The 114,166-nt window shown below is 35.7% G+C and overlaps 11 protein-coding genes and 1 long non-coding RNA gene across 37 annotated transcripts; 7 read left to right on the top strand and 5 right to left on the bottom strand.

Moving 5' to 3' along the window:
• The first annotated feature begins 29,905 nt into the window (after positions 1-29,905).
• On the top strand, positions 29,906-32,077 carry LOC112279663 (uncharacterized). Its single transcript, XM_024514308.3, has 4 exons — positions 29,906-30,606; positions 30,827-30,901; positions 31,208-31,411; positions 31,785-32,077. Exons 1-4 carry the CDS (start codon positions 30,106-30,108, stop codon positions 31,827-31,829), a joined length of 825 nt encoding a protein of 274 aa, XP_024370076.1. The 5' UTR covers positions 29,906-30,105; the 3' UTR covers positions 31,830-32,077.
• A 4,170-nt stretch (positions 32,078-36,247) lies between these two features.
• LOC112280601 (putative UDP-arabinose 4-epimerase 2) lies at positions 36,248-41,115 on the top strand. 15 transcript variants are annotated; one of them, XM_073535162.2, is made up of 12 exons: positions 36,266-36,339; positions 36,487-36,569; positions 37,636-37,857; positions 38,124-38,248; positions 38,502-38,612; positions 38,733-38,840; positions 39,021-39,112; positions 39,313-39,454; positions 39,567-39,664; positions 39,856-39,985; positions 40,140-40,284; positions 40,392-41,115. In XM_073535162.2, exons 3-12 carry the CDS (start codon positions 37,767-37,769, stop codon positions 40,619-40,621), a joined length of 1,272 nt encoding a protein of 423 aa, XP_073391263.1. In that variant the 5' UTR covers positions 36,266-36,339; positions 36,487-36,569; positions 37,636-37,766; the 3' UTR covers positions 40,622-41,115. The 15 variants fall into 15 exon arrangements, with proteins under 15 accessions (XP_090107693.1, XP_090107697.1, XP_024372711.1 ...); XM_090251567.1 differs by lacking the exon at positions 36,487-36,569 and having other exon boundaries at positions 36,248-36,339; XM_090251571.1 differs by lacking the exon at positions 36,487-36,569 and having other exon boundaries at positions 36,248-36,343.
• Positions 41,116-45,044: 3,929 nt separating this feature from the next.
• Positions 45,045-47,961, bottom strand: LOC112279583 (protein SET DOMAIN GROUP 40). 2 transcript variants are annotated; one of them, XM_024514179.3, is made up of 6 exons: positions 47,752-47,961; positions 47,162-47,309; positions 46,783-46,914; positions 46,526-46,666; positions 46,042-46,314; positions 45,045-45,844 (listed from the first exon to the last, which is right to left on the bottom strand). In XM_024514179.3, exons 1-6 carry the CDS (start codon positions 47,910-47,912, stop codon positions 45,146-45,148), a joined length of 1,554 nt encoding a protein of 517 aa, XP_024369947.1. In that variant the 5' UTR covers positions 47,913-47,961; the 3' UTR covers positions 45,045-45,145. The 2 variants fall into 2 exon arrangements, with proteins under 2 accessions (XP_024369947.1, XP_024369956.1); XM_024514188.3 differs by having other exon boundaries at positions 47,478-47,889.
• A 2,006-nt stretch (positions 47,962-49,967) lies between these two features.
• Positions 49,968-53,024, bottom strand: LOC112281494 (uncharacterized). Its single transcript, XM_024518086.2, has 3 exons — positions 52,165-53,024; positions 50,722-51,730; positions 49,968-50,557 (listed from the first exon to the last, which is right to left on the bottom strand). The coding sequence occupies exons 1-2, from the start codon at positions 52,333-52,335 to the stop codon at positions 50,876-50,878; spliced, it is 1,026 nt and encodes a 341-aa protein (XP_024373854.1). The 5' UTR covers positions 52,336-53,024; the 3' UTR covers positions 49,968-50,557; positions 50,722-50,875.
• Positions 53,025-53,672: 648 nt separating this feature from the next.
• LOC112282353 (uncharacterized) lies at positions 53,673-61,511 on the top strand. 3 transcript variants are annotated; one of them, XM_090251546.1, is made up of 11 exons: positions 53,673-54,155; positions 54,277-56,312; positions 56,607-56,736; positions 57,233-57,321; positions 57,594-57,835; positions 58,174-58,260; positions 58,509-58,608; positions 58,769-58,970; positions 59,150-59,432; positions 60,121-60,211; positions 60,576-61,511. In XM_090251546.1, the coding sequence occupies exons 2-11, from the start codon at positions 55,137-55,139 to the stop codon at positions 61,182-61,184; spliced, it is 3,009 nt and encodes a 1,002-aa protein (XP_090107672.1). In that variant the 5' UTR covers positions 53,673-54,155; positions 54,277-55,136; the 3' UTR covers positions 61,185-61,511. The 3 variants fall into 3 exon arrangements, with proteins under 3 accessions (XP_090107672.1, XP_024375635.1, XP_024375652.1); XM_024519867.3 differs by having other exon boundaries at positions 53,687-54,155; positions 58,171-58,260; XM_024519884.3 differs by having other exon boundaries at positions 53,719-54,043.
• A 567-nt stretch (positions 61,512-62,078) lies between these two features.
• Positions 62,079-65,733, top strand: LOC112282373 (uncharacterized). Of its 2 annotated transcripts, none has more exons than XM_024519903.3 (10): positions 62,079-62,628; positions 62,768-63,246; positions 63,468-63,527; positions 63,655-63,792; positions 64,076-64,165; positions 64,336-64,365; positions 64,614-64,736; positions 64,849-64,905; positions 65,015-65,148; positions 65,336-65,733. In XM_024519903.3, exons 1-10 carry the CDS (start codon positions 62,379-62,381, stop codon positions 65,502-65,504), a joined length of 1,530 nt encoding a protein of 509 aa, XP_024375671.1. In that variant the 5' UTR covers positions 62,079-62,378; the 3' UTR covers positions 65,505-65,733. The 2 variants fall into 2 exon arrangements, 1 of the variants encoding a protein (XP_024375671.1); XR_012217818.2 differs by having other exon boundaries at positions 62,194-62,628; positions 64,865-64,905.
• Positions 65,734-67,475: 1,742 nt separating this feature from the next.
• LOC112287718 (zinc finger CCCH domain-containing protein 31) lies at positions 67,476-71,228 on the top strand. 4 transcript variants are annotated; one of them, XM_024531064.3, is made up of 4 exons: positions 67,476-68,820; positions 69,018-69,139; positions 69,323-69,377; positions 69,814-71,228. In XM_024531064.3, the coding sequence occupies exons 2-4, from the start codon at positions 69,040-69,042 to the stop codon at positions 70,694-70,696; spliced, it is 1,038 nt and encodes a 345-aa protein (XP_024386832.1). In that variant the 5' UTR covers positions 67,476-68,820; positions 69,018-69,039; the 3' UTR covers positions 70,697-71,228. The 4 variants fall into 4 exon arrangements, with proteins under 4 accessions (XP_024386832.1, XP_024386818.1, XP_024386826.1 ...); XM_024531050.3 differs by having other exon boundaries at positions 67,476-68,829; XM_024531058.3 differs by having other exon boundaries at positions 67,476-68,834.
• A 147-nt stretch (positions 71,229-71,375) lies between these two features.
• Positions 71,376-74,163, top strand: LOC149989904 (uncharacterized). 2 transcript variants are annotated; one of them, XR_016503793.1, is made up of 3 exons: positions 71,376-72,091; positions 72,504-72,555; positions 73,845-74,163. It is a non-coding gene; the product is annotated as an uncharacterized LOC149989904 (long non-coding RNA). The 2 variants fall into 2 exon arrangements; XR_016503782.1 differs by lacking the exon at positions 73,845-74,163 and adding an exon at positions 72,857-72,968.
• Positions 74,164-78,787: 4,624 nt separating this feature from the next.
• On the bottom strand, positions 78,788-82,398 carry LOC112279370 (polyribonucleotide nucleotidyltransferase 2, mitochondrial). Its single transcript, XM_090246568.1, has 2 exons — positions 80,366-82,398; positions 78,788-80,089 (listed from the first exon to the last, which is right to left on the bottom strand). The coding sequence occupies exons 1-2, from the start codon at positions 82,259-82,261 to the stop codon at positions 79,655-79,657; spliced, it is 2,331 nt and encodes a 776-aa protein (XP_090102694.1). The 5' UTR covers positions 82,262-82,398; the 3' UTR covers positions 78,788-79,654.
• Positions 82,399-84,338: 1,940 nt separating this feature from the next.
• LOC112282920 (AAA-ATPase At4g25835) lies at positions 84,339-87,004 on the top strand. 3 transcript variants are annotated; one of them, XM_024521112.2, is made up of 4 exons: positions 84,363-84,731; positions 84,941-85,308; positions 85,437-85,918; positions 86,027-87,004. In XM_024521112.2, exons 2-4 carry the CDS (start codon positions 85,008-85,010, stop codon positions 86,846-86,848), a joined length of 1,605 nt encoding a protein of 534 aa, XP_024376880.1. In that variant the 5' UTR covers positions 84,363-84,731; positions 84,941-85,007; the 3' UTR covers positions 86,849-87,004. The 3 variants fall into 3 exon arrangements, with proteins under 3 accessions (XP_073391199.1, XP_024376880.1, XP_024376875.1); XM_024521107.2 differs by having other exon boundaries at positions 84,464-84,731; positions 84,935-85,308; XM_073535098.2 differs by having other exon boundaries at positions 84,339-85,308.
• Positions 87,005-89,602: 2,598 nt separating this feature from the next.
• Positions 89,603-92,769, bottom strand: LOC112282927 (ferritin-2, chloroplastic). The gene is made up of 8 exons (XM_024521126.3): positions 92,214-92,769; positions 91,517-91,600; positions 91,364-91,424; positions 91,058-91,145; positions 90,887-90,948; positions 90,594-90,659; positions 90,201-90,264; positions 89,603-90,030 (listed from the first exon to the last, which is right to left on the bottom strand). The coding sequence occupies exons 1-8, from the start codon at positions 92,534-92,536 to the stop codon at positions 89,972-89,974; spliced, it is 807 nt and encodes a 268-aa protein (XP_024376894.1). The 5' UTR covers positions 92,537-92,769; the 3' UTR covers positions 89,603-89,971.
• A 12,784-nt stretch (positions 92,770-105,553) lies between these two features.
• On the bottom strand, positions 105,554-111,708 carry LOC112290016 (inactive protein kinase SELMODRAFT_444075). Of its 2 annotated transcripts, XM_024535888.3 has the most exons (10): positions 110,517-111,708; positions 109,620-109,804; positions 109,335-109,429; positions 108,530-109,134; positions 107,602-108,369; positions 107,318-107,478; positions 107,125-107,201; positions 106,850-106,997; positions 106,565-106,711; positions 105,554-106,370 (listed from the first exon to the last, which is right to left on the bottom strand). In XM_024535888.3, exons 1-10 carry the CDS (start codon positions 110,725-110,727, stop codon positions 105,945-105,947), a joined length of 2,823 nt encoding a protein of 940 aa, XP_024391656.1. In that variant the 5' UTR covers positions 110,728-111,708; the 3' UTR covers positions 105,554-105,944. The 2 variants fall into 2 exon arrangements, with proteins under 2 accessions (XP_024391656.1, XP_024391665.1); XM_024535897.3 differs by lacking the exon at positions 109,620-109,804 and having other exon boundaries at positions 110,517-111,431.
• Between the last annotated feature and the right edge of the window lie 2,458 nt (positions 111,709-114,166).

Here is a 114,166-nt window from a genome sequence, read left to right as displayed (position 1 = left end):
TGAAGACTTAAAAAGAAAAGAAAGAAAGGAATTGTGTCCTATTGAAAAAAAATTATGTGGATTAAGAATATTAGAAGATAATGAAAAGATTATCAGTATTTATGAAAAAAATGGACTGGAGGATTCTTTGGAATTGATTGCATCTATTGGATTAGGTAACAATGATAAAATTATACCAATTCATTCAAGAAAAGTTTATGATATGATTGATTTTTTTCAAGCATTAGAGGTTATAGTTGAGATAAAATATAAGATAGTAGATATGAAGGTAAAATCCATTATTGGACCTTTGTTAGAAGATTCTAAAGAACAAATGGAAGAAACATTGAAAAAAAGGAGCTTGAGAGATCTGAGGAATATTGGACACAAGTTCAGTAAAGAGACTTTTGAGGAATTGAAGATTGATTTTGATGGTTCTTTGTTGCTAAGGAAAATTATTTGCTTCAGAGAGATGTTGGCAAAACAAGATAGATCATTTGCTTTTGAATCTTACAAAATTGGATGTATGGATCCAAATATTGTAACGCTATTGTATTATAACACAACTATATAGTGAAAGATGATAATATGGATCTTATTATAGAAGATCCAAGTTAAAAGAAAAAGTAGAAAAATATGGATAAAAGATAGGAAGGTAGTAAAACTTTTAGTAGTAATGCTTTATTTTTAGAAAAAATAGCTTCAACTTACTTTGTAGGGCCAAAAATAAGGCAAAATAAAGTAGATTGGAAAAATAAATGATATAGACATCTTTAGGAGAAAGTTAAGAGTAAATTCTAGCAAAAATTACTTAGAAAAATTAGATGTTGATACCCGGAGAGGGCCGGTTATGAACTAGGATCAAAATCAGACCTTGAGGCACAAAACTGAGTCTTGACGACGATTCCAAGACTCTTTAGCAAATCGAAGAGTGGGATTTGATAGAAGATTGAATAAGGTTTCTATGAGCATTAGTTTTGGGTGATTTGGATTTGTATTGACTTTGTAAGAGCTTTGCAAAGTCAAGATTTGTTTTGGATGACTTAGATTTTGTGAAATAAAATAGGGTTTATATTTTGGATGATTTCAAGAGTTTTGTAATAGATCTATAGATGAAATTTTGTAGGTTAATGGTTATAGTTGTGTTCAATATGTATTATGAATTTGAGCTCGATTTAACACTTAAATTGAGGGTTATTGAGGTTTAAGTGAGTCAAGGTCTCAAAAAGTAGAATTTTAGGTCTAGTGAGAGTTTTTAAGATTTCTTGCAATCTACTAGTTGGATTGAAGTGAAATTTGTGTTAGAGGATATTAGACTTATTCTTCTATGTACATGAAAATTTTGAGATCAATCGAACGGTGATTACGAGAGATATTGGCTCTAGGAGATTGGCATCAAGGTTGGAGAAGGAGGTCGGCCAATACCCGAGCACATTTTTGAAGTTATCATCTATTTGGTATTTCCGATCTCTTTCAAAAATTGTGTGCTTGTTTTCAACTTAGTTTTTAAGAAGTATGCAAAATTTGAGTTAAGATCAAAGATTCATTCATTAGTTATTGAGGTTTAATTTTGTTATAGAAATTACTAGGATTTGATTAGGATTTGATTTAGGGTTAGGGTTTGGTTAGGGTTTGATTTAATATTAGGATTTGGTTAGGATTTGGTTAGGATTTGGTTTAGGATTTAGGATTTTATTAGGGTTTATTTAGGGTTTAAAATTTAATTAGTTTTGGCCTAAAGTTTGAATGAAGTCCAATATGATTTTAACTAGGATTAAATTAAGATTGAATTGAGATGTATTCGAGAGATATTTTTGATCATTTTAATATTGCTTTAATATTTTTTATTGTTTCTTTGAAATTTCTTTGAGGTTTCTTTGAATTTGATTAAAGCTTGCTTAGAATTATTATGGTCTAATTAGAGCATTGTTACTATTCTATTAGAATTAGAATTTTGTTGTTATAATTTCCATTCTACCTTCCACAGTCAGGTGGTCGGAGCGTTCTCAAGCAAGACTTCATGTATTATGACAATGCCTATGGTTATTTTTACTATATCACGTGTACATTGGAATTTAAGGCCAATTCCAGTACCAAGAGCACATTTATCAAGCTTGGTGGAATTATTAAAAGAAAAGATGAAGATGAAGATTTTGAAACCCTCTTTTGTACTATATTTTAGTCAATGGTTTATAGTCCCTAAGAAAAATGGATCATTATGATTTATTCAAGATATGCAATCAAAGAATGTGGTAACTATTAAGAATGTAGGAATTGGGCTTATAATAGATGAATTTGTTGAGGCATTTGTAAGAAGGGCAATCTATTCAATGGATGATTTATATTCGGGCTATGTATAATTTCAACTTGTACAAGGAAGTAAAGATATGACAATGATGAGAACACCATTTAGGTTAGTTAAAATGTGTATTCTTCTTCAAGATGCAACTAACTCAGTTATGCATATGATGAATGAGATGAACGAGCTATTGAGAGATTTTATTCCTTAGAAGACTATACCTTTTCTAGATGAAGTTTCTATAAAGGAGTGCAAAGAAGAAGATAAGGATGAAACTTTAAATAAGAGGAGGTGTTGCAAGTATATTGCTGATCATATATAAGATTATAAAAGAAAACTTACGCAGCTTGAGAAAATTCATCATATATTATTGTCAAGGACACAGAAATATAAACTCGAGGTCTAACAAGAAGTTCAAGAAGAACTGGCAAGAACTAGATTAATCAGATGAATACAACAACAACACCAGAGAGGTGAGCTAGAGCTCCAAGAGATGTGTTGTTGAGACTGAAGAACTCTTTAGCCTCGATTCCAATATATACTCCTATTTAGGAAGCTTCTCAAGTAACTTCTACCAACTAGGAAGCTTCTAAAAGATTCTAGAGACTAGCTTCTAGAAGGTTCTAGAAACTTATCTCTAGAAGGTTCTAAGGACTATGTCTCTAATATCTTCTACCAACTAAGAAGCTTCTAGAAGGTTCTAGAGACTTGCTTCTAGAAGGTTCTAGAAACTTGTCTCTAGAAGGTTCTAAGGATTATGTCCCTAACATCATGCCCTCCTTTAACTTCGAGGTCTTTGAGAAGCAATGTTGTTGTTAATCAGTACCAACGTAAGAAAATGAAGATCTGTAGCATAACATCTACTATGAACTCCAACTGTTGTTCACGAGGCAAGTGGTTCATTGGCCCTTGAAGCCAACGGTAGTGGCCCACTCCTTCAACTTCTGACCAAGTATGAACTTTTGTGTCCTCATTATGAAATTATCCTGCAAACACGCCTTCTGGCTGACCATCGTAAACAGGCTCGGACTCAAATACAATCACCAGTGATCGGTTACTCGGTATCCTCCATCGTCGTCGTGGTGTAGGCGGTTCTTCATCTCGGGGTCGCCTTCGTGAGCTAGTCGGTTGAGATAATCTGACTAGCATAGTATCTATCTCTTGGCTATCCATATCAGAAGACCAAACTATGGCTATTAAAAAAATTCTATTTTATCTTGGAGAAAATAACTACATCAACTATGAATTTTGGTGGTATTCTCTCCCTTTCTTATATTTTTGGGTGAGCAAGCTTCAGAAGGAAGCTATCATCGAACCAGCTTAGATTTATGAGGATGTTGTTGATGAAACTCCTGTATCTTTTGCGGTGCATTGGCGAGATTTTCAGTTGGCTCCCGCGTTCGCTCATTAATGTCATAGCCGCATCAATGAACAAGATACTCCAACTTGCCCCACCTTCGTCGTAAATCCAGGATCTTTTCAATCTTGTATTCCTTGTGGTTCTCGATCTCAATACTAGGTGGCGGACATTGTACTCTTTCAAGAAAAGACGACTCTCGATAAGGCTCCAACAAAGAAATATGAAAGACTAGATGTACCTTCATAGAAGCCGGTAATTCTAAACGGTATGCCACTAGATTGATTTGCTTCTAGATGATAAATGGTCCCAATCTTCGATAGTCCAACTTATTACATGGTCGCTTGGTCTTGATATTCCGTCGAAGAAGCCATGCTTTATCTCCAATTTTGAAAGTAGGTGCTTGATTCCGAAATCTATCTACAGACGCCTTGTAGAATTCTTGAGCGGATTGTAATTGAAGCTTCAATGTATTTTCAAGCTCTGATAGTTGTTTCGCAAATCCTTCAACTGTTGGATTGTTATTTGTTGACGGACTCAATAAATCAAGCTTTGGATGGTACCCATAGTTGGAAAAGAATGGTGTGTATTGAGTCGACGCATGGAGGGTGTTGTTATATACAAACTCGGCTAGCAGCAGATATGTGGTCCAATCGTCTTGCAGATAATTGATGCTGCATCGTAAGTATTGTTCCAAGACTTAGTTCACCCATTTCGTTTGGCCATCAGTTTGAGGATGAAAAGCCGAAGAAAGCTTGATATCCACCTTCAGTATTTCAAAGAGAGATCTCCAAAACTTTGATACGAACTGGGTTCCTCGATCTGATACAATATCATCTGGTAGTCCATGATATCGATATACATTATCAAGAAAGAGCCTTGCTGTGACTTCATTAGACAATGTCTTCTTGCAAGGGACAAAGTGCGCCATCTTTGTAAGCCGATCTACCACGACAAAGATACTGTCAAATGAATTCGATGATGGCAGGTCTATGATGAAGTCCATGGAAATTGAAGACCATGATCGACGTGGAATCAGCAATGGCTGTAGGAGTCCATAAGGGCGATGCCGAGGATTCTTGGATCTTGAACAGATATTGTAGGAGAGGACAAAATCTTTCACATCCTTCCACATTTGGGGCCACCAAAAATCTCGAGAAATAAGCTCCAAGGTCTTGTTGAATCCAAAATGTCCCACAGTTGGAAAATCATGGCGAGATTGAAGAACTCGGAGTCGTGTTCGTCTTTTTGGGATATACAATCGCTCTTCAAAGTATAAAAGATCTCCATCCACCTTGAACTTGTTGTCATTGGCACGCTGCTTTATATCAATGGCTACTGAATCTTCAATGGTCATGGCACGTACTTGATTCAGGAAGTGAACATCAATTGGCACAATAGTAGCGCAACGCTAAAATTGCTCTGGCTTCAACAATGTCATACATTGTTGATCAAACACTGCTTCTTCTGCCTTTGGTACAAGATACGATCTCCTCGATAAGGCATCAGATAGTCCTTGCTGCTTTCCAGGTCAATAAGTGATAACAAAATCGAACGTAGATAACAACATACTCTACCGAGCTTGATGTCGATTTAGAACTCAAGCCGACATGAAATACTCCAAATTCTTGTGATCTGTGCATACAGTCATTGGGTGTGCAGCTCCTTCAAGAAAGTAACGCCATTCTTGGAAAGAATCCACTATAGCAAGAAGTTCCTTATCGTGGATCTCATAATTGATTTCAGCAGCAAAGAACTTTTGAGAATAGAATGCAACCGGATGGAGCTTCTTGTCTTCTCCCATTTGTGAAAGTACAGCTCCCAAAGCAAAATTCGAAGCATCAGTTTTTAAATAAAAGGCTTTTGTAAAGTCTGGATGTAGCAAGATTGGAGCCGTAGTAAATGCGATTTTCAGGTCTTGAAACGCCTTTTCCGCTAGAGGTCCCCATTCCAGCTTATCCCTCCATGTCAACCGAGTGAGAGGAGCAACAACTTGAGAGTAATTCTTGATGAAGATCCGATAGAAGTTGGTAAAACCAAGAAAGCATTGTACGTCTCTAACCGTCTTTGGAACCTCCCACGACACGATTGCTTCCACCTTCTTGGGGTCCATCTTCAAGCCTTCCGTAGTCGCAACGAACCCCAGAAACTCCATCTCTATTTGGTGAAATAAATACTTCTCTAACTTGGCATATAGTCCTCGCTCGCGTAGTTTCTCCAAGACCAAACGAACGTATTTTTCATGCTCTTCCTCATTTTTGGAGAATATCAATATATCATCTAAATAGATGACAACAAAATCGTTAAGGTGCTCTCGGAAAATGTCATTCATCATATGTTGAAAGACCGCTGGAGCATTAGTAAGACCAAAGGGCATGATATTATACTTAAAATGGCCATACCTTGTACGAAACACTGTCTTCCACTCATCTCCTTCCTTGATTCGTACGAGGTTGTAAGCTCCTCTTAGATCAATTTTTGTAAAGATCCTTGCACGTCCAAGTTGTTCTAAAAGACCAGAAATCAAGGATAATGGATAACAATTCTTCTTTGTTACCTTGTTGAGGCCTCGATAGTCCACGCACATCCGCAACGAGCCATCTTTCTTCTTCACAAATAAGATGGGTACTCCAATTGACAATTTTGAATGACGGATAAAGTTCTTGGCTAGATTCTTGTCGATGTACTTCCGCAACTCTGCCAATTCCATCTGCGATAGATTGTAGATTGGGCCAAAAGGTGGTTGTGCTCGTTCCTGCAAGTCTATGGCGCAATCATATGGTCGGTGTTCCGGTAGCATATCGGCATTCTTCTTTTGAAAAACGTCTTTAAAATCCTTATATTGCTCAAGTATACTTGCTGTCGAGATCTTCTCCCCGGTAGTTGGAGCCGCATAAATGACAAACAGTGTGCCTTCCTTGGACGATCTTATAAACGTTCTTGCTCCAATGAATAAAGATTTCTCTATTCGAGGTTTTCTACTAGGCTTACTCTTGGGTGGTTTTGTAGGAAAGGTCATCTTCCGCAACCTCCAATCTATAAATGGATTATGCTTTTTCAACCAAGAAAGACCAAGAATAACAGGATTTGATGGGATTCTAATAATATTAAAAATAATATGACTACTATGGCCTTTAAACATCACTTTTATAGGTTCTGATTCATGGGTGACACTACTAGACAATAAAGGTCGCCCATCTATGACCTCAACGTGAACAGGTTTGGATTTTTGTACTAAAGGGATCTTATGACACTTCGCAAATTCTTCGTCTAAAAAACAAGCAGATGCTCTTGAATCTAATAATGCTAAGGTTCTCAATTTCTGAGGGCCAATAAACAAAGGGATTGTAAAGCAAAGGGCAGGTTGAGCGGAAAGAAAGGAACATGGTTGTTGTTGTGATATTTCACTGTCCAGCCGCACTGTTCCTATTGTAACTGGGCATCCTCATTTTCCTGAACAAACGTGCCCCTAGTCTTAACAATACGTCAATTTTGCTTCTTGAGATAGTTTCCAACTTTGAGGCTTCTTCACTACAATACAAGCATAGACCTTCCTCCATACGCTGCTTTTTTTCTTCTAGGGTAAGGGATTTGACACGTACCGCATCAATTTGTATGTCTTCTACCTCTGAATGTGTATTCATGCTACTTGCCGACATAGTTGGAGCATGGCAAACCGTATGTTGTCTTGAACGTTGATCTTGGCGGTATTGGAATAGGTGATTATCGCACTTCACAGCTTGGCTAATAGCTTCATTGAGCGTTTGTGGATCAGGAAGAGTTAACACCAAATCCTTCACATCATCCCTTAAATCCAAATAGAATTGACTCATCAACGCTTCTTTGTCCCAATTGATGTCGCATGCTAATTGCTTGAAGTTCGATGCATAGACTGATGTAAAGCACATCCCTTGTCGTAGTGACCAGATCTTTGTTGTAGTCCATCGAACCTTGTTGTGTTCACCAAATGCTTCTGCAAATGCTTCCAAAAAGGTTTCAAAGTTGTTTAGTATGGACGATCGTTTCTCAAATAAAGGACCAAACTATGATAGAGCTTGCCCTGTAAGTAAGGTTCCAATAAGCCCAACATGTGATTCCTCCGTTGGATAGCGTTCGGGCTGTAAAACTGTTATCAACCTGATTTGATTGATGAATCCTTGAAACTTGGAACGCATACCATCCAACTTATCCGGAAGGCTAACTTGAGGCTCCTTATGTTGTAGAACCAGCAATGCTTGTCAAACCTGAGGCAAAGTTGCTTCTCCAAGTGCAGAAGTTTGAGGCTGGTGCAACCTAGATTATGCCATCCTAGATGCTCCATCATTATGAAGCCTTGCCACAACTCCTTCAATCTTTGCAGTTCTTTGCGACAACGTAGCGAGGGTATTCATGATAGCATCCAACTTGAACTCTGAACTTTCTGTCATACTAATGTCTTGGCCTCCGGCCATTCTAAGAGAAGGACAAAATTGACTCTACAAGAAGACAATATTGATTTAGAGGATGGTACTCCGCAACCTCTAAAATGCCTTAAGAGCTTTAAGAAAAGGGATAATCCACTCTCTCCAGGAAGAATAAGTCTCCAATATTGTAACAAAAGAAGTATTAGTTTAGAGGAGGGTAATTGTCACGGACCAAAAATACAAACAAGAAATCTAAACAAGAAGTTCAAGAAGAAATGACAAGAACTAGATTATCAAATGAGTACAAGAGCAACGCCAAGAGAATTGAGCTAGAGCTTCAAGAGATGTGTTGTCGAGACTGAAGAACTCTTCAGCCTCGACTCCTATATATACTACTGGCCTATGGTTCTAAGGAAGCGCATCAGGAAGCTTCCCAAGAACTATGAAGCTTCTCGAGCAACTACCCAAGAGCTAGGAAGCTTCTCAAGTAACTTCCTAGAATCTACTAGAATATTCTAAGAATCTTCTAAAGCCTTCTAAGAGAATCTTTAGGGAATCTTTAAAGAATATTCTAAGAGAATATTCAAGGAATCTTTTGGAAGTTTCTAGAGACTTCTTTCTAGAAGGTTCTAGAAACTTGTCTCTAGAAAGGTCTAAGGACTATGTCCCTAACATCACCTCCTCCTTTAGCTTCGAGGTCTCCGAGAAGCAATGTTATTGTCAATCAATACCAACGCAAGAAAATGAAGATCTGTCGCATAACCTCTGCTATGAACTCCAATTGTTGTTCACGAGGCAAGTGATTCAATGGTCCTTGAAGCCAACGGTAGTGGCCCACGCCTTCAACTTCTGACCAAGCATGAACCTCCGTGTCTTCATTGTGAAATTATCCTGCAAACACTCCTTCTGGCTGACCATTGTAGGTAGGCTCGACCTCAAATACAATCACCAGCGATCTGTTGCTCAGAATCCTTCGACGTCGTCGTGGTGCAAGCGGTTCTTCATCTCGCGGTCGTCTTGGTGAGCTAGTTGCTTGAGATGACATGACAAGTGTAGTATCTTGGCTACCCATATTCAAAGGCTAAAACAATAAGAACAAACTTGGGCTACTAACAAAGTTCTACGCTATCTTGGAGAGAATGACTACATCAACTATGAATTTTGGTGGTGCTCTCTCCTCTTTTCTGTTTTCTGGATGAGCAAGCTTCAGTAAGAAGCTATCGTCGAACCGGCTTGGATTTCTCAGGATATCGTCGATCAAACTCCTGTACCTTTTGCGGCGCATTCGCGAGATTTTTGGCCGGCTCCCATGTTCGTTCATTAATATCGTAACCGCTCCAATGCACAAAGTATTCTAATTTATCCCGTCTTTGCCGTGAATCCAGGACCTTTTCTATCTCGTATTCTTCGTGATTCTCTATTTCTATGCTAGGTGGTGGACATTGTACTCTTCCAGGAAAAGACGATTCTCGATAAGGCTCCAACAAAGAAACATGAAAGACAAGATGTACCTTCATAGTAGCTGGTAACTCCAGACGATACGCTACAGGATTGATCTGCTTCTGGATAACAAATGGTCCCAATCTCCGATAGTCCAATTTGTCACATGGCCACTTGGTCTTAATATTTTGTCGAAGCAGCCAAACTTTGTCTCCAATCGTGAATTTAGGTGCCTGATTCCGAAATTTGTCCGTAGACGTCTTGTAAGATTCTTGGGCAGTTTGCAATTGAAGCTTCAATGTAGTTTGAAGGTGCGAAAGCTCCTTCACCAATCCTTCAGCTGTCGGATTATTAATCGTTGACGAACTCCATAAGTCAAGCTTCGGATGGTATCCATAATTGGAAAAGAATGGCGTTTGTTGAGCTGACGCATGAAGGGTGTTGTTATATGCGAACTCGATTAGCGGTAGATATGTAACCCAATCATCTTGTTGATAGTTGATGGTGCAACGTAAATATTGCTCTAAAACTTGATTCACCCGTTCTGTTTGGCCGTCCGTTTGAGGATGAAATGCCGAAGAAAGCTTGATATCCACCTTCAATATTTCAAAAAGAGATTTCCAAAACTTTGATACAAATTGGGTTCCTCGATCCGATACGATATCATCTGGTAGACCATGATATCGATACACATTATCAAGAAAGAGTCTTGCTGTGTCTTCGCTTGACGATGTCTTCTTGCAAGGGACAAAATGCGCCATCTTTGTAAGCCAGTCTACGACAACAAAAATGCTGTCAAATGAATTCGATGGTGGTAGATCCGTAATAAAATCCATGGAAACTGAAGACCATGGTCGGCGCGGAATAGGCAATGGCTGTAGAAGTCCATAAGGCCGATGTCGAGGGTTTTTGGATCTTGAACAAATGTCACAAGATACAACAAAATCTTTCACATCCTTCCACATTTGAGGCCACCAGAAATCGCGGGAAATAAGTTCCAAGGTCTTATTGAATCCAAAATGTCCCGCAGCTGGAAAGTCATGACGAGATTGAAGAACTCGGAGTCGTGTTGGCCTTTTTGGGATATACAACCGCTCTTCAAAATATACTAGATCTCCTTCCATCTTGAATTTATCATCACTAGCATGTTCCTTGATATCAAGGGCTAGAGAATCTTTAATGGTTGCGGCCCGTACCTGGTCGAGGAAGTCAGCATCAATTGGTACAATAGCTGCGTTGAGCCGAAATTTCTCTAGCTTCAACAATGTCGTGCACTGTTCATCAAATGCTGCATCTCCAGCCTTTGGCGCAAGATATGATCTCCTTGATAATGCATTGGACAATCCTTGTTGCTTCCCAGGCCGATAAGTAATAACAAAGTCGAACCTGGATAGCGACATACTCCACCGAGCTTGACGCCGATTCAAAACCCGAGCCGACATAAAATACTCCAAATTCTTGTAATTCGTATATACGGTCACTAGATGTGCAGTTCTTTCGAGAAAGTGGCGCCACTCTTGGAAAGAATCTACTATAGCAAGGAGTTCCTTATCGTGGATCTCATAGTTGATCTCAACAGCAGAGAATTTTTGAGAATAGAACGCAACTGGATGGAGCTTCTCATCTACGCCCATCTGTGAAACTACAGCTCCCAAAGCAAAATCCGAAGCATCTGTCTCGAAATAAAAGGCCTTTGTAAAGTCCGAATGTACCAAGATTGGAGCTGTAGTAAATACCATCTTCAAATCTTGAAATGCTTTTTCTGCGATAGGTCCCCATTCGAGCTTGTCCTTATACGTTAACCGAGTGAGGGGGGCAGCAACTTGAGAATAATTCTTGATGAAGATCCGATAGTAGTTAGCCAATCCAAGAAAATATTATACGTCCCTAACCGTCTTCGGAACTTCCCAAGACATGATTGCTTCCACCTTCTTTGGATCCATCTTCAAGCCTTCCGTAGTCGCGATGAATCCCAAAAACTCCATCTCAGTTTGGTGAAATAAGCACTTCTCCAATTTGGCATAGAGTCCTCGCTCCCATAGTTTTTTGAGTACCAGACGAACGTGCTTCTCATGTTCTTCCTCGTTCTTAGAAAATATCAAAATATCATCTAGATAGATGACAACAAAATCGTCTAGATGTTCTCGAAAGATGTCATTCATCATGTATTGAAAGACCGCTGGAGCATTAGTAAGACCAAATGGCATGACATTGTATTCAAAATGGCCATACCTTGTTCGGAACGCTGTCTTCCATTCATCTCCTTCCTTAATTCGCACAAGATTGTAAGCTCCCCTTAGGTCAATCTTTGTAAAGATCCTTGCACGCCCAAGTTGTTCTAGAAGACCAGAGATCAAAGGCAGTGGGTAGCGATTCTTTTTTGTCACCTTGTTGAGACCTCGATAGTGCACGCACATCTGTAGTGAGCCATCCTTCTTCTTCACAAATAAGATTGGTGCCCCAGCTGGCGACTTCGAATGATGGATGAAGTTCTTGGCTAGATTCTCGTCAATGTACTTCCGTAACTCAATCAACTCCGTCTGCGACAAATTGTAGATTGGTCCAAAAGGTGGTTGTGCTCCTTCTTGCAATTCAATGGCACAGTCATAGGGTCGATGCTCTGGCAGCATATCAGCATTCTTCTTTTCAAAGACATCTTTGAATTCTTCATACTGCTTTGGAATAACCAAAGTTGGAATTGCATCTTCTCGAGTCGGAGTTGCGAAGATGACAAGAGGTGTATTTTGCTTGGCTTCCTTCATGAAAGCCCTTGCACCTATAAACAAGGATTGGTTTCTAGACATTGTCTTGACAGATTCCACCTTCAAGGAGTTTGTTGGAAATGTCACTTTCCGCAACTTCCAATCTATCAATGGATTATATCTATCAAGCCGAGATAGTCCCAAAATGATAGGACATGAAGGGGTCTTAATAACATTAAATACAATATTGCTCTCATGATTTTCAAGACGTACCTTCAATGGTTTAGTTTCATGCATAACATTGCCCGAAGACAATGGTCGTCCATCTATGACTTCTACATGGACAGGCTTAAGTTTCTTTACAAGAGAAATATTGTGAAGCTTGGCAAATTCTTCATCTATAAAGCAAGCGGATGCACCCGAGTCTAATAAAGCATCGACTTGTAGTTCTTGAATACCCAGATGTAAAGGTACCATAAAACAATCTGAAGGTTGAGCTGAGAGAAAGGGACCTTGATTAATTTTGGATGTTGGGATGTCCAGCCGCACGGTCCCTATTATGGCTGGGCGTCCTTGTTTTCCTGCATGCTTGTACTCCTGAGTCTTGTTGTTTGAGGCTTCTGTTTCTTTCGACAATCTACAGCTTTATGGCCCGCTTCTCCGCAATATAAACACAAGTTTTGTTCAAACCGTCGCTTCCTTTCCTTAGCTGTGAGGGGTTTGAAACGTACCGCATCAATTTGCATGGGTTCAGGATCTGTGGAGTGATTCTCTGGACCTTTTGAAAATGTAGCAAATGCTCCATCATTTCTCCAGCCTGATCGTCTTTCTTGTCGTAATTCAAAGAGGCGGTTGTCACAAATAATTGCCTGAGATATAAGTTCTTCTAAAGTATCCGCCTTAGGCATGGTGATCAATAAGTTCTTGACATCATCTCTCAGTCCATATCGAAATCGTGTCATGAACGCCTTATCATTCTAATCAAGATCACATGTAAGCTGTTGAAATTCTGCAGCATAGATTGCAGCAGAACGTGATCCTTGTCGCAGATTTTGTATCTTTCTTTCAGCCACTCTTTCTCGATCGCTATCTCCAAACGCAGCAGTAAGTCTCTCTATGAAAGCCTTTAGGTCGTACAATATTGGAGAATCCTTCTCCAGTAGTGGAGCAAATCAAGAGCGAGCATTTCTTGATAGAAGAGTACCTATGAAAGCAACCTGGGTAAATCCATTCGGATAACGAGAAGGGTATAGGCGTAGGTAAAGCCGTACTTGTTGCACAAAACCTCGGAAGTTGGCTCTTGTTCCGTCAAACTTGTCTGGCATACTCGCTTTTGGTTCTTTCGTACTAATCCTTGAAGTATCCATAGGGGTCGTATGTGACACATGTCTTGCTTCTCTGAGTCGAATAATCTCTTGTTGTAGGCTATGAATTTTGCGTCTAGCTTCTTTGGTCACTAGATCAATTTGAGGTTCTTTACTTGGATTGCGAAGAAATGTAATCTCCTTTCGTATACTATTCATAAGAGCTTGAAGATCTGCAAGAGTTGCCACTCTATTGTCTACTTGTGGAGATGCACTGTCTATGACCTGGTCTACTTCCATATTTAGAGAATAGATGGATTAAAATTTTGACAGAAGAAGAAATTGCTAAGTCTCTTGGAGAAAATTGTAGCACTACCTGTCACTAAAACCTACTCGGAGAAAAGAAAAAGAAAAAAAAAAAAAAAAACACTAAACGATTTCAGTTTTAGAGGAGGGTAATCCGCAACCTCTAAAAATGCCTCAATGCTTTCGAGAAGAGGGGTAATCCACACTCTATCAAGAAGGCAAAGCTCTGAAATCGATGTTAATGGTCTTTTTTACTAGCTATGCTAAACAAAAAGAAGGAATTAATATCAGTCCAAGAGAGGGTAATCCGCAACCCTTAGAACGCTCAAGTATCTCCAAGGAAAGGGGTAGTCCACTCTCTGCCTCAAAGAACTAAGCTCTGATATTGTGATTGAGAAAATATCAGTTTAGAGGAAGGTAATCCGCAACCCGTAAAGCGCTAGAATACCTTCAAGAAGAGGGGTAATCCGCTCTCAAACAAGAAGGATTCAGCTCTGATATTAAGATAAAGGCAGTCTCGACAAACTGTCACGGACCAAAAATACAAACAAGAAATCTAAACAAGAAGTTCAAGAAGAAATGACAAGAACTAGATTATCAGATGAGTACAAGAGCAATGCCAAGAGAATTGAGCTAGAGCTTCAAGAGATGTGTTGTCGAGACTGAAGAACTCTTTAGCCTTGACTCCTATATATACTACTGGCCTATGGTTCTAAGGAAGCGCATCAAGAAGCTTCCCAAGAACTATGAAGCTTCTCGAGCAACTACCCAAGAGCTAGGAAGTTTCTTAAGTAACTTCCTAGAATCTACTAGAATATTCTAAGAATCTTTTAGAGCCTTCTAAGAGAATCTTTAGGGAATCTTCAAAGAATCTTTAGGGAAACTTTAAAGAATATTCTAAGAGAATATTCAAGGAATCTTCTGGAAGTTTCTAGAGACTTCTTTCTAGAAGGTTCTAGAAACTTGTCTCTAGAAAGGTCTAAGAACTATGTCCCTAACAGTAATTCGCAACCTCTAAAATGCTAGTACACTTCCAAGCAGAGGGATAATTCCCACTCTAACGAGGAAGAAACTAACTCTAATATCTGAGGTGACTGAAGTCTAGATAAATTGTCACGGACACAGAAATACATACTCGAGGTCTAACAAGAAGTTCAAGAAGAATTGGTAAGAACTAGATTAATCAGATGAATACAAGAACAACACCAGAGAGGTGAACTAGAGCTCGAAGAGATGTGTTGTTGAGATTGAAGAACTCTTCAGCCTCGATTCTAATATATACTCCTATTTAGGAAGCTTCGCAAGGAACTTCTACCAACTAAGAAGCTTCTAAAAGGTTCTAGAGACTTGTTTCTAGAAGGTTCTAGAAACTTATCTCTTGAAGGTTCTAGAAACTTATCTCTAGAAGGTTCTAAGGACTATGTCCCTAATATCTTCTACCAACTAAGAAGCTTCTAGAAGGTTCTAGAGACTTGGTTCTAGAAGGTTCTAGAAACTTGTCTCAGAAGGTTCTAAGGATTATGTCTCTAACAATTATTGGATGCAAAATCTACATTTGAAATACAAGAGGTTGTGATTGTTGGACATTTATGTGGATTTTATGGAAGAAAATCATATCCAACCAAGGTTGATACAATTGGATGAATGAAAGAGAATTGCAGTTCTTTAATAGAGGTTTTTAGGTTTTTAGATTCATGTGTATTTTGTCGTATTTGAATACTTTATTATGCTCACATAGCACATCTATTATATGAACTATTACGCAAAGGCTATTGATTTAAATGGAAAAAAAAGTATATTAAAGTAATGCAAAGATTAAAGAAATTATTGATATTGCCTCTAGTATTGAAAAAAATTGATTATAAGTACAATAGACTAGTTATTCTTACAATGGATATTAGTCCAATTACCATTGGATGGACTGTAGGTCAAGATGATTCAAATGGATACAGATTTGTAGTATGATTTGGAGCTAAGGTTTTAAGTACTTGCCAACATGCATATTCACAAGTGAAAAGAGAACCATAAGGAATTGTTTCAGCTATAAAAGTTAGAAAAGATTATTTGATTGGAGCAATGGTGGTAATTGAAACAGATTATTTGTCTTTACTTGGAATGATTATCAATTGTACAATATCAAATATTGTGATGTTGAGATAGATTGTTTATATCAAGTCATTAAATCCAAAATTTAGGCTTGTTGCAAAAAAAGACAATCTGATAGCAAATATCTTATCTTGAGTAATATATGATAGAGAAGATGAAATAATTGAGGATATTAATGATGTAGGTACAAAATTTTATTCGATTGCACAATTAAACAAAGAAGATAAGCCATTTCATGAAAAAAATTATAAAAAAGAGTTATTGGATATTGGACATCATTTGAGTACATTAACCAAGTATATTAATCGATGAATTGAAAAATTTAAATAGATCATGAAAAAAATATATAGGTTCGTATTACAAGGAGGATTTTTATAGAAGAGGCTAAAGTCAAATATTGGGATGCTACAATAAGTAGTAGGTACAATGAAAGATCAACAAAGACTACTCAAGGAGTTTCATGATAGTCTATGGGAGAGACATAAAGGAATTTGGACTACTTTTGCTAAATTGAAGGAACGATATTGGTCGAAGAATATGTATCAAGATATAGCTTTATTATTAGAATCTTATGTAACTTGTCAGATGTATTCAAATATATTATATCAAGATGGATTACATCTGATATATCCTTTGCCTATTCATTTTAAATGGATTGTAGATTTGATTATTATGCCGATGGAACTATAGCAAATGAGATATTTAGTTTTGGCTCATGAAGATTTATTAAATCAAGAAGAAGGTAAGGCATTAAGAACAAATTTTACAGAGGAAATTTGTAGGTTTTTACTTGAGGATGTTATTTGTCACTATGGATGTGTAAAAAAGATCATTGCAGATTGTAGAAAATTGAATGTATATAAAACTTGTGAATTTTTAAAGAAATGTGGGATTAAATTATGATTGACTACTACTTATAATCTAGAGGGGGATGCAAAGAATAAATGTAGACATCTATCAATTGTAAAAGCCATAATTAAAGCTTGCAATGGAAGAGTGAGAGAATGGCCTTGACTTCTATCTTATGCATTATAGGCTAATCGAACAACATATAATTCAGTGACAAGATATATGCCAGTAGAACTTATGACAGGTCAAAAATCAATTATGTCAATTAAAGAACATGTGCCAACTTAGAGTATACTACCATGAGAAGATAGATTGACAAGGGAGTAATTCTTATCTATTAGAATTCGGTAACTTGAACAAAGATCAAAAGATGTAGGACTAACATTAAAAAGATTGCAAAAGGCAAGGTTAGGAAATAAGTCTCGATTTGATAAGCAACATTGATTGAAGCCTAGAGCAATTGAAGAAGATAATTGGTACTTATTTATGATAGCAGTTTGGATAATCAACATAGTGCTTTGTAAAATTTTTCAAAACATTCGTTTAGACCATATGTGGTAGTAATAAATCATAATAATGCTACATATTCATTAAGAGAGTTAGATGGTACAAGGTTGAAGATATCTATTGTAGGGAAGTGAGTGAAGATTTTTAAAAGACAAGATAGAGAAATCAATATAGAGGATCACATTCAAAATATCAATATTTTTGAAAAAAACAATTATTTTGAAGTGGATGGTGAAAATAGAAATGAATTATTTGATGAAGAAAATGAAAAGATAGTGTGATGCCAATTATGACATATGGTTCATTTGGCGCATGCCAAAGAATGTGCAAGTTAAGAAGTGATAGATGTTGTGATGTAATACATCTATATAGTGAAACTATAATCAAAATTGATTTTCTAATTAATATCTAATTATCTTGATTTAATAATAATTCAAGGTATCTAAACATGGCTTTTATAAAAGCCTCTTAGATTATTTTCTTATCTTAATAATTAGTAGGTTGAAGATTGGTTAATACTTTTACCTTCTAGATTGTAGAGACTTTTTTTATTATCATAGAAAGACCATAAATTGATAAAATCAGATTAGAAGAGATAAATAATTAATATGGTTGATACTAAGGTTAAGTTGAGGATAGGGTTGGGCTAAAAATCCTTAGAATAGGTTAGATTGATACCCGGGGGTTGACCATTTGTGAGACAGGGTCAAAATCAGACCTCTAGCTACTAAAACAATCGCCTAGGATAAAACAAGTTTTCATTTGAAGATCAGAGATTAAGATTTGAAAGCTAAGTAAGAGCTTGTTTCAAAGACATAAGGTTGGTTTTCGTAGGAATTGTTGAAACTTGGTAATTGTTGTTGAAAGTCAAGATTTATATTGGCAACTTGGGATTTATGTAATGAAATTAGAACTAGCACTTTTGGCTAGTTCTTAAATTTGGTGTCACATCTATAGTTTAAATTTTGACAGTGCTTGGTTAATTAGGTGTTCTAAGTGTATGTAAAATTTTGTAATAATCCAATAGTGCAATTGAGAGATATTTGGATTTTGGTACAAGAACATATTAGAAATTGGCAGTTTGGGGTTGGATAGGGTTTCTATGTTATCTAAAGATCTATTAGTTAGATCAAGGTGAAATTTGGCATGATATTAGAAGACTTAAAGATCAAACTATATACCAATGTTGAATTGAAGTTAATAGTTGGAGAAAGAGAAATTAATACTAGAACTTATGCATCACCTTTCAAGTTGGCAACCAAGTAATATTAGTGTAATTTTTGCAGATTTTATCACAATTTGTATGTTGGATTGGCTTGAAATTTCTTGAGCATATAGAAGACTTACATTGATAATTACATGCAAAATTTCACATCAAGTAGACGATCAAATTAGAAGTTACAACTTGTCAAAGTTCACGAATTAAAGTAGGGCTTACAAAGAAAAATGTAAATTACTTAAATATGAAATTAACAAGATAATTGGAATTTATGTATGATTGAGGCTACTAAAATGAGTATTTTTTACCACTTTTGAATTAAAATTGGGATTTTATTCTTCTCATATGGATAAAATCTATTAGGATGTCTTGAATACTTGTGAAACACAACCTCACCTTCTACAGCTAGGTGCGTGGTGTGGTGATATAAAACATCTAATAGATGAAAGAGTGAAGAAAGAATCATATTTTTGAAGATCTTATTTAAAATATATTGTAAAAAAATTATCTTGGAAAAATAGATAATAGTCAAGGGATAGAAAAATTAAAGGTACTAATACTGTCTTTTTGCAAAGTAGGCTTCTATTTATTTTGTAGGACCACAAATAGAGCAAAATAAGGTAGATTAAAAGAATAAATAATATAGGCACCTTTGGAAAGAAATTAAGAGTAGTTTCCAAAAAAAATTATCTAAAAAAACTAGATATTGATATTTAGTGAGGGCCAATTATGAACAAAGATCAAAATCAGACCTCGAGGCACAAAACCAAGCTTCGACAATGATTCTGAGATTCTTTTGAAGATTAAAGAATAGGATCTGAGAGCTGATTTAATAAAAAAAATTGAATATTGATTTAATATGATTTGACCGTATATTGACTTCGTAAGAGCTTTGCAAAGTCGGAATTTGTTTTAGATGACTATGGATTTGTGAAACAAAGTGGGTGATAATTTTTGGAGGATTTTGTAAGTTTGGCAATAGATCTATAAGTGAAATTTTGAGGATTTGTGGTTATATATGTGTTTAATATATATTATGATTTTTAGCTTGATCAAAGGATTAAAACAAGGATTATTGAGGTTTAAGTGGATTGGGATCTTTGGAAGTAGAGTTTTAGATTTAGTGAGGATTTCTAAAATTTATTGCAACTTATTATTTGGATTGGAGTGAAAATTATGATTATAGGTAATAGAATTATTTTTCTACATATATAAGAAATTTAAGATCAATTGAAGAGTTTGATAAGGAGATATTGATGGTGAAAATTTAACATTCAGATTGAAGAAGGAGGCCGTCCAACATCCGAACAAATATTAGAATTGATCTTCTTTTTAGTGAATTTGATCGACTTCAAAAATTTTGTATTTATTTTTAATTTAATTGCAAAGAAGTATGCAAAATTTGAATTAAAATCAATGATTCATTCATTAGTTATTGAAGTTTAAATCTACTATAAGAATTACATGGAATTATTTAGAGTTTGATTAGGATATATTTAGAGTTTGAGTAGAGTTTGATTAGGATTTTTTTAGGTTTATTTAGGATTTGATTAGAATTTGTTTAGGATTTGATTTGAATTTATTTAGGATTTGATTAGGATTTATTTAAGATTTGTTTAGAATTTAATTAAGATTTGGTTAAGATTTGATTAGAATTTGTTTAGGATTTGATTAGAATTTATTTAGGATTAACTAGGATTGGGTTAGGATTTGGTTAGAATTTGGTTAAGATTCGATTAGAATTTGGTTAGGATTTGACTAGGATTTGATTAGAATTTGATTAGGATTTTATTAGAATTTGGTTAAGATTTGTTTAAGGTTTGTTTAAGGTTTGATTAGAATTTGATTAGGATTTTTTAGGATTTGACTTAGATTTATTTAAGGTTGATTAGGATTTTATTAGAATTTGGTTAGAATTTTATTACGATTTAATTAAGATTTGATTAAGGTTTGATTAGAATTTGATTAGAATTTGATTAGAATTTGATTAAAATTTATTTAGTATTTGGTTAATATTTGATTAAGATTTAATTAAGATTTCTATTTTTATATTTTATTAAGATTTCTATTTTAGTATATTTTTGAATTCATATATTATTTCTATATGATTTCTTTAAAGGATATTTAGGAATACTTTATGTTTTTTACATAATTTCTTTGTAATTTTGATTGAATTTTATTGATGTTTAATTATACTTGCTAATATTTAATTATAATTTGTTTAAAAATCTATAAGAGTTATTAGGACTTATTGTTGGAATTTTCCTTTTATCTTCTATAGCTAGGTGCTCAGTGCATTCTCAAGCCAAACGCCATGTATTATGACACCGATGTATTCTCAAATAAGACAACATGTAATACAAAAATGCTATTCTTGAAAAGAATTGCCAATTGCAAGAAGCTCTTTGTTGTAGATTTCATAGTTAATCTTGACTACTAAAAAAATTTTGGAATAAAAAGCTATTAAATATAGTTTATCATCTATTTCCATTTGTGATAATATTGCATCTAAAGCAAAGTCCCGTGTGATTGTTTCCATAAAGAATGACTTAAAAAAGTCAATACAATACAAGATTTATGCAAAAACAAAGGTTGTCTTTAAAGTTTGAAAGGCTGCTTCAACTTCTTGATTCTATTGAGATTTGTCTTTATAAGTCAAACATGTAAGTACTGTTGCAATTCAAGAGAAGTCTTTGATGAAGTTCCGATAGTAATTAGCAAATTCTAAAAAATATTAGACATTTTGGACTGTTTTTGAGATCCTCTAATCCATAATAGTTTAAACTTTCTTTAGATTAATCATAAATCCATCATTTGAAATGATATTTTCTAAGAAGTCAACTTAAGTAATGTCGAATACACACTTTTCTATCTTGGCATAGAGTCTTACATCTCTTAATTTTTGTAATACATGATAAACATAAAATTCATATTGTTTTGTATTCTTAGAATAAATCAAGATGTCATCTAGATAATAGATAACAAAATCGTCCAAAAATTCTTAAAAAACTTCATAAGATGTTGAAAAGCTGTCGATATATTTGTAAGTCCAAAAGGCAAGAAATTATATTCAAAATATATATACTTGGTTCAAAATGCAATCTTCCATTCATCTCCTTCTTTAACACATACCAGATTATATGTTTTTCCTAGATCTATTTTTGTATAGATTTTAGCTTCATTCAACTGATCAAGAAATCTAGATATTAAAGGTAGTAAATACTTGTTCTTGACAGTGGTCTTGTTGAATCCTTGATAATCAACATATATTTATAATGATCCATCTTTTTTCTTCACAAATAGAATTGAGCCTCCTGCTAGAGATTTGAAATAGCATATAAAGTTATTGGCTAGATTCTCTTCAATATACTCCTTGAGTTTGGCCAACTCGTTTTGTGATAAATTATAAATTGATCTAAATGGCAGTTGTGTTCCTTCTTGAAAATCAATTGAATAGTCATAGGGACAATGTTCTGGGAAAGTATTTGCATTTTTTTTTCTCAAATACAACTTAAAATTCTTGATATTGGCTTGGAATGCTACTTGAAGTCTTTGCACTATTAGAAATGGGTGTGGCATAAATGACAGAAGCTGATCTTTTTTTTGTAGCATGCAAGAAAGCTCTTGCACCTATAAATATAGGTTTAATTATACTAGACTTGTGATTTTTTACTTGATTAAGTATACTCTTAGTTATACTTTTAGAAAAGTCAAGAATATGAAAAATCTAATCTATTCAAGTGTTGTATTTTTCTTACTTTGATAAATCTAAAATGATTAGATTAGAGAGAGATTTAATGATATTAAATTCTACAAAGCTATTATATTTATTGGTTATTATTTTTATAGGAAGAATTTTGTGAGTAACATCTCTAAAAGACAACAAACAACCATCTATGATTTCTATGTGAATAGGTTTAGTTTTTCTTATTAAAGATATGCTAACTCTTTTAGTAAATTTTTTATCTAAAAAATAGGTTGAGACTCTTGAATCTAACAAAGAAAGGGTTTTGTAATGTATAGGTCCTAAAATAATGTTTAATGTAAAATAAGGAAAGGAATTTGAGGAGAAAATAAGACCTTCATTAAGTATTGTACAAGGTTCTAGCTGCATAGTCCCTATTATAGCTAGTCAAACTTTTTTTTCAATATATTATCTTCTTTTACATTTATACTCCTTATTTTATAATTGCATCACTTCTTTGGACAATGTTTAGCAGTGTGCTAAAATTTTCTACAATATAAGTACAATCCTTTTTATTGGCAATGAGTCTTTTTTTGCTCAATAAAAGATTTAAAATGTACCACATCAATTTGTATATTCTTTATTTATGAATGTATGTATTGAGGAGGCATTGGTGTTGCCATTGAATTATACTAACATTGAGGCCAACTTATCAGACTCTCAAATTAAAATTTGAAAAGTTGATTGTGGCACTTCATAGCAAAATAAATTAGTTGACTCAATGTTTGAGGATTAGGTAAGTTGAGCATCAATTTCTTTACCTTGTATTATAATCTATAGAAAAATTAGCTAATAAAAATAACATCATTCCATTTGATATGAATTATAAATTGTCAAAATTGTAAAGCATATAATATTATGGATCGATTGTGTTATCATAAAATATAGATCTTGTTGGTTGCAACATGAATTGTATCATACTCTCCATACATGGATCAAAAATCTACTAAAAAAGCCTCCAAATTATCTAATATTAGATCTCATCATTCAAAAAAAGTTAAAAATCACAATAATCCTGAATATGAAATAAGTATACCAATGAATCTAACTTGTGATCTTATAATTGGATAGCTTTGGGGTTGAAGTTCAATCACAAGTTGTAATTGATTGATAAATCCTCAAAACTTGGATTTTGTGCCATCAAACTTCTTAGGTAGTACAACTTTTGGTTTTTTAGTACCAAAAAGATGTTCTATCATAGGAAGAAGGACATGAGTGGGTGCAGATGTTGAAGCAGCTTCAATAATATATATATCTTCAATTCTTGCTATTCTTGTTGCTCCTTATGGTAGTAAACTGAGTTGATACATCACAAGCATTAATTCATTCAATTGCTCTTGTATTTGTGCCATTGCACTCTTCATTTTAACAAGCTCTGCCATAATAATACTTAAAGAATATATGTCTAATATTGCTCAAGACAAAGAAAAGAAGAGACTTAAGAAAAAAAAATACTAAGAATAATAATAATTTAGGAGAGGAAAATCCACAACTTCTACTTTGCTTATGTCTTATTAAGAAAAATAGATAATCCACTCTTAATTAAGAGAAGACAAAACTCTAATATTATAAGTATACTCTTATCAATCTGTCAAGGATATGAACTCAAAGAAAATATATAAACTTGAAAAGTCTATGTTAAAAGAAAAATAAAAAAATAGCAATAAAAAAGTATTTATATTAAAAAAAAAATTAGAATAGCTATTGCTAAAAGATAAGAAAACTAGAATTTCATAAATCTAGACTAGAAGCAAGAAAAGAATTGATAAGAGTGAAGAGGGCTTCACTTTTGCTTCTATATATACTACCTAATTAAGAGCTACGTGACAATGTTCTATAGGACTTCTAATATGTGTTGACTTTGCAAGACACATGTCTTAGTTTATAAGGCAATTTTTTTATGTGTGGACCACATAGTTAGCTTGTTTATCAAGCTATCAAGATAGATGGCACATAGCCAACTTATTGACCATGTTTCTAACCTAAAAAGTCAATTATAGACACTTATAAATTCAAAGAAATATCTATGAAGTTTCTATAGAAGATATTATGGAATTAACCTATGTTTACCTATTTTTATCTAATTATACAGGTAATTATTGATTTACATGTGTATCTCCATGACAATAAAAGTCTTTTTTATAAAAATAAAACATTAATACTAAATATTTTTTTACAACCTCCTTATCTTTTATCTATATTTTTTTATTATATTTTAAAATCAAGATCTTCTTTAATTTAATGCATATTTATTTCTTTAAATTAATAATTATATTACAACACAACAATAGCCAATCTTTTATAATGATTAATTTCATTAGTATAGAAATTAGTAGTTTATTATGCCGTTATCTTGAAGATGGTACTATAAAGTGATTTAAGTGCAATTGTATAATTGAATTAGTAATCACATTCTATGTTGCTATTGTATATTCAATATATGTATTAAACTTCAATAAATTATAAGCTTCTATATTATTTACATGATGTACTTCATATAACGCCAATACACTTTGTCCTTTGATCAAAATTCTTGCTATAATATCACCTTTAAATTAATTACTTCTTGACCTAATGGAGAAATAAAAGAAATTTAGTGTGAAAATTCTTAACAAAAATTAAGCTTGTCATGCAAATTAGACATGTGTCTTGCTAGTACAACACATGTTGAAGATTCAATCGAACATTGCCATATATCTTATAATTAAATAGTATATATGGATGTAAAACTAAAGCTATCTTTATTCTTCTCAATTATTTTTTTGCTTCTAATTTAATTTCAAGAGTCTCTAGTTTTCTTGTCTTTTGACAATAATTATTCTAGTTTTTTCTTGAATATACCTTCTTCTTTTTTTCTTTTTTTTTGTCATCTTTTTTTAAAAAATATTTTACTTGTTTATTTATATTCTTCAAGTTCTTATCTTTGATATTTATGCTAATATTGGTTATTTTCTATTGTATATTATTTAATTAAAATAAATAAAAAATCTCTTGGTTTAGATGTAATGTTCTAATTTCATTGTAAAGTTAAAGGTTCTATTAGTATTATATACTTGAAGGAATTCAATTTATTTTGTATATATTATATTTTATGACTAAATTCAATATTCAAATTATAATTTATTATGTTTTATTTTATTTGGTACATTATATTTTTACATATCATTATTATTTATTAAGTATATTAATTTAAATACTAAGAATAATTTATTTCAAGACTATCAAATTAAATTCATTTAATAAAATCATAAGTATGGCCTTTGTAAAGAATAACTACTCAAAACAAAAATATGTAATTTTTCTCTTTCTAAATTACTAAAAATCACATAAATTCATTATAGATACTAAATCTTGTCTACATAGTATTTTTGTAGATTCCAAATTTATAAATAAAATAAATATTAATATTAAATAATATATTATCTTTCTTAGTATCTTTTCCTATCTATTTTTGGATACATATATAGCATTGATATTCTTTAAATAGTTTAGAATTTATTAATAAATATTTTTTAAAATTAAACAAATATAAGAGAGTTTCAAGTGAAATAATAATTGATGGATTTCAAGAAAGATCATTGTTAAATATATTTTTTATATTTTTATTTAAGTAGAGCATGTAAAAAATAATAAACTTAAGATTTAAAATAACAATTTTATTTTGCATAATATTCAAAATATATTAAAAGAATAAAAAATATAATATATGAAATAATAAATTTATTGAACTAAATTACATGGAAAAGATTTCTACTACTATAATTGATTACTAATCATAATTTATATTATAGTAATAAGGTTTAAGACAAATAAAAAAAGGCTTATTAATTTTGATTATTCAAAGCACATGATACATTATTCTTATATATTAAATTTAAAAGAATCATTATTTAAATTTTATCTTATAATTAACATTTATAATCTTAAGCATGCCATATGTTATAATTTAATTTTTCTTCCTATAAGAAATTATCTAATTTCAAAGTAGTTCTTTGCATATATATATATATATATATATATATATATATATATATAAAGAATCTAGTTTTTTAAATAAATTCACGTTAAATATACTATAAGAAGATTCTAAAAATAAAATAAATATATATAAAATATAAAATAAATAAATTTAATATTTCAAAGAACCTAGTTTTTTATACTTATAGGTATATTTATAAGTATATTTATTATAGATATTGAATTGCAACATAATATATGTTAATATAACAATATTAAAGTTACTATATACTAAATATATTTCTTTTTAGAGAAATTTGATAAGTTTATATTACTTGTTTCCTTTGTAAATGGTATTTTAAAATTTATTTAGATCTAATTAATTTTTAAATAAGTCAAATATTTTATTTGTCTTTTGATTTTTTATAATTAAAAAAAAAAACACATACACAACAATAAAAATAACACAATTACAACATCTTATTCTCATGTTTTAATAAAATAACACAAGTATATTTTAAAATACTTTGATGCAACTTTTGTAAGAATACAATATTAAGAAAATAAATAAAATGTGTTTATGTGTCTCAATAGAAGAATATTGATGAACAAAAAGACCAATATATTATAAAATCTATAAAAGCTATATTAAATAAGAAGATAATTTCAAAGTCCTATTTTACCATAGCTGTTATTTATATAATTTAATTGATATATTAATCTTGCATATTTATAGTGTTCAAGATAATGCACTTGAAATTCTTTTAATTAACATTTTAATTTTGTTAAGATCAGAATGCATACACATTATTTTTTGTATATTTTGTTAATTTAAAAAGATATATTTTTTTTAATTTTAATACAAAAGTGTTTATCACTAGAAGAAATATTGTTGACATCCAAATAGCAAGATTTTACTACAAGTTATACACTTAATGTATTACATATGGTATATTCTATTTTTTCTATTGTTTTTAATAGTTTTTTCTAGAAGATAGTACTTTAAGTGCTATTAGTACTATTGGCAAACATTTTTATCTTTTTAAGGCACTTTGATCAAAAGATAATAATACAAATTCTTTAGTTTTGGTTTTTCAATGTGTGCAAGTTTTTTTACCTATAATTTTTAGTATAATTTAATATTTTTTTATAGCACATATATATATTAAAATACAATTTGAATATTCTACATTCTCTTTACAAAATTAGTACTAATTCTTTTTAATGTAATCTTGTTGATAAAAATATATATTACTAACAGAAATAAATATTGTTTAAAATATTATAAAGGAATTGAATTTATATAAAACTCTCAAAGATAATAAATTCATGTATCATTGAAGAGAAAAGAAAGTAAAAAAAGTAAAAATAGATGTAAGATGCAAAAAATTAAAAATATTGTTGCCATATTCAAAGAAATTAGAGAATTTTGAATTAAAATTTAAAATTAAAAAAATGTAAGTAATACTAAGAATGACCTTACTTTCCCTTCTATATATATATATATATATATATATATATTTTTTAACTACAAAAAAGTTCTTTTGAAAATTTTCTAAGGACTATAAGACTTATAGCTAAATAATTAAGTTTTATATTGCTTCTAATACAACTTTCCAAAAGTAAACAACTTATAGGATAGGTTTCAATTGCCATGTTTATAGGAATCTAAAGATCTAATTAAAGTCTCAAAAACTTTCATAAAGTTTTTAAAAAAATATATTATCTACTTAACATATATAACCACTTTCTACTTACTTCTATTTATTTAAGTAATTTAGGCATATATTACATTGCCTTTCCTTGTAGAAATAGATCCTACAAAGAATAGTCAAATTGTTGAATAGGTTTATAAAGTCTAAGATTTATTGAATATTATGAAAATATACATATATATATATATATATATATATATATAGATATATTCTTTATAAAGGTAATTAATGGATTTTTTCAATCATCAATAATATCTAATACTTAAACAAAAAGATCACTTGATTATTTAATTATTATTAAAATATTTTTAATTATCTTTAAATAACATATCATACATACTATATTAAATGTAGTATCTACCTCTAATAGTTTCACTAAACATGTTTTATCCCTCTTAAAATCATGTTTTTAAATGTATTATTTCTTACCATCTATTTTAAAAAAGATATGTCATTCTTGAAGATATTCATGTAAATTTCAATATTATGAAGATTTGCACAACATAATTGCTTTATTTTGCAACTTTGCAAATATAAATTTTTATGATAAATCTGTTGATTATTGATTTTTATATTACAAAGAAGCACTAAAAGTTGAGTCTTAAACTCCTATTTTCTGTTTTATCCTAGATTAAAATATAAAAATCCTATAGGATGGTTAAAAAATAAATGATTAATCAATTAATTAAAAATCTAAAAAGATAAGCAACTAAGAAAATATAAAAATAACTATAGTTGAAGTGAAAGATAGAAAAATTGGATATGACAAAGGAACTAAAAATAAAAAACTGAAAGTATATACCTTTGAAAATAGATGTGAAAATTGTGAATAAAATAATCTTTAAAAACATACTAGATAATAGAAGTAACATCAATATTATGCATGAATCTATCCTAAATAAGTTAGAATTAAAGATTACTTACAAAACAAATCTTTATTTAAAAATAAAAACCATCAAATTTAAGAATACAATTTATAACTTGTATATTTAAGAATACAATTTATACAATTTAAATTATTCTTAATTCAATTTTCTGATTAATTTTTTAATTTCTAAAGATCTTCTTATAGAAAAATGATGCACATAAAAAACTCCCTTTCTAGACTCATATTTGTATGGTTGTACTTGTATACTATATTATCCTAACATTGAGAACTCAAGAAGAAGCTCTCCAATTAAGAAAATGGATCAGGTGAGAGAATAAGAAAAATCAAAATACCTGGGTCCTGAAGGAAGCCGTGTGAAGCCTTGTGAAGTGAGGCTCCATCACAGAAGTAGCAAAAATAAATAAATTGCAACATCTAAATAATCATGTTGGGCTTCTTAGTATTGCAGAATTGGTAGTTGATCTGCACACAAGAATGCGTTCCAAATCAGAGAACATTGTAAGCCTGAGTGATATCTTGCTGCATATAAAACAGAAACAAAACGAACCATGAGAAAGAAGTTCAGTGAGAGCGAGACTTAATAGAATAACGGAGAAGCTGAGACAAAAGCAAAGAAAATACAAGAAAAGGGATACTCACTAGGTAAACAAAATGTATTGAAGCCGTTCATGTTGTGTTTTTTCACCTTCTCGCAAGTCTGGTATTCTTCGAGGATGAGAAGGTCTAAGAAACACCCACCTGCTTCAATCCACCGTAGTATCAAATCCGCTGCAATTAGGGGCAACATTGTTCTTGACATGATCATGTTGTTGAGTGGACCTGCGGCGATGGACGATAATGAGGACATGAAAGGTGATGTTAACCCATTGAAATCAAAGTGAAAATTTCACAACTGAAAGCACTCACTAATTCACATCGTGCATGCAATTGAGGAGAGACAAAATGCGGCCCTTAGGGTGGACGACGACGACGAAAAAGACGGTAGCGTCGATGGTGAGTGCTTCTTGTTGTTGTGGGAGGCAGGCGGCCGACTTCGTTCGACGGTCATAGAAAGAGGATCGCACGACGATTCCCTTTCATCCAGTTGGGTTGTATCCCATCTCCGTGTTTCGAAGCTAATCTTCACACCACGACGATTTCGTTCTCAGATTGTAGCGTTTGTTGTGTCGGTTTATGATGTTAGCGCGGACTTGAAGCTGTGATGCAGAATTTCCTGTTGCGTTGGAATCGTTTGGGTGGCCTAAAGCATTTTTTAGCTACTGAAGCGCAGGGTTTAGGGGTTTAGAACAATCCTATCCTCGTTTCTGTGGGAGGCATTTGTTCGAGCCATGACGGTTGGGATCATGGTTGCTATCTCTTTGCATGGGAGTTGCTCTTCTCTCTTGCAGGTTTCGACTCCTTCGACTTCCCGTCTTGATTCTGTTTCTCAGGTTTCCAGTCTGCGTGTGCAGTCTTCACTTGGGTGGGTGTCCCGAAGACGATGCGCGTTGCTGGGATTCCCTGTGGCGTCTTGGACACCGGCAGTGGGTGGGGTTCGCGTCGCCTCTCGAGATGAAACTTCGGTTTTAGATGAAGAGGATGGTGATGATGGGTTGTCTTATTATGAGAATGAATTAGGTCTAGAGGAGGAAGAGGAGGAGGAGGAGGACGACGACGACGACGAGGTGGAGGATGGGGATGTTGTAGGCGCTGTGCGTAATGAGCAGGAACGGAATGTGGCCTCCGGTGGTGAGAAAGTGAGGCGAACATTTAGGCAGTTGGGAAATAAGGAGAAGAAGGAACTGCGGGCATATGCACATCAGTTGGGCAATGACATTTGCATACACCAGGTTGGTTTTGCTCTCCCATTGCTGTCATTCCTTACTCCTCCTCGACAAGCTATTTGCAGAGTCCTCTGATACAATATGGGAAAGATTCTGCTGAAAGCGTAAGTTGCAAGGTGGCTAGCAAGAATGCGCATTGCAATATATCAAGTTTCAGGGGGAATTCCTCAATTCTGACCATGTCGATATGGTTCTAACTAGTCTCACGTGGTGTTCTGGTTTGCAGGTTGGAAAGTGGGGTTTGACTGCGAATTGTATTACAGCTATCAGTGACGCACTGGAAGCAAATGAACTCATCAAGGTGATTCTCTCCTCTTGTTATGTGTGTGGCAATCGTAAACCCTGTCTGAGCTGAGATATTTTATTTTATTTCATTTTAATGATATTGAAAGTAGCAAATATTCCTTGAGTTACGACGTTTTGGTACTATGGCTCCTAGACCAGTAACAGTCTGTTTCTTCTCTCCATTGTCAACATGGAATTCACGGATCTATGCAGTATGACGACCAGTTTAAATTGCAACTCCCTTTTAATTTCAAACTTGTTTAAAATTAAAATGTTAATTGTATATTGAATCTTATTGTGTGTACTGATATATTCTTTACAGATTAGAGTACTGGACAATCTGGATGAAGAACTTGCTGATACGGCTAGTAAGCTTGAGAGCAAAACTGGAGCTCAAATCGTGGGTAAGATGGGGAGAACGTTGTTGCTGTACCGACCCAGCATGCGTAAGCTTAAAGCAGCGCAATTAGCCCAAGAGAAAGCTTTCAAGTATCAGAAGAGGAAGACTATGCTAGCCTCAAGATCGGTATGCTTTGTCCTCTTCCCCTAACCTATTCTGTATTTCGAATATTAATAATAATCCAAGCCAACAAATTGCTTACTTCTGTGAGTGAATATTAGTTTAGCGTTTGCACGACTAAGATTGTCTCAACAAGTTAACAAGGAAACAGATTCATATGCTTTCGAAATATTACGGATTTAATCCGTTGAAACTTAAAAAGGACGGATGCAGTGACTATCAGAATTGGTGATGTCTGTATTCAACTGCTTGATGCGGTTTATTGTTTTTGAAACAGATATCAATTTTTAGAGGTAGGAAACAAAGCAAGTGTCTCCTTGTTTCTTATGATTCCTTGACCATTATATATTTACTGTTGCATTTCTTTCCTTGTGTGTAGAAAAGTAGCAAATCGTTTCCTGGTGCTTCCAGAGGAAAGAGATGACACTCAGCTATTGAAAGGACTGCGTACTGTATTTTAGTCATGTTCGAGTTGACTTGGCAATCAGCTCAAACACCTTCCACCAGTTAGTGATACTTTTTTGATGTAATTGTGATGAGGAGAAATATCACAAGAGTTGTCAGAGATTAGCACCAGTGGGTTAACCACGACATGTTCATCATGTAACTTTTGAAGCACATTCAAGCAATCTTAGTTCATTCAAATCGTTAGATTTCACTTTATCGGACCAACTACAGTTTTTATACGTAACATGTCCCGCTGAATGAAGGCCTTTTGTGAATCCCAATTGTGAGCTTTGTGTAGACATCATCCTAAGTGATCCCACCGTCATGTCAGTCCTACATCATGTTTATACAATTGAATCTTTGATACCAATTAATTTTCATTTTCTTTGTTTTGATTCTGAATCATTTAATATAGTATCACCGCAGTTTTTGTGATTCCATTTTTGCGCCAAGGCGTGATCTGATAGTCCAATTTTGGAATGTTATAAGAGGAATCTTTGAAATTCAGATCTGGATAAAAGTGGCTCAAGGACATTCCACAGCAAGTGGAGCCTCTTTCATGCTCCTTTTAGGATACTGATCTCAAATTTGGTTCCTAGCCCTTATAGTCTGTGGAACGGCATTGATCAATAAACATGTATGCATTTAAGCAAGGGCAATTACTTTCTCATCTACTATTGCCCTCCACAATTACTTGAGATGTTCATGATTTGTTATTTTTTGTTTAGATTATTTACCAATAGCAAAATATCCATGACTTTTGAGTTGGTGACATTACCTCCTAACATGACACTTTTATTAAAATAATGTTTTGTTTTAAGACTATAATTCAAAGTGCAATAGAATGGTTTGTAGTTCTACCAAATTCCTCCTAAACTACTAAAGTTTGTAAAGTACATTTAAGTGGGCAACCAAGGTGGCTTGCCTCATGCTGAATTACTCAACTTAGCTTGTTCTTTTGGGAATTGTTCCATTGTAGGGTGCCATAGAAAAAAAAAATATGTTCCTTGACTTTATTTCAAAACCAATTACTTTGATTTATTAAGTTTTAATTTATTTTTTCAATGCATGTTAACCAAGTAGGTCTCCAATCTAAATTGGTGTAGTGTAGGTTGGTGGTTTTTATATTTCTTTTTGAGTTTTCATTTTTGACATTGCTGTCATTGGTTGTTGTTTTAAAAATCATCTTTGTTTTTTTTTGTATCTTCACTCACAAATCTTGGAGATGCCAACCTCATGCAACCATGTCTTTTTGACTTTGTATTTATTGATTCCTTTTGTCTTTTACATTTTTTCCAATTTATATTATTGTTTATCATTCTAAATTATTCTCCTCTGAGTAGCATGAAATAATGTCACAAACAATATATTCTATTCATAATACTCTACTTTTAAAATGGAATTACATAAAATCTTCCTCATAATTATATCTTTCATCCACAATTATACATTTAAAGATAACAATCATGTTCTAAGAATGATTCACTTTTTAGAATAATAAATCATATGAGATAGACACAAGATGGCTATGAAATCTACCAAAACTCATTGATCACCATTATTATAACTAGTACTAAATAGTCAATCAACTCAAATAAAACATTAAGAAAGCATTGTAGACAAAATGTAAAGTTATTCTACTAGCTCAAAAAGAAATTATTTTAATCTTATAATATACCTTAAAGATGGTTTAGATGCACATAAACTTCAAAATAATAATATAATCATATAAATAATTTGTCATAGTGTGCAATCTATTTTCTTTTACATCTTTTTCATATGTAGTCCAAAGGTAAAATAAATGTAGATGTATATTATAACAAGACATTGAATTAAAACTCTAGTATTTATTTTTTTTAAGTAATTACAATAGGAATTCATATTTAGTAACACTCATAAGTTCGTATTATAAATATATAAATGTCTAAAATCATATTACTAAAAATATAATTTAAAAAACTTTATCTCATCAATCTCCAAAAGTATAAATGAATAAGGCTTTAGACTTGATAAAATTATAATTGTGTATTTTTAAAATATAAAAGTATATATATATATATATATATATATATTAAAAAACCATCAAACAATCCCCTTTATTTATGATAAAACTTGTTACAGACTAGCAGAAGAATTGCACAATCTTGTTGTTTGTTTTCAAATAGTGTATTCTTTGTCAATGTTTACATTAAATCATGGAGAATCTTAGTATTTTTTTTTATTATTATTGTAAAGATTAGTACATACTTCAATTATATAAAAGCTTGTAACTTTGAGTACAGAAGAGGATGTAAAAAATAATAAGATAGAAATAAAAAATAAAAATAAAAATAAAAAATATTTATTTTTAGCATAATAATGAAAGAAAAAAAATAGAAAAGAGACTTAAAAGGGTAGTTTTCTTAAAAAATAAAAAATTGGAAAGTCCTTTCAAATTTTATTGAAGAAGACTCATTAAAAGATTTAGCTCAAAGCTAAGATGCCTACAACTTGTAAGATTTTAAAAAATACATAAAATTGATGGAGTTAAAAGAATAATTTTCAATAGTCTATAAAAAGATAAATAAATTCTTTTACTAAAAAATATTCACTTAATATTAAAATTTAAAAAAAAAAAAAAAAAAAACTATTTAAAATAAATTTCAAAGCATATGCATGAAGATCCAAAAACATATAAAGAATTACCAACTTATATCTTCTAATCTCAAATTTTTATAACCCTATATTTGTAATCATAGATTCTTTAATAAAAATAATATAATTTATATTTTATGTAAATATTATAAATGAATAAATAGCTAAATATTTTGTAGCATTATTAATTGATGCCATAGACTTTAAATTAATATTATATCTAATTAATAATTTTAGTTTGTATTAAGGTTTTGGAAGATAGTTTTTAAAAAATTAAATATAGACATAATTTTTTTTATTATTTCATTCTCAAATTAATGGACAAGGATTCTTTTTAAACAAGTACACAATAAATATAATGATACAATATTAATTATCACCAACTCTAATATACTATTTTCTTATCATTAACAAAATTTTATTTAAAAATATGATAAATTCTTTTATATAATAAACACTATGCTTTTATAATTATAATTAACATTTAATCTTTGATTTTTTATCTTTAAAAGTTAAAAATCTAATTGTATAAGATTTGATTTTTTTTTCAAATTATTTTTTAAATTAATTTAAATTTGAATTCTTCTTGTATATTGTTATTAAGCAAATTTCTTCATTCAATATTTTAAGTAAAATTACTTGATACATACATACATACATATATATATATATATATATATATAAGAAAATGATAAAGCAATCCAAATTTTTACTAAATCAACCTACATGTTTAAATTATCATTGTACTCTTTTAATCATGTCTCCATTCCCAACCATTACCTTGTTCCCAACCATCACTCTATTTCTAATGTTTCTAGTCTTCTATCCCTATCTTTAACAATAGTTGGGAATAGGGAATAGGAAATGACTAGGAATAGGGATGGGGGCTGCAAGGATTCAATGATAAGATAGAGTGGATCACTTTAGTAAAAACATGTGTCATTTTATTTATTTATTTATTTATTATTATTATTATTTCTCTCTCTCTCTCTATATATATATATATATTAGTAAGGCATGCCTTTAATAATTTTTGGTTTTGTTTATGAAGTTAGACTTTGTAACATGAATTCTAAATTTCATAATAGTATCAACATACAATAGTGAATTATGCAAAAACTTCAATCAATCCTTCAACCACATTAAATAAAATCACATTTTAAAAGAAAAATAAAAAAGAATAAAAAAAACCTTGGTGATATACTAAATTTGTGAATATATATCCTTTAAATTTAATACATATAAAAATCATAATAAAAAAAAGTAATACATGTACATTTAAAAGAAAAGTAAATATGAAAATTGAAATGTGAGTTGTGAAATGGCTTTTTTCCTAGTAAACCTTACCACTCATTATATCGACTCCAAAATTTTAATTGATTGGAAATTTTTAAATGAAAATAAATAACATATTTAATTAGAATGTAATTAGAAAGATACTCATCATGCAGGAACGTGCACACGTTGAAACCCGTTTTCAATAGCGAATGTGAACATCTGTGACATTTCCCAACTCTTTTCACACCGCACTCCACAACCTCCGCACTCTATTCCGATTTTCCACAACGGGCAACGTGCCTGCCCATGCCCGTGCCCGAGCACGAAAAGGCCGGATCCCGAGAACGAACGAAGATCCATCCTGAGCTTGGGCGACGAATTCTTTGATCCGTCGCATGCACCACGAAATCGCTGTTCGTCAGTCGAAAGGCGAACGATTCGTCACCGAGCGCTATATTAAACATTCCTCTCGCTTTGCTGGTTACCCCCTCTCGTTTTCCGATTTTCATAGCCATCACCGTTTGTCAGGATGAGGGTGCAGCCCCTGCTGCTGCTGCTGCCTCATCAATGCTGCAGTAGGTGGAATCTACATGCTCACTTTGCCCTGCTGCCTATCTCTTCTCAGTCTGTGAGGTTCTACTTCTTGCTCACCAAGTGATTTCTTTTGGCCTAGATTAACTCTAATGTGTTTTTAGAGCTAATGGGTGGGAGGATGTCTGCAGCGAGGCCATTGTGGTCGTGGGTTCTCGTTTGATTTCGGGATTGTGCGTCATTGTTTCGTGTGGTTGATGAGCTGGCTGGGCGGGTGAGTAACTTTTGGGTTTTGTGAGTTTTGGGGTTTTTGAGTTTCGGGGGTTTTCTTGAGTTCTGGATTCCGGGGACTCAATCCAGAGAGTTGGAGCTACCCGCCGGAATACACATAATGCGTATGAGCTCGTACTTTGAAGTACCCACGTTAGCTTAAGGTGATTCTGGCGTTGTAGAGATTAGTGAGCGATGTTTTCACCCTCGTGATGGAGGGTTTAAGGTAAATTCGGAGTTTCAGCTTGCAGGCTTTGGTTATAGTCTTTGTGCGACGCCCAGCTTCGAACGGACACGCTCTTTCTCAGACGGATTTGGCAGTCAGTTTGAGTCGAGAAGGTGGAAGAGTAGTTTGTCTGATTCACTCTCGTTTATTTCGTCATCTCGGTAGAAATGGTCCGCAAGAGTTCTGCTGTCTCACTCTCTTCCGCTTCTCGCTATTCAACAATTCTTGGCTGAAGAAGTGCCAATCCAATTTTATTGTCTGCTATCGTCTGATGGACGTAAGCGAGACAGCTCAATTTACCTTGAACTTGCCTTTCGTTTCCAAGATTATATGTGCATTGAGATGTCACTAGTGTAAATGTGTTAGCTGCCGACGAATTGATGTTTAGTACGTACATGGCACTTGAATCACCACAGTAAGTCACCTCCCGCTCGTAGTTGACAGCACTGCCTTGAATCACGTCTTATGGTACATGAGCGTCATATATTTGTGGTAAATGTTGCTTTCTGAAATATAGTAATATGATCGCGTTTCAATTTTCGATCATATTTCTGAACTAACCACACGGATAACCATTTAACTGTTGGACACGGCCTTCTCTCTCCTTATCAGGCTTCTTGTGGTCCTGTCCTGTCTTTCGACCGTGTCCAAATCTCTGGGCCTAAGTAAATATGGTTTTCGTAGGTACTAGGCCTGCTTGGACCATGAAGTGACTTTACCGTATCTGTTCGTAGTTTGATTTTTTTTGTTGGTCACCACTTTCGCACCTCTAAACTCTCTGTATGCTATCTGTATTGTATGGCGACATCGATTGATCCTTCGTGTGTTTACCTCGATGATGTAGGTGTTTGCGATTGGCGAATGGCACCGACCTCGTTGGGAGGTTGTGCAAGAGAAGGCACGTACCTCTAAGAGGTGGTCTATTATATTATTTCCAGTAGACGGTGGATCATTGGCACTTGAAATACCGCAATCATGATGCCAGGTTCGCCCCTTGTCCGGAGGCGGAGCAACATCGGAGGGAATACCCCCACTCGATTGGGTAGGTCAACATGGAGCCTTGCAGGTGGGCTTATCTTAATCTAAGAGTCATATTCATGAATGTTTGCTTAACCACCAGCATGTGCTGTTTTTTCCCCTCGAAACCCCTCCCCCCTCCTCCTTTGAGCTGGAAGTAGAATTTACATGGTTAGGGGAATGATCTCTTGTACATATTTAGACGGTGTTATTCGTGCTCGTGGAAAGCGTTCAGATCATTTGATGATGGTCAAGTTGTGCCGGAAGAGTTGTGTAATTCGATTCTCGGGTGTCTTGGTCTCTTCGGTCCAGCAGGGATGGTGGATGGGGTCTCACGCCCACGGTCACAGTTGCTGATAAAGGTCATCATTGCCGTGACGTTAACTTCGCTATGCATGTTGATTCTTCATCAGTACGATTCTGCCGGCACTGTCGACAAGGTAAAACTCTCTGTAGTTCCAATCTCACTTCTGATACTATTATTTACTTTTACATGTCTCAAGTCTTGCGGGAAATCAGTTTTTTCAGGAATGAAGTTGTTTGCAGTAAATGATTTTCTTTTGAATGACCCTTTCTAGCAGAGAATGTGAATTCTGGTATTTTTCAAACTTTAATTTATTGCAATATTTTTCCATGTAGGGATGATGCTAGTATCCATTTGTGCTAAAATCATTTTTTGGATTGTGCCTGCAGTTTTCTGTCAAAGATGATATGACCCACGTATTAGTGACTGGCGGTGCAGGCTACATTGGCTCTCATGCCACTTTAAGATTACTGCAAGATGGCTATCGGGTCACTATAGTGGTATCTTCTCACTACCCTGTATTCCTGTGGTGACAAGGCAAAATTATCGCACATTTCTCAATTTCTGATTCCCCTATCTTCTACTTATTGACAGTTTTAATTTACTTCTGACATTCCCAGGATAATCTGTCAAGGGGAAACATGGGAGCCGTCCAGGTTCTGCAGGATCTGTTTCCAGAACCTGGGAGATTGCAGTTTCTCTACGTAGACCTTGGTGACAGTAAAGCTGTATCCTTATGATGCCAATCTTTTGGGGAGGAGTAACTATCTATGCGCGCTACTGTTCTCATGAAAGATATTATGATCTTGACGTGTTTCCAGCAATTATATTTCGTGGTCTGCTTTCCAGCTCTACTTATTCTGCATACTCAAGATTGGGAGAGTTTTTTTCTTGACAATCAAATGCAGGTGAATGAAGTATTCAGCAAAAATGCAATAGATGTGGTCATGCATTTTGCAGCAGTGGCTTACGTTGGAGAGAGTACGGCTGAACCGTTGAGGTAAACATTACATTTCATATACACTCTTAGGCAATGATTGATCTCCGTTACAGATCACCCTATACGTGTACGCACGTGATCAATACGCTGCAATATCCCTGGGCTCCAAAGCCGGTCTGTCGTGAACAAGATGGCAAATTGCAGAATACAGTTTGGTGCATCTTGTGTATGTAGTGAAGGAGCTTTTTTAATTTGTGCAGGTACTACCATAACATTACATCAAATACCCTGGGGTTGTTAGAGGCCATGGTGAGACATCGTGTTCATAAATTCATTTACTCGAGCACTTGTGCAACTTATGGAGAACCTGACGTTATGCCCATAAAGGAAAGCACACCACAGGTAAGTTGCTGTTACTCTTGGTCTTGGAATCTTGATTCTGTTAGGAAGATCTGTAGTTGTAGTTTTAGTTTTAGTCTTGAGAATAGTTTTAATCTCACGGGTCCGTATATAGGTTCCAATCAACCCGTACGGGAAAGCAAAGAAGATGGCAGAAGACATTATTTTGGACTACGTCAAGAGTAATGACCAGTTATCGGTGATGATCCTGAGGTTCGTTCCTGTTAAGAGTTCAGTGGAAATATTGCAACTCGTGGTGCCTTGGAATTTGGGGTTCTTGCATGGCCTTCAAGTTTTTATTTTCTGATCAAGGCTAAGTTCAATGGAAGATCGATGACGGACCCTTTTGTTTTATCAGTGTGGAGGTCTAGATTTAGTCACATTCTGTAAATTTGGATAATCAGGTACTTCAATGTAATTGGGTCCGATTCCAAAGGACGTTTGGGAGAAGCTCCACGACCGGAACTTCGAGCCCACGGACGAATATCAGGGGCTTGCTTCGATGCCGCAATGGGTGTCATTCCAGAATTGAAGGTTGGAACTGATCTCATCATTGTTATTAGATTTTTCAGCTGCAATAGTTTTGACAGTCATCTAGGTTATCGTTGGATAGTTCCTACTTGCCTCTACTATATTTCAGCACGGTCTGGTTCGTTCAGAATTCAACAGTGCAATGTGCTGGCTTCAGGTTCAAGGAACGGATTACAATACTGCAGATGGAACATGTGTGCGAGATTACATACATGTGACAGATCTTGTAGATGCTCACGTCAAGGCTTTGAACGCTGCAAAGCCTGGAAAAACGGGAATCTATAATGTGGCTACTGGTAAAGGTAATCTCTTTGCTTCTACATATATAGCCACGTGGATTAGTTTCTGATGGATGGTTACTAGATGGGTAAAGCTAATTATACTTGCTGGTTTGGATGGTCTTTCTCAGGTGTGAGTGTTAAGCAGTTCGTCGAAGCTTGTAAAGAAGCAACAGGTGTGAACGTAACTATTAAATACATGGAGCGGCGGCCGGGTGATTATGCTGAGGTTTACAGTGATCCGACTCTAATCAACAATGAGCTCAAGTGGATTGCCCAACACACCGACTTGACCCAGACGCTAAGAGTAGCTTGGAAGTGGCGGAAAGCGCACCCGAAGGGCTATGCGGCTGTTAACTAATTAAAAAGCTGAGCTGTGGGATTATGTCCTCGTTACAATTCCCATTGCAGCAGAGAACGCCAAGTTCTTCAGAAGTTAATGAGGCTAATGCGTGCCGCAGGCTGCTTTTGGACAGGCATTTATGTGCACTAACATTGTGCATTTACTTGGCTTGACGTTAATAGAATCAGCTGCCACCTAATGTCATTGAAAGGAGGTTGAGCTGTTTCTCTCTAGAAGAGTGCAGAAGCGGTTATCTTAGAGGGAGACATTGTGACAGTAATAAATCACAGGGTGTGAAGATTTGAGCCTCACATTGAGGCTTCACAAAGCTCAAGGGGCATATATCTTACAGACAGGAATTGCTCTGCAGCAGTAACCAGAGCTATAGATTTTAAAGCTTTCAACCTGAGAGTATCCAGGGCAGGGACTTGCACAGGATCTCAAAACCTCGCACGAAAGCTCTCTGTATCATCGCTATGAAAGCTGTGGTAGTGAAAATTTCTTATTCTTCATGTTTCTGTTTGGATGAATCATCACAAATTTGAGATGCTGGATGAGTATACATGGATATGCACAATTGAATATATCAATCTTTGCAAACATCTATTTTCAAACAATTAATAGGATTTAGTATCACAAACAAATTAATCATCCTGATATAACGTTTAGTCATACGTGCAAGATAAAGAGAAATAACTTAGTGAAGTTAGGCTTAAGTATTTTCCTAAGTTTGCTAAGTAGAGATGTGCATGGATTACTCATGATGATTGCAATTTTCTGTGGCTTGTGAGGTTTCTGCCATTTTTTTATTCTCCGATTACAGAATTAAAGAGAGAGAGAGAGAGAGAGAGAGAGAGAGGAATTATCAAAAAGAAAAAAAAAAAAAAAAAAAAAAACTTGTCACACAAAATTTATTCTAAAAATTAAAGATGATTAAATGTTAGTAATGACAGAGCAACAAGTACAAAAAAAATAATGTAAATTTCGCAAGTTGAAAATTATTTACATGAGATTATACAGTACTTCAAATCCCAATCAAAAAACATCTGACTCAAACCTCATAAACATATGATGTATACTTATAAACGGAATTGTTGAAGGAAAGGATATAGGTACACACATACATACACACAGAGAGATATATATAAATATATATATATATATACATAAACATATATATTATTTGCAGGGAAGTAAAAATTCTTAAACATGAAGCCTCTTTGGAATATGTAAGTCTGTAACAAGGTACTTTGAAACACCATTTTATAAAATTGAAATTCTATGTTGCTGCATGAATAAAAATAGCTGTATTAAAAAGTTTCATCAGTAATTAAAATTTTATAATAATATCTACTTATGACATGATCCTTTTTAAAAAACACACAAAAAAATCATAATACATTTATAACAAGTTACTGCATTATGCTACTTTTTTTTTTTTTTTTTTTTTTTTAGCTTTTATATAATGTTTTGACTTATTGATACTTTGTTTAATAAATCATTATTTTAAAATTAAAAATAATTAAATTGATATTTGAGAAAAAAAAATTTAAAATTATTTAAAAAAGGTATATCATTACTTTAAAATAAATTTTGTTCTAAATAAACATGATTTTACTTAAACTATACTTATACATTATATTTTGATAGAACTTATATGAAATTTTAAAAGAATTTTCTAGACTTCTTTTTAAAAGAAATATCTATAAATATGCATATATATATATATATATATATAAGAATATTAAATTAACCTCTATTGTGTGGCTTATAATAAAACATATTTGCTACATCTATCAAAACAACTAGCAAATTTGATATTTCTTAGGCACAAGAGGCATAGCATTACTAGGGATCAATGATAAAATTTTCATTATTTCAAACTATAAAGATTTTAGTGTATTAAGACTTTAAATTGAGCAATACATTAACTCAATCAATGTTGTTGCAAGGCTCCTCCTAACTAGCCTCAATTTCTTTGCAATAGAAAGTTTTTCAACTTAAGTGACAAGTTTATTAATTTAAACAAATAACTTTGAAAATCCTTTTATTAATGGGGCATTGTTTTGTGGAGGTAGTAATTACATTTTTAGCTTACACTATAAGCACACCCCAAATTACCTTGGCTTAAGTCTTGCCATTAGAACAAGGAAAAAAGAGAAGAGGGGATTGGTGTCATATGGCGTGATTTGCAATCTAGAAATATATGAGGTATCTAGCTTTAGAGAATTTAGTTTTAACTTATTGGCTAAGCTCCAATAAGTGATTTATTCCACCTTTAACTTATATACAAAGTCTTGGCTCCCAAAACCTCTTCCCTTTATATAAAATGCCCAAATTGCAGCAAAATCCTTCAAAACATATTTTTCCTGCATAGGATTTTTTCTTACCAAACTTTAAAAATTTATATCTTTTGATCCAACCGTTTAGTTTCTCTCAAATTTCTAGATAGTATAGCACTTACTCTTAAGCTTTACCATAAAACAATTAATTGTAAATTCACTACCAATCTTCTGGCATCATAGAAATCCTAGCAGGTGCTCTAAACTCTAATCTACAAGCACCCTAGTACTATTTTTTTCATATCTTGAAAATCAAAAACTCAAATACTACAAAATTTGAGCATAAAATTTAAAAACATGATAATACACATTTTTGAAAATATTGAGCCAAAATCTCATCAAATTGCTCAAGATATAGCTCAAAACACAACCACTAGTGAATCAAGTCATTTACTACTTTTAGATTTGTAAGTGTTGACTTCAACTTCCAATATCTCCTTTATCTCATCTTGGAATTCATCAATCAATATGCAAAAAGTATAGCAAAAAAAGTGATTTCTTCAATTCCAATTGCCGATTTTTCATTGCTTTTTGTATGCATACGTTATGTTTAAAAGAGTGACAATAGGTACAAAATCATCACCTTAACTTTGAATATCCATATCTCTTTCATATAAACTCCAAATCACACAAAATTTGCACCAAAATCATAGTCAAAAACCTTAACTTGCTGACCCTAGCCTTTAAAGTTCGAATGCTCTTAAAAGAATAACCTTAATCCCTAATAAGGCCTCAGGCAGCCTCCTTGAAGTCCATTGGGTATGATTTTTGGCCAATAGAAATGGCGATTTTCATCATCCATCACCATTCATCCATATAGATGCCCTAACTTGTCTTTTTGCTACCAAGATCCCTCTCCAATCCTTTTTCTAATAAGATTTACATAATATATGTCCTAAATATTAAACAAAAGAAACAAAATAAAACTTCAAGGGTCACCAATATCTAACAAATATGACTTTAAATATTTAAAAGTTACTATCAATCAAAATTAATCTTGAAAGCCACTATCAAAAGAAAATAAAGTTATGTAAATTCTAATAGTATTTTTAACAATCTCTTTTTAAAATAATAATCTAACTACATTTTACAACCAATTAAAATCGACAAACATGGCTGTTACCATGTTATTTAGTAAATTGTATATCAAATATATAAACATAATATTTTCACATGTAGCCAAACCACAACACGACATTAGAACCACATTGGGACAAGGAAGAGAGAGAGAAGATGCATGACTTGTACTGAAACAAAGAAAAAAAAATTGGATTAGCCAATCAAAGACCTTAGATGTATATATAGACAAATGAGTGCACATACAATAATTTGGGATGTTCTTGTAGCTTAAGCTTGATTTTATTATAAGTCTAATTATAGGTTGAACAATTTAATATTTTCTACTATATATATATATATATATATATATATATATATTCTTAATTAGAAATTTCGATTTTAATCATCAATTATGATTTTTATTATTTATATTTTTAATCATAATATAAATATATGCAAAAATGTTGAAGCATCATAATAAATTTTCATAAACCATTAATTTTTAATATTTCTCATACAATTACTTCTTTCATTATTTTCTTTTTTCAATTTTTGTAATTCGACAGTTTTGTCTTAAACACTTTTCAAATAGCCTTGTGTTTCACATGAGACAAAGCATTAGATAAGTTATACCACCAAGGATTAAGTAATGAAAAGTGAGGTTAATTAGAGGTGATATCATGACTTTCTTGCTAAAGAACTTATTTTTCAGAGAAAAAGAAAACTCTCTAGTCGACTTCCTACAACAATTTTTCAAAATGCATCTTTGTACAAGCACCACAGAAGGGGATGAGGAACAAGACTATACAAACATTGATAGTTCTATTAATAGTTTACACCTCTACAGGAAATTGGGCCACAAGTTTTCTTTACAAAACTTGTCCTCACATATTTTTGTCATTTAACAACCCCCATCACGATGAATCGCATTAATGTTATTGCATTTGTCATTACTTTATCTTCATTTACCTCAATTCATATATATTTCCTAGGCAAAAATAATATTCAACTTCCATTGTGATATGATTTTACTGTCACTGTTTCATTCAGGATAACTTGCAAAATAATTCATGAAACGATTGCAAACACAAAATCCAAAGTTATATATGGGTAGTAAGAGTAAGAAGACTTTACCACGTCATCAATCACAATCTAACATTCGGGAGCAATGAGATATGGAGCGTCTCACTATTTTCTTATATCCTAATCGCCACTGAATAGCAAGTCTCCACCTCTCAAGTCGAAGATCTGACGGCCAGGACGGTGTAGACGACGTTTCTGTATGAGGAGCTGAAGCAATGAAGCTCTCCAGTTCATTTAGGATAACTGGTTGCAAATGTTCAGGAGCATTGAGCAGTTCAAGATTCTCGGTTGGAGATGGAAGGAAATCCTCTTTGTAGACAGTCAACAACTTTTGTATTTCCGCCACGGAGGGATGAGAATCAATCACAGCTAACAGCAGCTCGTCCACATCGAACGATGTAGGACAGCTTGTTAGCATTTTCTCACATTTCGATTTCAGCCACCGAAATACGGCTTTGTCAGATTCTGGAGATATCTGTTGACCAGCAAGCGCTAAATGGTGCCGGCTCTTTAGGAGGGTAGCAGGGGCAGCTCTTAAACGCAGGTTTGAGAGCAAGGAGAATGAAGGCTTCCCCTCGTAATCGATGAAGAGGTTCATGAGTAGGTCTGCCTCTGGAGGAGGCCTAACAGCGCCCGGATTGAACTCATCGGCTGTGGGTAGTTCTATGTGAACTTTGTCATTGGGGTTGAAAGGTAGTAGAAATCCATAGTGCTCAAGAAGCTCAAGGTTTGTGTACGTTCCATAGCACAGCAGAACCTGCAAAACCAACCACCTCCCACACGTAAATGAATACTAAGTCTATTTAAGCCCATTTCAGTCCTCATCGCTGAGGAGCAATGGGGCCACTCCTCTGAGAAGGCTGTCTAATTCAGAACTATGTTGTGGAGGTTTGGCTTGCACACGACAAACGTAACGTATTTAAGTATGGCAGCGCTGTGTGTGGCAGAGCTTACCTGCTGTCCCTCCTGATAATCTTGGCGAGCATAAAAACAATATTCGCCCCTCTCATCCTCAAACCCTCCATCTCGAAGCCTGTCTCGTATTTCAATGCCACCTGAGGTGTCTACATCTTCTTCAGAAATGAGGTCCCCCTCCCTCATCTGAGTATCTTGAGCAGTAGGGGGGAGGTTGTAAGGTACACCTGGACATGCATAATTGAAGAAGTCCCCGACTGGACACAGTGTGCCAGCTTCATCCCAAGGGACATACAAAGTGCGTGATGAGATCTGCAAATGCCACTCAACACTAATAACTAGCATAATCAAATGCTTAGAACACATAATTAAGATTCTGAAAGCGCATTTCTGTCGACCACAAAAAGATGCCTACACACTGAACTCGATGGAACTTAGACGGATGACATGCAATTTCAAACACAAAAGAGTTCACAAATATGCTAATGTCAGAACCGGAAATGAACCCCGGGTACTCACGTACGGTGGCAAATGCCCATAACCATCCTTGAAGTGTACAAAATCGTCGACCTAATCCCAGCTTCTCTAGCACTGGGCGGGCCTGCAACCATTCCTCACGGGAATTCTGGACAACTCCCTCTGCCATAGACACCGCATCCTTTACCTGTGAGAGAGTCAGATTCTCAAAGAATTATCACCGATTATTCAAACTGCCTCAGCGACAAGTTAGCTTGAATTCATGATTAAAAACATTGAAATTCTTTCAAGGCAGAAAACTACCTGCAGTGCCTGAGCTTCAAATGGGCTGTAAAAGCTCGCTGTGTGATAATATCGTGGGAGATGCACCAAATAAGGGAACCGTTCACTGGTGCGACCCTTTGCAATTTCCCTCAAAAGATGCACGCATAACACCTGAGCGGAAGTTCAAAACGTAGAGTTGGGTAGTCTAATTCCTTGTGACGCCCACTATCACCATTTTGTATCATCACCCAATCAGAATCATGGAAGGTCCTGTCTAAATTGTGAAATAATTTGTTTCCCTACGATCAGTGAATACATTTTTGTCGCGGAACAACTTCAATTTGGGCATTTCGGGCAGGTGTGATTTGGGGTTTAGGGTTTAAAGCTGGGACTAGGTCTCCGCAATGGTGAACTTTACCTGCACATGCGACAATGAAGGGTACAAAGCCAACGCCCTTGTAAGCTCAGCGTCAAGTCGTGCGCTCCTTCCATTCATAAGAGCCTTCTCAGGAACTCGCAAGATGAGTTCGCCCAACTTCAAATCTCGTGCAGCCGCAAGCCCCCTCCTGCACAGCAGACAACATAAGATTAACAGTCCTTAACCCACTATACTATGTTCAACTTCAGGAAAACTGTAATAAAACCCACGTAAAATGCTGTAGACATGCAGGACCTCAGACACACAGCAGACTTGCGGAACAGATGAGCCCGAACTACAAACACCAGAAATTTACACTGCAGAATCTGCAAAATCCAACTGCGATGCAGCAAGATGACCACACGTAGCGAAGGGTAAGAGCCTCCTTCGTTGTTTCACGAACCCTCCTCGTCTAACTCATCGCAACTTCCCAACGGAGAGCCAGCGTCCGGTGCGAAATGTAGGCAGTGCTCTGTATGACTCATTCTCTCCATTGCCTCAACGAGGCGTACCTTGAATTAGTCCCCAAAACAACCCTTCTATGACCCTCCAACCAAACTCATTGCACGATGACCTGCTTGCTCACTTACCCGCCTGCATCTGGAAATGTGGCAATTCGGATCGAGAAACCCAGAGAAGGGGTTGATCTAATGCTGGTGGGCTTATCTCCCACAAAAGGAGCATCTGTGATGCCCCGAGATGCGGCCCAGTTCAAGAGATCCTTATACTCGTCCGCATCCTCGTCCGCCATCGCTGAAGCTTGAAAGATTGGGATCACCACAGTGGGCAATTCCACACGACAAAAAACAAACGACGACGACCCGAATTGCCACAACGAATTTGGGGCTTCGTCGCCGATCAACAACGAATATCGCTCGTCCACTTCTGTCGTTCCCCCCGGGCTCCATCGTTCGTTACTCTGCCTTTTTCGTTCCTCGTCGATTGGACGGAAGGTGAGCGGCGCTGCCCCGGGCAGAACCTACTCCCGTTATAATCTTCCGTTGTAAAAACGAAACGTTGTTTTTAATTTTTAACTTTTAGTAGAAAAACCTTCTCCCGTTATAATCTTCCGTTATAATCTTCCGTTATAATCTTCCGTTGTAAAAAATAAACTTACTCCACTTGAGTCTTCGGCGTTGCTCACTCCTGTTGAAAAATCCCTCATGTGGAGAAGATAGTTTATTTTATACGTAGTCTTTTTAGGAGTGTTGTATTCTAAATTGTGAAATAATGTAAGTTTTAAATTTAAAAAAAAAAATCCCCAATAAACTAAAGATAAATAATAAAAACGAAAACATGTTGATTTTTTAAAACTCGGATTTATACTAATCTATTGTGTTTTTTTAAAACTATATGATTGTAGGTTTAATGTTTCAAATTTTTATAACCTCGCGATGATTGAATGGACGTGTTAGGATTTTACTGATTTATCTCAAAGCACTATTACTTCAATTCTTGAATTTTAAATGGTTTCTTCATAAATTATATGATGATTGAAATGATCTTCGTCTGATTAATTAATACCTTCTTCACCTTTCCTTTCCTTGCAACCTCAACTTTATTTATATCTTTGGACTGTTAAGACATCAATGCCAATTTTCCAAATTCAAATTCATCCATTTATACCCAGGATTGTAGTTCTTTTGAGTGATTCCATTAACACTTTTTAAAAATAAAAAATAAAAAAAACCTAATTTATATATTTATTTCTTGAATCTAACAAAAAAATTGAATATATGTTTTAAATTTGTGATATTTTCTTGAAATAAATCTACATGAACTTGCTTTTTTTAATATATGTACATTTCAAGTTTAAAAAAACTAACTGTAATTCTAAAGCTAGTTTACAAAGTCTAACTTTAATCGCATGTAGATGTTTGTTTTCAAATGCATAAACATAGAAATTCATTCAAGTGTATTTCAAACTATTATAATACCTTGTTTATAAGGGGAAAAAAGTAAGAAGCAAAGTTCAGTTATATATATATATATATATAATATCTTGTTTTAAACATTTGTTTTTATTTGCATAAATTCATTTGAATTTACTACGTATATATGTGCAAAGAGATAATTCCATCTTAAAAAATGTTGAAGATGTGTATATATATGCACATTTCCTTTTGAATCCCTAAGTTATTCTTGAATCTACCTTCAAATTTGATCTGCCCATCCCTTTTTTATTTTAAAAATAAGGTTGATTCAATACCAGATCTAAAATGATTTCCGTAACTTTTCATACCAAAAAAATAGTATAATAGTATGTTTGGTCTGTATCAATTGTCTACACAACTAAACACGATTTTTAAATACTAATAAAAGTAATGGATGAACCATTACATTCACTGCATTGTAAAAAAAAAAAAAAAAAAAAAAAAAAAAAATTGTCATAAAAATCATAGTAATTTCAAATAGTACGATTGAAATTACTATGTCTCACGAAGATAACCCACAATTAAAAGTAAATTTATATGAATCTTCTGACACAATCCTCTTAGAATGTAATAATTCATATTTAAAAATTTTAATTTTTGATATCAACAATACGTTTGGTTGTATAAACAATTTTTTGTAGCGAAAATAGAGTTCATTTAACCTACAAATGACTTTTTGTTTTTAAATACGAAATTCTCCTACATTAGATTTAAAAAAAAGAAAAAGAAAAAAGAAAAACAACAACATTCACTAGATTTTAAGCTTAAGTTCACTGTAAAATACTAAAAACCACATGGTAAATTGAACTTTGTGAGTATTTTGCATGTAAACACCAAAAATACCCAAACAGAATACATTGTAATGATAGTAGTGAAACAAAATTTTAAATAAATTTATAAGATGAAGAGAAAACGCAGTATAAAATGAAGAACAGTCATCCAGAACTTGAAAATTTGAAAAAAATAAAATAAAATCTATTTCTAGATTCACAACATACAAAATTTGTGGACTAATATTGTTGTAATGAATTATTCGTCGACATTACTACGAATAAAAAATTAGAATTTTCTTCAGGTTCCATTAGATTGATCGCCTGAAAGAGCAACGGAGTGGAAGTTGAGCAGGCCATCTTTGATCACACTCCTGGGGTACCATGTTGAGAAGCTTAGTCCACCGAATCAATCATGCAGCTATTTCTGTGACAATAGTGCTTTGAGAAAGGTGAGTGACATGTTACAAGAGGATCATCTACCTTAAAAGAATTGAAGAAGAAACTATAGGACAGTGGACCTCGTGGAATTACAGTGCAAGCAACTTGAGTCCTCAGTTTTACGTTGCATAGTGCCCTTTCCTCTGTCGCCCGTTCTCATCAGTAAAGGTACCTCGTGAGGCCACCCGCAAATGGCTGACGAACTGATACTGAGATCAGTTTTCGTTCTTCGACATTTGCACCACTTGCAACTGCATCCAATCACGCCCTTTGTTGCGTCGCTTAGAACGATTATTTACGATCATTTAGGCACAATAAGATATTGCCTATCCATGCCTCTCAAATTAAACAAAGACTTAATTGAAGTACATATGGAGAGTACTAGATGAGCAGGGAGGGTTGAGAATGGATCAACCTTGAAAATAGTATTTGTTGGCATGAAAGCACCCCCGGTCAACCTTTGGTTGTTGCAATCGTTTTTTCTAGTCTGCGCGCATTGCAGCGACTCACTGTCTGGATTTTGTCTTCGATTTTGTTTCTATCAAGATCCATTCCGGTTAGGACTTCAATCACTTCTCTTTTTCATGCCATCCAGCTCTGTCCACGGTTACCGTGTCACCAGTGTCGCCGAGATCGTAAGGTGCGATACTCGATGCATGCCAACCGTGAGGACCAACCTCGACTAAATTTCTGGCATCAATTTTGTTCCCGAAGGATCTTACAATACCTTTGAGACGCATATAGCTGCTAGGTACGGCAGGGGGGAAGTTTGGCACGTCGTCTTCGTCCCTCCAAGAAGATGATCCAACACCAGAACGGTCTTCCGAGACTTGATAAGTGTCAGGTTCCGATATACCCTGACGACTTGCTGGAATATGGCACATTGCGAAAATTGATGGCATTGTCACACCTCCGCCCAGCTTCGTTTCGACCTCTTCTTCGCATTCACTTACACACGGCGACCGCGGCTTTGGTGGAGGAGGTTGCGGCTTTTTCTTCTTCTTTCTCTTCTCTTTCTTCTTCTTCTTTTTCTTCTTTTCCTTTTCTGTGTTGCTCATCTCCCTGGGAGTCCTGGGAATGGCAGGAGGTGGCGATAGTGGAATTGAAGTGAAAGGTATATCAGGTGGTGTTGATATAGGCGCTTTAGATTGAGAGGAAGGTGTACCAGGAGGTGTTGATGTAGGCCCTTTGGACCGCTGTGTTGGAGATTGAGAGGAAGGTGTACCTGGAGGTGTTAGTGGAGGCGCCTCATAGGAAAGTGGAGGAGATGGAGTGGAAGGTGTATCATTAGTTGTGGAGGGAGGCCCTTTAGAAGACTGTTGAGGAGATGGAGTAGGAGTATCATGGGGTGTTGAAGGAGTATCATGGGGTGTGGAAGAAACTTCAGACGTGTAAGGAGCTAGTCCTGGCCCGATCTTGATCACCTGCAGCACAGTTCAAAATTCAATTGTAGGGCTGAGTGATGGTTACAACGTGGCCATGTTCATTTTCAACTTGTTTTGCATATGTCTTCTGTAGAGCGCCTTTGGCATGAACTTGAAACCATATGAAGACTGAGCTATTGGCACAATCTACACGCATTATGCTCACAGCTCAGAGAGCTTAGACTCTACAGAAAAGATACAACTTAGGGTCATGAACCTCTTCTACCAGACGCCTTGTGTGACGACGAACAATTTTTAAGGCGATTTTAACCTTAGCAATTTTTTTGCTACATACAGATTAGTGTTAAACTAAAGAACTTGCAATTGCAACATGAGCATTTTCGAATGCATCTAACGTAGTCACTGAGATTGTTACACACACTCTTTCCTTAATTGATCTACATTGAACTTAAAACATTGGAGCTTGTACACACCGGATGGAATTTTTCTTCAGGACTCAGCCCAGACAAATTAAGAGTCGAAGATATGGCCTCATCGAAAAATATTCTGTCCTTCCTTCGGCCAAGCGAACTGTGTGATCTTCCACCTTTCTCCTCCTCCTTGTGGCCTGTCTGAGGTGGTAATCCACTACACCATTTCGACATTGGTAGTGCTTCAAAGATCTAAATGAGAAACATCGGCGGTTCTATCTACTCGTTTTGCTGATGATACTGGAGCTCATACTGGCAGCCAAAACTTAAACGTTTGATACTGCATTGAAACGACATCAGGAGAAACTGAAAAAAAATATATCTACAAGACCTGAAGGGAAGTGGAAGGAAACAATTTCATTTAGACGGAGTTCTTCAAATAATTCGTGCTAATTGTTCAGAAGGATCGATACTTATTTTTCATTGCCAATCCCTGTATTCTAATCCTTGGTTGGAAGGGTGCTGCTAGCAGCGAGCAAGTATCTGAGTAAAGTGCAAGTGAATTCTAGGAGTTTCTGATGGCCTAGAAGAGCAATAATGAGAGAAAACAAGTAGTAGGATTGTAATGACATGGTGTAATCACCTTCCGCATTACAACTACAACGTTAGGCTAGGACTGGAAACTATTTCCGCTGTGCTCATAGGCATGATCTCACATATTCCACTGACGAATGAAACACGACGTGGACGTGAAACAGGACGCAATTATCTGCTGCACAGGAAGGCAGATCTTCAAAGACCGCCCGTGAGATTGTACTCAGTAGATCCAATTCGACTAACTAGTGGTGGATCGTAGTCAAAAGAAATCTGGATGCGGCGGTGCCTGCGATTTCCCGCAAAGAAATGGCGTGTGAGCGGTTCAAAGAGCTGAGAAACCCGGGAAGTCTCGAGAGCCTTGAACGCCACGACCTTCAGCGTCAACCTTCCCAAATCTGACGTCGTTACTGGACAACGGACTGATGAATTGGCCGACGATACTAACGAACGAACGATCTTCATGTTTAATATTGTTTACATAAGTGAAAAGATTAGTTCGAAATGAATGGTTTATAACAAACAAGCGAACGATAAATAACCATCACCTAATGTAACTTGATGCTTTTGTGGAGTTTCACAGAAATTTTGGTGAAACTTGGGTGTGACATCAACGAAGTAACACACTGCAATCAATTGGTATCATCAGAGGTTGCAAGGAAAAAAAATGGATGAGAGGCTGCATCAGGGTCTCTTATCTCAAACGTCATCCGTAATTCCATCCAACGAAAAAGTGCACTTGGAAAGAAATAAGGGATGAAAGAAAGAAGAAAATGTTTCGTCAGAAACAGGAGGAAGTAGAATTATAACAGCACTTAGGCCAGAAAAAGAAGAGGAAGTGAAGGAAAAGAGAGAGGCAGTCATTGAAGCATAGGGTGTTAAAAACTAAGGATCCAGAAAGATGAGGCATGAAAGTAAAAGATAACGAAGGAGTCTATGAAGCAAGCTTGTGATGGAGACGAAGGAAGACTGCTTGTGCATATGTGTGCAGGCTGTGGCGAAGAATGAAGCAATTGGAAGGATGTGTAGTGCGTCTTGAATCGATTCTCGCTCGTTTTGCTGGAATGCAAAGCAGCAGGGAGAGAATTAAGCTTTAATTCAGGGTTATTTTTTAGAAATTTTGGAGGGACGAGAGAGAAGAGGAGTTTGAGTTGGGGTTTGGAGGGGATTAGGGTTGGTGTTTTGTGAAACAAGCCCTGGAAAGAAAGAGCGACGATTTGATTGTCATCGAGATTAATCAGGTTTTGATGTTGAGGTGTTAGAACTTCGCGCAAGGAAGAGGTTGTGAAAGACACTGGAGGAGAGAACAGTTACAGAGTATGGGATAGTTAGTCTGACGCTTGTGGAGGTGAGTTGTAGCGCTTGTTGCGACAATCTTTGTGAATTGCCTTTTACGTTAGCATTGTGTTAATGGCTGTTTCAGCGAGGTGGACGGAATTTATGGCGAGGATTTCGACAGGGTAATACTTGATTTTTCTAGCAGTTGACCTCTTTCTCTTTCGTTTCACATTGGACAATTTTCGCGATGGTTTTGCATGAAGCGCAATACCCTAATACTTTGAGAGAAGTGTTGCTGTGCAGTTGCAGCTTGTTGTAAAGAGCTTGCTCGGCTTGTGGTGTGCGGCAATAGTGGTTAAGACGATGCTGGAACGCTGGGATTGTGAAGTATGGCGAGCCTCTGAGTGAGAGAAAGGAAATAACCTAAATTCTTTGCAGTCCATAAAGGAGTTAGGGAGTGCGGTTTTAATTTTTTTTTGTGGAAAGCCGAGATAGGACATTCCTTCAAAGATTGTTACATTTCATCGAGATTTCAACCTCGACCTGGGACACTCTCTCGTTCCTCTGGTTGTAGCTGGACCAGGGGTTTGTGTGTGGATCTCTTTTGAAAGGAAATTTGGTGAGAGGGAATCTAGTTAGAAAACGCTATACCCGGAAGATTCAGTGTATTTCAGGATATTCTATTTCGATGAGAGAATCGTATAAGATTTTCCTATGGAGCATGTGAGGATTCAGCAAGAATGCGATGAGGAGACTGGATTGTAGAATTAAAAGCTTTCAAATGAAGATTAATCTTCTGTTTCGAACACTGCACTTTGAAGGAAGAGAACTTCTTGGAGCGGGAAATAAGTAGGACATTTTATAAACTTGAGTTTCCTAGCAGTGAAGCAACCTGCAGAGTTGGAGCTTTTCTTCTTAAGGATGAGCAATACAACATATATGATAACGACCTGTTAAATTCGATCGTGATTCTTTTGGGTTAATCAATGCTTCAGCGAAAAGAGTCGTGAAGAAGTGTCTGGTCCCTCTTGCAAGGCCAGGCAGGAGGAGGAAGGTGGTGCATCGCCACCTTTCTATGACAGAACAGTATGACGGAAGAGTTTTTAACCGTTGTCTTTTAGGATGTAGGTGGATTTTCTTAAGTTCTCGACTGTAAGCTTTCAATGAAACCTCAGGAGGCGCACGAGGTTTGTGTAGAGTCTGCAGACCCTGTAGTAGGTGGACGACGACGATTTCTTAACCAGATCAGCATGGATATCGGAGGAAGTAACGCTAGCATGAATCCGACGTGTACGCTACATGAAGAGAGGTCACAAATTGAGCATTCTTGCTGTGTGCACGTGACAGAAGAAGGATTTGATGACGGCAATACAGACATGGTGTTTGACGATAAAAAAAGCTCCTCTCTGTATATGAATGGGCTGTTGACTAGTTCACCGTTTTCGCAAGGATTTATCATACCCGGTGATGCAGGACTCTGCACAACCCCTAACCTACTAAGGCGACAGATTGCAGGAGAAAGTGGTTTATTGGAACACAATGGAGACGTTTTTGGGGACAAATTTCAGCATTTTGGGAGGAGTGATAAGACTTGCAAGAAACGGATCTCAGGTAGCCATCTGTCTGGTGATACCGAACGCAGAAGTAAGAAAAGTAGAAACTCGGTGTCTGAAGAGTCAGCGGGAGTTACAGGGACACCCTATTTACCAAAGGAGCCCGTCAGGAGCAAACGAGGCTGGGCTCAGTACAAATCCCCTTCTACTCAGGAGAAGTCGGGGAAAAAGAACTGGAATCGAGGAGGTTGTCGCATGGAAGTGCTACTCTCTGCTCCAAGTAGCCACGGGCTTTCGGAGGACGGCACGGGTGCAACAGGTGGAGTTAATGCGAGGAAGAACATTCTTTCGTGGTTGATCGAAGCTGGGGCGCTAGTGAAAGATCAGAAGTTGTTCTACCTGCACAAGGGGAAGAAGAATCTAGGGCATGGATGGGTGACGAACGCAGGAGTGCTTTGTGGGTGTTGCAATGACATTTTCACTTTGTCATATTTTGAAGAGCATTGTGGCAGCAGATTGCATCGACCTTGTCAGAACATTTTTGTGGATGGCGGCAAGTCTCTTACAGAGTTACAGATGGAGGTCTTTCAAAAGGAGAATGACTTCACGGGGTCCAGTGTACATTCCAAATCAGGTTCAGGGAAAAGACGTAGGCCGGAGAAAGAAGAGGGGAAGGTGGAGGGGGATGGGAGCGATGATACATGTGGAGTTTGCGGCGATGGAGGAACGCTCATCTGCTGTGATCATTGTCCATCTACGTTCCATCTGACTTGCATGGACCTCCTGGTAGGGACAGCTTTTCTTTTTTTGTGCTTTATTCTTTTTATTACTCCCTTCTGTCGACGCTAAATTTCTTATGAATTCTTGGTTTCATTTTTTATATTAAATTATGTATTACTCATTGCTACAGTTCGCTTGGATAATGCTTTAGTAATTGCTTTTCTATAAGAGGCTTTTTCTTCGATTCAGTAGTGCTAACTTGGAAGTTTTAGTTAACATTTCTTATGATTTAGAGGTTCGGGAAGGTAGCCTTTGAGTTTGATCGACTTGTGTATATTATGTGTGAATGTCATCCATCAGGAGGTTCCTAAGGACGAATGGTATTGTCCCAATTGTCGTTGTGCAATATGTGATGGAAGCCAATTTAACGGTGATCAGAACACATTCAACGAATTGACAGTCCTCTTCTGCGATCAGTGTGAACGTGAATGTAAGTGCCAGAAAGAACTGGGAAGCATTGGGCTTATTGTTACGGTGATTGTCACCTATGCACGTGTATCTGCCATTTGTGAATCTTTAGTTAATCTTGTCTTAAATTGTGTTAAGAACTTAACACAAACAAAGGTTTTAGGAAGGTGCTTGTGATGTAAACTTTTACGTATTATTGACAGCGTGGTTATATATGTCTATATCCTTCAGCTGATTTTCACTTCGAGAAAAAGACAATGTTCAAGATAAATCTTATGAATTTAGTTTCCAGTCCTTTCTAGTGTATTATTGGAGGACAGTGTAGTGCCTGCATTAAGAGCTTATTGATTCCGGAGATTCTGTAGTACCTGCACATAACATCGTAAGTAAACTTTCTTGTTAGTTGACATTCAGGGAGAAGGATTTTATGTTCTCGTCGCTTTTCTCAAGTAAAGCTAGTTGGCGATACAGCATTGTAGTTTTGATCCCTCCACCTGGGTGCTTGTATTCTGGTGCAGTTCACGTGAAGTGTTTGTATGAAAGGGGTTTTCCTAAAATGGATCACTGTCCAGAAGGAAGCTGGTTCTGCAGCGAATCATGCACACAGGTAGTAATTTTTATTGGCTCTTTGGCTATTCATGATAGCCTGTAATGAAGACGGTGGATACCTATGATGACACACTTCTGCATCGCACTGTCTTGAGCAGTGTAGGATTTGTTGCAGATAGTAGTAAGCTCAGTTTCGGGATTGATGTGAATCTGCAATACTAAGTTATGGGTTATCATGAAGTTGAGATTTTAATAAGATTCTCCTTTTGAATTCCACCAGGTGCAAAGGTGTTGAGTGCATTGTAATCAGTGGGATGTGGTATTGAGCAGATTTATCAGAGCTTGCGAGGCCTCGTTGGTGTTACCAATCTCTTGAGTAGAGGATTTACATGGACATTGTTGAGATCTCAAGCTGAAGATTCGGACCCTAAGTCTGACGGGGATAAAGAGCTATTGATTGAGCATAATATCAAGCTTTCCATGGCTCTAAGCGTGATGCAAGAATGCTTCAAGCCTATGATCGATCCGCGCACTAACATTGATCTAGTTTCTCATGTCCTGTATAACCGGGGGTAAGCTTCTTGTATTTATTTTCCTTTAAGTAAACAGTTGTGTCTTTTGTGATGATTGTTTGTCTAAAATTTGTATTCTCGAGTATTTTCACCTATTTTAATTTTTAAAATAATGTTAAATAGCTCCTCTTTTATTCGGTTTTCGTTTCTATTGTTGACTCTACAGTTAGATTTACTTGAGCCTTGCAATGCGAACATCTTTTTAAATAAGTATTAAGATCAAATTCCTATGGTAGAAGTTTAGAAGTGAAATTTGTTGCAGTCTTAAATCTTCTTCCTGAAAACTTTTTTTTTCCCTTTAACCGATTTCTCGACAACTATTATGGTTTTCTAAGCAGGTCGGATGTTAGTCGACTGAACTATCGAGGATTCTACACCATGATTCTCGAGAACGAAGATGAGCTTGTGTCGGTTGCAACTATCAGGTAGTTTAGAGTTCATATTGATTTACTTGTCTAGGGTTATACGACAGTGTTCTTGCTTTATTGACTTCTACCCATGTTCTTGACCTCTTGATAAGTTATGTCTTCACTCCATTTGTGTTTTTATCACTGACCAACAGAAGGCTCTATCAACACTGTTGATTAACAAATATCCATTCAAGAAGCAACCATTTGTTTAGCTTTGCTACGTTGTTTGGCTACTTTCTCTAACGCAACCCTTCAAATCTCAGAGTGCACGGAAATGAGTTAGCGGAGATGCCATTGATTGGAACTCGTTATCGATATCGTAGACAGGGAATGTGCCGCCGTCTCATGTACGCTATTGAACAGGTAATAGATTCTTTTTGGTGACGTGGAAGAGCCTTCGGCTTTTATTCCTTAGTCTCTGTACTTTGGTCTCAAACTCTTGCTTTCTTCATCTGATCTCGAATATCCATTATTTATCCTTCGTTGGTCTGATTTTATGTTGCTTGTTGCTTGTCCTGTGCAGATGCTGCATAGTATTGGTGTGAAGTCACTGGTGCTCCCTGCAGTTCCGGAACTAATGGAAACATGGACAGGAGCTTTTGGTTTTCAGGCTCTGAGCAGCTGTGAGAAAAAAGAACTGACAAAGCTGAATATTATGGCTTTTCCTGGAACTTCTTTATTGCAGAAGTCTTTGCCGGGATGGCCATCAAATTCTTCCTTCAAGGGTAAATATCCTTTATGTCTTTTCGCCTATTCTTATTGCAACAACAATTTAGGAAATACTGTGATCATTTGAACAATTTATTGTGCGTGAATTAAACTTGGCGCTACAACGTTTAGGTGACTGGATTATGCTTGATTTCGTTCGGCGAATTAATCTGGACGTTCAATTTCTGTGTGTCAGGGTTGTTGCATAATGTAGCAGGTACAGTGCAGGTGCATAATATTTCAGTTCCACAGATGGTTAACGTGCCCATCGGTGGTCCGGATCCGTTTCTGAGCGGCCAAGATGTGGATATATCACATAGAGGTGGATTCTTACACAATTATCTGGCGAAGATGAGGGGTGGTGCCACAGGGCATAGCATGTTTGGATCCGATTCTCCTGCTAGCTTTCCTTCTCCACGTGCAATTATTCCCAAAAAGGAGCCGATTCATAATCAGCACAGTGGTGCACAATTTGACAGGTACACACTCGGTTTTACGCTGGTGAAGCTTAGTTAATGAGATTAGGATTAGTTGAAATTTAATGAAGCCATTATCATCTTTACGAGTCGGCCCAATCTCGAGTTTATTTGTGCAGGAGAGAATCATAAATCACACAGTAAGCGAACATAGAAGAACACAATACTAAAACGACGCGAAATTTGTTTTGAAGTTACATAATTCACATTATTTTGGTTGTACTTCAAATGGGCGATGTCGAAATTCTCTGACAGCATATATGATGAACCATGAGAGACATTTAATAGTATTTTATAATTTTGCTTTTGCGAGACGAAGTTACTATTGTTCCTTGTAGCATTGTGTGGTAGTCTTTCCATCCTTCTAATAGTTTTCATCCGATTGTATGCACTCTTAACTTCTTGAGGGTGCACAAAGTGAGTGTCTTTTTTTTTGGAAGGATTTGTTCTACAATTTTGTCTTGTTACAAACTTGGTGAGTCCAGGCGTTTGCAGTGATCTCGATGATTCATCTAGAGGTCTCCATGTTTTTAAGATGAATTTGATGCCATTTTAAGCTGGTATTGACTGCTTAAGAACTCTATTAGGTAGCACTATGTCGATTGGCAGAGTCTTGCAGCTGTTGCCATTGATGGACTTCACAGTTGCATCCTTAAAACTGTACTAAACTCTCAAGTGGACTTGGTTGCAGGTGTCGTGAGAACGGAATTACTCCCAAGCAAAAACTGGAGAACTCGTATAGCTCGAAAGTAGTAGTTGGGACGACACGCTCGAAACGTTTGGTAAGCAAACAATTGGCTCAAGGACCTCTCTTTTTTATTCGTCTGTGGTATGGTCTGTAGTATGCTTATATGAAGACGCACTACAAAGGCCCAATTTGGTTTTAGAGTATGTTAGTTTCAAGGAGAGCAAGCATTTCCTTGATCTGTATTAACTGCGCCACTCGTCAATAGGAAGAAAAGTATCGAATATGCACAGGAAGTCAATCTACAATTTACGATAAACAGATCGTACACTTATTTATCATAAATTGAATCTTTTCCCATATTCTGACTTTCACGGAGATGAAAAGCGATTCAATCAAAACCCTACCATGTGGTGCAAAATACTGTGCTAATTGTGGGTGCTGTGTGGGTTTACCAAAAGGTCAAAACCACTCAATGGGTAGTGGATGCAATGAACGAGCTTGCAGGTCGTCCTGCTCAAACAGATGAACCAGGTACCAATGTGTGTGCAGACAAGCAGTTGACTGTAGGGACGTCAGATTCACCCAGTGCAGCGAGCTGTATGGCTGATTCAAATGAAGACGAACCTAGAAAATTGATCCTGAGAATTAATTTGAGTAAAATGAAAGAAGAGAAGAAAGAAAAGAAGAAAAAGAAAAAGGAAAAATACCAGAGTATATCGAGCAACGGAGAGATCATGGGAGCAGAAGCGTCTTATGCGAGTTTGGACGTAAAACCAGGACAGTCCGTCGACTTGATAGCGTCTGGAGCTACATATTGCGGTATCACTCCTCTCACACAGTGTCAGCTTCAGCTACCGCCAGCTGGCGATCCCGAGTATCCCCGATTTCTACCCCATGTTGACTTCCGGGATTTAGAGCACACTCCAACATTATGCGGCCCCTTGACGAGATTAATGGATCCTGAAGCAGAGCTTGTTGAGATTGTGCCTGCACTAGATGTGCGATGCCGCCTCTTGGCTATTCTCAAGCACAGGACGCGCCTGTACCAGTTCCTTCCTCCTGGATAAGCTCTTCGCCTCCTCAATCATGAGACTACCCCCAGGTTGACCATCAGAGTGCGTAGAGTCGCCCAACGCAGAGTAACGGAAGGGAATGTCCTTCCAAGGTTCAGACACTGTTTTGGAAGTGTAGGTTTGCTTTTGCTGCTGTGATACTTTGGGGTTGTCAATTTTGATGGCTGTAAGATAGTCAGACGGCACATGAGCATGTCTATTGTACAGAGGCCATTCCAATTTTAATCCAAATTCGTGATACCAACCCTTGGCTTCATGTTGGCTTCATGCCTACATGACATTGGTATTCAAATCAGGGAAGGGATAGATTTTCAAAGGAAACCACTGAATAATCAGTATTTTACGTAATCGAATGGTGTCCCACTGCATTACTTTTGGTTTATCTCATGACCCCATGTAGAAACTATTTCTGAAATTTCGATTGTTTGCCTACAGCTTCAAATCTGATGTGTCAATTCGTGGATTTCTTGCCGTCGACTTGTATGCTGTTAGACCTCCTTCACTCATGCAAGTTGTTTAAGCACCTGCTGGATTGTCCTTCGTTTGTTGTCTGTTCTTCTACCTTCACCATTTTCGGTTACATTTCGAAGTGGAAACAAATGGATCAGTTTTCAGCATCATAGTAGTCATTTCCCTATTCCGATTGGTACACAAAAGAAACGAAAATGATTGTTGTGCGCTTCACTCGTTCTGCAGCCTCTAAACTGCCAAAAGATTACTTATGTTTCTTTTTAACTCACTCGGTCAGAGAAGCTGTACTTATGGCTCGTAAAATGCAATAAGTGCTCAAAACAAAAGTCTTTAGGGCTGGTACGTGGTTGGTTCCTAATTTCATGAAAAATAACACTTTAAAAAGGCAACTGGCACTGAGAGGAGGTCACAAATTTAGATATAGAGGTGAGTGTGACTAATGAGATTCTTCGACGCAGCCAAACAGAATTTGTTCGCCGAAAACCCCTTTCAAAAAACGTCGTTACTGGGACGGATCCGATCGAAGTCGAAAAGTTGCTCTCCTTGGTGGTGTGGGCTTGCACAGCATGTCGAGGGAGTGTCAGCTTGCCATCCCCTTAGAATAATAGCAACTAGCGCTGGACTGACTCATATTACCGATGTTCCGAGAAGGAAGAAGTTTTCTATGATGATTTTGAGTCTAAGATCATTTGTGGGTAGTTTGATAACGGTGGCATCATGATTCAGGGATGTGGGGGAGGGATTGGAGCAACATTTAACCCCGCTTGGCTCCATGTCACGGCCCGTGCCTCTACAGAATGCAGCCATTGTTTTATGTCACGACGGGGGTTGGGGATGTCCGGAGCGATGTTCCTGGTCGCAGAAAGGGTTTATGAATCCCCTTCTGCTTTCGTCTCTGGGAGGGCTCGGCGGAGCGGGTTCTGCACTAGTTTGCGCCGGGTCTCGAGAAATTCGCAGGCGTCTGATGGTATATTTTGCTCTGTAGTTGGGAATTGGAGCGAGTCTTTTAGAATTGATACGATTGCATGTGTTTAATTGAATGGTGACGTTTGGTTTTAGGCGAAATCTATTTATATATGACTCCTGTCGTGGTTTTCCTGCAACAGATTTTGAGCCGGGCTCAATCCAAGACAGAGGACTCGCTGTGGAGGTGAATGACAATGTTTCGGAGTCTAAAGGTGTATATGCTCAAGGAAGTGGCAACCTGAATTGCCAAAAGGAACAGGACATGAATGTGGAGGCGAGAACAGGTTCCTTGGAATTTGATGTAAAAGAGGATGTGTACTGGAGGTTTGATGGATTCAACTATGTGGAATCGCTTAGGGTTTTGAGTGATGTAACAGAAGAAGAAATGGGAGCAGAATCTACCGACATGAGTTTTCTTAGCAGACAGCTCGTCTATAACAGCCAAGGTGCGCTTTCGAACGGACAAGTTGGTCCGTCTGATTCAACTACAACAGGCGATAATATGGACCCTTTGGGAGAGTGGCTCCAATTGCCATGTGAACCTGAGCGTTGGTGGCGGATTCCAGATTTGATACACGAAGTTCTACCCCTTCCCAAGAACTTCAATCTACAACTGAAGGTCCAACATAATCCCTCGATTTTGCATTTCTTTGCATTGATTGAATCTGTGATTAGGGCATACAATAGAAGACCAAAAAGAATGTCCAGTCTGTTCTTATTGTCTTTGTCTAAGGTTTAGGGTATTTTGCATGTCATTTTGCTTGCGCAGGTTCTAAGTGATACTATAGTTTGGAATTTGTAGCGGAGTTTAGCTAAATGTTTTTATGGTTGTTTCAACAGATATTATCTGAGAAGCTTGGCTCTAGCATCCATTCTCGTGAGCTACTCCTACGAATTCTGGTCCCCACCTATACCTGTCCCTTTGAATTGCCAGTTCAATATTTAATGGTGCTTTGATGTGCTCTCCTCTTGGCTTGTGGCAATGAGGTCCTGATGGTCCGCCGTTTCTCTTTCTAGTATGGGTCAGGTTCATAAGAGCTACTATTTGTCAAAAATGCCTCAATCTATGAAGGAGAATAAGCTGAGGAAGCCTCTTATGTCGTGGCAAAGGTCAGAGACTATGGATGACGACAACTTGATGAGTTTTTCTGACGCACACGGAGAGGTTCAGAGACTAATCTTTCATGTTGTCCTCCTCCCTGTTTCATGGTGGATAGTGAACATAGAACATGAGATTTAGGCTTTCCTTCTTTTGATTCAGTGGACGGTTTAAGCAGTTGTCAAATGTTTGCACAGTTGGGGTTATTGATGTTGAGCTGTATTGAGTCTGACCTTCAAATAGTATCATATAAGACTTCCACGCTAATCTGCTCCCTGGTCTTCTACGATCGTTAAATTGCCTTGTGGTTTCTCCATTTAACGTACCGAGCTGCTGCTTCCAATTGCAGGCTCGATTGCAGCTGGCTCTAGTAGGGGACACTGTCTTGAATCTTGCTGCTTCGCTCCACCTTATTCGCCGAAACCCTTTGTTGTCCACTGTATGTCTATTTCCTATATTTTCCTGCTCAGCTTTTTCATTTCTTTATTTTTCTAGTTGACCCTTTCATATGCTTGTAGTCTGCGTTGCAGGGCTTATGGGAATCATTTGTCTTCGTCTGCCGAAAGTGGACCCTTAGAAAGGAACTTGATTCATTGTCGTGTGATGCAGGGTTTAATAACGGAGCGAAGGTCACAGCTGGTAATTATACACCTAACTAAAAAAATTGTAGCTTGAACTTTATTAAAATACTGTTGCCAGTTGGTGGCTTAGTTTCGTGATGGCCAATGTTTTGGAAGATGCCGAAACGATAGGACGCTACTAATCATGAAAACTTGTAGCACAACAACAATGATAACCGTTGAGCACGAAAGGTAGAAGTTAACAGCTGCTTGAATAATTTGCCATGTGATTGGATGCCGTTTGTGGGCTGGATTTGGCCTTTGCAGGTATGTAATAGCAATTTGGCTCGCGTTTGGTGCACGTTGTTGGATCTGCGTGAGCTTGTATTGTGTGATCCTCCCTTTTCTCAATCTAAAAAGCCTTCAGCAACTACTCTTTTGGAATTGCAGGTGAGTTCGTTGTGCTGAAACCGAGTCAATATCTGTCTTTTTTTTTATCTCATACGAAGCTATAACTTAGAACCATTAACGAATTACTGATTCTGTATGCTTATCAATACAGATGAAAACCTGTGCAGACACACTTGAAGCTTACATTGGTGGCCTCTACGTGGAAAAGGTATTTTGCTTGTGGAGCGACCGAAAGAAACTTTATGTCCCTTTTTTGTGTGTGATAGATACAACAGCTTCGAGATCATACATCTCATTCTTAAACTTACATTTGGCAGGGACTGGAAAGTGCCCTAAAGTTTGTTGAGACCCGTTTGTTACCCCTCTTACTTCTCGCCGAACCAAAAAGGAATCCGGTGGCCTTGCTTCACGAACGATGTGTACTGACGTTGCAGGAGAAGCCTGATTACAAGTGAGTGCCACCTAAAATCCTTTTACCTGCGTTTCGTTTTTTAATTACTCAAACCAATTAATGTTTATATGTGTCATTCTCTGGCATTTTCAGGCTAGCATGGAATTTTTTTATAATTTGATGTTCCTTCTACAGAAAGATCTAGCAATTTATTGTGTTCAGTTCTGAGTCGTGGATCTTATTTCAGGTTGATAGGAATCGACAATCAGAATACCCCAAACGAATTGTGCAGGATTAGGGTTTACGTGAAAGGGCTTCGCATGTCCACTGGAATTGGGAAATCACAGAAACTAGCTAGACGAGATGCTGCGGAGAAAGCTCTCCTCAAATGGCCAGAGATTTTTGGGCCACCATAGTTTTAGTTCCTCTGAAAAATCAGAATTGTTTTGTTCCTCGTTCAGATAACTATTACAGAACACTTTCTCCCATTCACGCACATCACTTACGAGGTTGTCTGTAACTTCTCGCACCATGCAGGAGCGTTAGAACTTGCTTCAGCCTTTGGGGGATGCTCCAGTCTTAAAGGATTAGAAAGAACTTGTATCTTGTACTCTTGATTGCAATTTTTTGCCACATCATACCATACATTTAGTGTAGTTTTTTTTTTTTTTTCCCTCCTCTTTTTTGTATTTTTTAACAAAGTCAATTTCTTGTGGAAGTATGCACAACGCTAATGCATATGTAGCAAACTTGGCGATTGAAAAACTTGAGTTTTACTCGAGGTTCGTGACTCTTGTTATTATCAACAACTAGTAGTCCATAGCCAATCTTTTGACTGCAGTATAACCCACTCCAGGTTTAATGGGAACAACTACCTTGGGCATGAAATCGATCTCTACAGGAATGCATGCACAATTTGACAAGCTGTTTAATACTTTATCCAACCATGAAAGTTATCAATAGTGTTAGGGCATGTTAAAAATGCGTTGATTTGTTCGTGTGTCATTGATATGTAAGGATTCTTTTCTACATTAATCAGATTTATGTAAAAACTTTTTCTTGGTTCTTGTTCAAACCCCGTTACTCTTAGTATGGTATTGCTTTTAAAGACGTTGTAGCAGTATTCGAGGATGTGTGTTTTGTTAATGCGATGTGGTGTGTATTGGCACTGAAGAGTTGAAACGGGGTTCGTTTTGTTTGAAGGAGAGTTATATAATAAGTAAGAACACAAATACAAACCTAAATAACGACTCAAATCAAAGACAATGAAAATCTTATAAACTGCTATGTTTGAAAGAAAATTTATGATGATGGGTTTTATATTAATCATTCTAAAGCAACAAAATAATGTGTTTGCAGAAACAAATAATTCTTACAATTTGGCATATAATAAATAATTAAATAAATAAAACATTCATATTGCATGTATATTTTATAATATTTTACATAAAACCAAATAAAATCACTAATGACAACAAAATATTAATATTTGGATTTTGAAACAAAAAATATTTATTTATTATGTATACAACATTATCAGCATGGTACAATTTTATAGAAAATAACACGTTAAAATAAGTTATTGAGGTGTAAAAAAAAATATGTTCTTTTGTTTAGAAAATAAAATGTCAAAGCAAGTGATTGATATGTCAAAAATTGCAATACAATCTAAAGATGGATACATGGACAAATATATAACCTTTGGATGGATGAAAAAAGCATGCATCTCATATATTAAGAAAGAAGATTGTGTAAAATGATATGAAAAGAAACGAGGAAAAAATACAAAGAGATAGAAGAATAAATTAAACTTGGATAATTCAAAGATAAGAAGGTACCAAAATACGTAATACAAAATATATTATCCTAAGGCTTTTTTACTCATGCCTAACAAATCCAATGCAAAAACAAAACAAAACAAAAAAAAGAAGGCCGTCCAACAACTAGTTCTATAGGACATCCTTCAAAACTTGACTTTTACTATGGAATTTTATCCATCCATAGTACAAGTTTTGATTCTACCCAACTTGTTACCATTGGTTAAGTAGAACTAAGATTAATACAAATAATGTGACATCAGACATCAAAGTCAAGAATTAGGAAAGATGGTGTTAGTAGATTATGATGACAACAACCAGTAGCTAGGATTGAATCCAACCACTTGTGTTTGTGTATGAGAGACTCTTCACTCTATTATTATGTTTTGACTCTTCTTTGTATTGCTTAATTGCTTCTCCTTAACCATTTGTCTTAGCCCTCCCTCAACATTGTTCAAGGCTCTATTGCCCCTTGCTTCACTCAAATCCTAAGTTCTAATTTGTGTGAGAGGATGTGGACAAAAGTAGACACATAACAACAACAGCAAAAATAAATAAAGATTAAAATTGCCCAAAATTCATTCATTCATTCATTCATTCACAAGTACATGAAGAAAATTGACCATGGTCAAGTCTGATTGAGGGGATATGTTAGCCTTAAACTAATCCTCTAACAGCACCACAGGAGCAGATAAAATTCCGACGTGGCAGACGCTCTCTGCCACGAGGGCAACGAACGAACGAAAAAACGAACGAAGAGGATATATAGTTCCAATGGATGGATGGATGGATGGATGGATGGATGGATGGATGGATGGATGGAACACAACAGATGAAGAAGCAAGCCCATGCCCTGCCCTGCTGCTGTTGTCGTTCATCCAGAAGGGAAGGGCGAGCCCACCAAGGCGGTGAAGGGGGTGCAGGGGGGAGGGGAAGGAGGAGAGAGAAGCGGCAACGCACCCCCCATCCAAGCCACAGCCCCAGCAAGCACAACACAACACAACAAAGGGGGGAGGGGGGGTGGGGGGTGGGGGGGTGCAGGAAGCGAAAGGAAGCGAGGGAGGGAACCCACAAGTCCCGAGGAAAAGGGGGGAGGGGGGTTGCAGCAGGGCCAGCCAGCGAAGCCAGCCAGACTGAAGGGAGAGAGAGGGAGAGACCAGCCACGCCACTTCATGTCATCTTTCCATGCCACTACTGCTACTGCTATTACTGCTGCTACTGCTGGCTACGAAGACGGACTGAACTGGACTGACTGACTACTCTGTCGCTGCTGAGGCCAGTTTCCATGATTAGAAGAAGAATCGTTCAGCAGAAAGAAAGAAAGAAAGCAAGGAAGAAGGAAGGATCTCTCTCTCTCTCTCTCTCTCTCTCTCTGTGTTTGCGTGGCTGCCCTAACGCATCCCGCCATCGCCGTTCCCGCCTAATCGCTGCAGTGCTGGTGTGTGCATGTGTGCGCGTGCGTGGGTGGCTGGGGTGTTTGCAACGTAGTTGTAGTCAAGTGTTGTCGCTGCTCTACGCCCTAACACTCCCCCTTCGCCTTCCTCCCCCGCTCGCTACCCATCGTTGTTTCTACCTCGGTGTGGTGCGCGAGTGTGTGTGTGTGGGTGTGTTTGTGTTTGGGGTTTATTTTATTTTCTGACGTAGTGTGTAGGTTGGAGGGAACGGGGGTGCGAGACGAGAGTGTGTACGCTATTCAGCTCTAGTTTAGGTCTGCTTTGTGGGTATAGATAATATATTTTTAATTTGGGTTTGACGTCTTTTTTTATAGTTTTATTTCTTAATAATAAAGCTTTGTCTTTGGCCCCGCGCTGCCGGCTTGGGTTCTGTGTTAGCATTCTTTCGAGGAAAGGCGTCGTGAGCTATTGTATTTGCCACCTGCGTTGCGGTTGGGAGTTGGGTTCGCGCGCCTCGGTTTGTAAGAGCAGTGAGGTTCTTTTTGCTTTTCAAACTGATGGAGTATTTCTTTTTTGCGGCTTTGTGGGGCATTGTGCGTGGTTTCTCCGTTGGAAGTGGATACAGCTGCTTATGCTTTCATGCTCCATTTGCAGCGCTGTGATATTGCATGGTGACTGTAATTTTTGCTGCTGACTTGATGTGTGATTTTTCTAATAGGGTTTTAGCTTCCAACCTGGATATGGATCCGTACGGACCGCCTCGTAAAAGGCCGCGACCAGAGTCAGGACCACTAAATGGCAGTAATGGAACAAACAGTGGGCATGGCGGAGGAGATGATTGTAAGTCCCCCGTTCTGCCTTGTTCCCATTGTTCAGGTCATTGCGGTGCCCATGCGTAGCGTATGAGTAGCGCGAAGACCTCTTCCCCTCTGTGCGCGGTCTCACGAAAAACGAACAAAACCTACCATGTTCCTGTAAATCACGTGAGTAATACTAATAATATCATTGTATTGGATAATGTAGACAACAAGGATGGCAGCTCAGGCAACAGGACTAAGCCTTGCACTAAGTTTTTCAGGTAAATGTGATTTTAAGCTTGAGTTTTAATTATGAATGGTTGAACCTAAACGTACCGGAGAAGGATTTTGCCAATTAACTCCCTTCCTCAAAACACTGAGACACCGACACGGCATTGTTCCAACTATATATGTATTTTTTTTGTCCCTTCGCCCACCACCCCTCTTGTTTTGTTCAGTTTGGTTTTTTTTGAGTGAGGTTTTTTGTGGTTTGAATTTCGTTTTTGAAGTTTACCTCCCAAATTTTATAAAAGCGGTCGAAATTTTGTACCAAAACGCTAGAGTTTGACAATTCGACCTTTTGTGCTCTCGCTGTAAAGTTTGATGCATCATGCATACCAAATTGGTCGGAGGTCTGAGTCAATAACGTCCATTGCTTCTTTTTTGATTATCGTGTCTTCTCTCTGAAATACATCTTGGTGTTTGGTGGTTTTGCAGCACATCTGGTTGTCCATACGGTGAAGGCTGTCACTTTCTACATTTTGTACCTGGGGGTGTGCAAAGCATGGGCGGCCTTGCCCCTCTTGCCAACATTAGTAGTATGGGTGGCGGTGGCGCACGCAAGGTTGTCGGCGGGGTAGGACTAGATGACCAGGGTGCCAACCTCGGTGGTTTTAAGACTCGACTTTGTAATCGGTTTGATACACCTGAGGGCTGCCGCTTTTCTGATAAATGTCACTTCGCGCATGGAGAGAAGGAGCTTCGAAAGTCGAGCAATAATTTTAATACACCTTCTGTAGAGAGGGATTCTTACGCGCGGCAAGATTACTCAAGAGACCAAGGTCCTTCGTCTGCATCTTATCGTGGTGGTAGTGGATCAGGAATGTATGGTACTAATGGTGGGAGGTTTGGAAGCGGGGGGCCTGGTGGTCGTGACAGAGAAGCAAGTCGGTTTGGATCTTATCGGGAACCCACTCCTCCTGGCATGGCTGCCGCGAACTCTTTTGGGGCCTCGTCTACGGCGAAGATTAGCATTGAGGCATCCTTGGCTGGAGCTATCATAGGCAAGGGTGGTATTAATGCCAAGCAGATTTGTCGGCTCACTGGTGCCAAGCTCTCGATTAAGGAGCATGAGACTGACGCGGGGTTGAGGAACGTGGAAATGGAGGGGTCTTTCGAACAGATCAAGCAAGCTAGTCAAATGGTGAGGCACGTGCTAATACATCGTGACAGCGTTCCAGCTCGTCCCCCAGCTGGTGCTGTCTCTCACAATTTCAAGACTAAGTTGTGCGAGAATTTTTCGAAGGGTACGTGTACGTTTGGAGAACGCTGTCATTTTGCCCATGGGGCCGAGGACTTGAGGGATCCATATCGGAGCTGAAGGTGTCTAGCGGCTGTTCTGACTTCCGACCAGGTAATGGAACGGGAGAGGGGATTGTTGCAGGTTGCTGTATGCTTTAGTTGTTAATCAACGCTGGAAAATGAAGCAAGGAACGGAGTTTAAATTACTCACCTCTACAAGATGGAAATATCGGAAAGGAACAGCAAACCACATGACTTTGAGGAGACTGAAGAAAATTGGTGCTTTTTTACTAAGGAGTTCAAGAGATGAAAAGCTGTGTAGCCGGTAGTTGAAAAAGTAGTGGATCATAGTAAAGCTATCCAAACTGGAGGAATGCGTTGCAATGGGTTGTTAGGTGCATGTGTTGAAGAGCCCTGAATGTGGTCTAATGAGTCGCGGCCACCGAATTTGTTGCTTGAAAGGCGTTTAGATAATTCTAGTGAGTTGCAGAATTAATGTAAGGGTCTAAATTTCATTATGAAAGTTGGTTTAGCAACCTGGTGTTAATTTTGGTAATTTTGTAACCCAAGTTGGGAGTCGTTATAAAACATGATCGGTTTTGTAAGTTGAACACCGCCTGTTAATTACTTACTTCATTGAAGTATCAAAGATGAGGGTTGCTAAGTTGCAGAAAACCTGAACCATGCATTTTTAGCTCACATCTTATGCTCAGGTATTATCACTTTTGGTTGATAACTTAAGGCCGCCTCCGACCTGGGTCTCTTACAGTTGTGGAATAACATTATGATAATACAACTAAATCCTTAGGTTCTCTTGTTTTAATGTTAAACGAATATTGAGGGGGAACGGGCTAATGCCCCGTCATTGATACTGGCAGCTAGGTAGGTGTTTCAACTTGCTCAAGAATTTCGAAGTTGATTCTCTGAGGACGCTTCTGCCATACTGTTTGGAATTATGTCAGGTGTGAAGTGTCAATTAGGACCTTGTTAATTAGGACTTTCCGTTGTGAGGAGAAAATTCAGTTTGGTTCTTTGTATCCGGCTTGCATATGATTTCATTGTAGGGTCGTTACTAATACTATGCTATAATGGGAAGTTCTTAAGATGCTATTATCTTGTATTGCAGCAGAAGTATTGGTATGCTTTTATTTCTTAAGTTTAATGAGAGCTTTTTGTTTGTTGAAGTTGAATTATGGAAACTCCAAATATCTGAGTAAATATCAACCGTGGTGTAAGTGTTTCAGTAGGTCATTCTGGATGGTACTTGTGGATACTACAGTTGCCTCATAAGCCATGTTTTGTACTCAAATTTCTCGTTTTCAATTCGAATAATAATGATGTCCGGGCAGTGCCTGCATGTATACCTTTCGAGGAATCGGAAATCAGAGGAGCTTGCTGCATCCCACGGCCTACCATCAACTGAATCATTCCATCAAGCGGTTTTCCTGCTCTGTTGGGTCTTTGAGTTCTCAAGGTAAGAGGTTTTTAATCCAGTTTTATGAAGCGCATGTCTTGAAGACGACATATCTCTTGGAGTCTTCTCGCTCTTTGGTAAGCTGAGCCTCGCACATCTTTATATCTAAAGATTCACTAAATTTTGTCTATTTGCGTGGTGGAAACCTACTTAACCAAGACTGACCCACTTTGAAAGTGTGTCTTAGTTAAGTGTGTTTTCAAAGGCCACTTTCACACCCTCTACTATTCATCGTTGTTATTGAATATCCACTTCTATAATCGTATGGTTGTTTTGCCATTCCTAACTTGAAGCATATCATTAACCTGATTACCGAGTCTTTGAGTGGTATGTTCTACAAATTTTGTCTTTTGGTGCAAATCCCCATTTTCTACTTGAAGCATTTGAGGCATGTGTGTGTGTCGTGTGGCAGGTCTAGTTTGGATGTGATAGCTTCGCCTTTTTACTTATTACTACTTTGCAAGGTAAGTCGAACCATTTTTTCTTATTTTAATTGCTGGAACTGAAAACCTAGTCTATATCCAACACACTACTATATATTTCTGATACGACTTTGTAAAATGACTTTGAACAACCGAAAAGGCAAACAAAAACGGCCAGAGAAAATTTGAATGCTCCTTCATATTCCCTAGTGTGGAATAACTTCCCGTGAAACAGTTTCATCTACATTTTTGTATAATAAAGAAGTAATCGGTGATAAAACTAGATTACACATGTAACTGTACAAATATGTGAAATCCTAACATAAAAATTAACTGAATGCAGTCATTCACAACTCCATTTGCACCTACCGTAGCATGAAGGAATGTACACATGAGAATACAGATCATGAAGGATTGTTATAGAAAAAATTACGTATTGCCTTCTTCTGTCATCATTTTCTAAGTTTCACATGCCTAGAATGATTCAAGTAGAAAATGAATGAGAACAAGAAAAATGAGAACTTTTATGAGAATGAGCCACTCTAAATTATAATTTAAAAGAAATTAGTATTTAGAAATTTAGATACTTAAATTCCTTTGTTTCTAAATTCTTCATCTCTACCAAACATAACAGATTAAATGATATTAGGATTAAGTTGGAAAATATATATATATATATATATATATATTTATATTTATATATTCTAAGTATTATAAAAATAACAATCTTGGTGAATGTGTATATACATAAATATATTTATACATGCATCATATAAATCACACAAGGGTAAATGTTGAAAGAAATAAACAAATGTTTTTGTTAACAAAGGAATTAAATGATAATTGAATCAAGTTTTTATGGAGTTAAATTTGGGATGAAGTTTTTGTACAAAATAAGATATTAACATTGCCAATAATATGTTCAATTTAAAAGATTATTTGGTTTGTTTAATAATTTATAAAAATCACCTAAAAGATCTTTTATATGCTCATGGTAAAAATTGTAATATTGATTCCTATATTAGATAAGGCATAGCATTCAAAAGAATAAACTATAGAAAGATTATAAAATAACAAAATTATTATGAACATGTGATAGTGAATTAAAATATGTCAAAAATTAAGTAATTTTAAATATTAAATAGAATTAAATAATAATATATATCTTTATACTTATATATACATGTATAGGAGTATTATAATTAACTTATAACCATAGTAGATGAAAATTTTATAATTTAAACAAGATTTTATTACTAATATGAAATTATTATCAATAAAAGAGGTGGTTTTGCTAAGCGTATTGATAATGATTATGCCATTGATTGTAGGGACATTATTTGGCATAGACACTTTGATAAGTGTTTTGGTATTGGAACTGCATTTGAGTGGATGTGAAATAGATTGGTTTTGTACAAAATGTTAAGGCGGCAAAGAAAGGAGAGTTGATGAGATGACAATGTATATGGAAATATGACAAATCACAATATGAACATTAAATATGACAGGAATGTGGAACAATACAAAGAAGTTCAATTGAGGCAAGTGCTTTAGAGCATGCAAAGAGTCTAATGCCAAAGAAATCAAATGCATATAAGGTAGTTGTGATAGGAGATATATTCAAAGATCCATTAAAGGATACTTTGGAACCATCATTAAATATATTGATCAAATTATTAATTATGGCGTTTCTAGTGCTTGCAACATTTTTTGCTACAAATAGTAGATGGTTGTTTCATAGTAGAACATTGATTATGTTGTGTGTCTTTATTTGCACATAAGCATATATATTGTTTTGGAGTTAAAATTTTGTAGACTTCTATTAGAAACTCATGTACATTTTACTTGATTCTTGGATTCCTATAAATTTTTATCATTATAGATAATGATAGAATACAATGATAGAGTATAATAGCTAGCTTTTGTTTGGATAGCACCTACTTTTCTATTTTATTTTTATTTTTTTATGTATATTGAGATATTTGTAATATAAGCCATTCCATTTACAACATTCTATGCTGCAAATAATATAATTATATTTTTTCTTCAAATTTTTATTATATTCTTCATTTGAATTGTAGTTTTATTTATTTATTTATTTATTTATTTATTATGAAAAAATCAAAGTTATAGGTTCATGATTTAGAAACAACTTTAATTCTTGCAAATATTATCAACTTAGCAAGAAATATTAATTAGGAATATAAATTATGTAAAATCATATATATATATATATATATATATACATAATATAATAATTTTTTTATAAGATGTAATATAATATATATATTTTGTAATTATACTATAAATTTGATAAATTACAAAAAATATTGTTGATTTATGTATAAAAAATAATTTATCACTATATTAATTTTTTTGTATATAATAATAAATCTTCATAAATAAGATTATATTAATTAATTAATTAATTAATTATCTGAATTTAGCATCTAATATAACTAGAGTTTTTTTTATAAAATTTATGCATTAAAAATTTCTTCTAAATGAAGGTACTATCGACCTTCAGTAACTATATCTGCTTGCAATAGTGTTAACCATTCAAGGAGCTTATACTTGCTCGCAAATGTTACCTGCCAAGGTACTATGACAGCACAACATCAAAAGAGTAATAAGCAAAGAGATAAGATGCTAAATTACAAGGTTGCCAAAATTAACAAGGACATAGTAAGGTTGAGGGATATTTAAAGGTTGGGAAAAGCACAACATGATAGTCAAGAATTAGCACAATATTTAGGAGGTTCCAAGCAGTAGCACCACAAGTTAGATAGTATTTGGCTCAAGGCTATGTGATTCTGACTAGGTAATTAATTGAGCCTTATTTTTTTTTCAATCATCATGTATGTTGTGTCTAGACTTACAAGGTCTTTCTCCATTCTTATCAATAACCTCAAAAATCTAAGTAACACTTAGCATATTTTTATAAAAATACATATATTAGATTTTAAATATTACAATGTTTTGGTGATAAAACATTAATCATGCATCTATTGTACTATCTTAATTAATATTTTTTTAAATTTATATTATTAATATTAAATACTATAATTCTAATATTAATAATAATAAAATTATATCTCAATTCAAATAATCTATCATCAATTATAAAATAAATATAAATAATAATATATTTTTAAAAATATTTTAAGTATTTTAAGTAATAATCAACAAATTTATTTCATTTATGTCTACGACCTTGATGATATTAACTTGTTTGAATATTTGAAAATATCTAATTATTTTTAAAGAAACTATAAGTAACATCTAGCTAATATATTTAATTGATGCTACAAAAAGAATCAAAATGATTGGTTATTAGCAATTTTTTACCATCAAAATAAATTTAAAAAAAAAATTTAAAATCACTATCTTGACTTTAAAATAAAAATTATCCAAAATCATTTGTATAATTGTGAATGATTTGACATCATTAAATGGATACAAATTTATTATAATTCTAAACAAGATTTCTTGGAAAGAAGCATTGTCTTTCATATAATTATTTTAATTTTTAAATATATTTTATAATAAACTATACCTATAAAGATTATACTTCAAATTGAACTTGTTATGCAGAGGAGATAAACTCTTTTTAATAAATACATTTAAAATTTCTATATTAAAATCACACCTAGAATGTCCACAAAATACTAATATAGTTAATGCATTGATTACTTAATAATATCAAAGTGAAAATATATATATATATATATATTTAAAGATTTATGAGTTCAAAAGTAAAAATTAATTATTATAATGTTGAATAAGATAAAATTATATATATATATAGATAAAAGTAGAAAATTGCAATTTGGATTTGATGAGTTGCAAAACACATCATTGTTTAATGGGAAAAAAATAGCATATGTATCTATAAACTTTTCTCAAAATATAGAAATCTAAATGAAGTATACTTTTTAAGCAATAGATTTATTCTTCACATTCAGTATCATTTGCAAATTAAATTTTTGTAGAACTTACACATAAAAAATTGCCTTGATATGCCACCATCATACAATACATTTAGATTGAAAGGTTTACCTTCTATTATCTAAGATCTATTGATAAAATAATAATAATAATAACAATAATAACAATAAAAAATAAAAATCTAACAATGTACTTGAGAATTTAATACAACTCATGCATTTATATTTGTTAAAGTAAAATTGACATAATAATTCATAAAGGTTTTGATTTTGATTTTTTTTTTTCATATTGTGAAAGAATTCACATCAAATTGATGTATTTCTATTAAAATAAGATTTGAATATAATTATACACAATTATATATTTATGATAGAAAAGTTGGACATGGATCAAGAATAATACAAAAAAAAGAATTTAGTTGATTAAATACTATAGAAACTTCAAAAATATTTCAGAAAAATCATATATTTTATTTTAAAATTATTACAAAGTTTATAATATATTAATAAAATCTAATCAAATCTAAAATACAACTAAAAATTTAAGTAAAATTTTATATTTTTAACATAGATACTAAAAAAAATATATTTTTATTTTTTAATTACATAAGAAGCAATAATTATTTTTCTTGGCTAAATAATAAAATTTGAAAGAATAAAGATATTATTATAAGATGGCACAAAAGATCATTACATTAAATTTAGAAAATTATTAACAATATATCCTTAATTATTGCTATACCCTACATGACCTCTACAAGACTTTAATTGACTAAAAATGCACACTTCTATGCTTAGGGTTCATTTGGTAGTCCAATATTTAATTCTAATATTGACCCAAAAAATAAAATAAATAAATAAAAATATTTCTTATATTTTTAAAAACTTGAAATAATTAAATTATATATAGTATATATAATAATAGAAAATTAAATAAGTGATTTGAATTAAATAGTTTTCAAGGCAAGAATTGTGTTTTTTTCAAAAAATGGCATGAAATTTGTTTTTTCATAAAATATTTATTATCTATCTTTCAACCACTATCTTTTCTTTAAGTAATATATATATATATATATATATATATATATTCAAAAGAAAGAAGCATATCAATATCTAATTATCTACAAAGAGATCATATAAGGTGTAGCAATATCAATTGGAGATATAGCATTAACAACTCTCTAATCATATATATATATATATATATATATATATATATTTAAATCATTTATAATAATTCTTATTTTTATTTCCTATGCATAATTAATTTTCATGTAAATTATGAGGTTATATATAAGTAAAACATCTTAAAACCACATGAACTATTTCATCAAATAATTAAAATTCATTATTCTATATAATTCTTGAATCTTAGAATAGGTTTTTAGTTTTCAATCTTTATTATGTCATTATTGACAAAGTATGAACCTACCGTGACATTCAAATATACAACAAATATATCTTTATATATATATATATATATACTTATCTTTTATTATATCTTTTTATGCACCTTAATTATAATTTTCAGCTATTTATGCTGTTCATATATACTAGATATTCATTTGATTTTATAAATACACAACTAAACTTTATTAACAATGATGAACAGTTAATGTTGTGTTGCATTTGTTTGTAAAAGAAAAATTCTGATTAATAATAAGTTTTGTAATCTTTGGTGAAATTGCTTCATATCACCTGATCAGAATTTAGTTTATTTATTTATTTGTTTCTTAATTTGCTTTATTACTACACGAATACATGTTGATCATTTAGTGTACTTTAGATGCATGTAATATTCTTATCTTTTCATACCAAAACAAACTCTATTAATTCAACTCAAGTAATATTGGTAATATTTATGGTTTGACAATTTTTACCAAATGTCATAGTGATACACTTGTATTAAAAAAATTATATAGCAATTTGGTTGGGATTCTAATAGATTGTCTTAAGTTCATGATGCAACATATATGATTATTCAACAAAAGAATTTGAATTCAAGTCTGTTTGAAATACCTCTATTGTGTTGGTTATTTATCGCCAATAAATGAATCTTTGTTTCACCTTGTCTTCTGCCAAAACCAAAAATGTTTGCTCTTTGAATACAAAGGAACTCATTATCCAAAAACATTTATATAGATATGGGCATGATTACAGCTTATAATTCTACAAAACTATTATATTCTTTTACTAAAATTTTACCTTTACATAAAAAATTGTTTAAGATAAATGTTCAATTCTAAATATGATAGGACTTATGTTTCGATATGCGTGATCGAATGATAGACAACTTCATTGCACTATCATCCTTACCACCGACACGATGGAATAATAGCTGACATGTTTCACGAATTACGACGAAAATGTCTGCTCACCAGACAATGAGAAACTCGTAGTCTTCAACGAAAGCAACTTTTATGAAGCTAGCTTGATAAGTTTGTCTACGTGTATGAGTCAATATGTACTAAAAATAAATTTCCTAACATTAAAACCAGGCTCGAGAATCAATATTGAATACTTAGTTTAGCCATTGCGAAAATTAGATCATGAATTGCAGCAACAAGCTTTTAGCGTAGAATGATACCTATTGCAGCTATTTTTTCCCAGCGGTAAGACTCAGTTTGACAATCCCTTCACACCAAGTCGAGAACTCCAGAAAGACTCCGTCGATCGCCAAGCTGCGTGCCCAGTCTGAGCATTACAAGGTTTCCGTCATCCGCAACAGAGTACTCAAACTCGGACTCGTCATAGGTCTTAAGCTCCAACATGGGAATGCGTAGCCCGGACTAACTGGATGCTCATGAAAGTGCTCCAATAATCGTCCTCCAATGTGTAGATCATAACAACAGAACGGCACTGACCAGTAAATTTACATTTCTAAATTTAATCGCTGTGAACCTATCTGAGATCACACTTGCCTTTAGATGGACGTCATTCGAAATAAGCTTGCAACTTTGATCACTGGATATAGTTGATTGCAGAACCCACATAGTTGAAGTGCGCTTTTGGAACCCTAAAATGTAGCCAGAAAAAAAATTCAAGTCCCTCCGGAATGCAGGTGACACGCTTGTATGGGGATGCTCACAACACATATCACGATTTAAATCCCCAGACCAGAAAGTCGAAGTGTTCGAATCCGGTCAATTGAGCCTTCGAAATGATATAGCATCCACAATAAGAGGACACCATGACTAGGTCAAATTCTGCTTAAATTTAGAAACGTGTGCACTTGGGGATGTGACTAAAGGGACTGGTAATTGGGTAGCTCCTGGCATAGGGGGCGGTAAAGTCATTTTCCGCGACAGCTTCAGATTGCCACGAAGATCACGGCCGATACAGACAACAGAAAGCTCTTGCCCAATGACAAGATAATCAGATATACGTTCGATACGCTCATGTGCAATTTCTGAGATATGAAGCAGGCCCTGATAACCTCCATTGAGTTCCATAAATGCTCCAAAGTCCTTGATCGCAACTACTCGAGCTAAATAGGTGCCTCTCACTTCCACTTCCTTCCCTACTGATGCTTCAACCATTTGCTTTGCCTGGTCAAACGAAGCCTGATCCCTGGCAAAAATTGTCACTACTCCATCTCCCGATACACTTATCCGTGCATCAGTAACTCTCTGTTCCAGGCACAAAATCACGTTAAGACACATCCATGGGATGATTCGGTAATGATGTGCAAACATGAACAAAACGTGCAAGTAGTAAGTCACAAATCACATTCATATTAACATCTGTACCACCATTACCACCAATAATTTATCCTTCAAATACCAAACTCAGTACAATTCTCAAATCACGGCCCTCTGCGCAGAAGAACACTTAGAAGGCGAAGAACCAGGAATGAGGAAGTGTTAATGAAAGGCACAATGTGACAACGACTAGCACAGTAAGACGAGCATTCCTAGATACCTGGATATTCTTAATGTTTGAGCCCTGAGGCCGACTAATGCAGGCTCCAGCGCCTCACACAGAATGTGCAATGGGATGCCCGCAGGTTTTATATCAAGCTGGACGGCTGTGACACCTTTCTTGGTTCCAGCTATTTTGAAATCCATATCACCAAGGTGATCTTCTAACCCTAAGATATCAGTAAGAATTCGGTAGTCGGTTACACGCCCCGTTGCTGGATCACTGACGCTCACCAGCCCTACCGAGACAGCACCAACATGTGAACGTAAATGAATACCTGCATCCATCAATGCCAGACTACCACCACAAACCGTAGCCATGGAAGATGACCCATCTGATGCCAAACACTCTGAGGTGACACGAACACTGTAAGGGAAATCCTCTTCTGGAGGAAGCAACGCAACCAATGCCTTCTCTGCCAGTGTACCATGCCCAACTTCTCGTCGGTTTAGACCAACTGTACGCCCTACCTCATTGATGGAAAATGGAGGGAAACTATAATGAACCATAAATCTCTTCCGGTCGACTCCGACAAGAGAGTCTAAACGTTGGGCATCGTCAGGTGTACCCATGGTGACTGTGCACAGAACCTGAGTGTTACCCCTGGAGAATAACGAGGAGCCATGGAGGGACGGGTACGTCCCAGCATCGCACTGCAATTCACGCACCTGATTAAGGCCTCGCCCATCCACCCTTATGCCTTTGTCGAAGATGTTTCGCCGCATCACCTCCTTTTTCACTGCATCAAATGCATAGGGCAAAAGCTTTACGGATACTTCGTCGCTTTCAGCAACTAATACATTCCTCACATCCTCTTCTATCTTGCCTAGAGTTTGACAACGCTCAAATTTGCCAAATAGAGGATTGCCCATCACAGGCTCGATAGCAACCTCAGCCAGAGACCTGACCTTCTCTAACACTTCAGGTGGAACATTAAGCACTGGCAGAGGCCGCTTATGCACTGCCACTTTAGCAGCCAATTCCAGCTGCGGAGGGATCAACTTAGTAGTTTCGGCATGTGCCAGATGTAGAGCAGCTATGTAATCCTGATTTGTGATCTCACGAGCCTGCGTCTCGATCATCACCGTTTTCTCTGTCGTGCATGCATATACCAGATTCAAGTCACTCACACTCAACTCATCCATGTTGGGGTTAACGATGAACTTCCCCTTCACCCTACCAATCCGCACGCAACCAATTGGACCTTTCCAGGGAATATCTGAGAGCATAAGGGCTGCTGAGGCTGCATTAACAGCAAGGACATCAGGATCCTGCTCACCGTCCGAGCATAGCACATTGGCTATAATCTGAGAATCATAGAAAAAACTCCGAGGAAAAAGTGGTCGAACCGACCTGTCTATAAGGCGGCCACACAGAAGTTCTCTTTCTTTAGGCGCGCCTTCACGCCGCATAAATGTGGCCGAAATTTTCCCTTGAGCATATTGCTTCTCGCGGTATTCCACCTGTAAGGACAGAAAGTCCTTGCCTGCATCCAGCTTGTGGTCGGCCACCACTGTAACCAGCACTTTCGTCTCGCCAACTCTTACCACGACAGCCCCTGCTGCAAACCGGGCTAGCTTCCCGGTCTCAAAACTCACCTTCACTTCCCCCACTACCACTTCTTCTTGGAAAACCTGACCACTGGCAAGGAATGTTCGCCACACGGACGGTACCTCTGGAGCAGCTATCAGACAAGGCTCTCCAACTGTAGAGAAATTCGAGACACTCCTCCCATGAATGTGGCGTTGTAAAGCACGTTCATCAGAAGCTGTATTGGAAGATTCAATACTTTGAAACGACTGAATCTGTGCGCATCTCCAGCGCCACGACGCATCTACGGCTCTCACTATTGAGCTCACTCCACGCCTCCGCAGCATCATGATTTCGTGACGGAGGTGCGCTCGCAGGTCTTACGCGCTCAACCAGCTCCGAAACTCCTCTCCGCAATCTACAATTACCGTCGAATCGTCGGATTGATCATGACAAAGTGGTGAATAAAAGCCACTACTGCACTTAATCCCAGAAAGAACATATGCGTTCGCGAGAAATCAAAAATGAAAACCCTGAACGAAGGACGCACAAAGAAACCAGCGACACACCTAAGGATGCCAATCTGCACAAATTATCAGCTCGGAAAGCTGCAACAAGGTATTCCTTGCACTCCGAGATAGAAACTCCTGCCATTCTAAAACCCGAAATCTGGTCAAGGAAGCTGTTGAGTGATCCTTAAACCCTAAACCCCTGAAATTCAAACCTCCATCCAAGTCTCCGAACTAACTGCTCCTCTGCTTGAGTCCGACCTTCGTCGACGAAAACTATCGCATGGATGAATTTCGAGCGATGTACAGGATGGATGTATTGTGGGTGTTTAGTAAATGGTTATGAATTTTCCATCTTGGATTTAATGTTGACCATTTAAAATAATTCTCTATGTTGTCGCATTTCTTCTTGTCTAATAATTTGTGTGTTACTTAGCAACTAGGTAGGAGTCCAATAATTCCCATTTGAAAAGTAATAAATTATTTACTACTTGAACCATGTATTTAGGTTAAATACTGATTTAAATGATTGATATTACAATGAGTAACCGTGTATAATAATGTAAGTAATATTTTGATAGGCACAACATATTTACATATGTTTGTTATTTAATTGTTTAGGAGATGGAGATTATTAAGGTAACAAAGGGCAGGGTGAAGCTAGCTGTGTGGATATTTAGGGCTAGCTTGGTAGTGTGGGAACATCAAGCATGATGAGCAAGCCCAGCTACACAAGTAGGAGTTGGAGCTGCCCCCCCCCCCCCCCCCCCTCATGTCAGAAGGATGACAAAGTTGAGGTAGCCAATGCTTATTTTATTTCATTTTATTCCATACCAATATTGAGTGTTGGAAAGAAGGCATGAATGAATGAATAGATGAATGGCTGGGTGGGTGGATGACCAACCTCCTCCCCCACCTTCCCCACTATTTACTTCATGTGGATAAAAAGTCTTTGTTGGGGGATTAGTTGAACAAATTTGATCTCTCTTGTTCTGATGGTCAAATGAACCTTTTAATTTATTTATTAATTGGACGTATTCCACCCATTTATTATGTACATTAAAATTCGAAACAGAATACCATCCCACCACATGTATCCCAATAAAGTTACAAATTTTAATCAAGCGTCCGTGTGAGCCATGTGCAAAATTCGTTGATGTCATGAATTCGTTCATATAACCACTGAAATTCATTTCTATGCATTTAGTAATCACAAAAATTCGAAGAATAATCATATTGTACTTCAGATTTATAATATTTTCTAAAAAAATAGCTTCACTTGTCCATTTACTATATAAATCACAACCAAACATTTCATCACAATTCTGTTCAACCAGTATAATTCAACAAAATTCCACTCTCTTTTTCTTCTTAAAGATACATTCATCAAATGCTTGTTAGCTCCGCTGACAGATCACAGAAATCAACAAACCACCAATATGCCACAATATATAATGATATAAAATGGTATGAAAGAACAATAAAAGGAAGAAGCCGTGGTTCGAAACTCGAGGCTGCAATCTAATCCACGATGGCACCGAAATCTAATCCACGATGGTGCATAAAACACCACTGAATTAAGCTCTCATAGCATTGGTTTGGGTGCAATGGATACTACCACACACAAAGACACACAGAAATACAGACAGTTTGAGGTCGTGTTCGTGTGAAATTCATTTCTGTATAATGATACAACAAAAGGGGAATACGTATGAAAGTATGAATAATGAGGAGTATGAAGTTGTGAAGGTTCGGAGGTAGTAAGTAGGCTCCGACAGGTGACGCACTGTGTGTACAGACAAGAAAGGCAAGGTAAGGCAAGGCAAGGCAAGGCAAGGCAAAGCAAAGCAAGGTAAGACAAGGGAAGGATTTACGAGTCACAATAATCACGCACAAGAAGACAGGGACCATTCCTTACAGATGCAGATGCTGTTGTTGATACAGTAAACTTGGCGTTGAACTGGCCAACGATGCGGTGAACGAAGCCAGCTCTCTCTTCGATGTGAAGAAAGGAATAACACGATAAAATTCCACTGCTGCACCGCAAAAGAACACCGGGGGATTTGAGAATCGGTGTTGGTCAGGAACTGCTGTCATCACGGTGCAGGATTGTGGCAGGAGAAGGTCGGGAGTTTTCTGTTGATAGACCGGGCAGAAAAGTTGCTGGAATTGCCAATTTTTTAGATGCTTTGTTTCTTGGTTGTAGTAGCTCCCTGTAGTGATCTTCGCTCGGGTGCAGAGAGATGTGATTGAGACGTCATTCTTTCAGCGCTCCGGACATTCTTATGCGAGTGCCGTGTTTTAAGTTGAGGTAATGAGGTCGTTTATTTTGGTAGTACAGAGCGGGAGCTGTGTTTTGTTTGTTCGAGGGATTAGTCGTAGCTAGCAAATTTAACTTCCGTAAGCTGTTAGATTCTCATCAATGATCATTCACAGCGCCTGATTCGATAATTCGAGGCGGACATGGTTCTGCTAACAATGAGCAGTCCGTTAACAGTTGCTCGCTTGCTGTAGTTCCAGCGGTTGCCGAGGTCCGCAGAAATTGGCAATTGTAGCCTCAGGAGAAGTGTAGCAGGACAACCTCGCGATGATGTCTGGTGTGACGTACGTATGGTCCCTCATGGGGATGGCGACGATTGTCTGCGGCTTTCTGCCTCAGGAACTGAAGCATTTCATGAAACTTTGGATGCACAAATTGATCAAGAAGCTGTGGAGTACAGACCCTTACTGCCGATTTCACTTCCACGAATTAGATGGCAGGGGGCGCACTAACCATCTCTACCGCCAAGTGGAGATGCACCTGCGATCTAAACAGCTCATCAAGGACGCTGACGATTTGTATCTTTCACAGGAGGAATCTGCGAAGAAAATCAACTACACGCTAGCAGGTGCGGATTTCAGTCACAGACCTCGCCCGTGAATGAAAATCCCTAATGTCCAGTTCATGATTCCAGCAAGTTCAAAAAGAGTCTCGGCTGTTCATTATACTATTTGTTTGCTGTTTTGCTTGAGACAGGAGGTGAGACTGTGTCCGAACATTACGAGGGTGTGAAAGTGACGTGGACTTTCACCACTGAGAAAATGAAAGGTTCGAATGGAGGTGAAAGAGAGGAGAACAAGTACACCTTGAAGATGCTGAAAACAGACAAAGTCTTCGTCATGTCCCGTTATATGGACTACGTTTCACGCAGCGCCAAAGAGTACAAGCTGCAGCTCACCGACCTGTACCTTTACAGCTGCAGCCACGAGCGTTGGAAATCGCATACATTTCAACATCCTTCGACGTTCGACACATTGGCTATGGATCCTGAATCCAAGGACCGCCTCATGACGGACATCATAGCATACATGGAGGGAGAAGCTTATTTCAAGAGAGTAGGACGAGCGTGGAAGAGAGGATATCTCTTGTATGGTCCTCCGGGCACAGGCAAGAGCTCTTTGATTGCGGCTATGGCGAATCTCCTGCACTACAACATTTACGACCTCGAGCTCACACAGGTATGTATTTGTTCCAGTGCCACTAATTATGTTGTGGTACGATTCAAACAAGGTGTGTGACAACATTACGCTCAAGCAACTAACATACATCTGCATCATTGCAACCAGGTATACGATAACAGCATGCTCAAGGCTCTGCTAACAAACACAACGAGCAAGTCAATAATTGTCATAGAAGACGTAGATTGCTCACTAGACCTAACAGGATCACGCTTCGAAAAACCAGCAGGAAAACTGAAGTCAACATCATCCAAACAAACGACATCATCTCCTGGCAGCAGAGTTACCCTCTCGGGGCTTTTAAATTTCACCGACGGGCTGTGGTCCTGCTGCGGGAACGAGCGCATAATAATCTTCACCACAAACCACATCGAGAAGTTGGATCCGGCCTTGCTGAGACCAGGTCGCATGGACATGCACATCCACATGTCGTTCTGCAACTTCGAAATCTTCAAAGTTCTCGCCTCGAACTATTTATCAGTGTCGAGTGACCCGTTGTTTGAGCAGATAGAAAGATTTCTACATGAACAGTCTGTATGTATCACCCCTGCCGAGGTAACCGAGATTCTGTTTGAGAATAAGGATGACACCGACTTAGCTCTTCGGAAATTAGTAGCGGATCTGGAGCGCAGAGGTGTTGAAGGGGATGCTGTGGTGGTTAAACCCACAGATGTGAAGGATAGTTGCGACAACGAAGCGGAACAAGACGACGAATCGGACAAAATGGAGCCTGCTGTGGAACAAGATCCCAATGCAGCAGCAGTAACAGGTGAGAAGCCATGTACAAAGATACACTGCAATGTGAGGGAACACAAGAATCAAACGAATTGGTTGAAGATATATTTGGATTACAAGAGCATGGTACAGCGTCAAGGTTTACTTGGGGGGAAGAGATTAACATCCAGATCATTGCGGCTCACCCGATTTTAATTCCTACGGTGTGGGTTTTTGATTTATTTATTAATATATATTTATATATATAATCGGGGAGTGTTGGTGAATTCTGAGCTTCAGTGATGAATCTTTCCGACACCCTGCTCAGCGAAAATTTATACTTGCTTTTTAGTAAATCGACACAAATGTGAACCCTAGGATTTTCATGGTTGAATGCTGGATGACATTTCTTTTCGTTTGCCAATTTGATTGCCTTGGGCTTTGATAATAATTATGTATACTAATTCAATAAAATGATTGAAGGTTTAAATTAGCACATGTTAGGGGCTCTCAGATTTATATTATAATTTTTTATTCAAACTTGTATTAAGTATTAGAAAAATTCAAATAACAATAGATAGAATTTTTTTTAGGCTTCTTTTTTTTTTTTTCCAATTTTGTCTATTTTATAATATGGAAACATGAACGATGGTGATTCTGGTATCAATACGACTTTTAAAATTGTATAATGGCCAAACAAGTAAATAATACAATTGTATTTACAATTACTTCAATGAGTAAATACTATTTAGAAGGAAGAAGTAAGTTTTATATTTTATTATTTATTATAGTATTTAATAATACTATATTAGGATAGTGCCATATAACAAAAGACATTACTTTGAGTTTGATAAAACATCACTTTGAGTGGACTCATCTACTTATGAATACAATTTTCTGAAATAGCTATCATTTAAATATGTAAGGATGAGGGTTTGTCTTCCATTAATTTGTTAACCTAGATTTTCTTAGATTGGAGTGTCTTATTGTAGAAAGTCCTTACCAAACATATTCCTTGTAATTTTTATATTTTTGTGATTTTATTTTGCTATGAGTGTTGAAGCTTTAAAGATCCTCTTGTAGCAAAGAGGCTCCTAGAGTCCTCACAATTATTATTTTTTTGGTTTTATACATCCATATAGTTTTTTTTCTTTGGAAATAAAAAGACTATGAATTGCTCTCTTGTTCACTGTAGATTCTCTTGTGTGTTGTTGCTTCTAACTTTTTGAGCTACTTGTGTATATTATTGCTTTCAATATGTTCAATTTCTGATAAACATGTGGAATTAAGCTTATTCTACAAAAAGGTTCTTGTCTCATATTTCCTTCTATGTTATATTTTTAGCTTTTCTATCTTGGTATCCCAATTTAAATTCACCTTATATTCAAAGCTTCATTCAAAGTACACAGAGGCTTTACCTCTTCACTAGAAACTCTCTCTAATATTTTAAAACTTAATTTTACTTAAATTCAAATTAAAAAATATATTGTCTCAACCAAAAAAATACAAAACAGAACTTTAAAGAAATTAAAAGTTATGTAAATATTTTTTATTGAGTAGTTGACAAAAAATAATGTAATACCATGACAAAAATTATAAATTGCTTGGATCTTTTGGAAATTGAATCACATCTTTAATGGTAGGAGTTTTTTGGTTGTCATGTTTTTAGCTTCAAAAATTGTGTGGATTGGAACTTTACAAAGAGACTTTTTTTATTTCAATTTTCACTTTTAATTAATAATTGTTTTGTAAAACTCTTGTTAAAATATATATATATATATATATATATATATATAGCAATAATATTCTAAAAGGCTATCATTTTAAAATGTAATCTTATTAGAAAATTATAACTTTGATATTAAAATTACATATTTTAGCTATCCCAAGGAAATATTTGAAAATAAATAAATTTCAAAGTTAAAGAATTATTAAAAGGTGCTTATATTAAGTTGTATTTAACTTAGTGCATATCTTAGTAAAATTCACAATTATAAATGTGTTGACACTATTGTTATAGTGACAAATTTTGTGGTTATAACTGATAGGTATTATCTTGGATTAATTATGAAAAGACCATCCATGTTACAATTTGTTTTTCTTTATTTTTTAATAAGATATTTTATGTTTTTATTTATTTATTTATAGATTTAATTACACCTTACTAAATTATTTAATATATATATATATATATATATATATATATGTATATATAATGTTTTAGTTAATTTCTTCACATTAAAATTATTTACAACATCTATGATGTATTAATCAAGTGTGTCATAGATAAAAGTAGTAGACTTGATGCAAGCCATTACCTCAACCTCCACTTGTAGCAAGTGACTTTGTTAGTCCTACTAAATTCTCAACAACACAAAATTTGTGGACACAGTTGTTTATTACAAAACAAATCTCACTAATGAGCATGTTCCTTAATCAATACATCATTGTGAAAATAAATTGATAAATGAAGGTGAAGATTTCACATACTCCCCTTTTTCCACCACATCTAATGTACCTTACAACTTATCAAAACTATAAATGTATCAGATAAGACAATAGTTAGTTGTAGGGCACACCCTTTTCTAAAACAAAACCTCTTAACATAATGCAGTGGATGTATTGTTGCCATATGTTAATATGTTAGTCAGTAATTTCGTGAAATAAACTTATCAAGAACCGCTCTCGTAAAGTTCTACTGTACCCGGTTTGTGCTCCAAGCAAGTGTTAGCAAATTTTCTTGATGTCGTATATCAATTACTGTTAATTATTCAAAATATTGTTAAGAGATGCCATTAAGAAAAGTTGAAATTAGTGGACTGGTATTTCGTTAAAAAACCATTAAAAAGCATGATGGTTCATTGCAAAATTTTACAGCCACTGTCATGTGGAAGCAATACCACTGATTTTGTACACATGAGATTGTGTGCTTGAAGCTATAACCAAATATTATCACAAGTACACCTGTGATGAGTAACAAAATTTTAAATTTTAACCCAAGTTTTCACAATGCAGAAAAACCATGTGCGCTTCATTGGAGGAAAGCAATACATATTCTTTCCCCATGTACCTCTGCTCTCCAAAATGGATAAAAAGGTTTGTTCAAATAACACAATTCTAGGCCTAAAACCTGTATGTGTGCAGTGAAGAGCGCTACCATAGGATCCTTGCATTAACCTGTTCAAGTAGAAGCAATTCTACTCATAACCTCACATATATTCTTGAAGTTGAGTACCAAGGACAATAAGTAGACCTGGTGTGATCCATCCAATGTCAAGGTAATCTTTATATGAGATCTCACTTCTACTAATAAAATGGAAAGATGAATGTAAACGATCCTTAAGCTGCAGCAGCGCCATTTTGTTCTTCCTGTAGTTGCAAGTCGAAGTGGTAGACACCTGTATACACATAGCAGAAATGAGTTTACCAAGACATCACTGATGTAGGTGAACACAAAATACAAAGCTCTTAACTTACGTTCAATCACAGACAGATGAGACTGATTTAGAATTGTCATAAGTATAGTTACTATCATAATCACAAACATGACCGGATTTGAAGATCTTACCAAGCCCTTTCCCAACTCTCCGTAGCTGAGCCACATATTCGGACACATTCTTGATTGCTTCAACCTTTAATCACCCAAATTCTCTAAATTAGTAAAGTGGAGAAATCATATTGTATAATGTAATCTGCTCCTAAAAGGCATAACAAAAGGTATGTAGCTTCTATCTTATAGGTTCGCTATTAAATTATCAAAGATCGTCACAAAGACAAATAAGTAAGGCTGTTGATAGAGAACCGAAGACATTACCAAAACCCTACTACTCACGTCAACCTTTTTACCACGTACTAAGTACTACAACCGCAAAAACTTAACAATCACTCCATCTTATAACAACACGATGTCGTTAAGCTCTGGGTCACAGTGACTTTGTGCATTAAGTGCAAATGGCAATACCTGGTCTGTGAGAAACTCCCCTTCAACAAAATCAGTCATCTGGGGATCATTGGCGTCAGAGGCAGCCTGTCCAATCCACAAGAAAGACCTGTTAGTATTCTCATAGTGACTGCATTCAACCTATATAACACGACTTGCTTAAGTAGTTAAAAAATCTATTTGATTCTAGTTCTCACTAAAGGTAAATATCGATGCTGAGGAATTTTTAAGATCATCAGATACATACTAGCTAAAAACCACTGCAACGCTAATTAAAAGTTTGTGACGAGACCTTAAAAGAAAGCGTAATTTACCTGGTGCAACTGCAAAAGCTTCTCGTTAGTCAACTTCTCCAATGCAAGCGCCAACTCCATAGCTGAAAAGCATACCGAGCATGGTTAGATATCCGAATGTTGCAAAAAGGATAGAATGCAGTTCACAATAAACATACTACAAATGATTCTGTCATTCAAAGAGTTTACTACCATAAAGAGCATCTCCCTTTTCAGGATGGTCAAATTCCATCTCAGGTAAAACAATAGATTGCAACTTGACTCTTCCTCCTCGCTGGTTCTGAAATGCGCACCACCATGTAATACATCACTGATAACATCCGAACCACAATTCTTCACAACAACCATGACCTCAAATGCTACACTGCAGACCAGACTATGACCGTAATGGAAGAGCAACGTCTAAAACCGAGACAAGAATGGATAACACTGGTATCCAAAGCGAATCAAAGAAATATGACCGCAGGTCAGAGTATACTTTTCCCACATAGATCATACCTGGTATCTCATCAATTTCTCAGCATGTTCACGTTCTTCGTCACTAGCGGCTTTAAAGTACCTGCAAACGTTTCCGCAATATACCAGTTAGTCCACTGCTCTATCTAATATCTGAAAAAGAAGCATAAAGGGGAGTAGCTTAGCAATACTTACTGCGCAAGACCTGGAAGAGCCACATTGTCACGGTCGAAATAGCAAAATAGGGCGTGATAAACATAAGAAACATTGTACTCCACACTGCAAAAACAAAGTACGTCAAGTACAATGTCAGTAACACATTACGCGAGGTTGACCAAACTTCTTCAGTGCTAGTGTGGCGCTGCACCTAACAAGCTCCATAAATCAAAACGCTCACTACGCTCTACCAGAAACTAACAGTACGCCGTTCAGTCATACATAGTTCCGTGGCTCGTGGAAGTATCAACGTGATCTTTCAGAAAACTCCACACGCTTAAGGGAAGAGAACTATGAAGTAGGACTGAAAAATAAAACTCAATGAAAGTGAGCAAAATATCTTCTCCCACGATTAACACTCCAAAGCTCGACACACCCGACCCAAACACTTCCGCCTCTAATAAACTACGCCCACATTAACTTAAGAGTTACCCTACACACTGAAAATACCTATAACCAGAACTTAACCGAATTACACGACCACACGACAACGCTTTTTATGATACTCAATCTATATGATCTAAACAGAAGATTTCATTCCAAGACCAAAAGACTCCTAGTTCCGCGCTCGAGCATTGTCACCACTACAATACGAGGCTTAAATACGTGGTAACCAAGCACTGCTCGGACAGATAGAAGAAATTCAAGTAAAGAAGTAAAGAAGTTGAAGCATTACTTGATTTGTTCATTGATGGCAGCCTCGCAAGAAGCTGAGAAGCGCTGACGAGCCAACGAGTCTAATTGTGGCGACGTGGTAACCTTCACAAGCTGATCCTGCACCTCACTGAAGGGCTCAAACACCACTCCCGTCACCGTCTTCGTCGACACATCGTTGTTGGAGGCTCTCACACCAACAAATCTACTCGAAGACCAAGCTCGTACCGCTACACCCCTGCTGCTACTGCTGCAACTCCCAGCTACAGCGTTCCTCGAGCCTACAGAAGCCACCGTCGCCGTCGTCGTCACGGCCCCGGCCGCAGCAGTACCCGCTATAGCCATTATGCTCTGCTACCTCTCCTACAAACTACTTCCCGTATCGCTCAGCTCACAAACAGCTTCACAACACAAACTCGAAAAAACAAAAAACTATCCTCGACCGCGAGTGCACCTAAGACTCTGCAAACAAAGCTATGACCTAGAGCACAAAGAAAACGAAGGTGAAAGGCGCTGTCTCCAAAAGATAAACCTCCGCAGCGGATGAGTAGCGGCTCTCGCGCAGTTGAGTTTCTGGGGAAAACGGAGGAAATCGAAGGAAGGCGCTGGAATGAAGGTCTTTTCAGGGATCGGGTTCTAGAGAGGACTAGATAGAGAGCATTGGATAGCACACGTGGATGAGTTCTCTGCTGTCCTTTTCTTGGCTCCGTGGTTTGAAAACCTCGCAAGGCGCGTCTCCACCACACGCCCCTGAAGCAGCGACGATATTTTAATATATATATATATATATATATTTGTAAGATTCGCTGCACCTGATCATTCTCCTGCACTCGTTTTGGCACCAACGCATTTGCCTCCAGAGCAAAGTAGTAGTAGGTGAGTGTGAATGAATGAATGAATGAATGAATGAATGCCTTTATCATTTGAAATATCGATACTAATTTCACATGCGTTGGCTGTTTCTCAGATGCGAGGCGTATGGCGACCGCCGAGGCGCCATGCGTCTGAATTCACTCGTACGAATTGCAGCGATTTCTTTCGCTGATGCGATGGCCGGGTTCAATCCATTTGTCGGCAACTTGTTAGGTGAGAGTGTTAGGAATTTTGGTATTTGTAAGATGGATTACTTAACTTCGGTGATGAGTGTGTACTGGTAGTCAGGAAGAGATTGAAATGGAGATTAGTTAGATGACTTGTGAGTGTTGTTCCATTGTCGCCTCGATTTGGTTATTGAAATGTAGAGAGGGCGCGAGTATGAAAAGAGTTGTGGTTTCTGATGTAGAGATAGGGCTTGCTGAGGAGGCCGGACTACTGTTTGAGTAGACAAAAGGTGAAAAGGTGACCAGGTCTATGTAGATGCTGAGTATCAGACGTGTGATGTGTTCTTGCTGTTGTGTTCTTTTAATGCAAAAATATAGGTGACAACTAGGTGCAATGGCTCCCATACTCTGTCTAAACCTCGAGGAAGAGAGTGTGCATTAATTTTGTTGAGAATATTTTAGAGAAAGAGAGACAATAGTATTTGAAGTAATATGCATACATATGTAAACACATACACACACAAGAAGTAAGTTTATTGATAGGGTTAGATCCTTTATACAAAGAGAAGGAGAGAAGATAAACAATGTCTCTCCACTACATTCCAAATATTGTAGACTACAATATGGGGAGTGCCAGTTACATTTAATGCTCTCAACACTCCTCCTCGCTCGTCATAATATTTATATGCATAGAATTATAATCTATACTTTTCTGTAATCTCATAAGATTAAGAACTGATGTCTCATTAAAACCTTATCTAGGAAAACCTTATTATATTTAAGGACAAAACCATAGATGAAGGAAAAAAAGTACAAAATTATCTCAAGAGTTCATTAACTTTCTTGCTTAAGAAAAGCAAGTCTTTGCATGCCAATGCCATAAGTAAGTCAATGATGGTTGCACAAACGGAGAGCTTTGATGAGAAATTCAGCAAGGTTATTTGCAGATTCAATTTTCTTGATCTTAAGTACTTGATTAGTAATCAAGTCATAGATATAACTAAAATACTTTGGATCAATATGCTTTGTCCTGTCTCTTTTAATAAAACCAATTTGCATCTGTGCAACACAAGTGCTATTATCTTCATATAAGATAGTTGGAGAATCATCATATAAAAATCTACAAGTTGTTTGAATGAGCTTATCAATTGCAACCAAATACATTCCTGAGATGCCTCATATAGGGCAATAATTTCTGCATGGTTGGATGAAGTTGCAGTTATAATTTGTTTCATTGATTTCCATGATATTGTAGCTCCATGTCTTAAGAATATATAGCATGTTTGAGATTTAGTTATTGCAATATCATATTTATATCCTATATCAGAATATCCAACTAATTTTGGATCTACAGATCATGTTTAATATAATCTCAAATCTTCAGTGCCTTTTAAATAACATAGTAAATATTTGATGCCATTCCAATGTCCTAGTGTTGAACGTGAAATGTATCTTGCAAGAATACTAACAGAAAATGTAATATCTAATCTGATAGATGTGGCTAAATATAAAAGTGCTCAAATCACTATAAGATATGAATATTGTTCTCTTAATATTTCCTTCTCCTCTTCACACGGACGATATGGATCATGATCATCATAACCATGTTCAACCATTGGTATGGATAATAGATAAGTATCAATCATATTGAATCTCTGTAAGATTTGTCTAAGATATGTTAGTTGGTAGAGAAAAATGCTACTATCTGAGAGATGCATAATTTAAAGACTAATGCAAAAAAGTTATTTTTTTTAATATTTTCATCTCAAATTCACATATAGGACGATTAGTATCTACAACATATGCAAATCTAGTGTCCACTAGATTAAAATCATCAACATATACATCAATGATCACAAAACTACTTTTATTCTATTTGATAAATAAATAAGGAATTAATTGATTATTTACAAACTTATTTATAATTAAATAATCTTGAGGATATTGATACCATATGCATTTAGATTGTTTTAGACCATATAGGGCCTTGTGTAATTTAATACCACAATATTGTCTTGGAGCAGGTGCATTTGGAGTTCCTGTTTCCAAACCAAGTAGAACTTTCATATAAATATTTGCATCAAGTGAATCATACAAATACATAGTTACCACATCCATGAGATGCATTTCAAAGGTGCCATGAACTGCCATTCCAATAATATATTGGAATATAATTGAATCCATGACTAGAAAATATGTAGATTCATAATCAATGCCAAACTGTTGGATAAATCCTTGAGCAACAAGACAAGCTTTATAGCGTCTTATTTGATCTTTAGCATCTTGCTTTCATATTAATACTATCTTATATCCCACAAGGCGAGAAGTAAGAGTATCCACAATTGGACCAAAGACTTTTCTCTTATGCAAAGAAGCATACTCCTCCTCAATGGCACTTTTCTATTTTAATCAATCAAAGCAACACATCGCTTCTTGAATGGTTTGAGATTCAAGATTTTCTTTCTTGTAAGAAAGAACTTTTGCTATCATGAATGCAAATAATTTATCTATTATAATAAATGGTCTATCCTAAAGATCATTAATAGCATAATATAGAACAAATAATTTTGTACTCAACTTGATTTAATTCCTCCTAATTTCAAAATTTTCTGTAGCATGAGGTGAAGGTATAATATGCATGGACATATTGTCATTAATTGATGGTCCCATAGGTTTACTAGGAACTTCCACAGAAATAATACCAAAATCACCATATGTTATAGTTTTTTTTTTTGTGGTTGCTTATTCGCTCCATGAGTCCTTTTAATTGCTGATGTTTTAACTTGAGGTATATTTGTTAGTGGTATTGCAATTTGAGCGAGTTCATTTTGAGCCTCATTAATTGGAATCCTTGTAATCCAAGGCTCATCATTGAAACCATCAAATATTTCATTTGCAATCCATTTTAGATACAGAACCTTGGCAACTTCACTTTCAACCAAAGATGTTATAGGATCAGGATTCATTGTAAATGTTTCTAGTGCTCCAAATGCAAGTACTAAATTTCTTTGTTGATTAAATACTCCTCCTTGAAGAGATGAAAATACGTTCTCTTCAAAACGGCAATTTTAAAAACGTGCATGTAATAATATGCTTGTTGATGGATCAATTATATGAATAATACTTGGTGAATCAAAACCAATATATATGCCTTCTTGTGGATGAGCTTCAATGATATGTCATTATGTTTTAGTACTAAAAGCCAAATATAGCAACCAAATACCCATAGGTGAGATACATTTGGAATACAACCTGAAATAAGCTCTTATAGTGTTATAATTTCAAGAGAAGAAGGATGGAAATATATTAATATTGCAGCATACAAAACTGCATGATTCCATATAGATGTATGTAAATTTGCATAAAGAAAGAGTAGCCGGGTAATGAATTGTATATGCTTTATAAATGACTTTGTAAGTCCATTTTGAGCATGTTCATATGGAACACAATATGTCAACTCAATCCTTGTTATAGTATAATAGTCTTCAAAGGACTTTGATGCAAATTCTTTTGCATTATCCATACGTAATGTTTTGATAGGATAATCAAGAAAATATCCTCAAAAACAAATAAACATAGATATAAGATTAGCAAATATCATGTTTCAAGATGATAATAATAAAACATGTGATTGTTTGCTTGATGCATCAACAAGGATCAAAAAATAACAAAATGATCAAGATATTTGATTAATAGGACCACAAATATCACCATAAAACCTTTCAAGCATTAGTGGTAATTCTTCTCGGAGTTTTCAAATTGATGGCCAAGCAATCATCTTGCCTTAAACACATGCACAACATAATTCCATAAAATTTCCATCTGAAGGTCTTAAATTATATCTAATTATCCATGGAATTATCTTCCAAAATAATATAGATCCTAGATGTCCCAATTGTCCATGCCAAAGAAAAATGCAACTCTTTGTTATAAATGATATAAAATTAAATATAATATGAGGTCTGATTGCAATCTGGTATAAACCATTTGTCATAATAAAAGCTTTTTCTACAACTTTATGGTTCTTTTCAAGAACCAAAACCTTTTGCCTATCTAGAATTGTAATTGAGAGATGATAACCAGTGGCATGTACATCTCGGTAGTTGATCAGACTTTGAAATGCTGAGGATGCAAACATTATAGGTTTATATTTTATGATAGAGCTCGTAGGAAATTTTACCATTGCTATTCCCTCTTGGGAATTAAACGCATTCAATCTAGCCATAGTCATCAAATTTTTAATTTGCCAAGTTGAAGATTTTTCAATAAAAAACTGTCTATCCTGCAATATAATATGTATTATTACAATATCAATGAGCGCATCATTTGATTCATCATTAGAGGTTTTCTCCTTTATATGAGCCTCTAAATCTTCACACCAATTGAATTCATGGACGCATATATAGTATAAACTTCACAAGCCTCAGTTCAAAGTTTCTTATTTTTTTGGAATATTTTAATAAAGTATTTTGAAGTACAACATACATATGCCAAATATCCAATCATTCCATATTTATGCCAAAAATGCATCTTTGATTTTTATTTTCTACTATAATTAATTGTAGAATGTTTATTGTTTCTATATTGATGAAAATGGTCATGACCATGATTGATGTGGTGCTTATGAGCATTTTTTTCCATGTTTATATAATTATTTCTTAGACTTTGGAATATTAAATGCATGAGATTCTAGAATCGTGGTTCCAATAGGATGAGCTCATGTATTATATAAGAGTAGTTCATTTTGTTTCTCTACAAGAAGTAGATAGGATATGAGATCAGTATGATTCTAAAATTTCATATTCCTATATTGTTGTGTAAGCACAATAGATGTGAGAGGAAATCTAAAGAGAGTTTTTTCAATCATTTCTTCTTCAGAGATGCTTTGTCCACATAATTGTAGTTGTGAGACAATACGATACATTTCATTGTTGAAAGCATTTAAATTTGGAAAATCCAAGACACGTAAGTGTATACAATCATGACATGCATATTGAAAGAAAATGGTCCTTTGATGATCAAATCTAGATTTAAGATTCTCCTAAAGCTTGGTTGGATCTTTTATTTTTAAATATTGATATTGTAATATAAGTACAAGATACTAATGAAGGATAAGAAGTGCTTTTCAATGGATAGCAATAGGAATTGAAGTACTTGCAGTAGGAGGTTCTTTAAACAGAATTACATCAAATAGTTGTTTTGTAAATAAATTTGTTCTTATCATTTTTACCTGTAATAGATAATTGTTTCCATCAGCATCCAATGGTGGAAATAGAAGAGCTTGAAAATGTTGAGATGCAATGGTGATAGTTGAAAACATAGTAGAGGTAGTTGAGGATGTTGAAGCACTTATTGTAAATAAATATGTAAACAAAAAAAATATCAATTTAAGTAGAAAAGATTAAGTAACATGTACTTTAGAATGTAAAGCCAAATAGAATGATAAAGTTTAAACTTAAAATCAGAAATTTTAAGAAAAAAAAAATTTAGGATTTTTTTTTGTTTTTGTTTGTTTTTTTTTTTTCACAAAAATAAGGATCTGTGATAGACTACAGCAGGGTATGGCAGTTGGTGGTAGTCAATAGCAATTAGCATTGAGTCATGGCAGTCAACAGTAGTTGGCGACAATCAATTGCAATTAGCAATATTCAATGGCAGTCGGCGGCAATCGGTGGCAGCAATAGCAGCACAACAGGAACAGCAGCAAAAAACAGCAGCAGTAGGAGTAGCAACAACAACAACAGTAGGAACAGCAGCAATAGTAGTAGCAACAACAACAACAATAGTAGTATAAGAAGGAAAAAAAAATTAGGAAAAAACAAAAGAAAAAATACACATAAGTTTTTAAGAACTAAGAACTAAGACTAGAGTATAAAAGCAATCATGCTGATAATGTGTTAAGAATATTTTAGAGAAAGAGAGACAATAGTAGCTAGAAGTAATATGCACACATATGTACACACATACATACACACATACATACACACACACAAGAAGTAAGTTTATTGGTAGGATTAGATCCTTTATGCAAAGAGAATGAGAGAAGATAAACAATGTTTTTCTACTACATTCTAAATACTATAGACTACAATAAATAGTATGGAGAGCGCCAGCTACAATTAATGCTTTCAACAAATTTGACTTTCATGACAATAGTATTGGTTGGTAGTGGACACTTACTAGTATTCAATCTTTTTCTTCTTCCTCTTCATTTCTTTAAATTTTTGCTTACTTCCTTTATTCCCTCTTTATCCTTTTGGTACAAATAAATCTTAAAATTCATACATGTCTGAATCCAAACATCTTACTCTACAACTACACCAAAACAAATAAGCATATTTTATTTATTTTACTAATGTTTTATTGGAAAAATCAAATGTCCTTTACAACATCAACCATGTTTTATTTTAAATGTTAGAAGTTAATATGTAATTGGATTGCGAGGCAGAATTGTTAATGTCAAACAATCTATTTATGATTGTTTTATAACTTGTCCATGTGTTTGTTTTTATTTTGTGCATACTTTTAAATATTCCTTTTATCTTCTGTTACTATGTGTTTATATATATATATATATATATATATTTTTAGTACTTTAAACCTCTATGGATTCAAAACGAGTAAATGGTGATAAAAGATTTACATGCTTTTTTTAGATTATTTAATTTTTTATATTTATGTAATTAAAAAAATAAAATAAGAATAAAAACTAATTGATTTTAAGATAATTTTTAAGAAAGCGCCTAATAAAAATCATAAGAATAATAAATAAAATAAAATAAAAAACACTTCTACCTCCATTCTAAACATACTTGCATGTAAAAACAATAAATATAGATATGATTACCCTTCATAACCATGCTTTAAATAATTGAATGTAATATATATATATATATATATATATATATATATATATATATATATTACATTCAATTATTTTGATAACATTTTTTTTGGAGTTCTAGATGAATTCTAATTATAAAAATAATAAAAAAAAATATGTAGATACAAATTTAAGAACATGGTATAATATAGTGTGATTTATATTCTCTACATGTTTGTATGTAGGTATGTCCATTTAAAATATGAACTATAAAACAATGAAAATATACCTCTCAAAACGATTTAAAGATTATTGATACTTTGAGCATTTTTTTAATACATTATTTTCTCTATTTTTTAGTTTTATAATATTTTTTCTTTATAATAATAATAATAATAATAATAATAATAATAATAAAATATTATCAAATAGTTTTAAAATTGATATTATATAAATTTTAGTAAAATAAATATAATAAATTTTAATTTTAATGTAATAATAAAGTTTATTATCAAATTTTAGAGTTGAAAACAAACTCAATAAAATTTAATTTTAAGAGGATAAATTGTCTTGTATCTTTTTAGAACATATCAGTATCTTCAAAAAAAAAAATTACTATTACTATTATTATTATTATTATGTTTTTGGTATGTGATTTATTTTTTAAAGATAAGTAATTTACAGTGCTCTAATCAAAGATCAAATTCTCTAGTTGATTGTATATTTCAATTAACAAATATCAATATTCTTGTCATTTTTAACATAGTGTAAATTTCTTAAGTGATACACTAAGATCAATACAATGAAAAATTTCTAAATGTTTGAGTACTATGAGTATTAGAACCATGGCTAAAAATTACAAATACTTCAGCACTTTAAAGACAAAATTCTCCCGTTGTTAATTCTATTCAAAAATTTGTAAGCTCCCCGTACATACCAATGCATTGCAATACCTCAAACTTACTTAATGAGCCATAATATCTCCACATCATTTTTGTTCTATTATTCTTAGCAATTATTAATTTTAGATTTTTTTGATATTGCATAAAACTTAATTATTAACTTTCCAATTTCATAAAACATTTCCTGTTTATATATATATATATATATATATATACACATATATTTGACTGTAGTCGCACTATTATAAATATGCATTTGAATTCAATATTTTCTGAAATCAAATACACGCATCACTCAATAAAAACTCTCCAACTTAGACATATTAATCTTTAATAAGCAAAATCAAAACTCAACAGCTTTTGAGATTTTTTCTTTTCTTTTCTTTTATTACAAAATGACCATGAGTCCTTCCAACTGTAAAAAGTAGGTAAAATTGAATCACCTTTTGCTAAATAATTTTTCTTTAAAAATGTTCATTACACAATTTTATCTCAAATGAAGCTTATGTAACCATTCATAAGAAAGTATTAATGATTATTTTCAAAAAAAAACTCACCTTTTTTTTGGATATTGCACAAAAAATTTATTGAAAGCTTCAATTGTGAAAAAAAAATCATAAAATAATAATTAAATTTATAAAAAAAACAAATGTCCACTTGATGCTTTCAACTTGTGTGAAATATTATTACAATTCTTTTCATAATGTCTCAAAAATATGATAATATTAAATAATTATAATTTATCTTATTTTATAAGATTCGAAATCAATATTGTTGAAATGTTTAGTTTGACAATTATACTACATCTGAAGAGAATTTTTTGGTCTCAATTTCCTTAAAACATTATCTAAATGATTTATTCATGAAACACTTATAAGCATTCCAATCAATAAAATTTTAAAATGAAGTTTCTAAATTCATACGTTATTAATTGGATGTTATGATTTTTTTTATAAACCTCAAATGTAAATTGAAATTAAACTACTGGCTTTCAGACTTGAAAAAATGTATTTAATCACTTCCAAAAATTTCACTAAATCAGCTTTTGATTTAGATTTAGATTATTTCCTTAATTCCAAACATGTCGATTATTATATGAACATTTTTCTTTTGTTTTTATTTGATTTGGATATATTTGTAAAAATGTGTATTAAGAACTTTTTAAATTTATAATTTAACGTAATCATACTTTGTGAGTGAAACTAGTTCTTGGGCTATTAAACTATTATTCATACAAAGTAGCAGATTTTTCTTTTTTTTGAGAATTAATTATAATTTGGAATAAATATTACAAGATTCCTTGAAATAAATTAAATTAATGCATTATTTTTCTTTTCAAAACTTGTTTCAATAAAAAATTCAGAATTCTGTAATTGTGCAAAAACAGTTATGTATGAATATCTTTATTCTTTCCCTGAGTATGCTTTTATGAATTACAGTGCATTTTAGTATTGTGTGCAATGAAATTTATTAATAAATCCTTTTTACTCAAACATTTATAATTTTTATAAATAAATATTTTATTCATATTCAAAATTGAATGGTTTTTTCTTCATTTTCTCCTGAAGATAAATATAAAAAGAACGGTTTATAATTAAAAAATTACGTTAATTTTTACCCAATTTATTTTAATAGTGTAAATTTTCATTAAAGTGAGATTAACTTCTTTTCTTTTATTATAAAATATCATAAATAGCTTATTATAAAATAAGTTATTAAATATGATTTTTTGGTATTTATTTATAAATTTACCGATCTTTTCGGTGAAATCTAAATTACTGAAATTTTAAGAAAATATAATTAACTGTAATTTATGTAAATTTTTATATATTTTTTAAAATCAAAAAATAAAAATACAAAATCTGGTCTAAAATAGCTTTTAAATTTTAATAATACAATAATTATTTTTGATAATGATTTTTTATTTATTGAATATCTTATTAATCTACATACATTACTTGTAAATTTTATTATATAATTAAAAATGAAACTCTTAAGAATGATATTATTTTTTATTTGACTAAATTGAAGCTTAATTATTATTATTAAAATAGACTTGTACAAAACAAATTCCAACATAGATCAAGCATTTAAACATGTAAATATTTTTTCATCCATTGCATGCTATGCATAATTCTACACAATTTCCTCATATGATCACTTGTAATTTCAAAGTTAGTTTTCTGTACAAGTCATAGTTTATTTTTCAAAAACTAAACTTTGTAAATCTACAATAAAATAAAAGAAACGAAAGTATAATAGTCAAATTGTTCAAATTGTAAATAATCGTATATATATATATATATATATAAATATTCACATACTTACATGAATTTTAAAAGAATCGCATTTGTACAACTATTTACCATCAAAGCTTCAGTTGTCTTTTTTTTCTTTATCAACTAATCAAAATATATTGTAATATTACTTCTACTTCATTTGTATCAATGATCCATTTTTTATGTCATGTATATATATATATATATATATGTGTGTGTGTGTGTGTGTGTGTGTGTGTATTTTAATGAATAATATTTTTTTAAAAAAAATTAAAAATTAAAAATTACTAATTAAATTTGTTTTTTTAAGCTGATAATAGTTTAATTTCTTTTTCTTTTTCTTTTTGTGACGTATTTAAGTTTACAATGCTTTGGCAAAACCCCAAATCCATTTTCCATGAATAAATGATAAACTTATAGATTTTTATCTAAAGAATAATACTTAAAAGGCTATAAATTGTTCAAGGGCAAAATCTTTATTTAGATATCTAGATTATTATTGGAATATAGAAGCTATAAATTCTAATCAAAGTTACAAGGATGATTCATTTTGCATGGGAGATGTTATATTTGAAACTTTGTATCAACAAAAGGCTTGCTTTTTAATTTAAAAGTTTCTCAATTTTAACCAACTAAAAGATTTTAAAAGTTGCAACCTGTCATCTTTTCTCCTAAAAGACCCCTTTAAACTCATCACCTATAAATTTTCAAGTTAAAAAAATATACCTAAAAGAAATTTAAAACATCCAAATTATTCATTTAAATGAAAAAAGTCTACAAACATTTATTCTTTCTAACTACCAATTTGAAGATAATTTCTCTCTAACTGGTTAGTTTTTTGCCATGCATTAATACATGACACTTTTCACTAGAAAACTCATTCAAAAACCAAGACTTCTATGCTCTCCATTAAGCATGTTCTTATCATGAGCCTTGCAATAAGATAGCCAACCCATTTCTAGTAACTTAAGTATTCTAGCATATTTTCTATAAGTATATGAAAAAATAAAAGTATCCCTATGTAAAGAAATAGAAATCAAGAGAATTTCATGTGTTTTCACACAATTTTGTCCAAAAACAGAATTTATATTAATGTTTTAGTTGAAGATTCTCTTTGATCCAAACTCGACATATAAGCCAACCTCATTCTGACAAGTGGTTGGTTACAAAATCAAGAGTGCTTGCTTCAAGCTGAAATTTTTAAGTTGGCATGAAATTCTTAATTTTCTTACCCAATGGCACCATGGAGTTGAGGCACAATGTGAATTAAATAATGTGAAACCATACCGTGTCATAACTGATGAGTATTATTGTGTCAAGTTCATCGGAAATACACCACCCTGTAGGTTGGAAATGGGGGTGGTCAAGAATGGATTGGCTACCTTAATTTGACGTTAAATTGCACAAGATGAGCTATAGTTGAGTCTCATTTATGGACGGGTCACAAAAGCTACCAAGATATATGGTCAGGTCAGGCAAGCCCAATTAAAACCCATGCCTAATGACAAACACACACACTCTGCATTAATCTGGTCACATTCATTATTACGTTGTTTCTAGAGCCAGCTAAACGACGGCGAGTGTTCCATTGCACTGCCTGAAGCACTGGCTGGCGTATCTGCTCTTGGTGAAGACTGACAAATGTTTTATGATTCCACGTTAATTGAGGGTAAATACCCAACGAACACTTCCACATTGCAGCTGACTGCGTTTAGTTGCTTGCTAACAGTCACTTTATAGAAATCCTTCTTACAGTTATTTTTTTAAAGTTGCTTGATATTATAAAATGCATTTCGCTAAGTGACAAAGTGGTGTATGCTGCGACTTAACAAGGACGTTGCAACAGCGTACGAGTTGTAGAGTTGGGTGAGGTTGAGGATGGAGGAGCTAGAATAGGAACTTGAAGTGCTACCCAGAAAAATAATAAATGATGCATAGGTAGATCCATACAGTGAACAGATAGAAGCATATGACTGACTTTTGAGTAAAAGGTAGAGAACATGCCACGGTAAAAGTCCTGTTGATTTAAAGCAACTTAAAGGAAACAAGATAGAAAATGTAGTGCCCATTTAAAGTGCAAGAAGAGAGGGCGAAAGAGCAAACCTGTTTCAAGATTAGTGGACCCCTTCATACACAAGGATACCTCGAAGGGAGAATGTGAAAGCTTACGGCTAATGGGAAAACTTACCAGTATCACATGCAACTTCACCCATCTCGAACTGTGGTGAGCCCCAGAAAGCCCAAATATATGTGTAAGCTAGACAAAAACTAAGACAAGGGCCTCACACACATGCGAAGGTAACTCCACGAGTCATGTGTTGAACATCAAATCGTAATGTACCCACAGGGGCATCGAATTGCAAGTCTACAATAGTTGCTAAGTCACATGATCTTGTAACATGACAAGAAGACTGGGTCATGCTATCAATCACAATGAATGAAAAGGTGTCTTCAATCCTTTAAAGAGGCCAAAGTAATAGGGGATGTATCTACAAACTTACCTCTCGTCTTGTCCACTACATCTGTACCTTCGTTGCAAAAACAATGTACAATGTCCGCCAGGTATGCCATACTCGTGTGTATATAAACAAATAACCGAGTGCCTAGTCCAGATATAGGCCTGGCATGGTTTCCAAAACTCGCTCTTCAAAAACACCTTCCTACTGAAACACACTCAACGGAAGCCACCGCACCCACTTGGCAATCGATTTAATAATCTTTTGCAATTTGATAACTTTCATACGCCGAGGCTGTAACATGATGAGAAGAAACCTTGTCCATATACGCAGCCTTCAGTGCTTCGTAGCTTAGCTTTTGACCGTCTTGACCGATGTACGAAGCAACCAATGGAACTTTTTTAACAGATTCTTTTGTGGCTGAAATGTGCCTCATCTTGGGGCTTGATATCATAGGACCATATGGCAGGTTACCATTCTTCCTGTTGGGAGAGGAATACTTTGAATTGTACTCACTTTGAGGACTGACAAAATTGGGATACTTCACCTCTTCCCGCGGAGCAGGTGCAACCAGCGGATAATAACTCATGTGATTCATGCTCAATCTTCCGGCGAAGTATCCTGATGTAGAAGAGCTATGAGCATCAAAAATCATCTCCCCTTCAAGCATCCGCAAGACCTAGGAGTGCCAGACAACAACACCAGGTTTAAGTAAAAGATAACCTGGATTTTCTTGCCGCAAATCAGAAAAGCGTGGCAAATCCAGGCAACAAAATCCAGCAAACCAGAAAACTGCCTTCCTGATAACCAACTCCAATGAATTAGTTAAACCTCTAGTTAGCCGGACTGAATCCATGTGACAGCCACACAAACCTGTGCCATACGAGGTCGAACTGAGGGATCTTTGCGAATACAACATGATGATGCGTGCAACATACTTTCTACTTCGATGTCCGAGTACCGATTCTCAAGTCGTGGATCAATTGGAAGAGAGCCTCTCTCCCCCAGCAAGGGCCTTGCCTGTTAAAACAGAAGTAGGTAAGGCCTCGTTAATAACATGACAAGCTACATGCTTTTTCAATGACGAAGTATTAAGAACCCGGAGAAGATTTTCACCAATAAAGGAACTCTTGGAAGGATCAGCTAACTCTAACATACCCATTCTGTTAAACACTGTTCTCCTTTAGGTCGGTTTATGTCAATAGCTTTGCGGCCCGTAATAAGCTCCAGAAGCACAACACCGAAGGAATACACATCTGCCTTGTCTGTAATCTGCCCGTGTTGAGTGTATTCTGGAGCCAGGTATCTATAACACATTCCACAAAAAAGTTCAGGAATCGAAGAATTATGAGCAACATCGTACGTCTGACATGGGGTAGAAAGGAAGAGATTTAGAATATTATGCTACGTTAAATTAGATGATGGGCACATACCCGAAGGTGCCAATAACCCTGGTCTCCACACCACAATGTCCATCTGGTTGCCATCTTGCAAGTCCAAAATCTCCAACCTGATATCCAAAAAACACTTGTGCTGTCGGTAACCACATTAGGAATAGGCATGTGGCCATTCAGACAATAAACAGAAACATTTACCGTTCGAAACAGTGTGTGGAACGCCACATACCATAGGTTCAAAGTCGTGAGTAAGCAGAATATTGTTGGGACGCAAGTCTCTGTGCACTATGCATCCAACCCGACAATCCTCATGCAAATATCTCAATCCTCGAGCTGTTCCAACGGCTATTTTATGACGTGAGTTCCATTCCAAAACAGGTCTGTCACGTTCTGCACCACCAAAATTACACGCAAACGAAAATCATCAAATACATGGACATTCACAATCCTCGGAGCAAATCCAACATAAAATAGGTTTATAAATTCGAGAATATACATAGGTGAATGACTCACCATACAGATGCCCATCTAGTGATCCATTACAAATGAACTCATACACGAGCAGGCGCCTCTTTCCCTCAATGCAGTAACCAATGAGCATCACCACATTACGGTGCTGAGCATAGCTTAGCACTTCAACCTCTGCACAGAACTCCTTGTCACCCTGAGTACTGGCCAGCTTATACTGCTTCACTGCTATACCTTGTCCATCGGGAAGAGTACCCCTATGAACTGATCCGTAACCGCCCTCAGCAAGAAAATTTGTTCGAGAGAATCCGTTCGTGGCCACCTCGAGCTCCTTGTAGGTATACCTCTGAGGAGGTTTTCCAAACATGGGTGCTTTGTGTTGACACATGGAACACAAAGGCGGAGGTCCTGGGAGGTTATGTTTGTTTAACATCATCGCCATCTTCTGCCTCATCAATGCGTCAGCTTTTCCACGCTTTAATCTACTCTCCGGAGTAGTATCACAAGGTTCTTGGTCCCCATGGTAGCCAGAAGGCGATCCTCCATCAAAGGCAGTACACTCTTGATCTGCATTCTCCTGCAAAATAGCTCGAAGGCTCTGACCAAGTGTATTTTCTCTCTTTACACTTGAACCTCGACCCTCGAAGGATTCGCGCTTGGCAGGATTTCCCGACTTAGCAGGAGACCCCGCCATAGGTGTTTTCACAGGCGACCCTTTCCGAGAGTTTGCTCTGGAACCGTTTCTAAAACCGTGCCTGGACCCCGGTTTTGTAAGAGAAATGCCGTCCCTCAGCTGTACATCACTTTGGCTACCTGTTTAAACCATTAGAATTGTAGGTTAACGGGGCTTTTCGAAGAGTGGCACAAGACCAGTGTAGAGTAGAAAAGAGCCCATGTGATAACTGTCAAAAGCCAGCGAGTACGGAACTCTTAAACTGAACACTTTAAAAACCCACTCACAAACATTACACACCTGAAGATGGTTTGGAATAATCGGATGAAGCTCTTGTGTTGCCTTGGTCAAAGTTCCGTAATATGCTTTTCGGTGAAGACTCCATGCTCAACATACCCGAGACAATCATTCCATCACCGATATCAGGATAAAATGCTCTGAAAGAAGCACCTTTCTCCAGGACTCCTGGGGAAGTGGCCTCCAAGATACTTCCACGGAGTACAAGCTCTGTAGAGGAGCGGTTGTTTGAAAGAGGACCAGAAACTTGGCTGGGTGAGGTGTCCGAACTTAATTTCGACGATGTACCAAGGTCAGAAGGGGTGAAGGGTGTCATAACATCATCAGGACTACTTGAGGGTGTGCTCGATTTCAGTCGCGGATGAGGCCCATTTCTAGCAATAGAAGGGCCAGAAGGCAAGTGATCTTGAACGTTTGGAGAATCAACTACCCTTAAAACTTCTTGTACAGTTGGTGCTGAATGTTGCGCAGACTGCAAATTTGGAGTTTCAAGGATTCGTGAATTTCGTTTCAGGTTCAATCTCAATATCTTGGGCTCCGAGGGCTTCACGATAACGATATTACACTGCAGAAGTTCCATGCACATCTTCGCTTCTTTCTTCAAGTGCCTGCATTGTCAACATATACTCGGCTTTAGCTGAAGTTCTCAGTTGCTACTTCGGGTTTTTGACATAGTCGCAAAGGCTGTAGAAAATGCGCGACGACAAGAAACTGTTCCACTAGGAATGGTTAACCCTCCAAGAATGTGGAAGGCAGACCAAAAACAGGAGTATGACTTCGCAGGTGAGTCTGTGGAAGGACAGCTTACTTATCAAGAACAACCCAAGTGGCACCTATTCTCTTCGCCTCTGCAGCTGAAGCCTCTCGACCATCAACCTCCTGAACCTTCACGTCGATGGCAATCTGCAGAACCCCACGAGTGTAACTATTGAAAAAACTACCTTCATGTTCTCCAAACACAAGGCATGTACTCTCTAACACGACCGGTTCATTCCCAATTTGGACTCAAAAACTCAAAAACCATGATCATACAACAACTCCGTGCGGCAGAGTAGTCGGACGTATTAGTATCAAACACAGGCATCGTGCAAACCTTTTTTTGATTGCACACTGCCTGAAAATGCTGGATCATGGCAGTACATCCCTCGACTATTTCATCATCCACCTCTTTTGTTCCTCTCGAATTATCAATCACACCGCGTAGAACCCGATGTGATGCACATTCACCTCCTAAAATCTGCAGCGACATGGGAAACCCCCATATTCTTCGCACAGGGCCTGCAAATGGAACCACCTGTCTCTGAGCTACTTGACTTACCACACGCAGACAACATGACAACGGGCAAAGACGTATTGCCCAAAAAAGGCTACAACCCAAAGTGTGTGACCTTCTACACAAGAGCCCACACCAGATCAAGCCCCCAGTACCATCGGCAGTTAAAAGAAGTTGAACCGCGCACAAGGAAGTAATGTTAGTATGACCATTGCCTGAACGAGATAAACAAGTCGCAGGTACGATCATACTTCAAATCATAGAGGCCTGGTCAAAATTCATGGCCTTAACAGCTAGAAGATGCAAGCTGACCTTGCTGTAGATTCCTAATTTTCGTAGTAATGAATCACCGGAGAATCTCAGCTCCGACAAAACTATTTTTCAAACATCAAAGGCTATCTCGATCTACACATTTCAAAACCCAGCAACGAGCTAAACAGGGAATAGCTACATGATTGACATTTTTCCCAGCTTTAATTGGGAGGAAAATATCGTAGTGGCAGTAGTAATGGTAGTAATAATGATAGCAACAGTAATAATAATATAAACCGAGTAATATCTTCGTGAGAACTTCATCTGACCCAATCGGACTCGTAACGCAATGAAAAAATACAGAGAAGACTTTGGTAAACTAGGAATGTGACAAGTTTCAAGATCTGGCTGCACGAAATTCGGTTCCTTGGTTACGAATTGTATCTTCTATAGTGGAGCACTTACCGGAACTGCCCGGTGCATGAAGGGCGAGGAGGGTGATTGATTCTCCGGGCCTTACAAGTACATTGCTGAGAGCCCACTCCAGTGCATACTTGGTGATTTGTTTGGATCCGTCCAAGACGACAAGCACCTTCTCGCAAACAAGAGTTTCACTCGGAGGCCTGAAATAGGGCTGGGGCGAGGGCCAATCAGAAATGGAAACTGGAGCAGTCATTGTGCAATACCTGCCTTCGTTTACAACAACAGAAACTCTGCAGCATCTTTGTGTCTTTTATCTGTTCTGGTCTCTGGGGGTTCTACAGTTCGGCCTCAAGCGCTGGTCTGTGAGTGCCGTTCATATATTTACAAAACAGCACCTGCTACCTCAGAAGTCCCTTGCGATCTCAGGGGACCTGAATGTACATCCAATCGCATTCAATGCTCCCATCCTATCTTCAGCGAAAAACCAAAAAACACAAGAACCAAAAAACAAAAAAAAAAACAAAACAAAACAAATCCTCTATACAAATGAATCTCCAGAAGTACAAAACATTCACACCTCCGAATCTACAACAACCTCAAAGGCAACCTGCACGCAGATCGGGATATAGAACCAATACAGAGGACGAATCCCGCAACGCACAGTAACACCCACGTCCTCGAATCATAAACCCACAAAACAATTCCCACACAAAAATAATAACAACAATCCCAAGAGTAACCTCAGGACCCAATTTCTCACAATCCCAATCTCCCAACTCATCGCTCCCCCTCTCGTTTCGCTACTCAATGAAACCAACTCCCCAGCTACAGCAAAGCCACCACACACCGGAAACCTCCCACCAGCGACCTCAGCACACCACGATCTACCGCACAAGTCTCCACTGAACCTCCCGAGAAACAAACTGTTTCACGACAGCAGTCTTTACAACACTGTCGGGGCAGTCTTTGACTCACTCACTCACTCACTCACTCTCTCACTCACTCACTGCGGTGTGCGAGCAAGCAAGCGAGCAAGCTACTCTACGGTGGTGCTGCTGCTATACACACGAAGCTGCATAGCACATAATAAGAAAGTCTATTTGTATGTTTGTTTGTATGTTAGTGTGGGTGTAGCAGCACACACTACGATTGTGAAGCCTCTCCAGACTAATTCCTCCCCCTCTTTCCTCCTCTTCCTCCACTCTCTCTGGCTTCTTCTTCTTCTGCTTCTTCTGCTTGCCGCATACAACCACGACTTCGTCTCGCAACGGGCCCCCGTAACCAGCATTCAGTGCCTCCAGAAACCGACGAACGAATGCCGACGAAGTAATAAATGAACGAACGCATGAACGAAAGAAATTCGGAATCAACGAACGAATAAACATGGGAACGGACGGAATGTGAGGGGAACGGACGGACGGGGTGGGGGACGGAACATGGCAATGATTGGGGCTCAAAGCAGTGAAAGCTGGGATGTGAATTAATTTTTATTTTGTTTATTTATTTTTTAGTTTATTTTTCCTATTATTGTCTTTTCTCCCTTGTAGTGGAACACACTTTCAGGCATTTTCTAATGCATATCTCCGGTACCCTTTTAGAATTCTTTTCTTTTTCTTTTTCTTTTTTCTTTTGAAGGTGGTAATTAATTGCTAATCTGGATTGAGAATTAATTGTTGGTGTCCGTCATGTTTTTATAAAAATGGATATGCTGTGAATGTGGTTGAACTTGGCCTCTACATTAAGTCATGTATGTTGTCTTCATAGTGTGTGTAATAATGCTCACAAGTTTAAAAGGAGTAAGTATTTTACTGTAGTAGTGTAATGCTTTTGTTTTTGGGGCCCTTGCTTGTTTTGTTTCTATCTTTTTTTTTCTACTTTCCTTCTGTTGTTTGTTTTTGTTTTTTTTTTATTTTTACTTTTTACTTTTTTGTTACTTATCATTAATGTTGGTTTAGTGTTTTGTGTGGATATTTAATTTTGGTGATGTGGGTCTGATAGACAAGACTGGAGGGGTCAAGGGGAAGCATAAGACTTTGTACAAAGATGCAGTCTATTTCAAAGTATGACATGTGGGGAATTCATGGCTTGTTCTCACTCATTAATACCCTTGTTCACACTCTTGTCTCTGTTTTTCTTTTTCTGTTGGGTGTGTTGGTGATGGTGAAATTCAATGGAATCCACAATCATTCACTGAAAAGTGCTTTTTAAAAGGAGAAACAAACAAAGACAAATACATTCTTTGTTGAGCTTGCAAAGGCTCTTCAACATTCTTCTACTTGTTTTGAAATGATGTAGTCCAATTGTGGTCTTATAACTATATCCAAGTCAACAAAAATGAACCATTTGTATTAAAGACAATACAAATGAACCTCAACAATGCTATGATCAAACAACATATCCATGTTTAAAACAATCCATCCATATATATACACACACACACATAACAAAAAAAAGATGCAATCTGTAGGTTTGGTTTCAACTCAAACAAATAAACAACTAAAATATTTGAAAACTCATCTACAAATTTAAAATTAAAGAAATAAAAACAAACCATTGTAGAAAAGCACTTTAAACACAAACAACCATGTCTTTATAGATTAACCTCTTCTTATTTTTATTTGATTTGTTCTATATTTTTAAACATTTACAGTTAGAATAGTAATAAAGTATTTTAACATATAAGTCACAATCCTTGCAAAAAGCTTGAGTGGATAGGTAGAGGGGGAGGGATGGGAGGGAGGTGCACGCAATCCAAAGCCCGAGCAAAAGAAGATCAACATTCTTGCTCTCATGTGAGGTGGGGGTCTTTTGTCATACAAACAAAAGAAACCGTGGTTCTTTTGTTCCCATAAACCAAGGGAACCGTACCTCATGTATTATTGTGAATATAAAGAGATGGACGGCTCATGGTAGTACAGAGTTTTAATAGCCATGGGGACGGTTCACCATCCACACGAACAAGGCCACATCATGTGAGGTATTCCACCGCCACTATAGGAAGGACCTCCTCGCTCTCTCTCTCACTCCTTTGCTTGCGATCCCTTTTGCGCTTAGGTCCCATCATGGGTTCTCTTGAGCTTATCTTGTGAGATTGTGATTCACCATGCACTATGTATGTGTGTGTATATATATATATATATATATGTATGTATGTGTGTGTGTGTGTGTGTGTGTGAGTATTTGTATGTATATATGTATTAGGGATCTTTATGCAAAGGAGAGAATAAAGTCACAACTATTGAACAATTTGGTTGGTAATACTTGAGAGGTTTGCAGATTTTGAGCCAATTGAAAATTTTAAGGTTGAGGCTTTCACCTTCTTCCCTGAGTAGAAAGACCCCTAAATCAATAGATAATATTAGTTGTTGCATGTGATTGTTATGGATGACTTCACATGATTATACCAAAATTGGTTATAAGAATATGGTCTAACCATGAGCCAAAAAGTTCTTGAATTTATTTAATTCATGTGTTTGCATTTCTGAGGTTATATTTGTATATGTATAGATTTTTTGAAATTTTATTGTATTGTATTTTATTTTATTTTACTCTGAAATGTTTAATCAGTTCTAAAACAATTAAATTTTCTCTTTGGAAGTTGAAAGTTGGATGTAAAACATTCAGTGTATTCATGCAAATTTGATATTTTCATTAAAAAGAAAAAAAAAAAAAAAAAAAAAAAAACTTGCCTT

The sequence above is a fragment of the Physcomitrium patens genome, chromosome 1 (genome assembly GCF_059467195.1).
Source record: "Physcomitrium patens ecotype Gransden chromosome 1, ASM5946719v1, whole genome shotgun sequence".
Classification (NCBI taxonomy): Eukaryota; Viridiplantae; Streptophyta; class Bryopsida; order Funariales; family Funariaceae; genus Physcomitrium; species Physcomitrium patens.
Note: the sequence above shows the minus strand (reverse complement) of the source record. Positions and strands in the feature narration are given on the sequence as shown.

Excerpts from the sequence above, each read along its gene's own strand:
- LOC112279663 (XM_024514308.3), top strand. The coding sequence starts at position 30,106 with ATGACGGTTGGGATCATGGTTGCTATCTCTTTGCATGGGAGTTGCTCT. Across the intron at positions 30,607-30,826 it reads ATGACATTTGCATACACCAG|GTTGGAAAGTGGGGTTTGAC; the intron begins GTTGGTTTTGCT and ends TCTGGTTTGCAG. Across the intron at positions 31,412-31,784 it reads CTATGCTAGCCTCAAGATCG|AAAAGTAGCAAATCGTTTCC; the intron begins GTATGCTTTGTC and ends CCTTGTGTGTAG.
- LOC112287718 (XM_024531064.3), top strand. The coding sequence starts at position 69,040 with ATGGATCCGTACGGACCGCCTCGTAAAAGGCCGCGACCAGAGTCAGGA. Across the intron at positions 69,140-69,322 it reads GCATGGCGGAGGAGATGATT|ACAACAAGGATGGCAGCTCA; the intron begins GTAAGTCCCCCG and ends TGGATAATGTAG. Across the intron at positions 69,378-69,813 it reads CCTTGCACTAAGTTTTTCAG|CACATCTGGTTGTCCATACG; the intron begins GTAAATGTGATT and ends GTGGTTTTGCAG.
- LOC112290016 (XM_024535888.3), bottom strand. The coding sequence starts at position 110,727 with ATGACTGCTCCAGTTTCCATTTCTGATTGGCCCTCGCCCCAGCCCTAT. Across the intron at positions 108,370-108,529 it reads TTATTCCAAACCATCTTCAG|GTAGCCAAAGTGATGTACAG; the intron begins GTGTGTAATGTT and ends TGGTTTAAACAG. Across the intron at positions 107,479-107,601 it reads ACTAGATGGGCATCTGTATG|AACGTGACAGACCTGTTTTG; the intron begins GTGAGTCATTCA and ends TTGGTGGTGCAG.
- LOC112279370 (XM_090246568.1), bottom strand. The coding sequence starts at position 82,261 with ATGATGCTGCGGAGGCGTGGAGTGAGCTCAATAGTGAGAGCCGTAGAT. Across the intron at positions 80,090-80,365 it reads CCAGGTATCTAGGAATGCTC|AGAGTTACTGATGCACGGAT; the intron begins GTCTTACTGTGC and ends TGCCTGGAACAG.
- LOC112280601 (XM_024516556.3), top strand. The coding sequence starts at position 37,767 with ATGATGCCAGGTTCGCCCCTTGTCCGGAGGCGGAGCAACATCGGAGGG. Across the intron at positions 38,249-38,501 it reads CTGCCGGCACTGTCGACAAG|TTTTCTGTCAAAGATGATAT; the intron begins GTAAAACTCTCT and ends TTGTGCCTGCAG. Across the intron at positions 39,986-40,139 it reads GTGTCATTCCAGAATTGAAG|GTTCAAGGAACGGATTACAA; the intron begins GTTGGAACTGAT and ends TGCTGGCTTCAG.
- LOC112282920 (XM_073535098.2), top strand. The coding sequence starts at position 85,008 with ATGATGTCTGGTGTGACGTACGTATGGTCCCTCATGGGGATGGCGACG. Across the intron at positions 85,309-85,436 it reads AATCAACTACACGCTAGCAG|GAGGTGAGACTGTGTCCGAA; the intron begins GTGCGGATTTCA and ends TGCTTGAGACAG. Across the intron at positions 85,919-86,026 it reads ACGACCTCGAGCTCACACAG|GTATACGATAACAGCATGCT; the intron begins GTATGTATTTGT and ends CATTGCAACCAG.
- LOC112279583 (XM_024514179.3), bottom strand. The coding sequence starts at position 47,912 with ATGGCGGACGAGGATGCGGACGAGTATAAGGATCTCTTGAACTGGGCC. Across the intron at positions 47,310-47,751 it reads ACATTTCCAGATGCAGGCGG|GAGGGGGCTTGCGGCTGCAC; the intron begins GTAAGTGAGCAA and ends TCTGCTGTGCAG. Across the intron at positions 45,845-46,041 it reads ATTATCAGGAGGGACAGCAG|GTTCTGCTGTGCTATGGAAC; the intron begins GTAAGCTCTGCC and ends TTGGTTTTGCAG.
- LOC112282927 (XM_024521126.3), bottom strand. The coding sequence starts at position 92,536 with ATGGCTATAGCGGGTACTGCTGCGGCCGGGGCCGTGACGACGACGGCG. Across the intron at positions 90,660-90,886 it reads AGCTTTTGCAGTTGCACCAG|GCTGCCTCTGACGCCAATGA; the intron begins GTAAATTACGCT and ends TGGATTGGACAG. Across the intron at positions 90,031-90,200 it reads GAGAGTTGGGAAAGGGCTTG|GTGTCTACCACTTCGACTTG; the intron begins GTAAGATCTTCA and ends ATGTGTATACAG.
- LOC112282373 (XM_024519903.3), top strand. The coding sequence starts at position 62,379 with ATGATTCAGGGATGTGGGGGAGGGATTGGAGCAACATTTAACCCCGCT. Across the intron at positions 62,629-62,767 it reads AAATTCGCAGGCGTCTGATG|ATTTTGAGCCGGGCTCAATC; the intron begins GTATATTTTGCT and ends TTCCTGCAACAG. Across the intron at positions 63,528-63,654 it reads AGCTACTCCTACGAATTCTG|GTTCATAAGAGCTACTATTT; the intron begins GTCCCCACCTAT and ends AGTATGGGTCAG.
- LOC112281494 (XM_024518086.2), bottom strand. The coding sequence starts at position 52,335 with ATGTCGAAATGGTGTAGTGGATTACCACCTCAGACAGGCCACAAGGAG. Across the intron at positions 51,731-52,164 it reads CTGAAGAAAAATTCCATCCG|GTGATCAAGATCGGGCCAGG; the intron begins GTGTGTACAAGC and ends ACTGTGCTGCAG.
- LOC112282353 (XM_024519867.3), top strand. The coding sequence starts at position 55,137 with ATGAAACCTCAGGAGGCGCACGAGGTTTGTGTAGAGTCTGCAGACCCT. Across the intron at positions 57,322-57,593 it reads GCAGCGAATCATGCACACAG|ATTTATCAGAGCTTGCGAGG; the intron begins GTAGTAATTTTT and ends GGTATTGAGCAG. Across the intron at positions 60,212-60,575 it reads CGACACGCTCGAAACGTTTG|GTCAAAACCACTCAATGGGT; the intron begins GTAAGCAAACAA and ends GTTTACCAAAAG.